Source organism: Taudactylus pleione, unplaced genomic scaffold, assembly GCF_031769625.1.
Source record: "Taudactylus pleione unplaced genomic scaffold, aTauple2 ptg000329l, whole genome shotgun sequence".
NCBI classification, from domain to species: domain Eukaryota; kingdom Metazoa; phylum Chordata; class Amphibia; order Anura; family Myobatrachidae; genus Taudactylus; species Taudactylus pleione.
Window position 1 is genome coordinate 3,674,737 of NW_028284730.1, and position 144,179 is coordinate 3,818,915.

The window sequence follows — 144,179 nt, forward strand, 5'->3', positions numbered from 1 at the left end:
TCCATGCTTTTCACTGCCTGATAAATAGACCCCATGATGATTTGTGGAGTTTTTGGATTTCCTCATGATAACTTGAATACAGAGGTCTGCAAAAGTATTTGTCCATTTCTATATATAAACCTACTCTTGTTTCAAAGTCTGAGGGAAAGAATGGGGATTTTATTATTATTATTATTATTATTATGGCTTAGCTTGAATCTATGAACCAACATGGTGTTTCTGTAAATAAATGAAATGTCCAACTTATCTATTGTGTTACCCCGCTAGATGGGTCCTGTGGGGATGTAATGTTTAAACTTTGCCAAGCCTTTATGGTACGTACCACCTTATGTAGGTCCTTGCACTTCTCTTGATGTGACAGGGGTTTATTTACTAAGCCTTGGATGGAGAGAAAGTCGAGAGAGATAAGGTGCCAGCCAACCAGCTCCTAACTGTCATTTTTCAAACACAGAATGTGAAATGGCAGTTAGGAGCTGATTAGCTGGTACTTTATCTCAGTTCACTTTATCTCCTTTCAAGGCTTAGTAAATAGACCCCACAGAGAGGTAAGGAGGATTACTCTGTTTGCAAAGATCTATAGCCAATGTTCCCAAGTAAGTTTCACTTTATTCAAGAAAGCACTTCATAGAACAAGTTTGTAGTACTACTTCTACAATAACAGCATCAATAACACATTTAAATCCGACCCAAAAACATTTACAAGTACTTCACACTTACAACAAAATGACAATATATTGTACTGGAACACTGTGACGCCCGTAACCTCCTTCAATCAGGAACAACAGCATTTACCTGAATCTGGCAACACAGTTATACTCTACCGGAAGTAGATAAGTAGTCATACAGAGCAGGGGCGTAGGAACGAGAATTTTCATAAGGCGGCAAAAGGCCAAGGACTACTATAGGGCCTGGAGCCACTTTTTCTCGCGTTTGGTATCTCGTTTTATGACAGTTGTAAGTTGTAGATATACAAAGACTCCCAATCCTATGTTCATTTACCTAAGTGTTGGCCAAACCCAGTTTCATTGTATATTTTACTATAAAAATGTATTTATAGGTTATCAACAAATATTATTAATATTAAATATAAATTAGTACAATAGATGTTAGAAAGATAGATAAATGCAATTGTTCATCTTAAACATTTTCATAGTCATTAACCTAGTTTTAATTCAGATTTCATTGACAGGCTAATCTCATAGGATTGGGAGTATTTTTAAAGCTGTAGTCACTGCCTCACTGATTATGGTATGTATTACAATCTGGCGACAATGAGACTACTGCTAACGTTTTAAACTGTCCACAGGCACCAATCATTTGCTGTTCCATTGTCGTAGAACTAACAAGAACAGTCAATGGGAAGTGTAGCTTCACGGTCTCAGGTGTCTGCTTATGCTTATGTGGGGCTTCTAAGAAAGAAAAAAAAAAAGCGTTTGCAAGAGGAAAATGTACGCAAAACAAAAATTTTTGGAAAATAGAAACAACACTTGGCAATTTCAACCCAAACTATTATCGCTTCATCCCCATTTACTTTTGTGTAGAAGTTCATGGGGGCCAAAACAGTCTTTGCCCATCCAACAGAAATCAGCAACTGCCCCCTCTGCTCCCCCCCTCGGTTCCTGCACCTGATACAGATAACTAGTTGCTTCGACGTCATGATATTGAGGCAGAAAAAATTGGCAGAATATTACAGTACCGTAACCACTACATAAAACTATATGCTTATCTATGAGAACCATTAGAAATATGGTAGTCACTGTAAAGAATGGTGTGGTTAATACCAAAATGTATCTTTAACCTATAAACTAAATGTGTCCTATATATTTACAGTATTAAAGCTCCACAGCGTCTTTAAAGGTGGTGCACATACAGTACTGTGCAAACATTTTAGGCAGGTGTGGAAAAATTGCTGCAAACTAAGAATGCTTTCAAAAATAGAAGTGGTAATTGCATTTTGTTAATTGATAAAAATAAACTAAGTAAATGCACAGAAGGGAAATCTATATCAAATCAATATTTGGTGTGACCACCCTTTGCCGTCAAAACAGCATCAATTCTTCTAGGTACACTTGTACAAAGTCAGGGAAGTTGTAGGATTATAGTCAGGTGAATGATTAACCATTCATACCAAACAGGTGTTAATGATCATAATTTTCTTATGTAGGTTGAAACGCAGACATTAATTGAAACAGAAACAGCTGTGTAGCAGGCTTAAGCTGCATACACACTGGAGCGATGTCGTTACGACTTGTCCAAATCATAACATCATATCGTGCAGGGTGTACGCACAATATGCGCACTCCCGCGGTCACGTGTTAACGTCAAGTTTGATGTGCTGCACATCAATCCTGACGATATCGCAAGTGGCCCCATTCATGTTAATGAAGGACAGAACAAAAGGTCTACCGTTGTTCATAATATCGCTTTAATGTGTTCCCACAGTATTACTTCGGCCTGACGGGCCGACATAACGTCCTGGTACACATCATCCAGTTTGTACCTAGCTTCAAAACTGAGTGAGAAACAGCCAAACTCTGCTACAAAGGTGAAGTTGTGGAAGACAGTTTCATGTCACAGGTCATACACCATGGCAAGACTGAGCACAGTAACAAGACACAAGGTAGTTATACTGCATCAGCAAGGTCTCTCCCAGGCTAAGATTTCAAAGCAGACTGGGGTTTCAAGATGTGCTGCACGGCAGATGCAGTGGTCAGCCAAAGAAATTTAGTGCATCAGATGAGACACACATAAAGATTACTTTCCTTAGAAATCGGAAGATGTCCAGCAGTACCATCAGCTCAGAACTGGCAGAAACCAGTAGGACCCAGGTATAGCCATTTACTGTTTGGAGAAGTCTGACTAGAAGTGGTCTTCATGGAAGAATTGCAACCAAAAAGCCATACCTTGACATGGAAACAAGGCCAAGCGACTCAACTATGCACGAAAACATAGGAACTGGGGTGCACAAAAATGGCAGCAGGTGCTCTGCACTGAGTCGTCAAAATTTTATATACAGTATTTGGTTGTAATAGAAGGCAGTTTGTTCGCCGAAGGGCTTGAGAGCGGTACAATAATGAGTGTCTGCAGGCAACAGTGAAGCATGGTGGAGGTTCCTTGCAAGTTTGGGGTTGCATTTCAGCAAATGGAGTTGGAGATTTGGTCAGGATTAATGGTGTACTCAATGCTAGAAATACTGGTAGATATTTTTTCATCATGCAATACCATCAGGGAGGTGTCTGATTGGGGTCGTTTTACTGCTGCTGTCTGGGATTACATGAAGAGACAGAAGGATTTGAGCAAGCCTACATCCACAGATCATCTGTGGTTAGTTCTCCAAGATGTTTGGAACAACCTCCCTACTGAGTTCTTTCAACAACTCTGTGCAAGTGTACCTAGAAGAATTAATGCTGTTTTGAAGGCAAAGGGTGGTCACACCAAATATTGATTTGATTTAGATTTCCCTGTGCATTTTAATTGATGAAAATAAACTATTAATACTTCCATTTTGAAAGCATTCTTACTTTGCAGCATTTTTTCCACAACTGCCTAAAACTTGTGCACAGTACCGTATGTAGTTGCTATTTATTTCCACTCATATTTACTTGGTAGTAATGCTGATGAACTGTTCTCTGCAGGTTGTTGCTTGGGATGGATGTGTGAATAGGCCTCTCCATTCCTCCAGTGCTTGTATTTCGAATTCATAAAATGAACTACATCTCATACACAGCTGACAATTTGTGTGTAATATTCATCTCCAGTATACAGCTGAACGAAGGGATGAGATTCTTTAACAGCTGAGGATTTATCCCAGAGCTGCTGTAGTAACTAAATGTATTCCTCAACTTTATTCCCAGAGAATAGTTGCTACTTTGTAGGGCTGTGACTGATGTATACTCATTACAGACCTCTCTGGTCACTTGCTCTGGCTCTCCTGTCAGTGAGAAATCCTCTCCCTCTGTGAGGGGGAGAGGATTTCTACCTCTGTACCCATGATCAGTGATCAAGTGTACGGGGGGAAATGAAATGGCTGCGACTTGCAGGCATCAGCGAATCTGCCTGATGTTTTAAAGTGGCAATCACTTAAAGGGCAGAACCAGGTTAGTTGTTGCCTTGAACAAAGCATGTGCAATATATTTTACCACATCAAAAAACAATGCACAGAAATAGTACAGCATAAAAGGATTAATACTAATAGGTACTCTATATTAATGATGATCCCAGAAATGTTTAAAGAGAATTCACTGATAAAAAAAAAAAAAAAAAAAAAGCAACACGCAGCTCCAAATACAATGAAATGATGTGTTAGTGCAGCAGCTAGTCATCCAGCTTGTAGATACAGTAAGCATCCTTGGGACCTTGATACAAAATTCCTGTGTAGGCAACAATTCCAGTCTCTAAGATATGGTGTTAGGTCCGTGTCAGATGCATAGATAGATCAATATAACAAATTCCCGCAATAAGTAAACCACTCCTATAACCACTGATCATGTAGGGAGACAATTAAGCATATATTCAGGTACTTCACAAGCCTAAAGCTGGGTACACACTAAACGATATATCACCAAGTGTGTATGCACGATGACCGACCAAGGTCATTCATCGCATTTTCAGATCAAGCTGTTCAATAACCCCATGTTGTTCATCGCATTGTGCGTCAGCCGGGTATAGTCGTGTGTACCAGGTGTAAGGTGAGCTCAGTGAGGACAGAAACCTCCCGCAGAGCAGAAGCGCAAGTTTCCTATGCTAAGGGAAATCGCTACTAGATTGTTTAATTACTCAGTCACCCCTATACCCAGGCCAGACAGATTCGCACATCAGGACCGCTGCCGACATAGTTTCCTCTGGCTTTGCCCTGCCAAGGAAATGTTCACAATCTGTCATATCCTATCACACGCTCATGCGCCACCTTCCCTGATGGTAAGCGTGCTGCTCCGATGCTGGCAGGCTGGTCTGAATTTCAGTTGTCTGGTGCCATACATACATGAACCTGACCAGTTTCATCAGCTCAAGAATGGGGGCCCAAATCCCCTAACGGTACTGGTTTTCTTATGTTAAGGTGAATGCTTAGCTGTTTCATACAAATTGGTGAAGTCTGAATTGGGCACTTTAACTGGCAGATAGGCAGCCATACAGGAGATGAGGAAGTTTTACATCTTAATTGGCAATTATACTGCTCAGCCACACTAAAAGGTTTCTAGAAATGGAGATTGTATTCAATCTTGAAAGACACTAGACATTTTCCAAGAACAGTCTGCTAGTCTTGATATCAATGGTTGTATCAACCCTGCCCCTTTATAGATGAAACTGGGTCACAGGTAGTTCCAATATTTTGTAGGACAGGCGTAAAGAAGTGTTAACTTCCAGAGGGAACTGTTGTTTGGATCAAACCGCCTAGCAATCATTTCAAAAGGACATTTCTGCATCAAGAGGATAATTGAGATCTTGCAAGAATATAGTAGCCAAAGAGAGACAGGGCAATAGTTGGCAGAGTTATGTTTGTCTTTGTCTAAGCCTGTGCCTCAGGTAATACAGTAGAACACTGAGATGATTTTGGGGTGGGGGGGGTGTTTACAAATCCCCTTGCAATGGGCCAGGTTTTTGCAATATGTTTCAGCTAGGAACTTGTCCACATTCTCATAGGCTTGCTTAAGCTACTTGAACTTGGTGAAAAGAGGCCATGTTATCCTCCAGTCTTGTAGACTGCCACACCCCGTACAATACACACCTTGCGATCCACCAGCTGACATATTAGGCGGTCCACACAGAGCAACCGGGTGGCTGACATGCTGGCACCCAACAGCGCTGCATGGGATCATAAGGTGCATACACACTACATGATATGCTCCGAGCAATATCGTGTAGTGTCCCCGGCAGGCTGTGCTAAACGTCGTTCATGACATTGAGCACAGCCACTGAACAATATCATTAACAATATCGTTCAGCACCAGGGTCTCTTCCCCGAACATGCAGCAACCTGACGCTATTGTCAGATTGTGCTGCATGTTCAGGCAATGGACAATGTTGGAAACGACCAGCGGGAGTGCGCATCGCTGGTAGTTACCAACATAAGTGCATGATTGCGATGTCATAATTGTGCAGTCGCTCAGTAATACCACCCAAACTCGACCCAAAGTTAATTTTCCATATCACCTAGCAGGTATATTCAATGACTGACCCATTTAAAAAAAACAAAAAAAGTTAAGTTAATTGTGACTAGACCGGGTCACTAAACAGTTATGAGTACCTGTCATCTACAAAATTAATACAGCTAAAGAAAAAAAATATCCTAAGCCTGGAGTGACGGCTGTAACCTGGGGTTTTTAGCTAGTGACCAGGATTAAAGGGGGATGTTCTGACAGCTACTGAGGTAGTTGTGACTACCATTCAGCCTGTATATGGCCATTCCACACAATGCTGCAAGTAGTCCTAGTATTTGCTGCATTAACACCTGCCCCTAGCCCAGCACCCAATAAAAAAAAACCTGCCCTAGATCTCAATAGGAATGTCATCTGCTTCAGAGTGAGAAGCCCAAGCCCATCAGTTGGGTCTGTTTATATTGCCATTATGTGAAGGATATTTGATTTCACAAACCCCAATACTGTGGTGCTAAGGAAATACAGAGTCAATGAATGTTTGATTTATTTAATCTTTATAGTGTGTCCTGCACATTACAGAACTTGTGAAAAATGAAGCCAAAACAAAGATGTTTCAGGAAAGAATGTTACGCTCCAGAGATGTAGAAGTCCAGGAACCATTTCAGTACTGGGTGAGGGAAAAAGGAATGATGCTTGTAATGTTAAGACGAAGGAAGAGAAGGTGATTGTTTTCCTTTAAAGCTGGCCACAGTTGCTAATGGTGACTTTTTTGCTCGTCTTCCCACTTTGAGATCCAATCTTCTCCATTTTCCTAACGATATCAAGACCATCAACAACTTGGCCAAACACAACATGCTTTCCATCCAGCCTGTGGGAGACACAAGGAGGTACATGGGTTAACAACTATTCAGGTTAGCTAGGATTACAACAGCACATCCATATGTTACCATGGAAGCACATCATTAGGAAATTCCTCAAGTTATTTGCAAGTCCATCCATGCATTTCTAATCCAGTGTAGGAACCTTATTAATTGCAACAGCCCAACACAAGATTAAAAGAACCACTTTGTGTTGCAGCCATTTCACTGGTTTACAGAGACTTCAAGCAGTGTCCATATGCCTATAGTCCTCTCTACCAGAGGACAACTACTACTGACCCTACTCACATGGTAACATCCTAACAGTACCTGATTGATATTGAATCTTAATCACTTACACTAAAGCTGGCCACATACTAGACCAACTTACATCCAACTTGTTGATTGGTTGGAATGAAAATCTGGTAATGTATGGGAGTAATTGATGATCAGTAATTTGCTCCTAAATGCCAGAAAAGATGAAAATGGTTGTTCAGACAAGGTTGTTAAATGTTTGATCTAAACTATTTGTTCAAACAGTTTTGGTCTATTTTCCAGCGTTGGAGCAAATTGCTGATGTATTCCTTACCAGATTTTCATTCCAACCAATCAACTAGTTGGCTGGTTGGACATATAATCTTTAGATGTGTGGCCAGCTTAACTCAAACTTGTTTAAATGTAAAACAAAGCCATTAACCTGATTGGGAACCTCTGCTCTAGGCTCACCAATACGTGTAACAAACAGTTCAGGTTTTAGATATCCATTGTTGAGCACATTGTTTAATCAAGTTAACTGTGGTCAAGCATGGCTCTCTTTAATTGAGGACAGAGTTTGGGAACCTCTGGCCTACAAATTCATTTCACCAACTCTGAATACAAGATAGCAATAGGTATGAAGCCTAAACAGGTAGGTTAGGAAGCTAGAGAACATCTCAGATCACATATACAGGGATATATATTACACACACACTACATACTGGTTCTTCAACTTTCCTAGACAGACGCTGTTATTTCCATTGGAAATTTATACATATTAGAAATCTGTTAAGCATCTGCCTCCTAGATCAGGGGTATGCATACAGACCTCAAGATGTTGTGTAGCCACATATCCCAGTGTGCCCTGCTGCAGTTTTAGCATGCCTGACCAAAAATGGTAGTGCATGCTGGGATGTGAATGCCACAAGAATTTAGTGAATATATAAACTTACTGTTTAAAAATTGCAATCTACACAGATTATATACTGGGTACAGTGGTGTAAACTGCTGTCAGACACTGAACCACCACAGCTCAAACGAAAAAAAACAAAACAAAACCTTCCTATGCAACTTGAAGAAATGCCATTTCAGTTAAACTCTACTAGACAGTCCTAACATTCATGAAGCCAAGCATTAGAGTTAGTCATGGGTACACTCTGCAAAACAATTCTGCCATTTACTGACATAGCATAAGAGATTGTTTTATAATAGTTTGCAGTAGAGTTTGTAAGACTCTACTCACCAGCTGGTCTCTGCAGTGCAGATGAAGAACTGAGAACCGTTGGTGTTGGCGCCAGCGTTAGCCATAGACATGATACCAGGGCCAGTGTGCTTCAGGATGAAGTTCTCATCTGCAAACTTAGTTCCATAGATAGATTTGCCACCAGTTCCATTGTGGTTGGTGAAGTCTCCTCCCTGCAGCAAAAAGAAAGATGTGCAACTGAGACATGCTGTGATGTATCAAAGTGTATACTATTTTATTATGGGGAAGCCATCAAGATATTAGTTTGGCATTTCCATCTTCTGTCTACACCAGAAGAGATCCAACACGAACAGAATTAATGCTGTCCCTTAAGTCATGTACGCTTCCAATTACACCATGTACATAGTCAGTACTATGACAAGCCATTGTAGCTGCCAAAGTCCAATAGCTGCACTCTAAAGCCACCCATACAGATGGGTGACATATTGGGTAGTCACCACACATTGTGTGATTGGGTGGCTTACTACCCATATGCCAGCACTTCCCTCCCCCACAGCACTGTATGGGATCATACATCGCATCCCCAGATCAAGTGAACAAGCAGTAAGATCTGGAGGTGCGATGTACGACCCCACAGGAGCATGCCCTGGCCGATATCATGTCCATACACTAATGATATAGCAGCAATATTGTACTAATCCGTCAGATCGGCTGCTATAATGCACCGGGTATGGGCACCTTAAGACTCCAAATGGATGTTCAGTTATGAAGTGACAAGCAGCAGGAGATCTGCCTTTTTGTAATTCCAATAAAGCCAATAGTATTTTCTTGTCAATGTTATGGCCACATTAAGTGATAACTAAGCAAAGTAACACCTTTGTCCAACATACCTGACACATGAAGCCTGGAATGATTCTGTGGAAGCAGGATCCCTTGTAACCAAATCCTGGTTGCCCAGTGCACAGTTGAAGAAAGTTATCTATGCAAGATAAATAAATGCATGTTACACAAAATCAGATCAAGGTGATTGGGGACCACTAGACTAGACTAGACTAGACCAAACTGTGGGCCATTGCACCCTGGGGTGCCTCAGGTTGGTGGTCTAGCATCAAGTTATTTCTAGTCAATGTAAATGTGGCCAAACCAATCTACTACCACATAACTGAACCTAAAGGATAACAGGAAGGCACAATGTACTTAGACTTGAGACATTCAGAAAAAATAAACTTTTGGCTTAGGGGTGCCATGAAAACAATTCAGATACTCTAGGGTGCAGTGATTAAAATAAAAAGTTTGGGAATCACTGGTCTATTCTTATGATGGTAACAATTTAGCCACAAGATGGGCCATGCCCCCTGTATAGGCTTAAACATTTGCAGATTCTTCTGCAGCACACTTTACTGCACATCCTATCCCTCACTGGTCTATGTGGAGACAATACAAAAAAAAAAAAAAAATTAATATAGTAATGGGGGACAAAAAAAAAAAAAACATTTGCAGGATAAGCAGACAGCATGTTTAGGCAAGGATCCAATAGAAGTGCAAGCTAAAAACCAAGCAAGATTCTTTTACCACAAGGGCAGGAAATCTGCAGTAGAAAGTTGCTTAACATTCTAGAGGACCTAAAACTAAATTTAATACACTGAAGCAGACACAAGATATTAACAGGGTAAAGGAATAATTGTAGGTGCCATTGGTAAAAAACCCACCTGATGTTTTTGGAACAACGTCTGGTCTCAACTGCAGAAAAGAGAAAAAAACCTGCATGTTAGAAAAGGCCTTTAAAAAAAAAAAAAAATAATGGACTATTTAAGAGGAGCAGACAGACTGGAAGGGATTTGTGCCAGAGGCCACTCTGATGGAATGAGAGGGGAAGCATGTTTATTTAGGCTGGCATGTGGCACATGCCTTAGGCTGGAGATCATGAGTAATTGCCATTCAAGATACCATGCCCAGAATCTACAGGCTTAAGAACATTAAAGACAGACATGCACATGTCCATGCCAGATTATATGATTAGGATGGGTCTCCTGTAATTCTGATTCATTTGTGAACACTTCCAACCTGACTACATTACAGAAATATGCAGGCAACTGCATACCTTAGACCGGGGCTTGGCAAAACCCGGGGGCCAGGTCGCCATGATGACCAGATTTTCAGCAACCCCCGGGCCCTGTAGTACAGACTGCGATCCACACTACAGATTAACACAGCCGCGCAGAAGTATTTTTTTCTCCAAGGTGGCATGGCCACCCCTCCCATGATTAGGCCACACCCTCTTTACCGGACCCAGCAGCGCTCTCTACGGCCCTGACTACTGGGAGCACCCAAAGCATGCTCTTGCATCTGGGCCCACTACTCTGGTTCGGCCACTGCCGGCGGTGGCTTTGCTTGCCCGGGGTTTGTTGGCTTTCTGGGGGTTGGCTGCCTGGAGAGGGGGTTTAGCTGCTCAGTAATGTGGCTGTGGGAGGGTGGTTAACCTAGGGTACCCAGTTAGTGGTGTGGCCATGGGGGTTGGTTGTCAGGGGTGTAGGTGCTCAGTAATGCTTCCCCCGGGGATAGGGCAGTCTGGCTCCTAGCTTTTAGAAAAATTTGTCAAGCCTTGCCTTAGACACATGGAAGACTGGGAATTGGGCCAGTAAAAGTGAGGACATAAGGTATTTAAATAGTGCCATAGAACATTATCCATAAAAATCTCAGCCTAAAAATTGGTGCAATTCTTACCAGGAAAGCTAGTACATATTGCAAGTGGTAGCCTTGTGCCCACATACAGCAACTCAAACTATTTTGCCCAATCAGCTGATGCAATGTTAGGTGATCAATAAGTGTTTATATGGAAATAGACATAATTTGCTGTTCCAGAATGGTTAATCATAACCATGTAACAAGTGTATTGCCTTGCACCTGCATCGGGGTGCTGTAACTGGCTGATATGTATGTCACCAGCAATTGAATGCCCCAAATAAATTTATAAAGCAGTCTGATAAATCCCTGCTACCACCATTTGGAAGATAACAGAACAAGTCATGCTTATGCTGGGTACACTGGCTGATGGACACAAGATATATTGGCCAATATATCTGCCAGTGTGTACAGACGACGTTCAGACATATTTCATCAGCTGTGCTGCAGAGTTGATCTCCAATATATCTGCAGATATTGGAGCATCCTGCTGTGTGTACAGGCGGTCGTCTGAAGCAGAGGCTGTGAGGTGAAGGCGCAACACACCCCGGCCAGATTATGGTTGTTCACACACTGAACCACCATCAGCAAATATATCTGTTAGGTGTGTACCCAACTTAAGGCATCAGTTTTGCATATGTAATATTCAAAATGGCAAACTGCACACTTTATCCTAAAATCAACCACCAATATCTACCATTTGTGATTAGCTTGATGATATACATACTCATCATAATAGGATCACTAGTCATGCACCAGACCACATATGTAGTAGTTTAGGCATTATGCTTCATCCCCTACTAGGATGCAATTATACTGATGAGCCAGCCAACATGTTAAATGGAAAAGCAGATTTTATCGGCATCCAGATTATAATGTGATGATCCTTCAAGTGACTTCTTAAATCCAGACTTCCAGCAGCTACATTACTTTTCCATTTCTAAAGACTATGCCACAACAAACAAGACTTGTTTTCCCATACAGGCTATTGCCAGCAGCTTTTGTTAGTGTTCCCAATACTTTACCATGGAATTAGAAAGAAAAGCTAGTATACAACATTAAATACATAATTTGTTCTGTGATAAGAAAGGCGCTTCTCTAGGCAGACAATACAGGAGAACTAGGGCATGGAATCTGGTGTTGCCCCCAATGTGTGGGGGTCACATTTCATTACCAAGATAAATGGCAGAGTGCTACAAGAGGGTCAGTCTGTGCAAAGCCAGTGAGGTCTGCCAGCCCAGGAGTATTTGGTTAGGGCAGAATACCTAATTTTGTGATGAAAGATAATTTAATTGTTACTACTTACAGCTAGTGCTGAATGTACCAAATCATAAAGCATTCAGATATTAAATGAGTTATGCTTAGACCATTGTATCATAATGAATTGGTTACAGGATAGGTCAATTAGTATGCCAATATCAGACCAGGCTTACTGTGCATTACTGATTACATTAACTCTTTCTTCCAGAGACATCTTGTGGAAGATAAAGCGTGCATTACTCCGATTATGGTGTAATGCAGCAGAGCTAACTACTGCCTCCTGTGTCAGGAGAGGAGACTACAGCAGTGGGAACAGAAGCAATCTATACCCTTGTATTCCACAGCCAAGTAATAGCATATTTACACAGCATCCATGTTAAATTGCTACTGCTAAATGCAGTAGAAGAGCCCCCATATACTTTATGCCAGAGCATGATAGAGATTAGGGAAGAGCTGGCTACACAGCTTGGGGGCAAGCCCTGTTCTGCAACACTAGTTGAGAAGGAGCAGCACATAGACATCTCTATACAGGGGTAATTGGCCACAGAGAGCCCTCTGAGAACTCCCCTGTGGCCGCTACCCCTTCTCACTCATGCTTTGCGCAGCTTACAGTCCTAGTGTAGAATTGGACACTCTGGCATGTGAATCTAAACTAAAGATATGAAGGGTAACGTGTGGCCCTTTTGAAAAGGGGAAGGGGGAGTCCAGATTGCCCACCACTGCTGTGCAGGGTGTTCCCAAGGTCACAGCATAGGGCCGGGCAACACATCACAGGTATGTTATGGCCAGGGCCGCCACTGGGCCAGGCTCTAATACCACTCTCGAGGACTACTGGAGATGCCCATAGCAACTAGACCCTATAAATGGCTATACTAGATAAGCGATAGCCAGCATCTGGTTGCTATGGGCAACTGGTCCACTTCAAATGTCAAAAAAACCAAACACCCACACATCTCCCCTGCAGAGCACAGCACCCGAGCCCCACACCCGGCTGCCGTCACAGTATGGGGCATATATATGGTACAGGCGTGACTACTAGCACACCCCAGGGCAGCCAGAGCGCCCGCTCACATGGCCGGGGGCAGCACGGTGCGGGCAGGGCGGACATTTTGAGGCGAACACTAAACAATCCTCTTAAAATGGATTCCGTGCACTCCCTCATCGCCGGCACAGGGAGGGGAGGAGGGAGCTGCAGCACGGGCACACCCACTTCCTCCATCCAGCCCGCTCACCCGCCACCGCCCGGACCCCCTCCTAACCGGCACAGCGCTGTGACAGCCGGGATTCGGGTGCGAGCCCACGATAACATAAGGGCGGCTGTGACCGGATGCCCCCGTCGGAGGGCTGCGAGACAGAGCCGGGCTACAGAGCCACCATTACACCCGTGCACGTATAACACAGACCACTCGCCCTGCAGCCCCCGGTAATGCGGGTACACCGGGAACGGGAGTACGGTATACGGATGCATATTGGGAGGAGGGGGGGGGGGGGGGGGGAGAAGCGCACACACACACACAACCACGTGACCCACCCCCGCCAACGACTCGAACCCCGGTTACCTCTATAGTGATGCGACCTAAGGGTTGGCTATCCACGGCGATGTCGAAGAAGACCCTGGGCCTGGCCATCGTGCGGTACCGGGGAGAGGCTGCTGCCGTCAAACGAGAGCGGAGACAGAAAAGCCGGGATCAGCTCCTTTCGATGCGAGAGAACAACCGAAGAGAACGTAAAGGAGGCGCCTCGGCGGCTATTATATGGGGCAGGACACGCCCATTACACGCCCCTTTTCGCGCCTAGTCGGAGTATTCGGGACGCAAACTGAAAGCTCTTCCAGCCAATCAGTGAGCAGAGCTGGCCAGGGAAGTGGGCTCTCACTAGGGAGGGCGGTGGGCGTGGCGTGGGAAGGCGCGGCCATGGACGGGGTGTGTCGTAGCGAGGGGGACGATGAGGCGATGCCCAGCAATGGCTCCCAGCCTCCCACACAGCCCCTCACTTCATTATTACCCCACCCCCAGTAACTGGCACCTCTTCCTCTACCACCATGTTTTTTCACGTACATTTTTTTTTTTTTTTTTATTAAATCCCCAGTTTTGCCTGGCATTATCGCATTTACCCCTGGTGTTTGGAGAAGTAATTACTTTTTATACCGAGAGTGAGACATAACTGTGTGACCATGGGCAGTACATGTTCTGAGCATTCTATAGGGATTGACCCCAGACCCCCTTTGTCCTGCTTCTGCTCTGAATGCCCCAGCCTCCCTTACCCCATCTGTATATAATAATAACAACAATAAGGTCCTTTGCTGCTGGAAAGAAAATGTTAATTGGGCAGAAATGTAGCAGGTTTTGGAAAAGATAGCAGAAATAATAGGTTCCTAAACATGGACAATTTTTGCGTTTCATTTTTATATTCAAAGTGTTGGTCAGTGATAGCAGGCAGCTTGTTTTAAGGATAAATAGATCCTCAAATTCTTGTCCCTCTTATTTACTCCTGTGTAGTATACTCCCAGCATAAGTATGCTTTTGCCTCGGAATGGGCATTGAATTTCGATGACATCAATGTTTTTCTCGCAATGTCAGTGGTTTTACATTAGATGGCGGCTTTTCGATGGCAGCAGCCATCAAATCGGTGTGGAAGTGATGGCCATTCAATGTTTTCCACTATCAAATTATTTTGATGCGTTGGTTAGTTGGCGGGCTGGGTCACGTTGTGCTGCGCCCCCCCTCAATCCATTCATGTATAGTGTGTTCCCTTCCCGGGTGTACCCGCATCACCGTGGGGGTGCTGGGCGGGAAGGGTCTATGTCATACGTGCTCGGGTGTAATGGTGAGTCTGCACCCCGTCTGGTCTTGCTGCCCCCCTGCTGGGGAGTCCTGGCACCGCCACCCTTATCAGGGAATCATGCCCGTAGCCCAGCTGCCACAGCGCTGTACTGGCGGGCAGGGGTCTGGGTGATGGTCGCTGGGGTGACAGGTGCGGAGCAGGAGACAATGATGAGCCAGCAGTAGGCTGAGTGAGTGCTGGTAGTTTGCAGAGTGTGAGCAGGCTGCACACTCCAAACACTGAGTGCTGCTGCAGCGTGTGTCCCGGTGCCACACTTCCAGCAGACACAAGGCTCCGACCGCCGGTGTGTGGGGTACAGTGTCCACTACGTCGCCCATCATCATCTTCCCCTAGAGCCCACCTAATCCCTGTTCGAGGACCCTCACTACGAAGTCGCCCATCTCGGCTCAATGCTCGCTGGGTTGGGCCTAGTTCCCTTTCACCATAAGGACCTGGAAGGGAAAACCTGGCTAGTTCCTCCTCATATGCAGGACCTGACCACTAGCGGGCTAAAGAGGTCCTTTAGTTGAAGGGAAATAGCCTTGTTTTTTTAAAGCTATTTCCCCTTCATGTGCAGGACCTGATCACTAGGGGATTAAAAAAGGACCTTTCGGCAGGGGCAGAACTATGGGAGACAATGGAGGTGCCTGCCGCCAGGCTCCAGCTCTGAAGGGGCACCTCCTCCATTGACCACAACATATTCACCCCACTTAGGGCTGTAATTATATACCTGGTGTATACCGTCACGGCCGCCCAATACATGGCACCCCTTCCTGGCATCTGAGAAGCCACCATACACTAGTGGAGAGCTCCATGTCAGACCATCAACTGCTGCCTTTGTCTATAGCCTGTCAGCATGCAAATTGCTACATGTCAGTGGCTGTGACGAGGGGGGGGAGCACCAAATTATAACTTGCCTCCTGGCGTCTGGGATGAACTTACGCCACTGCCTACCCTAACCCTCCCTCTTTGGTGCCTAACCCTATCCTCCCCCCTAGTGCTTGAACCTAACCTCCACCATACGGTAACCCTCCCCCCTTAGTGCCTAAGCCTAACCCTCCCCCGACCCCGCTACTTACCTTCAGCATCCCTGAGGTGGCACAGCCGGACACAGTGAGAGCTGCTGGTGTCCTCACTGCCTCCCTGTTTACAGTACCCCTCTGGAAAATTATATTTGTGACCCATCTGCACCTAGGACTCCCCTGTGACACTGAAGTAGTCTGCTGGTGAGGGTTTTGGAGAGGTGACTCTATCATTACTATATCATAGCACTGTGCCGAACCTGCAGACCTACCACTTCTACTGTACCTGCAACAGAATCAATTCATGAAAAACTTCCTCTGGTGGCCGACCTTTGTAATCGCCTGAAAATTACACTACAATTTGTCTTTTTCAACTACTTTATTGATACTACACTTTGCATTGTTTCCGGGAGGTGTGGGAGCTGTCGGTCAATACTTATCATTTACAGTGTATTCATCACCAATCGGTGGATTGTTCTGTGTCATGGACTAGCATTCTTCCTCCCCTTGTCTGCAAATGATGTGTGGGACGCCACGCGGAGACCATTTGTATTATATGGAAATGGGCCCTTCTGCATGCTAATGCCAGCATAGCCATTTTTTAGGGGGAATGGGTCAACAGCAACCTTGACGTCTACTACTCTGCTCACATATCAGTTAAACGGTGCCTATTTGTTTTTACCTCACCTTTGCATTGTTTATTATTACGTCCCTTATGGGGAAAGACAAGAAAAGCTCTCAAAAAGATGGGAGGCATTCCCTACCAAGAGACTCTGCTCGCCATAAAGATACCCCTTCCTCTTCCGACATGAGACAGTATCTGCGATTGCAAGGACCTGTCCCTTCAGGAGAGACTTCTGCCTCTTCCTCCCCTAGGCTCTCCCCTCCTCTGATTCCTCTTCCCGTATAGAGGATCATGCTCTGGGCCCAGGCCCTCCACTGGAAATGGGCGGTATTTCACAGATCTTGCAACTACTACGCTTTATGCCGACAAAATGGATTTTGAACAGTTGGAACATAGGATTCAGATACTGGGCCTGATTCAGACCCGGTCGCAAGCGCTGAGCGCTCGCAACCGGGTCGATGGTGGCCCAGAGCGCATGTGCACGACGGAGCCGGCTCCGTTGTGCGCATGCGCGAGACCCGGATAGCGACAGGCAATCCGTTGCTCCGGGTCTCACACCAAAGGGGGTGTGCTGTCGATGTTGAGTGATGACACGCCCCCTTTGGTGGGCGGGTCGGGGGGTGGCTGCCCAGACGGAGGCGTTCCTATGGGAACGCCTACCGTTTGGGGGTCGGCCCCACTGACATTACAAGTGATGTCAGTGGGAGAGCTTTCGGCTCTGTTTGAGCCGAAAGCTCTCAGGGGCTTACGGCCACGAGACCCTACCACAAGGGTCTTGTCGCAAGCACGATGGTCTTGACCATCGCGACCATCATCCTGGCCGCTCGCATTAGCTGTGGATGGCAACCCACAGCAATGCGAGCGGCCAGGAGGCCGCTCCATTAAAAAAAAAAAAGATGCCCTGATTCAGAGCGAGTGCTCTGTCAGAGGGTTCGGCTCTGAATCAGGGCCACAGGGTCTGATTCAGAGCCGGATGCTCTGACCAGAGCGCTCACTCTGAATCAGGGCTCTCCTACCTACAGCTTATGCGAGCGTCCATGATGACGGTCGCGATGGTCAAGACCTGGAGTGATTTTGGCTCTATCAGAGCCAAAATCTCTCCCACTGACCACTAGTGATGTCAGTGGGGCCGGACCCAGACGGTAGGCGTTCCCATGGGAACGCCTCCTTCTGGCAGCCACGTCCCCGGCACGCCCACCAAAGGGGGCGTGCTGTCAATCAACATCGACAGCATGCCCCCTTTGGTGCGCCCCCTTTGGCTTCCCCGTCGCTCCCCGGGTCTCGCGCATGCGCACGACGGAGCTCCCTCCGTCGTGCGCATGCGCACTAGGGCACCATTGACCCGCTTGCGAGCGCTCAGCGCTAGCGAGCGGGTCTGAATCAGGCCCACTATTCGCTCTGAAATTACATCAGTTCAAACGGAGGTGTCCCAGCTGGGCACTCGGTTAAATTCTCTGTAAGATTTCACCTCTGATTCAGCTGTTGCTCACAATGCTTTTCTCCATCAGGCGGTTAAATTTCAACAACTTCAAGACCGACTAAATGATTTGGACAGTAGAGGGAGACAGAATAATGTGAGGATTACAGATGTCTCGTAAGATATCCCGCCACAGGGTCTTACTGACTTTCTTACCAGGGTTTTTAATGAGTTCATGGGTTATTATATGTTGCCTACATTATTATTCCCAGAAGGAAGATATCCTCCGCAAGGTTCGTCGTTTGGATGTTACAAACATTGATGATCAACATATCCAAATCTTCCCAGATCTTTCCTGGGTGACCCTCCAAAAACGCAGGGCTCTACAACCTCTGACTTTGGAACTCCGCAAGCTCAACATCAAATATAGATGGGATTTCCCCTTTAGCCTCCAAGTCTCCCATTATTGCAAGGTCGGCGGGCAGTGGCGCTGTCGGATGCAGGCGGCCATGGGCCCCTGCACCACAGCGGGCCCCGGTGCAAGGCACCGGCTGCACCGCCGCTAGTTCCGCTCCTGCATTAAGTACTGTATAGATTCCCACCCTCAACTCGCCATGACATGCTCCTGCTAGCTTCAACAAGTTGTCCTACCCTTGCCCCTATTAGCTCTCCTTACCTGTCTGTGGTGTTATTGCAATGTTGGGCACTTTGCCAAGTACTTATGCGATGGTCAGTTGTTGAGTATTGTACTTATGCTCTGATACTCTTGTGTTTTTTGTTACCCTGTACGGCACTTTGGACACTTTGTGGCACCTTATAAATAAAAGAGAAGTGCATCCCCTGCGATGAGGCCTGGCCACAGCAAACAGCCATACATGGATTGTCTATTCAGAACAATACATTGCATATACAGTACATGTAGTTTTTTAATAGGAAAGATGTAATTTACTATACATAGGTGTTGCTGATGGAAAATTTGTATTTATAGTTTTTAGAAGTGGACATGTTGCCCATAGCAACTAATAAGATTCTATTTAACATTTAACTGGCACCTTCATCGCCATGATTTTCCCGTTTTCAAACTCGCAAATTTACTAAGAAGTGAGTTTAGCTGAAAGTGAGTTTTCCGATGGTGAAGCAGATGGAGATTTCTCCCCCGAGTAGCAAGTTTAGATTAGATTACTCACTTGAGATTGCAGTGTTTTCTCTCTGCAAAAACTCTCCTGAGCAGGTCCGGTGCAAGGTTTCCCGGCGCCCTAGGCAGAACTTCAGCCTATTGCCCCCCCCCAAAAAAAAAAAAATGTGTGTTGTGTGTCAGTAAGTGTAATGGCACTGTAGACAGAATAATATATACTGTCGACCTCGCCATTACACTTACTGACACACATACACACAATGTTCAGTGCTATATATATATCTCATGTGATAACTTGGGGTAATTAGCTCGGTAGATTGGGGTCAGTGGTGCAGTGATTAGGTACAGAATTAGAGTCCACACATGGCATTCCAGTAAAATAAAGAGAATGGTGCTTTACTTCAGCATGGTAATCAGGAATAAATAGAAAATAACAAACAACCTAGCCCTCTCTTAGGGCACTAGCTCACTTCTTGAACCCTCTCTATCAAGGTGCAGCTAGTCTGCCAACAAAGTCTCTGCCTGCTTCTCTGCAGGTCTATTGCCGGCTCTAGCCTGGCTTGGCTTGCACAGCTATACAAACACCATCAGTCTTTGTGGCCTTTCCTGTATCCTCCAGGTATGCAGTAGGCCCTGGCTTCCTCAGCCTGCAGCCAAGCTGCTTCAATGCCACACAGTCTGAGAGGTTTATGGTCCCTCTTGCCTCCTGCAAGGTCCAGACACAGGCCTCCTGGCCCCCAATGGCTCGCTTAGCTTCACTGGGCTCTCTGGCTGCCACAGTCCCACATAGACAGTTTCCAACAGCAGCCTGACTGGCTCAAATGCCATTTTCAAAGAGGACAATTCACTCCGTAATTTCTTTTCAGTTTGTTCATGAAAATTTCTCTCATCAGTCAATTGTTCCATTAAGTGATCAATCTGCCCAGCATAATACGTATTACTTTAATTCAAAACTTTACGCAAACTGCCAAATTCTTCCAGGCTAATATAGCTCTCTCTGGACGGACCTTGCACCATACACTGACCACTTTCTTTTTGCGCTTTGAGCTTTGCCCACTGTTGCTTGATGGCTTCTTACTGAGCTGCTGTAGCCAGCAGCAAGGCATTCACCATGTCATCCATGTTGTCTCAAAGGGTTAAGAGTGAACCAGAATTTGATTTGCCTAATAATCACTGGATTACACCTTCATGGGAAACACGGGACAACAGTTAGCACACAGTTTTTAACTTGCAACACTTGGCTTTCAAATTTATACACTTCACAGCATAACACAGTAACTGCTTTGGTTGTCACTTGCACCAACTTTGATTGCAAATTAGAGATGAGCGGGTTCGGATTTACTCGGATCTCAAAACGGCATTTTATTGGCTATCGGCTATCACGTGTTTTGGATAGCCAATAAAATAAATCCGAACTAATCCGAACTTGCGGTAAAATGGCGATAAGAACCGAGTAAATCCGAACCCGCACTCTCTATTGCAAAGAACAGCATATAACAAGTCTCTTTCCCTTTAATTGCAAAAGAAAAAGTCCAGGACACAGAATAGCACACCTTGAAATTAACGAGCAGGTCCTAAGCATTCAGTAGAATAAACAACTTTTCTTGCAGGTTTTCAACATTAGAGGTTACACACATTTCTCTTTACAGTCACAGTATATTCTGCATTGCTGGTCATTTCAATAAATTTGCACACATTTAAACCATGATTTGCAGGCATGCATACAACTTTTCCATGAAATACTTCAACAGACTTTAACTTTTTCAATTTAGCAGAAAAATACACTTGTAACTTCACTTTTGCTAAATACTTCAATACTTCTCTTCACTCACCACCTTGACAAGCCTTCTATCACTCAGGTGCAATGAGCCTCCTTTAGCTTTCTAAAGCTGGCCACACACTAGACCAACTTTCATTCAACCATCCAACTAGTTGGTTGGAATAGAAAAATCTGGTAACATATGGGAGCAAATGATGATCAGTTTTTTTGCTCCTAAATGCCAGAAAACAGATGAAAATGGTCGTTCAGACAAGTTTGTTAAATGTTTGATATAAACAATTTGTTCAAACTGTTTTTGTCTATTTTCTGGTGTTTAGGAGCAAATTGCTGATTGTCATTTGTTTTCATACCTTACCAGATTTTCATTCCAACCAATCAAGAAGTCGGCTGGTTGGATGTAAGTTGGTCTAGTGTGTGGCCAGTTTAAGAGAGTCCAATTATGTAGTGCAATAAGCATTCATATTTCCATTTGTACTCCACATTTTCTGTTCCTGCTGTAATCCACTTTTGCACAGACCTGTCTTGCGTAGACCTTTATGCCCGCATTCTCCACCACATGTGATAACTTGGGGTAATTAGCTCTGTAGATTGGGGTCAGTGGTGCAGTGATTAGGTGCAGAATTAGAGTCCACACATGGACATGGTAAAATAAAGAAAATGGTGCTTTACTTCAGCATGGTAATCAGGAAACACAAAATTGAAAATAACAAACAACCTAGCCCTCTCTTAGGGCACTAGCTCACTTCTTGAACCCTCTCTATCAAGGTGCAGCTAGTCTGCCAACAAAGTCTCTGCCTGCTTCTCTGCAGGTCTATTGCCGGCTCTAGCCTGGCTTGGCTTGCACAGCTATACAAACAGCATCAGTCTTTGTGGCCTTCCCTGTATCCTCCGGGCTTACAGTAGGCCCTGGCTTTCTCAACCTGCAGCCCAGCTGCTTCAATGTTACAGTCTGAGAGGTTTATGGTCCCCCCTTGCCTCCTGCAAGGTCCAGACACAGGCCTCCTGGCCCCCAATGGCTTGCTTAGCTTCACTGGGCTCTCTGGCTTCCACAGTCCCACATAGACTGTTTCCAACAGCAGGTTGACTGGTCTGCCTCAGCAGCCCACACCTGAGCTCTCTCCACAAGGCACCACAGGTGTATCACAACTCAGCTTTAATACCCTGTGTGGGAGGATCTCTCCAACCTCACACAGAATCTGCTGCTCACCAATGCCATCTCTGGTGACACTGCATATATATATATATATATTGTCGAAGCCGGATAAGTGGCTGAGACAGGATCAGTTTAAAATTAAATCTGCACAACGCCATTTTGTGAATGGCAATGAGATGCCATTTTGCGACTGGCCGCCCAGCGCCATTTTAGCGAATCTTGCCCATTTTAAGTACATAAGGCGATGCTATTATTTAGCGTCGTGCGATTCCCACGCAATAGAGAGAAGTTAAAAGTTCTCATCATATAAACACAGACAGTCACTAAATCATATAAAACGATCAACCCTGCAAAACATGTACCATGGTGTACTCAATAAACACGTAGTCGCACAACGCTAACTAGCGTCTTTTCTCAATTCCCCAATACTTAAACCCTGCAGACTTACATAAAAAGGTTCCCTAGCATTAAAGTGTAATATTCAAGGTTTAGCCAGTATTATTAATGTAGTGAAATAAATGTAATTTGATATCTAAGGTTTAGTACATGGTAAGCAGACCGTGTTTGGTGTTGTACTGATCCACTGTGTCTTTACAGATTTCCGGTACCATCGGTGAGAAGATCGCAACATGTGTCTGCAAACTATGGACCATAGAGAGTTAAACATTAAAATGTACTCTGTAATGTAACCAGCTTAGATTTATTATGCAGCGAGAAAAAGGACACAAAGAGCTGTTGGAGGCTAGATTGTGTCCATACGAACTGACCTATGAACTATACTGTAACAGAAGAACCAATGGAATCATGCCAAACTGTTCTATTGTATTGCCTATCCCTGTAAGAGTATATATGTGGGCTCTCTAAACCTGGATGCCAGTCTGCTTGCTTTGCTGTTGACGAAGGTTTCTATTTTGATGCCGGTATCTGGGTCCAGAGCACGTGCGTATGTAACAACTGTATGATTTATTTGTACTAATTGTATTTATAGCACAGCGTGTAACCATCTGTTTTTATATTGAATAATAACTTTTTTGTACTTTGGAACCGCACTCAAAGTCTGAAAGCATTTATTTCTTGTGCGACTCAACGCTAAATAGCGACAATTTTAGAATGTATAGACAGGCAGGAATCGATAGTTGGGGGCTTGCAGTGTGAATCACGCTACTGGTCACTTGGTAACACTCGGTCAGCGATTTCTCAGCAAAAGGGTGGAGGCACCATAGCAGGAGAACGCATTGTGCCTTCGAAAATCTGCTACCGCTTTGTTGCTGAGAGTCCGCTACCCGTTATTGTGGCTTAAGGAGCGCTGTTTAAGAATCCAGGGACAAGGGAGGAAAAAGTTTGTTTTCCTTCATTGATAGATTTTTTATGTTAAAAAGGGGAAGTCGCACAATAGCGTAAGGGTAATAATATGTTTTGTGTAGTAGTCGCATTATTGTGTATGCGACTAGTCGCACAGTATACGTATTTCCTGTATTTCTGCCACGTGTTTTAAACAAAGCCGTTGAGAGTGCATGGTGATGTTGATAGATAGCATTGTTGTAAATACCTTGATCAGTGTTGCCATAGTCTGGGAAAACGTGTATTTTTCTGTGCAGGAACAGGGTGTGTAACTGAATATTTGTTGGTAGGGGTAAAATGTTCCCTAGTTAAGGGTATCGTAGGACCCTTAAGTGCTAGGCGCCTGGTGTCAGCCTAGTGGCTCGTTAGTAGATACCGCAGTCTATACACATAAGCACATGTAGTTGTCTTTGTTGTAGTTTCTGTTCTCAGTGTGATTACAATATTCAGTGATCAGTTAGGGTTATTTGAGCATTGTAATTGAACCGCACAGTTGTGGCTAAATTGTGATTGTGAACTGAGTAGAGGGTGGACGAAATCACTGAAAAGGGTAGGTGTTATTGGAATGCCTACATGCTAGCAGTTGAAAGGTAGTCAAAAAGGGCTTAGGTGCGTGGAAGCAGCCTGGTTATTCTTCCATAGGTGTGTGGACGCATACTGTTAACATCGTCCACAGGTAAGTGAAAGTATCTTGACTGTCTTTCACCAGTCTAAATCTCTATTGAAAAGCTTAGGGTTCTCCCAAGATGGGAGCCAAGCAAACGGTAGAGATGTTAGATGATGTGCTGCTGTTGGAAGCGCCGCTTGGGTCGGCACAGCATATTATGCATACTGAGGGCCTGATTCAGATCCACTCGCGAGCGCTGAGTGCTCGCAAGCGGGTCGATGTTGGCCAAGTGCACATGCGCACGAGGGAGCTGGCTCCGTCATGCGCATGCGCGAGACCCGCATAGCGAGGGGCAAGCCGTCGCTATGGGTCTCGCTACAAAGGGGGCGTGCTGCCGATGGTGAGTGACAGCACGCCTCCTTTGGTGGGCGGGCCGGGGGCGTGGCTGGCCAGATGGAGGCATTCCCATGGGAATGCCTACCGTCTGGGGCCGGCCCCACTGACATCACAAGTGATGTCAGTGGGAGTGCTTTTGGCTCTGATAGAGCCAAAAGCACTCCAGGGCTTGAGGCAACGAGACCCTACCACAAGGTTCTCGTCGCAAGCCCGATGGTCGCGATGGTCTTGACCATCGCGACCATCTTTTTGGCCGCTTGCTATAGCTGTGGGTGGTCAACCACAGCTATGCGAGCGGCCAGGAGGGCGCTCTAAAATTCAGAGGGAGGGCACTGATTCAGAGCGAGCGCTCTGAAAGAGCTTCCGGCTCTGAATCACGCCCTAAGTACGGTGCTTATGCAACTAGGTACTGTGATGTATGGTTTAAAATGACGGTGAAGAGTGTTAGGCCCTCATTCAGAGCCACTCGCTAGCGGCAGTACGCTCGTTCCGAGCGATGTTCGCACATCTGCGCATGCGTACGGTTTTTAGTATGCATGCGCGAACAAGTCAGTGCGGCTGAAAATCGTTTGTACGCAATATAGCGAGTGCCTGCTATTTTGAGTGACAGAATGAGGCGTATGTGGGTGGTAACAGGGGAAGGTGCTTGAAAACGGGGAGTGGAGATCAGAACGCAGGTGTGCTTAAAGGTCAAAATGGGCGTTTTATGGGTGTGCATAATTAATATAGCAGCGTCATTGACCACGTCACTGTTTTTTTTTTAACTCAGAACTGCTCGCAAAATAGCGGTTGAAAAAACCAACCACAAGAATAGCGAGCAGTTCATATCCTGTTCGATGTACTCGATTAATCTAATAAATAGCGGACATGACGTATGAGGGGGATGCGTGGCTTAAAGGTGTGCACGCGACGCAAACCAGCGTCGCAAGCACGTTACAGGAGAGTGCACACGCAGCGCTGAACTGCGGTGCGTGCGTGCCGCGAAATAGCGTGCATGTGCAGCAAGGTAGCGTTGTGGAAGGTATTGCCAGTGGTTCACGTGCACCACCACCACCCTATGCGGATGGGGGTGCAGGTACAGTCATTGTAAAAACCCATAAAAATGTAACAAGTAACTTGTACCCTCTCTTGAGTAATCACAAAGAAAATGTTTATGATGCAGATGATGAACCTGTTGTTATGTCTGCCATTTCCCATGCTGTACACATGTTAGATGCTCCATCACAACAAGCACAAGTGGTGGCCCCATCTTCATCAGTGATAGTACAGGAAGTGTTAACATCCCCTGCACCCGTAGAGGAAGTTGTTAACCACATACGTAGCAGTAATAGACTCAATCCCCAGCCAGGTAACAAGGTCAAAAGTAACAGTGCGGCCGGTCTGCATCCCATCCGGACAATAACAGTTCCGAATGGGAATGCGGATGCAAACGGTGTAGTGCCCACAAGGGAGGTAGCAATGCATTGTCCTTGGTCAAGAAGGGAGCTAAATTCCATAATGAAAGATTTCCCTGATACTAAAAGGAATTTGCCAAATGCCAAAGATTTTTGAAAACTTTGGGTAGTGCTCACGAGCCAACCAATAAAGATTGGCGAGTGGTGTTAAGGGCTTGTCTTCCAAACAATACCGACGTGAAAAAGTTTATCACAGATTGCGTATTGGATGGAGATGGTCCCTTAACAGACAAGAGTAACCAAGGTAACATTACCCGCATAATAACTCAATTGGGTGTATATTTCCAGTAGTAGTTAACTGGAGTAAAATTTTCACCATAAAACAAAAAGAGAGTGAATCTGCAGAAGATTACTGTACCCGAGCTCTGCAGGCTATCATCCAGTACACTGGGAGAGAGGATATTAAAGACAGCATTCATCTCAGGGGAATGATCATTACGGTACTTATGAATGATCTAAAAGACAATCCAAAGAACCGAGTTCAGACCTCACTACCTGGCTGGAGAGGAGTTACTGTAGACACACTCATAGAATCCGCTATTGAACATGATAAAAACATCCTCAAAAAGAGACGCAGAGCAAGAAGCTAATGGCTGTTAGTATTCAAGCTCTAGAAGGAATGACTGTAACATCACAGCCACCAGACACACATGCACCTGCACAGCTACACATCCTCACCAATCCTGCACCACCGCAAACACAACCCTACCCCACTTATCACACACAGCCACAAAGCCCATACTATCCACAACCACCATATTACCCTCAAAATCCTTATCCACACCCACAATCTTTCCCTACCGCTCAACTCACACTGCAACCCTTTCACCCACCCCACTCACGAAGGTGCTTCAACTGCAACCAAGTGGGACATGTAAGTAGGAACTGTAAGGTGAAGAAGGTAGGTCCCCCTAATCAGGGAGTACCTGGATATCCTCATAAGGGATATACACACAGTATACAGGAAATTTCCAACAGTCACCAGCTCCAATTGTGGCCTTAAATGCTGTATTGGAGAATGAGAGTCAATGCTAGGGGTCAGGTCATACCTGTACAGATAGTCAGGTTAACGGGAAGTACTAGGGAAGAACCGGTAATGATGGTTGATGTAGCTGGTACTAAATATCCTTTTCTTGTAGACACGGGCGACCAGATCAGTGATAAAATCTACAGCTAATTTACAGGCGAGACAGTACCAGTAATGGGTGTAATGGGTAAAATGCAACATTATCCTTTAACCAAATCCACAGAGGTCACTATCGGGCCATTGCATACCAGGCGTTCTTTCCTCCTGGCAGCAGCGGCTCCTACTAACCTACTGGGAAGGGATTTGTTATGTAAGATGGGATGTGTCATATATTGTACCCCTGATGGTATATTTCTAGATATCCCAGAGAGAATTGCGCACGAGGTGAGGGATATGTTTGACACTCCCCAAAGGATAATGTATCACTCTACCGGTTCAGGTAAAAATCCATCTCAGGTAGATCAAATGTTATCCCAAATTCTGAATTCACTTTGGACCAAGGATGGACAGGATACTGGATTAATAGCAAATGTAGCTCCCGTAATGGTAAATCTAAAAAGCGGTAGGCAAGCTCCAAAAATTCCCCAGTACCCATTAAAACAGGAGGTAGAATTGGGGGTTTATCCCATAATTGAGCAATTATAACAGCAGGGAATTTTAGTCCGTACAGCAAGTGTAGCCAACAGTCCCATCTTTCCTGTGAAAAAGAGTGGTGGGAGGGGTTATAGGCTGGTACAAGACCTTAGAGGGGTTAATAAGGTAGTAGAGAGCCAATTTCCCGTAGTGCCAAATCCAGCTGTAATTCTTACGCAGATCTCACCAAATGTAGCCCATTTCACTGTTATTGACCTCTGTTCTGCTTTCTTCTCTGTACCTCTTCATCCTGACTGTCAGTACCTATTTGCTTTTACATACAGGGGTGTACAATACACATGGACACGATTGCCCCAGGGTTTCATAGACAGCCTCAGTATCTTCTCCCAGGCCTTACACGACTGTTTACAATCTTTTCAACCTGCCAATGGATCTGTTCTAACGCAATATGTGGACAATTTATTGTTATGTTCTGATTCGTTTATGTCATGTTTAAATGATACTAAACTTTTATTGCTTCATCTCTCGCAAACAGGACACAAGGTTGCTAAGGACAAACTACAGCCATGCCAGTCCAGGGTTAAATATTTGGGACATTGCCTAACCCAGGGGTTACGGCATCTGACAAATGACAGAATCCAAGCCATACAGAACATGACACTGCCGCAGAATCAACAGCAAATTTGTACCTTCTTGGGAATGTGTGGATACTGCAGAATGTGGATCCCAGGTTTTTCTATTTTGGCCTTGCCATTACAGGACTTAGTGCCTGATTCAGACTCGGTAGTGAGCGCTCGCAACCGGGTCGATGGTGGTCCAGAGCGCATGCGCATGACGGAGCCGGCTCCGTCGTGCACATGCGCGAGACCCAGATAGTGACGGGCAATCCGTCGCTCCGGGTCTCGCACCAAAGGGGGTGTGCTGTCGATGTTGAGTGACAGCACGCCCCCTTTGGTGGGCGGCCGGGGGGGTGGCTGCCCAGACGGAGGCGTTCCCATGAGAATGCCTACCGTTTGGGGGCGGCCCCACTGACATCACAAGTGATGTCAGTGAGAGAGCTTTCGACTCTGTTTGAACTGAAAGCTGTCTGGGGCTTGCGGCCACAAGACCCTACCACAAGGGTTTCATCGCAAGCCCGATGGTCGCGATGGTCTTGACCATCACGACCATCATCCTGGCCACTCGCATTAGCTGTGGGTGGCAACCCACAGCAATACGAGCGGCCAGGAGGCCGCTCCATAAAAAAAAAAGACGCCCTGATTCAGAGCGAGCGCTCTGTCAGAGCGTCCGGCTCTGAATCAGGGCCTTAGTCTCTTCCTCAAAGCCCGATCGTGTCATACACACAGAGGAATCAGAGCAGGCTTTCCTTAATCTTAAGGATAGTCTGACAAGAGCACCTGCATTGAGAATACCTGATTATGAAAAACCTTTTGATTTGTATTGTACGGAAGCTGTTGGTTGTGCAGCAGGTGTCCTCACACAAAAACATGGTGATGCCAGTAGGCCCGTAGCATACTACAGTGCACAATTGGATACTGTGGCAAGATCACTCCCAACGTGTTTAAGAAGTGTAGAAGCAACTGCTCTATTGGTCAGTAAGAGTGAGGATGTGGTACGATTGTCCATGATATGATTGTCTATACTCCCCATGCTGTATCTGCTTTGCTAAACTCTGCCCAAACCAGACATGTCTCCTCAGCTAGATTCACAAAATGGGAACTAGCCTTAATAGCACCTGCAAACATCACCATCAAAAGGTGTAGTACGTTAAACCCAGCTACATATTTACCATATGTGCAACATAATGCACAAAGGGTGGAGAGAGGTGAGTTACTGGCGAAAGGTGAGTTCTGCTGGTAGCTGGTATAGTGATGCACATGATTGTATGGAATATTTGAATCAAACCTTTACTGCAAGACCTGACATACGGGATACACCTTTAGAAAATGTAGATGTGACAATTTACATGGATGGGAGTTGTCATAGACAAACTGACACTGGAGAGTTATGTACAGGTTATGCTGTGGTAAATGACGAGGACGTTATAGAGGCCGAACCTTTAGGCCCACCACATTCGGCCCAAGTGGCGGAACTGGTGGTACTAAAGAGAGCGTGTGAATTAGTGGAAGGTAAATCTGCTAATATCTACACTGACTCTAGGTACGCCTTCGGGGTAGTACACGATTTTGGCGCTTTATGGCGTCTGAGAAAGTTTATGACAGCAGCAGGAACACCAATTGCACATTCCAGACATATAAAAGGACTAATGACAGCAATCCAATTGCCTAAGGCAGTGGCGGTAATTAAGTGTAAAGCCCATACATGTGAGGATGATCCGGTGTCACTGGGCAACAACAGGGCAGACGAAGCTGCAAAATGGACTGCAGGGTTAAAAATGAATATACCAATTGAACAAATGATGACTTTTCAAACGATTGACATACTGAATTAATTCAGATGCAAAATTTGTGTTCCATTCAGGAAAAGGCAGTCTGGAGGCCCAAGGATGTGGGCAAGAGTCTACTGGACTCTGGAGAGATGGACAAGGTAAACCAGTGGCTCCCAAGAGGTACTACCCAAGCCTGGCTGAGGCAGCACACGGTCTGACTCATCTGGGAAAGCAAGGTATGTGCAAATTGGTGAGAGCATACTGGTGCACACCGGGTTTTTCTTCTCAAGCGGAAAAGAGAGCAATATCCTGTCTGACCTGCTTGAGGAAAAAAATAGGGGAAAACGATCCCTACCGAACCATCTCACATTCCTCCGACTGACGGACCTTTTCAGGTAATACAAATTGATTTCATCCAATTACCACCCTGCAGGAATCTTAATTATGTATTAGTGTGCACTGATGTGTTTTCTAATTGGATTGAGGCATACCCAGCTGCCACTAATACTGCTGCATTTAATGCCAAGAAAATTGTTCAGGAGTTTGTATGCAGATACGGTATGCCTAAAATTATCGAGAGTGATAGGGGTACTCATTTCACAGGTGATGTTTTCCAAAATATGTGTAAACTGATGGGTATTAATAGTCGACTTCATACCCCGTACCGACCGCAAGCCAGTGCCAAGGTGGAGAGGATAAACGGTATTAAAAACAAATTAAGTAAAATCATGTCTGAAACTGGACTGGGTTGGCCAGAAGGACTACCACTTGTCCTTCATAGTTGTCAGGGTTCAGCCTAGGATCGGCCTCTCTCACCTCCTTGCTGGCTTCCCCTGACTTCCTTGCGGTCAGACGTCTGGTGCAGTGATGGATGTGGGCTGAGTATTCTGCCTTAGGTGCTTTTTGCGAGCTTCCATGGTCGGCTGTGTGTGCTGGGGATCGGAGTTCCCATCATGGGCGCCGCCATGACAGTTCCTCTCCTAACCTATGGTAGCATGATTTCAGTCAGCTGATGCTGTGCTCCAGTAATCTGCTACCCCTGGGTATAAATCCGCCTCCAGAACTCCAGGAAGACACTGTTCAACTTCGTTATTCCAAGTGCCTGTGTTACTCCCACTGTTGCTTTGTGCTAAATCCTTCAGTGTGTTGCTTCAGCCTGCTCACAGTTTCCCAGTTTCCTGTATTAGCTTCCATGCTAAACCTTACTCTGAGACTTTAGCTTTCTCACAGTACTTCAGTGTTTCATGTCCCTTCCCTGTGTGTCTTTGTATATGTGCTGCTAATTCTATTGCAGCTTTCCTGTGACTATTACCCTGTATCACTGAAGTGTCAGATTACCTACTGGTATTAATTAGCTCACAGCTTGACCCCCCAGCACATGTCTGTGTCAATCTGCTCTTTGTCTTGTCAGTGCAAATCTGCACTTGCAGTTAGCACTCTCCCAGTGTATGCCTATCTTCTCTATATGTCTTGTCTGTGCAATCTGCACCTGCATATATAATTATTCCCAGTATTTTGCCTTTGCCCGGTACCAGCATTTCTAGCTCTCCCAGTATTTTGCCTTTGCCCAGTACCAGCATTTTTAGCTCTCCCAGTATTTGGCCTTTGTCCAGTACCACATTTCTAGCATTCCCAATATATTCCTTGAGTCCACTCTACTCTTGTATGTGCAATCCCTAGTATATGTTGTGTTTTCCTGCATATTTAGCAAACTCCAGTACCTGCCTGTGTCCACATCTCCCTGAGCTGCTGAGCTAATCAGCTCCTGGATTTCTTAGTGATTCTTAGTACTTTCTCAGTAATCTCATGCAAGCCGGTGATCAGGATTTCTAATTGTGTTCCAGTGTATCTCCAGTGTTCTAGCAATAACTTAACATAATATAGTTCCAGTCTTCTGCCATTCCCAGGTACCTGTCCAGAGGGCCGCGACCTGCTCACTTGGTGTAGCGGAAAACCAAATCCCAATTGGAGTGGTCACTGGAGAAAACCACCAAGTGAGTTAGACTCCGCGCCTCTGTGCAGGTCTAGCCAAACCTGGGTTCGGCCGCAAATAGGAGACCTAGCCACAGTCACTCCGATAGTCACCTGAACCCCCCGGCTCACTGTCCTCCACAGAGGATCACTTTTACCGGATTGTGACAAGGTGGTGGAGAGAGATACCTGGGTCCATTCCACTCACTGTAAGAAGGTCAACCAACCGGTGGAGAAACAAGGCAGAATCGAGACAGATAACTTAGACCTGTGAATTGCAAGCCTGTTCCGGGAAGGTTAAAGGTTACAGTGAGATACCGGAGCTAAAGAAATTTGTAATCTTTGTTTTCAGCGATGGTTTGGTCTGCTGTGGTTATCTTTGTGTTTTCTCGCAGAGTCCTCATTATCTTGGGTTGTTTCGGGATCTTTGGTTTCTGTGATGGAGGACAGAGGACGGAGAGGGGAACTGATGGTGATATCTATGGAGTGGAGTCGGGAGAAGGAGCAATACAGTCACAAGGGCAGTATCTGACCAAACCCAGTACAGTAATTGCTAAGAGATCTGCTATTTTGGATACTAGGAGACAGTGTGAAGGTCTATCATCTGAGGATTATGTATGTGTGAGTTCTGTGGGTCTGTAATTGATGAGAGATGCATCCAACAGTGTCAACCTAAGTATAACCAGTATTGGGGTGGGTATCCTTTAGAGGATTATCACACCATGGTGGGCAAAATTTTAAACCAAACTGACTGTTGGGTGTGTTCTCATGTACCCCAAGGATAGCATAATGTAGGATTAGTGCCAATCCCATTAAATGTCTCTGAGGGTTTAAAATCACAAAGAGGGCATGCACTGGATGGAAAATTTCTTAAGTCCAAACCACCTAATTTTTATCTCCACCAGTACCAAGTAGATAAATCACTTTTATATTTAAACATCACCAACTCCAATGAACCAGGAAGTTGGGAGGTTACTGGGAATAACCAGACGATGACCTTCTCATTAAGAGCTGATCGTGAGCCTATGAATTATGAACTGTTATGCACAATTAGGTCAGGTGGAAGACACTTCCGGTATAAATATACACTAAGTTCCACCAAAGAAATGATTAGTAGGGTACCAGAAGGGTATTGTGCCAAGATATTACAACGAGAAACTTGTGTGAGTCAAATGGGATAAACTGAAGTAGGATCACTTGCTAGGGAAATGTGTGCGATGATAATGACGTTTACTATTCCTTATGTCCTCCCTGATGATGTATATTTTATATGTGGAAGGAAAGCGTATAAGTGGCTCTCTCCAAGTTCCGAAGGTTTGTGTTACTTGGGAAGTTATGACCCTTACACATGATGAAATGCTTGGTATTCATAAAAACACATATCTTCACACACAGTATGAACACAGAGTCAAAAGAAATATGATACCTGGTGACCTGCATAAAGCCACAGTTAATTAGTGAGACAACTGGCTTCCAAGTTTTGGTAGTATTGGATCCCACCAGGATCACTCGGGGTACACTAAATTTTAGATATATCAAAGATCTTGCAAAATTAATAGATAATATCACCGAGATGTATGATGACACGTTTAGGTATACAGGTAGGGAGTTGCAAGCTTACAAGAAAGAACTTGTGCAACATAGACTAGTGTTAAATTACTTAACAGCTGTCACTGGAGAGTATTGCATAACTTTGGCCACCCAATTTGGTGTAAAATGTTGCACTTACATTGCAAACGATACCAGCGATCCCAAGGAGGTGGTAGACCGGAAGATGGGTGAAATTCTGCAGTTAAAATGGGAATTTTCAAAAGAACCATAATGCTTCAGTGGCTGAAGTAGAGGAGAATGTAGAAGAATGGGTTTCTTGGTTGAACCCAGTGAAATGGTTCTCAGGTCTAAGAGAGTGGGTCCAGGAAATGATTGCGAGCATAGGTAAACTCCTGATCCTCATACTGGTTGTCATCATAGTAATTGGCTTATGTGTCAGGTGTATTCCTACTGTGTTGACATGTGGAATATGTAAAAATAAGGTAAACCGAAAGAATTAAATTATGGTGGTCAGTAATAACAATATGAATACTGAGGTAAATGTAGGATTGCATTACAATCCTGAACTAGAAGGTACCATCATATGATGTATAAGATTCAGACATGCATGAAATGTGTTATTAAAATGTTATTGTAAAACATTTTAAATAATGTAAGTCCCTATTCCCCCTCAAGACTTCCTTTATAGGATTGGTGCATCCCCACATCTTTCCCATGATCTCCCAAGATCCGCGGTGTGCGTATAAGGGTAGTTTTATGTCCCTCCTAGAGATACATTATTGATGGTTTAAGAACCACCTTGTGCCATCCCATAAATTAACATTAAATGATATGTCATAATGTAAGCCTAAATTAATTTTAAAATCAGAGTATGATAGCATGTTGTTTGCTATCAAAGGATGGACTGTCGAAGCCGGATAAGTGGCTGAGACAGGACCAGTTTAAAATTAAATCTGCACAACGCCATTTTACGAATGTCAGTGAAACGCCGTTTTGCGACTGGCCGCCCAGCGCCATTTTAGTGAATCTCGCCCATTATAAGTACATACGGCGATGCTATTATTTAGCGTTGTGTGATTCCCATGCAATAGAAAAAAGTTAAAAGTCCTCATCATATAAATACAGACAGTCACTAAAACATATAAAATGATCAACCCTGCAAAACACATACTGCGGTGTACTCCACAAACACATAGTCGCACAAAGCTAACTAGCGTCTTTTCTTAATTCCCCAATACTTATACACTGCAAACTTACATAAAAAGGTTCCCTAGCATTAAAGTGTAATATTCAAGGTTTATTCAGTATTATTAATGTTGTGAAATAAATGTAATTTGATATCTAAGGTTTAGTACATGGTAAGCAGACCGTGTTTGGTGTTGTACTGATCCACTGTGTCTTTGCAGATTTCCATTATCATCGGTGAGAAGATCGCAACATGTGTCTGCAAACTATGGACCATAGAGAGTTAAACATTAAAATGTACTCTGTAATGTAACCAGCTTAGATTTATTATGCAGCGGGAAAAAGGACACAAAGGGCTGTTGGAGGCTGGATTGTGTCCATACAAACTGACCTATGAACTTTACTGTAACAGAAGAACCAGGAAGAAGAACCAATGGAATCATGCCAAACTGTTCTATTGTATTGCCTATCCCTGTAAGAGTATATATGTGGGCTCTCTAAACCTGGATGCCAGTCTGCTTGCTTTCTTGTTGACGGAGGTTTCTATTTTGATGCCGGTATCTGGGTCCAGAGCGCGTGCGTATGTAACAACTGTACCTTGGGTCTGTATGATTTATTTGCGCTTATTGTATTTAGATCACAGCGTGTAACCATCTGTTTTTATATTGAATAATAACTTTTTTGTGCTTTGGAACCACACTCAAAGTCTGAAAGCATTTATTTCTTGTGCGACTCATAACGCTAAATAGCGACAATTTTAGAATGTATAGATAGGCAGGAATCGATTATATATATATTTTGTGATGTCTTGTGGTTAATTAGCTCGGCAGAGGGTGAATGGGTACAGTGTTTAGGGGTCCACACACAGCTTTCATGTGAAATAAACAAGGTGATGCTTTACTGCCAGCATATGAAATCAGGGAACAGAAAATAACAAACAAACCTAGCCCCTGTTTGGGGCAACTAACTCACTTCTTCAACCCTCTCTATAAGGGAGCAGTTAGTCTGCAAACAAAAGTCCCAAGTCAGCTTAGCCCTGCTTCCGGCTGGTTAATGCTGGCTCCGGCCTGGTCTTTAGTTGGCTGACACAACTACACACACATAGTCTATCTCTATGCCTTCCCTGTATCCTCCAGGTTAGGTCTTGGCTTCCTCAGCCTGCAGCTTCACTGCCTTCTTGTCAGTCTGAGAGTTTGTGGTCCCCCCTTGCCTCCTGCAAGATTCGGACACATGCCTCCTGGCCTCCCAATGGCTCACTCAGCTTCACTGGGCTCTCTGACTGGTCTGCCCACACCTGAGCTCTCTCCACAAGGCAGCCCTTACACAACTTCCCAGACTCCTTTTCTTCTCTGTGTGGGCGGATCTTTCCTACCCCACACAGAATCTGCTGCTCACCAGTGCCACCTCTGGTGATACTGCCACAAAATATATGTATATATATATATATATAATATATATATATATATTTTACATAATTAAATTATTTTCCACTGCTGCAGGCAGATCTCATTCCACTCTCTGCATCCATTTTCTTCTCCTGGAGCAAATGGCGAAGTGATTGATTCATTGGCTTGAGTGCTGCAGGTGGCAAGTGACGTCACCGCTGATGCTGACACAGTAGGCTGGGGCAGCCTGACTGACCATGCCGGATACAGGGCGGACGCTGAGTGGGCCGGGGAGTAAGGAGACAGTGTGCAGCACTGCCAATGCACACATTCTCAGTCACTAACAGAGCGGTGGCCGAGGCTAGCTTTACAAGTGCCACGGCCGCTCTGCGGACTTCACACTTAAGGGCTCTACTTATCAAAATTATTTTAACTAAAATAATGTGAAAAAGTGTGTTTTCACAGCCTTTTCATATTATTTTAGCTTCACCTTAATTTATCAAATAGTGTTTGGAGGACAATTCACAAAATTATCCTCAAAACTATTCAATTCGCATTTTTTAAGTCAGCAGATGGCATTTACCATACTTGTTATGGGAAATTCAATCTGCTCAAATTTACCAATGTCAAATTGTAAAAAAGTAAGATACTCAGCTTTGCGATATCTTCGCCATCCTCAGTGCAGCACTTGCAATAAGCCTGCAGTTGCAGGCTGAGAAGAGGAACAGTACAGATTATATGATAGACCCCAGAGATCCTTTTAGCTCTGTCTCTCCCCCTCTCTCATGCTGTGGCCAAATGTATAACACAGGCAGAGAAGCAGAGCTTTGCCTGTACAAGGGGACGAGAGCAGTGTCCGTCTGTGGTATGTTTTCAGCCTCCCCCTCTCCTACAGTACACAGAAGAGTTGTGGAGACCAGACTGCAGTGTCTGTACTCCGTTCTGTGTTATCCTTTCATCCCCCTCCCTCCCCTGCTCTCCCCCTTTCCTGCCATGCAGTTAACACAGACAGGAGAAGAACTGTCAACTAGTGTGTTTACCTGATCCGTCCAGCCGGCGCATGCACACAACACAATCCCAGTCCCACTGCCTGTCATTATGGGCAGCGAAAGGTACCCTTCAGTAGCCAGCACCCATAGGCAACTGTTTAACCTGCCCAATGGTAGTGCCAGCCCTGCTCCTAAGCAAGAAGCCTGCACATATCAGTGAGATATGGGACGGGCTGCTTGTGTGTTATATCTGTTAAAGTAGGGTTACATTTTTAAAAAAGTGACGTAGGGTCCCCCCCCAAAAGCATAACCAGCCCCGGACTGCTCAGCCAGTCCTGGTTCCAAATAATACTTGGAACAAAACGAGTAGGGTTCCACCGTAATTTAGGGTGAAATAAAAATGCGTAGAGGTCCCCTATATTTAAAACCAGCACTGGACCCAAACTGACCAGGGTGTAATGCCACAGCCAGGAGACCCTATTACCGGTTCTCCATGGCCAAAGCATTCGCACCCCAAGCCAGGGAGGGGAGGTAGGTCCCCGCTCTTCCAAAACCCTGCGCTTGGTCTGAAGCCCGGGGATCCTCCCCGCACCCCTGAGCTGTGGGTACAGAGGTAATAATGTGTTAAATAGTTATAAACTATTGTATTCTGCCTATTTATGCCTGCCCTTTTGAACTTGTGGAACTACAAGTGCCAGCAGGCGGACTGCACCCGTACCTCCACTGTAAAATAAATAGTTAAAAAAAATACAGTACACACACCGTATACAGTAAAATTTTATTACACACCTACCTACCTCACTCATACTTACCTGTTGCCAGCTGGTCTGTCCCCTTGTCCCATGTAGAATCCGTTTGGATGTACCTGGAATAAAGATCTGATACTCACCTCCATCCTTGTGCTGGTCTCCGTAGCATCCAGGGGTCTTGGTAACATAACAAACCGAGTAACGGAACCCATATGGAAAAGTATTGGTATGTGTTGTCACACACACCAATACTTCGCGAATGACAGCTGCTGGGCCTCCTCGGGAAATCCCACAGCCCGTCAATCAGAGGCCGCTTTACATGTAGCGGCCGCTCATTGGCTGGGACCCACGTGTAACCAACCAATGAGCATCTGCTATATGTAATGAGCCAATGAGCCCCGGGCTTCAGACCAAGCCTGGGGTTTCGGGAGAGGGGGGACCACTTCTTGTGGGGTTCCCACCTCCTCTGAGATGCCCGGCTTGGCCTGACTGGCATGGGGTGCGAATGCTTTGGCCATGGAGAACCTGTAATAGGGTCTCCTGGCTGTGGCATTACACTCTGGTCGGTTTGGATCCGGTGCTGGTTTTAAATAGAGGGGGACCCCTACGCATTTTTTTCCCCTATATTTAAAACCAGCACTGGCCCTGCAGCCAGCTGCTGGTTCCTAAATTACGGTGGAACTCTACTCATTTTGTTCCCCGTTATTTTTGGAACCAGGACTGGCTGAGCAGTCCATGGCTGGTTATGCTTTTGGGGAGGGGACCCTACGTCATTTTTTTAAAAATATAAACACTTTAAATTAGGTATACATGCAGAAACATGCACAAATCACACTGATCTGTGAATGTTTCTGGCAAACTCGCAGCTCAGGAGGTGAAGTGTTTTAAACTTCAATTTCTCTGCAAATTTGCTACAATCTCACCCAAGATTGTAATCTCGATTCTTGGTAAATTTGTGAGTTGTATTTCTTACATGATTCCGAGTGCCCGATGGTGAGTTATTTCGAGTTTGCGATCTCACCCGAGTTTTACGAGTGAGATTAAAGAAATATCTCCCAAACTCACCAGAGTTTGTCTTTAGTAAATTTGCAAGATTAAAAACATGCCTAAACTCACCCGAGATTGTCATCTGGACCAAACTCGAATCTTAAACCCCTTCCACATATCCAACATAACCCGGGTTATTCGCAGGTTATTGCTGGATTTAAAAAGCACCAAAATGAATAACCCTGGTCGACCGACCTGGTCTTTCAACCCGGGTTAAAAGGAGGGTTAAACACGGGTCGGACCCAGGTTATTTGGCTCTTAAATGGTATAGACCCGGGATATTCGACCTTGGTCTGAGAAAATAGTGCTGATTGGCTTTTTCCAGTCAGCTGACCAGCCTGCACACAGAGCACATGTCTCTGTATTTACATTACTGTCCTGCACTGCGCACTTTGGGGAAAAAGCAGCTATTAATAAGCTATATACAGACAGCACAGTGTACTATACTGCACTTTACTTTCACTTCGGAGGAATCATGGCAAACTGGAGCGATGAAGTAGTAATGGAGTTGCTGTGGATCAGGCATGAGGAAGAAATATATTAACAGATAACTGCCACTGTCAAGGATGTGATAACTTATGGCAACATCAGCAAAATGTTGGCTGCATCTGGATTCATCAGGAGCCAACAGCAGGTCATCAATAAGCTGAAGTCACTGAAGAAGCAATTTCATAAGGTGAACGACCACAAAAGAAAATCGCAGTGGTGCTGCCCGCATGGACTGGAAGTTCTTTGAGCTGTGTGCCAATGCATTTGGCCATACTGCATTAAACAGACCTGTGACATAGGCATCTGCACTGCAAGCATTCCCCAGCCCCTCCTTTTCTTTACTGAAAACGTCATCATAATTGTGAGCCAATAAAATCCTTTAAAAATTACATCACACTGTTTTAACATGGGCAACCCGGGTTGAGTTAAAAGGCACCAAATCTGCAATAACCTGGGAATAACGGGCTATTAAGGCAATGTGAAAGGCCCTGACACGGGTTTGACCTGGGTCGGACCGAGTTCAAAACCCGGGTCCGACCCGTGTTTGCGATGTGAAAGGGGTATAAGTAAATTTACCCCTTAGTGTGTACCCAGCATTAGGAGCAGGTTGGCATATCTGCCGATCACCAACGGCTTTGACTGAGGGTTTGCATAGCTGGCTAGAAAATGTCAAGTTTGGAGAAGCACTATTCAAGGAAGAGGAATGTAGCCAAAAATGTACAATCTGCAAAGACCTGGAACACTGCAGGGGACAAACTTTGCCTTTAAAAGGGAGCTACCACAGCAACAACAGGACATTAACCACATGCTAATGGCCGTGTAAGATTGGCCTTGAGGCTACAGTTTATGTCAGTGTGGTACAAACGACCCCTGGAAGACTGTCCAAAGCAGGAATGGCCAAGTCCGGTTCTCAAGGACACCTAATGGTCCATGTTTTCCAGATAACCTGTGGATCTTTTACATTTGTCAGTTAATAATGAATACACTTGTGCACCAGCTAGCAGATCTGGAAAACATGAACAGTTAGGTGTCCTTGAGGACTGAACTTGGCCATCCCTGGTCCAATGCAAATACCCATCATTGACCTGCAGTATTGCCTTTGTCCTGAACTCTCTCCAGGTCTTGTGATCGGTGACCATCGAAACAGAGTGACAGAGACCTGGGCCCACTGATTTGCAGTCAGCCTGGTAGGAGAGTACCTTTCTGTCTCTAAATAAGATTCCTACCCTCAAAGTGGCTTAGAGACTGGTGAAGTGTTAACATTAAGTGCTGTATATTTATAGTGTGTCTAGTTAATTTTGAAATGTTCCTAATACTGTGTGGTGCTACCTTGATGTTAAAAAAAACAACTACTTATTTGCCGGTATGTAATTAAGATCCCAGCGGTCAGGATGCTGGTGCTCAGAATGCCGGAGACGGAATCCCGACACCAGTCTGAATCCCTGCGCCAGCATCCTGACCGCAGGCATCGCGACGGTAAGTATTGGGGTTGGGCACTAGGGGGAGGGTTAGGCTGCTGGGGGGGTTAAGTTTAGGCTGCATGGAGGGAGGGTTAGGGGAAGGGTCGGGATGCCTGGGTCAGGATTCTGACTGCCGGCATCCCATACCCAACCCTTATTTGCCATCCGATGCTTGCCTGGTTGATTCTGAACTATAGGTGGGTACTGGGCATTTACTCTAGAATGCAAACTCTCGCAAGAAGAGTCCACTCTGCTTTTGTGGTCTTGGTATGTAGTCATGTCGACAGTCAAAAGGTTGACACCATTATGTTGAATCTTGACAACCAACATGTCGACACCAGCAAAATGTCAACACATGAAATGTTGACAGCGAAAATGTCAACAACAGAAATTTCAGGGTTTATGGTTAAAATTAGCTGTCAACATTTTCAGTGTCAACATTCTGGACATGTCGAACTTGCTGACATTATGGTGTCTACATAATGACTGTTGATCAAATACAGCAAACCCTGTGGTCACTTTGTAGTTATGTAAATTGCAAGTTCTAATTATATAATAATATATATAAGTAATTTGTGATCTTGTCTTTGTAATGTTACTGTATGTTCCATTTCCAATGTATGGTGCTACAGCAGCCTTGTGGAGACATATAAACAAATGAACGAAGAGAGCCACCCTGTCCAATGACGTGATCTAATGTTGTGATTCAACTGAAACTGAGAAACCACGTTTGAAATGCTTGGCTCTAACAAAGTCTGGTCAGAGTGGAACTTAGGCAAGGAGACCAAGAAGACAAAGCTCCTAACTCTGAACCTCTCCTAGTTGAAGGCATAGCTAACTGGAAAGCAACCTTCTAGGTAACTAATGTAAACTCCACCGAATCCAACAGTTGCAAAGGAGGGTGCTGCAGAGCCATCAGCACCAGGCTGAGATCTCAATGATCTTTAGCCCAGATATAGAAGCTAAACATACATCTTTCCCTGTGAGAAGGTCTGCACGTTAGGCAAAAAAGTCAGATTCCTGTGAAACAATACAGAAAGGGCTATGAGGTGGAGCTAAGCTTTACATCCCCATCTATACCCTCATGCAGAACAGCAGCAAGCGGTCCAAGTATAAAGTGGAGGGAACCCCTTTCATAACAGGTAATAGAGCTTCCAAACACTGTGGCAATTCTTGCCTGAAACAGGTTTTGGTGCACTAAGCATGGTTCTAAACTTAACTGTCAGAAAAAACCCTAGTTGAAGGATCATTGCTTCAACAACTAAGGTGTTAAAACCACCCAAGATAAAATCTGGAGATCAACGGTGCACTGATTTTAAGCTGTATAAACACAGTACGATCTGTACCACAAACGACTCGAAAGATATCTTTCAAATATATCTTTCAAAGAGACCTTTGAAAGATATTTTTCAGTGAAGTAATCCTGCCACATCTCTGCACAGGCAACGTTGACAATATCGTGCAAGTTGACCTGCATGTACGGACGATCATAGATTATTGTTCATGCGGGATCGCGCATCGTTGGACGTTCACTGCATATAAATTAACAATATATCATTGAATTATATCGTTATCATACATATCGTTCATAGATATCGTACCGTGTGTATGCAGCTTAACAGAGCAAGTATTAGAGGCAAACTCCAAGGTGGGCCCTCAGCAATGCTAAAGATCGTTTGTTCAGCATAATGCTCCTGAAGCACCATAACATCTTCTGTCTTTACCTTCTTGAAGACCCATGGAAGCATCGCTACCAGAGTTAGTACATGCCAGATGGCGTGCTGAAAATCCTTTACTCCGTACTGCTGATAGGAATGAGAAAAACTACAGGTCTGAAATTCAGATACAGTACTGCTTTGACTCCTCAAGTGCAACCCCTCCACCCCCCAAAAAATGTAACTGCTAAAGGAGTTAAGTGATTCTGCTGTACAATGGGGATTGCCATCTCCTATTTTAGTTTGATAGGAAATATGTTACAATGAGAAGCATACAGTGTGAAACATAAAACCATCCTTCTACTGCACCGCTTCCATTGTATATGATAACCAGCGCTATTCAAATAATAAAAAATTAATAAAGTTGAGAAACGAATGTGTCAATATACCGGGGTATAAATAGAGCTCTTGAGTTTGGATGCATTATGCTTCTGATGAAGCTGGAGGGTTTTGATCCAGTGAAACGCGTTAAGCAGGCTTCACCATAAACACCTGTGAGGTTGACAAGTTATCTCAGATGCTTTTGGACTCTCCTTGGATGTTCTTTTGGACTTTTAAGCAAGCTTCCAACACAGACTTCGGACCAGCAACCAGTAGTGGACTACTATACAGCCCCAGGAATCTGCATAAGGATATGCTAAAGAGGACTGTTTCACCATAATCCATCAATTTGGTAATTATCGCTGTGTTCAGATATTCAGTCATTCTGGGAGCAAGTCCTATTACCATCTACCATGTAGGAGAGACATTTTTTTACCCACAGGATGTTTTGTTTTAAACAAATTTTTAAGCTCTTCCAATTTTAATAGGTTTAATAAATTATTGACACATATTGACACATTCGTTTCTCAACTTTATAAATGTTTTATTATTGAATAGCGCTGGTTATCATATACTATTCACCCTTATATATCTAGGCACAGACAATCCCTTACCGGCTGCTACGTAGTAGCGCACTGTACTACATATATACCCCTTCCATTGTGCCTACTTGTCCCACTTACCCTTCACTGAGCACTACCAGGCAAACATACCCCTACTTGAAATGTCTATGCCTACTGTGGATACACACCTCCGCCTGGTGCCCCCCCCCCCCCAACTGTGCATACATTGACTAGGTACACCTAATGACCATAGAAACCAACACAGTGGTGCGCTCCCTTAATAAAGGATCACTAGTGGATTCACAGCTGCTGACTTCCAGAGAACTGCCACAAGTCCTCTCAAAAAGACCAACAAGAAATATATATGTTTGCGCTTATGTCCACTAAAAAAAACAGAGCTGCTCATCTCAGTTTTTATTAATACCAAAAAATGTACACATTAAGATAGAGCTGCAGTTCCTAGATTTAAAACGGTATGCAGTCAGGAAGCCGGCGGACCTAATCCCGACTGCTTAATCCCGGCGATGGTTAAATTACAGGCGTCTAAATCTAGACACCTGTCATTTTACTGACGCCGGGAGACCGGCGCCCGGCATCCCAATCGAAGGTGGGTAGTTGGGAACAGGAGGTGGGTAGTTGGGAACAGGAGTAGGAGGTGGGTAGTTGGGAGATAGGAGTAGGAGTTGGGGAGCCGGTGACAGGAGGAGTTGGGGAGTCAGAGATTCTAAATGGAGGGCAGCTGTGAACAGGAGTAGCAGGCAGGGACAGGAGAAGGGGCTGGGTGCACTACCATGTATTAGATGTGGACGGGAGCCACATACAGTAGGAGGTGGAGGGAAGCTGGGAACAGGAGGAGTAGACAGGGACAGGAGAAGGGGCTGGGTACCACCGGGTATTAGAGGTGGAGAGGATCTGCAGACAGGAGGTGGATAGGTAGGCAAGGATAGAAGGAGATGGGTGCCACTGGGTATAAGAGGGGATAGGAGCCGCCAACAGAATGAGGTGGAGGGGAGCTACGGACAAGAGAAGTAAGCAGAGACAGGAGAAGGGGCTGGGTGCCACTAGGTATTAGAGGTGCAGGGGAAGCGAGGATTAGAAGCAGAAAGACAGGGACTGCTGGGGCCAGGCATGCTGCGGTACTTTACTTCCTCATTCACAGCAGGCGCCCGGCTGGCTAATCTGAAACTGACACTGAATGGCCATGGCCGCCCTGTCCTCAGAAAGCAGTCTATAAACCCAGGAATTTCCTGGGTCTCCTTCTGACCCTGGTACAGAGCAGGGTCGTGGACCCTGGACTTCAACCACGGTCATTTCTATTCAAATATAGCAAAAACCCAGGTCGATGTGTATTCACGGCAAACAACTTGTGTTTTTGCTGTATGTTGGAAAACGTTATAATAGCCTTCTATACGGACCTGCTAAAACCCCTTATCCACTAGCTCCAATACCCCGGGTTTTTGCACATGAACGCACAGCAATCTGGGTTATTGTGCTGTGTGAAAGGGCTGGATTGAAATAAGCCGGGTTGAGTGACCCGGCATTTCAGCACTGATCACGAGAAGGGTTGAACATGTGTTCAACCCTGCTCGTGATGCAGTGTGAACAGGTAACCCGGGTCCCATTCTCTGCAAAGGAAGAGCCGGCGCTTGGAAATGAGATCATCACCACGTGCCGGCTCATCGTGTGATGCCGTTTACGTCATGGACCCAGAATTAGTGCCGGGTTGGGCCACCTGTCTGACAGGGGTCTCAGCCGGGTCGCGCCCGTGTTGGGCACGTGAATATAATCCCAGCTGCGACCCAGCATTCTAGTGGCAAAAAAGTATAAATTATCAATTTTGCGTCTCCTCACTTTTTTATGCCCATCTCTCACATTGCATCTGTCAGTCAATTCACAAACCCCAGCTGCGAGTAACGTGAATAGGCATTTTTTATTATATTGGAGCCTTCTTGGGTGCACTCGCAAAACCAAACTCGCAATTTGCACCAAATTGGATTGACCCCCTTGAGTCCTTCCCCCCTTGCTAGGCAGAGTTTGCACCCTATCCCCTGGGCACATGCGATGTGTCCAGCCGGAGAGCCACCAGGTGCTAGCTGCATCTCTCATGGGGTCCCGCTGACACCAGCCAGCAGCCACACGGCACGGACTCTTGGTCTAATTCAGACCCGCTCGCAAGCGGGTCGATGGTGCCCTAATGTGCACGACGGAGGGAGCTCCGTCATGCGCATGCGCGAGACCCGCATAGCGACAGCCAAGCTATCGCTATGGGTCTCGCACCAAAGGGGGCGTGCTGTTGATGGTGACTGACAGCACGCCCCCTTTGGTGGGCATGCCGGGTGCGTTGCTGCCCAGACGCAGGCGTTCCCATGGGAACGCCTTCTGTCTGGAGCCGGCCCCACTGACATGTCAGTGGGAGTGATTTTGGCTCTGATAGAGCCAAAAGCACTCCTGGGCTTGCGGAAGCGAGACCCTACCGCAGGGTCTCGTCGCAAGCCCGATGGTCGCAATGGTCTTGACCATCGCGACCATCTTTTTGTCAGCTCGCATAAGCTGTATGCGAGCGCCGCTCCATTTTTAGTTAGGAGGGCCCTGATTCAGAGCGTCCGGCTCTGAATCAGGCCCAGTGTCTCCAGTGACCACACCCATCATGGGCGGCACGGACCGCACGCTTCATTACTGGCGCTCCCAGCCTCCGACGCTCCCGTCCAAGTCGACTGACTCCCGGGTAGCTCCGCCTCTGCCTGTGGCTCCGCCCAGCGCCTGACGTCAGTAAGGTCTTTCCGGCGAAGGGCAGCACGAGACAAGCATGCTTCCATCGCTGCCGCCGAGAAGTTAGAGTGCAGCCGGGGTAATGATGGATGAGAGCGGCCCCGAGTGTCCGCTGCCGGCCCTTTCTCGTCCTCTGATGGGCCGCAGAAAGAGGGCGAAGGTGAGTGTGAGATGGATGCCCTGGTTTTAGCATGCTACATGGCCACACTTCGCGTACAGCGCGGTGCTCAGCCCCGGACACCCCTGGCCGCATGTGTGCTCAGTGCGGTTGCAACTTGCTGTAACCTAGATCCATTCCCATCAGGCCGTCCTGCATCTGCCTTATGGCTAACGAGCCTGAAGAACTGACCGTCTCTGTCTTCTGTGGCTTGAGCCCTATTGCGGGGCCCGACTTTATGAGAGGGCCCTAGTTTTTAGTAGTAGCTATCTTAAAGCGGTTTGTAAGCCATTGTTTAACCTCTTTACTGTTGGCCTTTAGGGTTTATATTCCAATGGATTATGTTTTAATGTTATGTCTTTTTCATACTGCACTCCACTTGCACTCTGTTCAGTTTGTCCTTCTTTATATTTAAATAGGTTCATTAACACCCAGACTGCAGACTGGTCTCCTGCCACTATTGTTACATGGTATGGCCAGTCTGTAGAGTGCAACATCCCCTGGCTACCCACCAGGGGAGAGGGGCTGTACTAAATGGATGTTCACAGAAATTGTTCATTGTCTGCAGTTCACCTACAAAACCCTGGATGTCTTAGTAGTTGTTTTTTTTTTTTTTTACTTCATTGCTGTTTTTGCACACTAAAAAAGACATAGTATTGCAAATAAAAACAGTAAGTAAACCACCATCCATATCACTTATGGTGCATATACCTTTTAAATATGGGGTCTATTCATGGAGTAGTGGGAAGCTTTTCTCTTTTTTGGTGCTATTCAGAGTTGATTACTGTTTAGAAGTTGGTTACCTCTCAAGCGGCACCGCTCTGTGGATAAATTAGATTGTATCGCCCTAATTTAGTATGGTGAATGATTTCAGCTTTCCGTTCCTGTGCAGTGAACAGATGACACCCTCTCAGGATGGTGTAATTTGTGTTGCAGAGCAGTGAAGTTAAAAAATTCCCTGCTCTCTGCTTGGTGCTGGCTCTGCCCCCTTTAGCCCAGCGTCCTTAGCAGCAGGTCTGTCGTGACCTGCTGGTCTGACACATGCGCAGTGGGAAGCACAATGTCTGACTACCGATGTGTCTGTCTTCTCACTGCTTACGGGGATCGCAGAGAGGAAGACGCCGGACAGGTAACTGTACAGGAATGGCTGCAAAACGTCACAATGTAGTGTTCACTCTAGGTCCGGCGGCAGGCAGTGCGCCGGACCTAGAGCTAGGGAACTTCTGGCGCGTGTGACCAATAAGGGGCATGTCTTTATGACTTCCCCCTTTTCGTCACTCTTGGGGGTGTGCCCAGCACTTACGGACATGGCGGGCAGTCCCCAAGAGCATGTGCCTGGCATCCATTCACCTGCGGTGACTGCTACTCTGTCGTTTTCCCCACCCGCGGGACTCTGCAGGTGGAGGACAGAACCCGCAGGGTGCTTTCAGCCCTTCAGAAATAAGGCAGGATGCAGCGCCCCACTGAAACAGCCTAGCTGGACCGCTGCTATGTATTGCATCGATGTGATGCGATATAAAGTGATATTTTTCAGTAGCCAGTTTGTGCTCTACATGAATAGACCCCTATATATTATAAGAGTTCATAGAACATTGCTTATGGTGAAATATTACTGTAGTAATATTTATTGTAAATAAAATTTAATTTGTGAGATGATGATGGTGTTTTAACAATACTTTTGCACTCCTTTAGGCGAAGCCCATAGAGATGCATCTGACTGGGTGTGGTCTGGTGCTGTGTGTCACTAGGCCCTGCCCTTTCGTGGGGAATGGTGTGGATCGTTGTCTGACCAAGATGGGCTGTTGCTGATATGATTTGAGTTTTATATTGTGTCATATTGGCCCCAGCCCCTACCTTATTACAGAGCAGCATTTGGGGTAGAGCTGGGGGTGGAAGCTGAAGCACTTTGCACAAAGAGGGGGGTTAAGGGCAGGCAGCAATTTGGGCATTGCCTGGGGGCAGGCAGCAGTTGGGGTGGAGTCAGGCAGCGTTAGGGACTAACAGCACTGGGGGCAGGCAGCTGTTGAGGTACAGGGGAGTAATGGCATGGGGCAGGGAGGTAGCATTTGGGGCACTTATGAGCAAGGAGGCGGTTAAAGGCTGGGGTGGGAGGGGATACAAATAGCAGTTAGGGCAGTACTGAGGGCAAGGAGGGGGTTAGCCATGAGCTGTCTATAGCACCACATTACATATGACACTCTCAGCCCTGTAGTGTTCATTCTAGGGTCGGTGGCGGACCATGAAAATGGCACTCGTGCGCGCCTAAAAAGGGATGTATCCTTAAGACATGCCCCCTTTTCATCACTTTTGGGGGTGGGCACAGCACTTATGGATTTGCTGAGCTGCCCCCAAGCGCTCTCCTCACTGTATAGATTCTGTGCGCGTGGAATCTATTCACTGGCGGTGAGCGTGGCACTGCAACTCAACATTGTTTAACATAAAATATTACTTGGAGTCAACAGAATGGGTAATTACGGCAATCACTTGCAGATGTATGGGCCCCTTAACTCTCATAATGTAGCCATATAAATACAACACTTTGTAGTTCTGTAACTGTATTTAATCCATATTAAGTAGACCTAGACCAGTGGTTCCAAAACTGGGTGCCACAGGGCCCTTGCAGGGGAGCCTCGGGTTGGTGGTCCAGTAGCAAATAAAATGATTTTTAGTCTGTGTGATAGGCAAAACCAGTGCTAATGACTGCCAATCAAAATATGTTGACATAAAGAAGCACAACCCTGTTAACCACCATGTAACTGAACGTTAGGTTGACATATAAGCACAATTTTTAGTTTATTTTTTGCTGGACTTTTGGCCCAGGGGTGCTGTGAAAAAAATGTTGATACTCTAGGGCAGTGATTCCCAACGTCTGTCCTCAAGGCACACTAAGTCCTGGTTTTGGTGATAGCCATGCTAAAGCACAGATGGTTTAATCAAAATAACTGAGGTACTAATTAAGTTGCCTGTGCTCAAGTATGGCTATCCTTAAAACCTGGACTGTTGGTGTGCCTTGAGGACCGTGGTTGGGAACCCCTGCTCTAGGGTGCCATGATTCAAAATAGTTTGGGAAACACTGTCATAGGCTATAGTGACCACTTTAGTCCTTTTTAACCTGAGTTTCACAGGAGACCTCCATACAAAACTGAATTTGTTGCTGTTGATCTGCTTACATTGGATACAATTTGCCAGGTCCAGCAGGTTCTCCATGGCTAAAATGGTTCCACTCAGCAATGCTTGCTGGTAGCCAGTTTTAAAAAAAATGTGCTCGATTTTATATTTTCTAAATGCATGAGGGCCACCATCATGTTTTGTTCATTTTGATATTAGTTTACACACATGTACAGAGAAGCTCCTGACATGGGGAACCAGGCTGGTCAATGATGACTATATATTTGGAGACTGTTGGATGACTCCTAGCGGATATGGGACTGAGCCCAGCAAGCGCTGCCATCAATACAGTAGTCATCCACTTGCATTAAGGAGATCTATGAGCCCACACTTGGTCATGGGACAAATTACTTGTTAATCTTGAAGCTGACCAATCACTTGCACTGAGGCATTTATTCTAGGGGATCGTATGGATTTGTGCAATTGTGGCCTATTGTCTTCATGCAGTACTAGGTCTTGATGTATTAGATGTGGCCTTATGAAAATTATGATGTCCCTGGCTCCTAGCAAATGCTGTTTACCATTTTAGTTTCCAAAATGAATGCATCAATGTGGGTTGAACGGTTTGGCATTAAGTGTCCTCTAAGGGACTTAATCATGTAAGCATTAACTTTATACATGAGCTATTCATCCTGGCCGCCTACAGAGTACAGTGACTTTCTGACATAGCTGCCTTTACATCTTACAGGTGAACATCGGGAACACTTGTCGTCAGAAAGCAAGGTGAGTCTTGGGATAACCCATCTTCAATAGGTTATGTGGCATTAAATAAAGTCCATATAGTGAATAGATGGATATAATGTAACTATGGTCTTGTACTGCAAAGGCCCAGATACTGGCAAAAGTCTGTTATATCTCAGTGCTAGCGGCACACAATCTTGAAACTTATTTCCTAAAACTCTTCTCTTCTAGGCCAAGATTGATGTCCCTCAGTTGCAAGTCTATATGAGTAAGTCTAGTGCTTAGGCTAAGCACCCAAAGGACGTCTGCTTTGTGTAGCGAGTCTCTGCTTTGAGCAACTTAAGGTGTTCAGTATTTTCAGGACTGTACTATGATGAGAACCTGGAATAGGAAGTGCCGTCAGAAGCGATAACTGATGAGAACTTTCCACTCTGACTTGCAGTCTGATTATATTTTGAACATGCCAGAAAGTGTAAACAACTTTTATAAGGTCTAAAGGTGCCTATACACTTGGCAATGTTTTACACGATTTGCCCGATTTCGACAAATCGTGTAAAATATGCCCAAATCGTGAGTGTCCACTCAGGATGATGATGCGCGTCCCCGCAGGTTGTACATCGCATCTTCAGATCTGACGTGCTGTAGGGCATATCTGACAATCTGTCACTATGCACTGGAATAGTGAGGAGGCACGACACATTGGACAGTTTAACACCAAATCGTACATACGACTGCTGGGGACAGTTCAAGGGGAAATTGGACACTATGTTGGATCGTGAGCACATAGCCAAGTGTGTAGGCACCTTATGGACTTTTTATGTGTATTCTAAACCAAATGTGATCTGCAACTAATTAAGAGCAATTGTCATGATCACAAGCCATAGCTATACCTACCTGAATTTTCTTCTCAAGGGGGTTGAAGGAGTGTAATAATTCCATAAAGCCCATGACATTAGTACATTACATATTACCTTTAAGATATCAAAGGTTGTTCCTCCATCCAAAATGTTTGAACGACACCACAAGCCTATAAACAGTGAATAATCGCATTAGATGCAGAGCATTTGGAACTATTTGATATTTAACTGGATTTTCAAGTCTTGGAGTATAGTATGCCCTATGTAATTTGTAGTGCATTAGAGGAGGAAACCAATTTTGTTTAGCATGACACAAGTAATGTACTTTAAAGTTGGGTCTGAAAAAGTATCCTTCCATTTAGCTGAACCTGTATTAATTTTGGAAATATCTAATTTCCTGCTGGTATGGTCATAAAGTAAATAAGTAGGGTGTTACCACCTCACACCTCACCACAGTGGGGAACCTTTTTTTCTGTCAAGGGCCATTTTGATATATATAACATTCGTGGACCAGGTGCAGACCACGTACACCCCATGTGACGTCACATGGGGCGGGGTCAGAATCGCCAGTGATTACAGCAATGCCCAGAGCATCCTGGGGATGCTCCGGGGAGCTGTAAGGGCAGCGGTGTGACCGTCTGAATCGTCCTGAAGACTCTCCAGGTGGCACTGCTGCATAGATCCAGGCTGCCATTCTAGGCACCCTGCTAGCCAGATGAGGCTAGCGGAGAAAAGCTCAGAGGGCCAGACCAAATGATTCCACGGCCTTATAAGGCCCCCGGGCCTGAGGTTCCCTATTAGATTTGTCCTTGGGGCAAAAGAGGGATCATAATCTTGTAAAATAACTATGGATTTGAAAATAGGCAAAATTGGTATACCAAACCAAGGCCATGGAGACTCGGAAATACCATAGCTGAATCACTACATTGAAATCAGGATTAGAAAGTATTGGTAAAAATAGAGTGAAGAGTCCAAGCTCCTTGCTCTGCGCCAGGCAGAGCAAGGAGCGTTCAAAAGGAAAGTAGTTTTAATATCAAGAGCTAGATGATGTGGAGGTGTCTGTAGTAAACTGACCAAATTACAATCAGAGCTGAATGCTTGATCAAGGGCCAGATGTGCAAATTTATTGCTTCCTCCTATCCAGTCCAGAGCGTACCTATAACTGGTACCCAGAGTGTAGTCCTGAGCACATGGGAGATTAACCCCACCAAGATGTAATGGTGGTTGTAATTTAAACACAGAAATTCTTGGATGTTTACCAGCCCATATAAATCTAGTTAGTACTTCATCAATTTTAAACTTTTTGACAGCTTTTGAAAATTGCTAACACTGGCACATACTGTATAAAATGGCAATAAGCCCTGGGTGTGCTACTGGGATGAGGTATGGACTTTGGTATTATGATCGTGCTATATAACATATATATACTTTCGTTATTGTTTAGGTTTGTATTTTTTTCATTATGGTGGATGCAGTATCAATATGAAAAATGAAATGGAGGAACAACATAGTGTATTATCCTAGAGATACAATGTTGGTATAAACGTCGTCTCTGCACCTTATAAAATATGGACCTATGGTGCGGAGCTGGTGCTTGTGCCCGGTGACCTGGCAGTGCCTCTCCCACCAGTGCTCCAGGAACGTGACGAGGTAACTATCTGTCAGTGCTGCTGAGTGTGGCTAAGGCCCTGATCGAAGCCGGGTTAGAGGATTATCTGTAACTAGCTTGGTCAAACAGAGGCCGACATAGAGGCTTTCCCCTGACGGTAGCTGCTCTGTGCTGGTGCCCAGCAACATTGTGGGGAAATACAGCGCTGGAAGGGGGTTACCATTATCCATGTGTAACGTCCTGTGTCTCCTGCAGGTCTTCGTCCTCCTGTCTGCCGGCACTGCCTCCTCACCCCATTCATCCCACTGCCGTAAAGGTGAGTGGAGTGGTCGCTGTACCGTCCGTCCCGGAACCACCCCAAACACGGCTCTGATCCAAGCTATGATAGCGCTGCCTGGTCGCTGTTGTGGACAGTAGTGAGCCCAGAGTGATGCTTCCCTGACGGTCGCTGGTTAGGGTCAGTACTGTACCTGATCTGCAACAATACCAGGGAGCTACACCTGCGTCTAGGCCGGCGCGCTCTGCAGCTGATAGTCTGTGTCTTATATATATAATGTGTAGGCTCAGGCTGGACAGACACAGACCTATCTCCAGGGGACTGACAGCATGGCCTTTATAGCAGCCTCCTGTGTAACCATTGGCTACTGCTTACCCTGCTGGCAGTAATCAGATGCCAATCTGTTGTAGTAATGTTCCTTGCATGCCATCTGCTTTGTTGCTGTCACCGCTCCCAAATCCATGTGAATCTATATTTAAAACACACTTCCTGTGTAATTTACTCCCCGTAATATACCTGCTGCGTTACATGGCAGTATTAGCTTAGTATGGTGAGTAATGTATAAGTAACATGGCTGCTTGTACATAACTGGAGCAAAGGCTTTGAATTTATAGCTGTAACTTCTGTGATATTTTGTATTGTGTGGTGTCTTATTTAATTCTTCATTTTTCCTCAGGTTTTTTACATCAAACAAGCTTGTGGGCCTATCACAGGTAAATCATGGAGCTCCATTTAATTGTTCTAGCAGAACAGAATTGATGGACATAAAACACCTTTGGTACTGACTGACCAGGAAAATGCACCTTAATGTATGACACATAGTTATTGATGGTGTAAAAGCGATATGCTATGAGCAGATGACGGGGGCATTACCAGGATGTATGTAACTGGGGGGGGGGGGGGGGGTGTAATGTCTGTATTGGAGCTGGTATTTGTGCTACACAGAGGGAGACACTACTTAATCCTGCATCATTACATCCCACATTGGACCAAAATCCCCACTCTCACCAAGTCTGTCACTAATGCCCTCATGTCTGACTCTCCCCCTCTTCTGCCCTGACCCATTCTGACACCCCCAAGCCATGTGCACAAATTTATCAGGCATATTCTTACTGCAGCTAAATGTCATATTGCAGTCCCCTGGGACCTATAGGCCCTCCCTCCTACACCGCTGCTGTAATGGCATTTGGTCCACATATTGCATGGAAATCATTGCTTACCTGCTACATAATACATGGGGGGCACACCAAGTAGCCCCAAGTCCCGTTGCAGTGCGAGTAAGTGCAGCTGCATTTACGGTACCGCCGGACTCGCTGATTTGTGTTCGCAGCCCCATAGGGGCTGTTGATATCATACTTGTCTGTGCTCATTGCTGTACGGACCCCTTTCCCTATTCTTATTCCCATCCTGACCCTACACTCTTATTATGGCATTTGCTTCTGCTGCGCTTCATCTACTTGTTTTGAAAAACAAATCAATAAACTCTGATCCCAAAAATAAAAAGTAAAAAAACTTCTAAAATGCTTATGTAATTGTCACAGGATAAACTGTAATGCTGGGTACACACTAAATGATGCCAATCCTCCGGCGCAATTGGTCACATCAGGCAGCCAGTACACACTAGATGATCCGGTGCCCGAACACCCAATATGTCGGATCCTGCAGCATGGGGTAGTCGGCCGCATCGTCAGGTCGGGCTGCATGTAGGGTTGACCTGACATTGCAGCTGACTACTCCACGGGAGCGCGCACTGCATGTCGTAGTGGGTACACACACACTTGACTATTTCAACGATTTGTCGTTCCATTGTGTGGGAATCAGGTAAATCGTTCAATTAAACATGGTCTACTGTGTACGCACCTTCTGTATGTAACCTGTAATACTCCCTAGTACAATGTGCTGATGGGTAACTGAATAACAATTTAGTGACATGGGGTGTAACAAATGAGCTTGTATAATATGACAGCTGCTAGTGTAAGTACTGTAAACTTGGGTAGAAGTTTCTTATGAAAGCATGTAACCGAGGACTGCAGCTAGCTCCATAGCAGCAGGTTCTCCATTAGCATGCAAGAGAACCGGAGGGGCTTTGACAACTTGGGTTCTCTCTATTGTCCATAGTTGTCACTCAACCCTCCCACAGACAGTGTTTTCTTTGCTCACTGGGATTAAACCTTATGGGATTCTGCACTTCTAACAAGTTTCTGTTTCGCAGATCAAGTAATGTCCTAAAGGTTGGAGTCGCTCCTTTTATCAAAGGTAATGCATTAATTTACTCCCATGGTTCTATACGTAGCTTCCCCATCATATGGCCACTGGCTGTGCTCAGTGTAGGAGTGAACACATGTAGTAGCCCCCAAAAACTTTTTTTTTTTTAAACCTTGTGTAACTGCAGATGGGACATGAGGACGCAATTCTGTCCTGCTCCAGTGTAATTAGCGAACAGTATCACATCACAAACTGTATGCTCTTCTACTGGGAACTACAATAACCCATCTGACCAGAAGTCACCAATACTGCTGTAATATAAATGGACACTGCAGAAGGGAGGACACCGTTATAACTTGACTACAGTCCCTCCATAGCCTTGTATGCTGCTCACCTGTGTTCCTCTTCTGTAGTCTCTGTACTGTATCTGGAATAGTCCCCTGATGCGGCTTATTGTCAGCCAGGCAGTATGGAAGGTATATGCTTGGATACAATGCCTGCATCTAACAAGTGGTCCTTCTAACTCTCCACTTACCAAGCAGCCATATAAATACACAGCTATGTAGTTCTGTAACAGTCACATTATATACTCAATGCGTATTAAATGGTCATAGTGACCACTTTAGTGCATGTGGCTGAGCCATAAGGAGACCTCCATCCAGGCAGATTTGTGCGGTGGTGATGTGACATAGAGGCAGTATTCAGGCCACTGTATGTCCCATGTCTGGAAAAAAAAAAAACCTTTTACTTTTCTGGATGTATCTAATCTCTTGTCACTATGGCCTGTGACCAAGCATGAATTCAATGTCCATTTGAAAGATTTTTACTTTGTCAGTAAGTGTGCTCAATTCTATATATTCTGAATGCCTGAGGGCCTCATTCATTTCTGTATTGATTTACGCACTGCCCAGAGAAGCTCCTCCTGACACTGGGAACTAGGCTGGTCAATGATGACTCTATATAATTGGAGACTGTTGGATGACTCCTAGCGGATATGGGACTGAGCCCAGCAAGCGCTGCCACCGATACAGTAGTTTTAGACATCCACTCACATTAAGGAGACCTATGAGCCCACAGTTGCTCATGGGACAAATTACTTGTTAATCTTGAAGCTGACCAATCACTTGCACTGAAGCATTTATTCTGTGGGAGCGTATGGATTTGTGCAATTGTGGCCTATTGTCTTCATGCAGTACTAGGTCTTGGTGTGTTAGATGAGGCCTTATGAATATTGTGACGCTCCATTGCAAGTGCTGCTTACCTTTTTTTAGTGTTGAAAATTAATGTGTCAGTGTGTATTGAACAAGTTGGCTTTAAGGGACTTAATCATACAAGCATTAACTTCTATACATGAGCTTTTCATCCTGGTTACCTCCAGAAGTACAGTGACTTTCTGACGAAGCTGCCTTTACATCTTACAGGTGAACATCGGGAACACTTGTCCTCAGAAAGCAAGGTGAGTCTTGGATAACCCATCTTTAATAGGTTATGTGGCATTAAATAAAGTCCATGTGTAAGATGGATTTATTGTAACTATGGTATTGTACTAGATACAGGCCAAATGTAGTTATATCTCAGTGCAAGCAGTACACAATCTTGAAAAGGCTTTTGCTCAGCAAGAGTATTTCCATGTGTAATACAGAATGAGAAGGTCATATAATTGCGTTACTCTCTACAATAAGGGGATGCTGAGTTTAGGTTGTGTGTAGATGCTCCCTTTAAGGCTTGAACAATAGTATCTGCAGCGATACATGGAGGTAGATGATGAAGCAGAACCGAAAATAGCTGGAATTACCGGCAGAACTTTCTTGTTGAGAACAGGTCTTCTGACTGCTTCCATGTTTATCCTTGTGAGGTGTTCTACTTATATTTTTTAAGAAAACTGATTTATTTCTCTTCCCTTTTAGGCCACGATTGATGTCCCTCAGTTGCAAGTCTATATGAGTAAGTCTAGTGCTTGGGCTAAGCACACAAAGGACGTCTGCTTTGTGTAGCGAGTCTCTGCTTTGAGCAACTTAAGGTGTTCAGTATTTTCAGGACTGTACTATGATGAGAACCTGGAATAGGAAGTGCCGTCAGAAGCGATAACTGATGAGAACTTTCCACTCTGATTTGCAGTCTAATTTTTTTTTTTTTAACATGCCAGAACGTAAAAAGGGGAAAAAAACATTTGCTCAAGGTCTAAGGACCTTTTATGTGTATAATAAACCAAATGTGATCTGCAACTAATTAAGAGCAATTATGTTCACAAGCCTTCGCTATACCTGCCTGAATTTTGCATTTGGATTACTTGTGTGTACTTTAATTTGGTTGCCATTCTGAAAATCTTACACCTTTTTAAAAATCACTAAAATCATACTGTATGTATAAAATGGCAATAAGCCCTGGGTGCTACTGGGGATAGACGACATAAGTAAATAACTTTGTTACGTAATATCATATTGTCCAGTTTTTGCATTATTGCAGATGCAGTGTCAGGGAATAAAGAGGAATGACGGTGTATTATCCTGGCTGTGCTGGTGCCCGGTGACCTGGCAGTGCCTCTCCCACCAGTGTTCCAGGAACGTGATGAGGTAACTATCTGTCAGTGCTGCTGAGTGTGGATAAGGCCCTGATCGAAGCCGGGTTAGAGGATTATCTGTAACTAGCTTGGTCAAACAGAGGCCGACATAGAGGCTTTCCCCTGACGGTCGCTGCCCCGGCTGCTCTGTGCTGGTGCCCAGCAACATTGTGGGGAAATACAGCTCTTCCACACAGAGGGAGGTGCCTTTTTTTTTTTCTGTGTGTAACGTCCTGTGTTTCCTGCAGGTCTCCCTCCTGTAGGTCGGCCTCGCCCAGCGCTGCCATCTCAGCCCCCATCATCCTGCTGCAGTAAAGGTGAGTGGTCGCTGTAACCTCCTTCCCAGGTCACCCCAAACACGGCTCTGATCCAAGCTATGATAGCGCTGCCTGGTCGCTGTTGTGGACAGTAGTGAGCCCAGAGTGATGCTTCCCTGACGGTCGCTGGTTAGGGTCAGTACTGTACCTGATCTGCAACATTACTGGGGAGCTACACCCCCGCCTAGGCCGGCTCTCTGTTGTGCAGCTGATAGTCCATGTCTTATATATAATGTGTAGTCTCAGGTCTGTCACTGTGCAGCCTATCTCCAGGGACTGACAGCATGGCCTTTATAGCAGCCTCCTGTGTGACTGAGGTGTAACCATTGGCTACTGCTTACCCTGCTGGTGGTCATCTAATGCCATTCTGGTGTAATAATGCTACTTACATGCCATCTGCTTTGTTGCTGTCACAACTCCCAAATCCATGTGAATCTATGCTTCAAACATGTCCTGTGTAATTTACTAATCTACCTCTATACTGAGTTACATGGCAGTATTAGCTCACTATGGTGAGTAATGTAGAAGTAATATGGCTGCTTGTACATAAGTGGAGCAAAGGCTTTGAATATACACCAGTAACTTCTGTGATCTTTTGGATTATGTGGTTTATTATTTAATTCTTTTTCCTCAGGTCTTAACATCAAACAAGCTTGTGGGCCTATCACAGGTAAATCATGGAGCCACATTTAATTGTTCCAGCTCAGAACAGAATTGATGGACATGATAAAAAAACACTTGTGCTGCTGACTGCCCAGGAAAATGCACCTTAATGTACGACACATGCAGTTATTGATGGTGTAAAAGTGACATGCTATGTTGCTACATTTTGTACCCAGGCTTAATATTATAATGGCATGGGCGAGAGCAGATGGCAGGGGCATTACCAGGATGTATGTAACTGGGGGGAGGGGGGGGGGGGGTGTAAGGTCTGTATTGGAGCTGGTATTTGGGATACACAGAGGGAGACGCTACTTATCCTGTATCATTACACCTAGAAGGGAATGGTTACATGGCTGATTATAATTAGACATTAGAATGCTTATTGTATGTGGTGCTGTGTGATGACACGCCTGTATTTTCTCCAGTTTTTCTAACTTGTGTTGGCACCTGTGGTCAGTGGGCACCTTGCTGCACATCTGGTGGGTGTGTCCTATGCTGGTCCCATATTGGACCAAAATCCCCGCTCTCGCCAAGTCTGTCACTCATACCCTCATGTCTGACTCCCCCCTCTTCTGCCCTGACCCATTCTGACACCCCCGAGCCATGTGCACAAACTTATCAGGCATATTCTTACTGCAGCTAAATGTCAGATTGCGCTCACCTGGGACTTGTAGGCCGTCCCTCCTACACCGCTGCTGTAATAGCGTCTAGTCCACTTACTGCATGGAAACCATTGCTCCTCTACTACATTATACACTGTCTCCCTGGTCTGATCACTTTGAGGCTGAACGTCAGTTGAATACAACTTTGTCTACTTTTATACCAGTCTTTATACCAGCAGTGATTTCCCCTCCTCACTGGGACCCAGGCTGGTCAATGATGACTCTATATATTTGGAGACTGTTGGATGACTCCTAGCGGATATGGGACTGAGCCCAGCAAGTGCTGCCACCAATACAATAGTTTTTAGACATCCACTTGCATTAAGGAGACCTATGAGCTCACAGTTGCTCATGGGACAAATAACTTGTTAGTCTTGCACTGAAGCATTTATTCTGTGGGAGCGTATGGATAAGTGCAATTGTGGCCTGTTGTCTTAATGCAGCACTAGGTCTTTGTGTATTCGATGAGGTCTTAAGAATATTAATTATGATGTACCAGGCTCCTAGCAAGTGCTGCTTACCATTCTAGTTTCCAAAATGAATGTGCCAGGTGCGTTGAACAGGTTGCTATTATCTCTTTATCCTGGTTACCGCCAGAAGTACAGTGACATAGCTGCCTTTACATCTTACAGGTGAACATCGGGAACACTTGTCCTCTGAAGGCAAGGTGAGTTTTGGGATAACCCATCTTCAATAGGTTGTGTGGCATTAAATAGTCTATTTTTAAGATTTAATAATATTATCTGCACCTATACATGGAGGTAAATGATGAAGCAGAACCAAAAATAGCTGGAATTACCGGCAGAACTTCTTGTTGAGAAAAGGTCTTCTGACTGCTTCCATGTTTATACTTGTGAGGTGTTTTACTTATTATTTTTAAGAAAACAATATTGACTTATTTCCTAAAACTTCTCTTCTAGGCCACAGTTGATGTCCCTCAGTTGCAAGTCTGCGTAAGTAAGTCTAGCGCATTAATTTAGAGGTTGACTGCCTCAGGAGCTGTGTAGAAACTCCTGCAGTTTCCATGTAATCGGTGGGTTAGTACGTGTTCACTCCTGGTTTACAGCGCAAGAAAAATGCTATTTAATAGCATTTTTCTGCGTGGTGCAGGTAATTGGCCACAGAGTAAATTGAAACATGCCCCCCCTGTATGTATGTATGTTTTACTGTACATACAGAGCAACATTTTACTTAAAGGTCTAAGGACCGTTTTATGTGTATAATAAACCAAATGTAATCTGCATCTTAAGAGCAATTGTCATGTTCACAAGCCATAGCTATACCTCGAATTAAAAGTAATAAGGAGCGCATTTAAATTTAACCAGAGTCCATATTTAATAACCAATGCATATAAAAACATGCATATCTAAAATTACTTTGCAAACTTGTATATAATAACACAGTATTATACACTCATATAAACTGATACATATTTCAATCTCCAATCTTTTTTAATGTATACAATGTGCTAATAGAAAGAGAAATCCGCTTGTATAAGACAAATTAGGGGCTGCCAATTTTGTGTCCTTTTGTGTTTGTTTTTCCTATTTGCATACATTAAAGAAAACTGGAGACTGAAACATGTATCCGATTACTTAAGAGTGTATACGGTGTTACATATCTAAAATTACTTTGCAAAGATATAGATATATATATTTTGTTAAACTTTTAAATGTGCTCCTTGTTTATTATTATTATCCTTTATTTATATGGCGCCACAAAGGTTCCGCAGCGCCTTACACAGTACATAAATGAGCACACAAGAAAAACAGTTAATAGTAATACAAAACAATGCAGGACAAGGTTATAAACTCAGCTGCAAAACACAAGCAGCAGGACATGAGCAACCAGGTGGTAGGTGCCATTGTAGGGAGTTAGGAGTAAATTATACTATAAGTAGGGGGAGGAGAAGCACGTGAGGATGAGGGCCCTGCTCGTGAGAGCTTACATTCTAAAGGGGAAGGGCAGACAGACAGGGGCGACACAGAGGGGTAGATAGTGAAGAAGGAGCATGGAGCAGTGGGTTAGGATATGTGCTGCGGAATGTGTGTGTATAAGACGACCTGATGTTATGTAAAAATTAAGTCCTTCATACATCTATCTCTATGATAGAAAATAGATTGTTTGTGTTATTTACATGAGAGATGTACAAAGTAAAGTAGAAGCACTTTAATTTGTGTGTTACATTTTAGCATCTATATACAGCCTGACAAGAAATGCAGCTATTATGGGACTGTCCCGCCATCCTAATACAGTAGTGACTACTTTAGTTCCAGCTGCTGGGTGCTATGCCATGCTCCTGTGAGTGGGTGCATCTCACATGCTAGACCCACTCACAAATGGGTGCAGCCATACATGATGTGGTCCCACAGGATGTTGCAGTACCCGGGCCCAGAATTTCTCTTGGCAGCCCTGGAGGTGACAGACAGAACGAGGAGGGAATGGGGCTTAGTAGTGGGGTAACAAGACCATGGAGGGAGGTGGTTGAGAGTGGAGGTATAGGAGAAGTGGGGGAAAGAAGCAGAGGGTTGGAAGCAGACTGATGAGAGAAAAAAAGGAAGAACAGCAAGTGGAGGAAACAGGAGGGGGAAGAGAGGGACGGATAAAGTAGAGGATTATGTGGACATAGAATATGGGGGTTGTGTGAAGTAAGGGTGTTCATGCTGTGGACAAAGTAATAATTGAGATGTAAACTGGAGTGGAGGCTGTGAGATATAGAGTCAGTGTGATATAGAGACAGTGTAATGTGGAGGCTGTGTAATGTGGAGGCTGTGTGATGTAGAGACAGTGAGATATAGAGTCAGTGTGGATTAAAGTTGTTAAATGTTCAAAAATACATGTAAAGAACAGTGCTGCTAATGTATGAGCGCAGCTCCAAAAGTGATATATAAAGGAGAGGTATGTGAGTAGTGGGTGCAGGAATTAGTTTATAAACAAATGATTAATGTGGATAGATGTGACACAATTGGAAAAGGCAGTACAAAATGAATGAGGACAAAATTACAATGTACCCGAGCTGATCCAGTCCAAAGTGTTCTGATCAACAAAGATCAATCAACAAGAGCAGCACACAGACAGGGGAGCACTTGCAGTGTCCAAGCAGTGAGTGCAGTAAGTAGTTGCCTGGATACAGCAGAAGATGTTGATTTTGTTCATTCACATAAGTATGTTGCTTCTTGTTCAGAAAGTGTTCTGGTTTTGAGTTTCGTTTTCCTCCAGCGTAACTCCGACTTAGTTATCAAATTGTATTTACACTTATAATCAGAACACTTTGAATCTTAACACAGACTATGGCAGCCTCCGGCTATGCAGCCTGTGGGAGCAGTAATATCTAAAGTTACAAACATGTGTCTCTGTGCTCACTGATTGGGATCCCACCCCAAAAGCTCTAACACACTAAATTGGGATGCAATAAAGTCTAAGAAACAATTTGTGAGAAGGGGGAGGCCAACACAGATTCACAATACATTCCTAACTTCCTTTAGATAAATTGCTCTTAGTATAGCAGTAGTTGTAATTTACCCAGTATAAATTTTCAAAACTGTGCTGAGGCAATCACTAAAACAGCATCTGATGGGAGCAGTAGTTGTAATTTACCCAGTATAAATTTTCAAAACTGTGCTGAGGCAATCACTAAAACAGCATCTGATGGGAGCAGTAGTTGTAATTTACCCAGTATAAATTTTCAAAACTGTGCTGAGGCAATCACTAAAACAGCATCTGATGGGAGCAGTAGTTGTAATTTACCCAGTATAAATTTTCAAAACTGTGCTGAGGCAATCACTAAAACAGCATCTGATGGGAGCAGTAGTTGTAATTTACCCAGTATAAATTTTCAAAACTGTGCTGAGGCAATCACTAAAACAGCATCTGATGGGAGCAGTAGTTGTAATTTACCCAGTATAAATTTTCAAAACTGTGCTGAGGCAATCACTAAAACAGCATCTGATGGGAGCAGTAGTTGTAATTTACCTGTGGAATGCAGAGAAGAAGTCACATCAGTCTTTGCATGGTGCGCATATGACAAATAAGATCTCCAGCGTAACTCCGACTTAGTTATCAAATTGTATTTACACTTATAATCAGAACACTTTGAATCTTAACACAGACTATGGCAGCCTCCGGCTATGCAGCCTGTGGGAGCAGTAATAAACATAACTTCGTATTATACTCTGTAGGAGCAGCACTATATCTAATATACTCCAAATTATATCTATACATGGGAGTCAGTTTTATATGCGCCCCTTCTATTTTTCTTTGGTGGTTCAGAGCAATACCTACCAGAATTTTGCATTTGGAAGACTTGTCTACTTTAATTTGGTTGACATTCTGGGACACTTACACCTTAAACATCACTAACATGGGCACATACTGTATGTATAAAATGGTAATAAGCCCTGGGCGCTACAGGGGATAAAGGATGAACTTTGATAATGATAGTGTTATCTAACATATAATATACTTATGATTAGGTTTATCCAATATTGCAGATGCTGTCAAAACAAAAAAAGGAAATAAAGAGGAACGAGCGTGTATTATCCTAGAGACAACAATGATTGTATAAACGTCTCTGCACCTTATAAAATATGGGCCTGTGGCGCTGCACTGGTGCCCGGTGACCTGGCAGTGCCTCTCCCACCAGTGCTCCAGGAACGTGACTAGGTAACTATCTGTCAGTGCTGCTGAGTGTGGCTAAGGCCCTGATCGAAGCCGGGTTAGAGGATTATCTGTAACTAGCTTGGTCAAACAGAGGCCGACATAGAGGCTTTCCCCTGACGGTCGCTGCCCCGGCTGCTCTGTGCTGGTGCCCAGCAACATTGTGGGGAAATTACAGCTCTTCCAAACGGGGGAGGTATCGCTATCTGTGTGTAACGTCCTGTGTCTCCTGCAGGTCTCCCTCCTCCTGTCAGTTGGCCTCACCCAGCGCTGCCTTCTTGGCCCCCATCATCCTGCTGCAGTAAAGGTGAGTGGTCGCTGTACTGTCCTGCCTGGATCACCCCAAACACGGCTCAGATCCAAGCTATGATAGTGCTGCCTGGTCGCTGTTGTGGACAGTAGTGAGCTCAGAGTGATGCTTCCCTGACGGTCGCTGGTTAGGGTCAGTACTGTACCTGATCTGCAACATTACTGGGGAGCTACACCCCCACCTAGGCTGGCTCTCTGCTGTGCAGCTGATCGTCCATGTCTTATATATAATGTGTAGTCTCAGGCTGCACAGTGACACAGGCCTATCTCCAGGGACTGACAGCATGGCCTTTATAGCAGCCTCCTGTGTAACCATTGGCTACTGCTTACCCTGCTGGCAGTAATCAGATACCAATCTGGTGTAATGCTCCTCTAATGCCATCTGCTTTGTTGCTGTCACAACTCCCAAATCCATGTGAATCTATTAAAATTTCCTGTGTCCCCGTAATCTACCTCTATGCTGCGTTACATGGCAGTATTAGCTTAGTATGGTGAGTAATGTAGAAGTAACATGGCTGCTTGTACATAACTGGAGCAGAGGCTTTGAATATATAGCAGTAACTTCTGTGATGTTTTGTATTGTGTGGTGGTTTTTTATTTAACTCTTTATTTTCCTCAGGTGTTTCACATCAAACAAGCTTGTGGGCCTATCACAGGTAAATCATGGAGCTACATTTAATTGTTCTAGTGCAGAACAGAATTGATGGACATGATCAAGCACACTTGTGTTGCTGACTGACCAGGAAAATGCACCTTAATGTATGACACATGCAGTTACTGGTAGTGTAAAGGCAATATGCTATGTTGCTACATTTTGTGCCCAGACCAGAGGTTCCCAAATGCGGTCCTCAAGGCTCCCCAACAGTTCAGGTGTTAGAGATATCCATGGTTGAGCACAGGTGGTTAAATCAAATTGACTGAGGTACTAATTATGTCACCTGTGCTCAGCCATGGATATCTCTAAAATGTGAACTGTTGGGGAGCCTTGAGGACTGCGTTTGGGAACCTCTGGCCCAGAATTAATAGAATAGCAGGGGCATTACCAGGATGCATGTAACTGGGGGGGCGTGTAATGTGTATTGGAGCTGGTATTTGTGCTACACAGAGGGAGACACTACTTGTCCTGCATCATTACACCTAGAAGGAAATGGTTACATAATTTGAAAGCAGATTTTTAACATGAAGACTTTCAGATTACCCAACGGAACTGCGATCACTGACGGACGCCAATCGCCATTTCCAACCGGCGGTTCTGGTCCAATCTGAGAAACACCCGACAGATGTTTGGGGGCCTTTACTCCCTAGTACTTCAATTGTTATTCATAGCTACCCATCAGCCCATTGGTTAGTGATATTAACGGGGGATGGGGGGAGGGGGTGTAACATGAGCTTGTATTGACTGCTGCTAGGTTGAGGCTAGTGTGAATGTACTGTTTAAACTTGGGTAGAAGTTTCTTATGAAAGCATGTAACCGAGGACTGCAGCTAGCTCCATAGCAGCAGGTTCTCCATTAGCATGCAAGATAACCGGAGGGGCTTTGACAGCTTGGGGTCTCTATATTGTCCATAGTTGTCACTCAACCCTCCCACAGACATTGTTTTCTTTGCTCACTGGGATTAAAGCTTATGGGATTCTGCACTTCTAACAAGTTTCTGTTTCACAGATCAAGTAATGCCCTAAAGATTGGAGTCGCTCCTTTTATCAAAGGTAATGCATTTATTTACTCACATGGTTCTATACTCCATTCAACCCCCCCGTATAACATTTAATAATTGACAGCTAGGGTTTACTGGCGGAACTAATTGTATGTGGGCTAGGGGCCGTATTCAATTAGATGCGAAAGTTTTGCTGGTGACTTATTTCGCCCGGCGAAAACTTGTCCCTGTATTCAATTACAAAGACTTTTCGCCGGTGCGTAAACTCACTGCATTGGAATCTGTGAAAAAGATTCGCCTATGAAAGCTGTTGAAAAAAGTGCAGAATTGGGGTTTTGGGGTGCAAACTTGCAGGAACCAAACTGCAACCCCCCCCCCCCCCCCCCAAAAGGTAAACTGTCAAGTTTAAAAAAAACTTCACACCAAAAAAGTACTTTAAGTTTGCTCCCCAACTTGTTTTTTTACCCTCAATATTAAACTAGTGAATTAGACTCCAGGGGGGTCCCCAAGTATGCCCCAGGTGTTTAAGATTGCAGGTGCTTGTGGCAGGTGAATTTTTTTTTTTTAAGTTTTTGAAAACTTCACATTTGCTACTTCAAAATATGCTAGCACTCATTTTCATGTACCCGAAATTTGCTGGGACTAGTTATTTTGCTGAAAAATTGCTTAATGCCATTCTTCACCACTTAAGCAAAGACGCTAATAGCAAGCTTTTAGAGAACCCCCCCCCCTCCCCCAGATTAGCTTTATTAGGGGTACTAGAACACCCCTATAGTGATCCCCTATGTTAGTGCAGCTTTTCGGGGGGGTACAGACTTTTTTTTTTTTTTTTTGACCGGACTTTTCGCTGGTACTGAATTCGCCGGGTGCCTTTTTCGTCGCTTTCTATTTGAATACGGGGATAAGCGGTAATGCGCGCGGTACTTTTTCGCATCAAAACCAGCGATGACTGCAAAGTCCAGGACTTTTCGCACCTAATTGAATACAGGCCTAGGTCTTGAAAGTTTATAATTTATTTGTGGCAAGTATAACTATTTAATATTGTGTATAGAAAAAGATCTTTTTTTTTTTTTTTTTTCACTAAACCCTTCCCATCTTTATTATGTGGAATAAATATTTTAATATTGTATACGATCTTTGCATTTGCTTAGGTGCCACCAATGTTGGAATTTTCATTTAAGAAATACTTTAAAATTGAGCACACTTAATGGCAAATATTCTAAATGCCTGAGGGCCTCCATGTTTTCATTTCTATATTGATTATACACCTCTGTTGTACAGAGAAGCGCTTCCTGACATGGGGAACTAGGCTGGTCAATGATGACTCTATATAATTGGAGACTGTTGGATGACTCCTTGCGGATATGGGACTGAGCCCAGCAAGCGCTGCCACAAATACAGTAGTTTTAGACATCCACTCTCATTAAGGAGACTTATGAGCCCACAGTTGCTCATGGGACAAATTACTTGTTAATCTTGAAGCTGACCAATCACTTGCACTGAGGCATTTATTCTGTGGGAGTGTATGGATTTGTGCAATTGTGGCCTATTGTCTTCATGCAGTACTAGGTCTTGGTGTATTAGATGAGGCCTTATGAAAAATTATGATGTCCCTGGCTCCTAGCAAATGCTGTTTACCATTTTAGTTTCCAAAATGAATGCATCAATGTGGGTTGAACAGTTTGGCATTCAGTATCCTTTTAAGGGGCTTAATCATACAAGTATTAACTTTTATACATGAGCTTTTCTACTTCAGGGTCCATAGGGGGTCCACAGGGTTGACCTTGGGGTATAGGTTGGGAACCAAATCCGGGCACCACGCAGTTAAAGCTTTTAGCTCCCAGGATGCACTTGGGTCCACTCTCCCTATAACCCCACCCCCAAGCCAGAGGCACCTCAGTTTAAGTTGGTGCCCGGCCGGAATCGGGTCACCGTTTAGTGCAGTGGGGAGCTGATTAGCAGCCCCTAAGCTTTATTTTTTCTAAAGGACAGAGTTTTTTATTTTTCCTTTGGATTCTTCAGAGCGGCAGCGTCAGACTGTCCATAGGACGTCTAAGCTGCCGCTCCGTCACCCCGCTGGCGCTGAGACGCCAGTACAGATCTGGGGATCTCAGCGGGACCCCAGAGTCTGTACTAGCCGGACTCTGCGGGCGCCCAGGACTGCTGCCGGATCCACAGGGAGCAGGTAAGGTGCGGGTCACCGCTTGCGGTGATCCGCGCATTTGAAATGCAGTCCTGTGCCTCCGGTCTCTGGGGACAGACCGGAGGCGCCGGCAGTTGCGGCGGGCCCCCCCATACCCCGTGTGTCCACTAGACCACCAGGGACTTAGTGTTCGGTGCAGGGAGCCGGCGTCCCGGGGGTTAATAGCCGGCCAGGGGAGACAGCCTTCCCTGTTACAGCGGCTCCTCCCCTCAGCTCAGCGCGCCTTTCAGTATCCATAGTCTGGCGTCGCTGAGCTGCTTCCTCCGCGGGCCACGCTTCTTCTGAGGTCTCCAGCGGCCATTTTCTCTGTGGTGCAGCAGAGATCTCTGGAAATGGCAGTGAGCCCAGTCCCCCTGCGTGCGTACCTGACCATCAGGTCAGTGTACACAGCGCTGTAGCCTTCCCAGACACTGAATCTGGGTAAGTTGCATGCAGTGTAATAGTGCAGTATATGATATGACATGTTTATGTATATATGTGTATATCTGCATTGTATGTGACTTATGCTAGTGCTGACTGTACTTTATTCTCTCACCTGTCAGTGTATATCTATCCCTTTGCTTATCTGCCCTAATACAGCTGTACTTGGGGTGGTTCTGAGACCTCACATTTATATACTTGTTAATATTTGTGAGGTTTGTCACATACTGTTGCGTGCTGCACATTGCCATATTTTGAGTGGAACTGTGTGTTGCATACGCTGAAAATGGGTCCCTGCAGCTAATTTTTAGTATCAGTCGGGACCAGTATAGCGCTGCTTGATCACAAGGCTTGGTCAGATATGTCTGACCAGGAGATAGAGCGTTATACTGCACCCATTTTTACTATCCTGCAAGCCATGTGCTGCAGGTGTTAGTGCGGAGGATTTAACTCTTAAAGGGTTCTGTATGTGGCGTCATCTGGTGCCGGCCCCTTTCACGACACCCTTGGGCGGTTTGTTTTCTCGGGATCCTCTTAATTGCGGATCGCCGGGCGGGCCCCATTGTTGTACCTCACTTGGGGTTACTTCACCATACTGCGCTTTTTCATCTCGGTATCTCGCAGTTTCTTGCACTCTTCCCCTGTGACACAGACTACCGCTCCCTACAGGGGTTTTTCGAGTATATGAATTCCCCCTGGTGCCACAATAGTCTGTCATGCCCCTTGCAGGGATTACCACAACAGCCACCCTGGGTGGATTTCGTTTTTCTATGAAACGCAAATTGGCGTGGTTGACGCCCTGTGGTTACTTCCCACTTGGCTCTGCCGTGAACTGGATACTGTTTTGGGCTCTTTCCCTCTTACACGGGGGAAGCCTATCTCAAGTATTATACCTGTTTTAGGGCTGGTAGCAGGTCCATTCTGGTTAGAGTGAATGTTGACCTGCACCTGTATCATACACCCTCAGTATTACGTGCCTTCTGGGTCCCTGTTGCTGACTAGCGGGTGGATCGCATGGCGGGACTCTGGCTGTTGCCAGATATGAGGTATTACAACAGTGTTTGGTCTCCTGTCCCAAATTCCCTGAGGGTCATCATGAGCCCCTCCTGGGGTGGATGGGCGTGTTATTCGTCGGATTACAGACGTTACTACGCATCCCATTCCTGCGTGGTCGGATTCTTCTGATCCGTAGGTGGTAACTTTGCCTGAAATCAGTATACTCGCTTTCAGGGGTTGTTACCCATCCTACCATGGCTATAGCATGGTTGGTTAATACTATTGCATACTGAGCTGATGCATTTGTAATGTTTTTTCCCCTCCAACACGTCTGGGGTTCAAATGTATTTGGTCGCTCACGTAATATATGCAGTTGTCATAGGTGGACATGCCTATATTGGATACCAGCTCCTAACTTTCAGAGTTCCGGCTGCGACGGTATCCTCCGTAATACCCTATGGCTGCGCTCTGGGAATGCAGAGGTGCAGATACCATCTATAGGGTATATCTTGTTGGGTCCTGACCTTGACAGTGGCAGTACAAATTTCCCGCCGTCAGCTATGTTCACTATAGGGCCTCAGACTATTAAGTCTTTTTGTCCTCTGGGTCAGCCTAAAGGTCTGTTTCTTCATAGACTGTCGGCCTTTACAAGGGCCGACATATCCAGTTCCGAGCAGGCCTGGACTGCCAGCCGATCCTGCTTCTGAACCTAAGGGTATATCGTCAGCCTGACGAGACAGGCCTACCACTGGGAGATGGCGATTTTCTTAGTTTGCCCGGTACTAGTGTCTAGTTGCCGTGGGTAGGAGGGTACGCACTCTTTGCTCAGGCGGCCTATTTCCATGTGATGGTACGCAGGCCCTTATTCGGAACAGGGCCTTACAAATCCAGAAAGCTATACAGTTGTTGCGGTAAGCGGAACTAATTGGGCCATCCCCACTTTCTCAGCGAGGGACTGGTTGTTCTGCTTTCTTTCTGGTGCGGTGGCTGAATGGTCCTCTTTGGCCTATTCTCTGTCTCAATTCCCTGAACCAGTTCCTAAAGCTACCTGGGCTCAGGAGGCAATCCCTATGCTCCATCATACTATGTTTGGAACCTGGGGACTTTATGGTATCACTGGATATACGGGACGCGTGCCTACGGGTACTTACAGAGACCTTACCTCAGCATGGACTGAGGTTTGCTGTATCACAGCACTTACGATTTTTCGGGCTCTGCCTGTTGGGACTGCTCTCAGCCCCACAGGGGTTTACCAGCGTTTTGGATTTTCTGACAGTTCTTCTGTTCAGTATATCCCAATGCTCCTGTACCTGACTCCTGCTCTTAGCAGGATCATCGGGGTACTTTACAGCCGGGTCAGGTTGACTGTGGCTTCTTCAGGGTGCAGACGTTTAATCAATGGGGAAAAAGTCCTCCCTGCATCCCTCTCTGGGTATTCTTCACCTAGGAGCCCTGCTGGATTCTCAGAATCTGAGAATTCTTCTGGCGTAAGACGGCATCTCCACTCTTCCATTAGGAGTACATGGATGTCTGCGCAGTCGACATATGTCTTTACACTCTAGGATGCATGGTCCACTATTTAGTGTCTGCCTTTGGAAGGGTGGAATGGGCTTAGTTCCATTCCAGGCCTTTCCATAATTGGCTTATCTCCAGATTGAACAGTGATCAGACAGAAAAAACTTGTTCCAACGATGATGCTCTCCCCGGAGGCAAGTCAGTCCCTTTTCGGGTGACTATGGCCATCTCGTCCAGGGTATTCTTTGCTAAGGACAGTGTCTGATTCGCATCCATTTCAGTGCAATTGGATGTCTGTCGATTCCACCCTGTCAATTAACTTGTTGGAACTTTAGCCTGTCTTGGGCCTTCACTCTGGCATAGCCCTTGTTTCCCGGTGAACCTGAAAAAGTTCAGTCCGACAGGGTCAGAACAGTGGCTTCCTTTTTAGCAATACTGTTCGTTGGGTGGCAATGTCAGGTATGTCATACATTCGGACATTGTCTGAGGGTCTCCTCCCGACCATCTCGACTGTTCATTTCAGGTTCTCTCCATTGGGAAGCGGGAGTCCTCAGCCGTCACGACGTGCATCCAGGGGACTAGTCTCTTCCCCAAGAGAGGTTTCATCTCCTGGTGAGCAGGGGGGGGGGTCCTCCTGAGGTGACCCTCATGGCCTTCTGACTCTATCACACTATAGTGTTACAGTCCAACTCTGGGGATTCTGAAGCAACCTTCAGTGACTCTTTGTCGGTGAAGTGGTTCTTCCAATTTGCGTACCTGTGTTCTCCGGTCTCCATTCTTCCTCGAGGGAAGTGTTTCAATCGAGACGGAGATGCTTTCCTGCTGGTGGCTCCTGATTGCCCCAGATGTCAGGGGTACTTGGTTTTTCGGAGTCTCTCCATCGAAACTCCATTCCTGATGCTTCACTGCCCAGACCTGTTGTCTCAGGGTCCTGGGGTTTGCTTTGGACCTGGGTAGTTTGTCTTTGACTGCGTCCCTAGAGTGGTCTTACGGCTTCCCTGGCTTTGTCATCGTTGGAATGATTAGAGCACATGGATCAGCTTTTGCTGGGACCTACCACAAACTGTGGCAGCCATAATTCTTATGGTATTATACCTGTCGATATGATCCTCTGGTGTCCAGGATTTCCAGATATTCTGGCATTCCTTCCGGCTGGCTTGGGTTTCACCCTCGGCCTGGCCTTCCTGACAGTGCGGATCTCTACACTGTCAGTATGATTAAGATATGGAATTGCTCCGCTCTGGTATCCAGTTCATCCTTTGGAGTGTTTTCTGGATTATGCCTCCATTTGTCCTCCCTAGGGACTCCTTGGGAGTTAGTAGTGGTTCTTCGTTAACTCCGGGGAAAGTTAATGGAACCGCTGGTTGTGATAGCCATATCTGGTCTATTGCTTTGGCTTTCTCTCTTTCTCTCAGGGAGTTTAGATCACCCAGGTGAGTGTCGGAATTGGGAGCGTTCTTATGTGGCTCCCTCTTCTGGAGGGCATCTTGTCAGGGTGTGAGTTGCTCTCACCCTGTGTTTCTTCTTAGTGATTTTTAGGTTCCATATTATTCTGGAACTTATAGTGAGGCCATTCAGTCCCCAGTCCTCTCGGCTGGTGTGGCCTCATTGACTGTGGTCCGGCCTCTGTGGATTTATGTGATCCGTTCAGGTTCCTGACGGAAATCGGACTCCTTATTGGTGGTCTGAGATTTCTGGTTTTAACAGGAAAGGATGGCCGGCCTATGGCCAAATGTTGGCTGGACGGCCTCGTATGTCTTCTTCAGGGGCCTACCCATGGGTAGGCCTTTCTGTTGTTGATGCTTGTTTTTTCTCGGGCCATGTAACCCTCGTGGGTGGCTCGCTGTGGCGCCTTGGCTGTTTTGCCTTGCTAGATAGCCACGTAGTCTTCTGTCCACACCTTTTTAAGGTTCTAGGCATTGGTTTCCTTTGCCTCTCCGGATGCTTCCTTTTTGGCGGCGGATTCTCCTCTCAGCACAGGAGCGTCCCCTCCCTTGGTTGAACTGCTTTGGGACATCCCCAAGGTCAACCCTGTGGACCCTGAAGTAGAAAACAAGAGATATGGTAATAACTTACCTTTGTTATCTCTGTTTCTACGAAGTCCATAGGGTCCACAGGGCGCCCGCCCTGACGCACCTGGCTTCAAATGGGCTGTGTGGCTGGTCACCGGTTTTCCGTCTCCCATTTCTGTGAGTATGGTTATCGAGTGTTCCAGTTTTCTCTCTTTTTCTCTCCTCCTCTGGCCTTTGGCTACTTACAAACTGAGGTGCCTCTGGCTTTGGGGGTGGGGTTATAGGGAGAGTGGACCCAAGTGCATCCTGGGAGCTAAAAGCTTTAACTGCGTGGTGCCCGGATTTGGTTCCCAACCTATACCCCAAGGTCAACCCTGTGGACCCTATGGACTTCGTAGAAACAGAGATAACAAAGGTAAGTTCTTAATATATCTCTTGTTTTCATCCTGGTTACCTCCACAAGTGCAGTGACTTTCTGACAAAGCTGCCTTTACATCTTGCAGGTGAACATCGGGAACACTTGTCCTCAGAAAGCAAGGTGAGTCTTGGGATAACCCATCTTCAATAGGTTGTGTGGCATTAAAGTCCGTGTGTAAGATAGATGGATATATTGTAACTATGGTCTCGTACTGCGAGGGTCCAAATACAGGTCAAGGTCCGTTATATATCTCAGTGCTAGCGGCTTTTGCTAATTGCGAGAGTATCTCCATGTGTAATACAGCATGAGAAGGTCCTATAATTGTATAACTCTCTACAGTAAGGAGATGCCGGCTTGTTGTGTGTGTAGATGCTCCCTTTTAAGGCCTGAACAATAATGGCATCTGCAGCTACACATGGAGGTAACTGATGAAGCAGAACCGAAAATAGCTGGAATTACCGGCAGAACTTTCTTGTTGAGAACAGGTCTTCTGACTGCTTCCATGTGTATCCTTGTGAGGTGGTGTTTCTTACTTTTAAGAAAACCAATAGGGACAGACCAGACTTACTAAAACGTTTTTCTATTTTAGGCCAAGATTGATGTCCCTCAGTTGCAAGTCTCCATGAGTAAGTCTAGTGCTTGGGCTAAGCACACAAAGGATGTCTGCTGTGTGTAGTGAGTCTCTGCTTTGAGCAATTTAAGGTGTTCAGTATTTTTAAGACTGTACTATGATGAGAACCTGGAATAGGAAGTGCCGTCAGAAGCGATAACTGATGAGAACTTTCCACTCTGAATTGCAGTCTAATGTTCCTCTTTACATTCTGGCATGTTCAAAAAATAACTTGCTTGTAGGTCTAAGGACCTTTTTATGTGTACAATAAACCAAATGTGATCTGAAACTTTATTAAAGGTAAAAGCAAATGTGATCGGCCTCTAATTGAGGCCAATTGTCCTGTTCACAAGCCATAGTTATACTTGCATTTGGAGGGCTTGTGTCTACTTTAATTTAGTTGACATTCTGGGAATCTTAACCCTTTGCCTGGCACTGTCGCATTTTTCCAATCACACCGGGCTGTGCGTTATCTGATCTGGTCGCAATAAGACAACCAGTCCAATAAAAAGTGTGGGGGTGGTTGCGAAAAGAGAATCTTCCTGTAGCTGCTGCTCTGAAGGTCCCTCTGCTTGCCTGCACCCTCCCCCGGTGTCTGCTGTGCTGCCGACTAACTGCTGATTGGTCAGCACAGCGGACACCCACTCAGTAGCTGCACAGATAAGCAGCAGCTGGGAAAAAATTAACCCATCCTCCAGCCTAAAGTGTGCCCGAAGGCATTGTAAAAGTCGTGATGGCTCTGATGGTGGTGGTCCTTTTGTTTAAAAATTATTTTGGATAAGTTGAAAAAGATGTTCACTTAACTCATGAAGAAAAATATTTGAGTGGTTTTTAGAAAAAACATTTTAAGTTAAGGTTAAAAATCACGAACATGGGCCCAAACTGTACTTTTTTTTTAATTGTTTAACTTTTCAAACCTTATCCTTTCAGCAAAGGTGCAATATGCATTGTGAAGCATGACTGGTGGTAGCTTATTGTTGCAAGTTGCTTTGACAACTTACCCAATCATTTGAGTATAAATTCCATCTGATAGAAGACTGAGACCAGCTTGAATGACAACTTCAGAGTAGCTGTTTCCTTTTTAAATTCTTATACTGGTTTCTCGTTTCAGGAGTAGACTTCAAGATCCTCGCTGAAGATATGAATGCAAACTCTCAATGTTCTATTTGTGTACATATAAAAAGTTAAAATAAAACAAATTAAACCTTCTACTTAATGGCATACTCTTTTTTTTTTTTTTTTTTTTTTTTTTTTTTATACACTAAGATTATATGCTAGACACAAGCCTGTATTTGTTGGCACTAAAAGGTGTACTACATGGCACTGTACGAGAGGTAATCTTGTGCAGTGCATTTATGAAGTGCAAAGCATAAATACAAATGTACACCCTAACCAGGGAGTAGCTGTGGCACTGTAGCTAGTCTGGTTAAGGGTAAGCTGCTCACCCATACAATGGGTATAGGATAGAGACGGTCACTTGAGGGGAGAAGTAGAACATAACAAGGAGCACTGGTGAAGTGAAGACAGTGCAAGGAAGGAACAAGAGGGGGAAAAGGGCCCTGCTGAAGAGCTTATGTTCTACAGTGATGGGTTAAGCAGTTGGAGTGACTGGGAGAGGAGTTAGGGCTGGTAGGCTTTGTAGAAAATGTGTCTTGAGGGAACAATTAGAGCTGGGGAGACTAGAGGAGTTTAATGTGATGGAGTGCATTCTGGGGATGTGGTGTTGGAGAATTGAGATAAATTTAAGGAAGTGACAAAGGTAGAAGTTGGAGGGGGTGTGGACCAATGACCTTGGTAATGTAGGGGGGGGAGGAGCAACTACTGCCTTTTATATGTAAGGGAAGGGTTTTGAACTGGATTCTGAAGGTGAAAGGTAGGCACTGAATGTTGCAGAGGGGGTAGGTGTGCGCCATGAAGCAAGAGGGAAATGAGACTGACTGCAACGTTAATGATTGGGAGTGGGGGGGGGGGGCGCCAGAAAGAAGGTTGCGCTAGTTAAGGTGGGAGATGCATTGCAACTAGTCTGGGTAATTGAAAATAATTGGTGCTTTTCTGACGCAGGACTCTGTCGCTTTACAGACATCAGAAAACATGGTACATTGTTCAAGGATTAGGTATTGCAGAAAATAGGAAACCACACGGAAATAATTAAAAATAACCAAAACCTAGAGCACAATAAGCATGTTGCAGGGTTGGTGCAGACATTTTGAGAAATAACTTCCATGGGTTATATTTCTACTTCAGGGTCCATAGGGGTCCACAGGGTGACCTTGGGGTATAGCTGGATCCTCGGGCACCACGGAGTTAAAGCTTTTAGCTGCTCCCAGGATGCACTTGGGTCCAACCTCCCCTATACCCCGCCCCCGAGCCACAGGCACCTCAGTTTTAGATGGTGCCCGGCCGGAGTCGGGTCACCCTGCGGGGTGGGCTGCAGGAGCAGCCCCCTAAAGCTTTTAATTTTTTATTTAACTTAGTTAAATTTATTTATTTTTTACTATTAGTTTTTTCTCTAGACCAGCAGCGCTGGGCTGTCTGTACAGACGCCCACGCTGCCGCTCCTTCTCCCTGCTGGCGCCGCGACGCCAGCACTGAACTGGGGATCGCGGCGGGGGAAGCCAGAGTCTGTACTAGCCGGACTCTGGCTTCCCCCGGGACTGCTGCCGGAAGACGCCGGGGAGATCAGGTAAGCCGCGCACCGCTGATTAGCGGCGGTGCGCGGGTTCCTTTTAAATGCAGTCCCATGCCCCCGGTCTAGGGGACAGACCGGGGGCGCTAGCGGTGGCGGCGGGCCCCCCCTCCAGCGGAGGCATACCCCGCCAGACCACTAGACCACCAGGGTTAATATCGCGGCAAGCGGGATGCCGGCAACCCGGGGGTTAATATGCTAGCCAGGGGAGGAAGCCTTCCCTGTCTAGCGGCTCCTCAGCTCAGCGCGCCTTTCAGCTCAGAGTCTGGCGTCGCTGAGCTGCAGATACTCGGCCACTCCTCTGAGGTCTCCAGCGGCCATTTTCTCTGTGGCAGCGTGGATACTCTCAGGGAGCACGCGGACCGGTCCCCCTGTGTACCTCTCCCCTGCAGAAGGACAGTGTACACAGCACTATAGCTCTCCCAGACACTGAATCTGGGAGGTTGATTGTAGTGGAAAGGTGCAGTGAGTATATCTTCCTGCATGGTATGTGACTTTTGCTAGTGCTGCCTGTCTGTGTCTTTTTTCTACTTACTGTCAGCCTGTACCTATCCCTTTCCTTCTCCTACAAGCCCTACAGGTGTGCGGGGGAAGGGTGTTTCTACTGACCTCACCTATATAGATCACGTATTTGTGAGGTCCGTCACATACAGTTGTGTGCTACACGGTGCCATATTGTGGGCTGTTGTTCAGCACACTGGTGAGTGCGCACGTTTTCTTCCTAAGTCATGTCTGAGGAGGAGATTGAGCACTCCGGGGCTCCGGTATTGTTCTCCTGCAGGCGCTGTTCTGCAGGAGTGGATAGGGAGGATTTGTCACAGGACGGCCTGTGCGGGCGGTGCCAGGCGGTCCCTGGTACGTCTAAACCTCCCATTTCGCAGGAGCCACCATGGGCGATGTTTTCCCAGGTGCTGGTGTCCATCGCGGACCGTCTGTCGGTCCCGACTGCTGCCCCTACTAGGGCGTTGCCCCAGCCTGCCATTCCCCAGGTGTCCCACAATTATTGCAGACTCCCCCGGGGTCTCAGCCTGTTGGTCCCTATGCGGGGTTGCCAATGTATATTCAGTCCACCCCTGTGGCACAGCCGGCTGTGGTGCCGTTTCAGGCTCCTGTGACAGCTCCTCCACCCTGGGTGGATGCGCTTTCCCACACTGTCCAAGATTTGGCGGCAGCATCTTCGGCTTTTCAGTCGATGTTGCGCAGTGACGTGCCCTCCAGGGCGTCTGAACGCTCAGTCATGGCACAGGCTGCGCATCTTTCGGATTCTGAGGGGTTCTCTGATGATGGTGAGGTACAGGATGACTCAGCCTCAGATGCCTCAGTCCAGGAGGTAGACACTAAGTCTTCCATCAATGTGCGGGCTCTGGTTAAGGCGGTGCGGGCTATTCTGATTGAGGATGAGGCACCCGCTCCCAAGTCAAGGTATCCTAGTTTTAAAAAGGCTAAGGTTACTTCTACAGCGTTCCCCTTGTCTGATCAGTTGACTGATCACATGGCGGTGGCCTGGCAGACGCCCAGTAAGCGTTTCCTGCCACAAACGCTTGGCGTCCAATTATCCATTCCCGGAAGCGCATTGTAAGAAATGGGAAACTCCGCCTGCAGTCGATTCCCATGTAACACGCCTCATCAGGAGTGCTACTTTGCCATTGCCGTCTATATCCTCGCTGAAGGATCCTACGGACAGGAAGGTGGAGACTTGTCTAAAGTCTATTTATTCTCTCTCAGGGGCTGTAGCCCGGCCGTCCATGGCCATCTCCTGGGTGGCCAAGGCCATTGAGGGGTGGGCCAACGCCTTGGAGGACACGTTTACGGATGAATCTCCGGACGTCCAGAGGGCGTTGTTAGGACAGATGAGAGATGCCGCCTCCTACATTGGAGAAGCATCTTTGGATGCTAGCCTGTTGACCTCTAGGGTTTCGGCGGCAGCAGTGTCTGCTCGTAGATCCTTGTGGTTGCGGTCTTGGAGAGCAGACGCGGATTCAAAGAAAGGCTTGGAGGCCTTACCTTTTAATGGGGAATTACTATTTGGTCCGGACCTGGACAAAATAGTAGATACCCTGGCAAAATCCAGGTCAGCCTTCCTCCCTTCAGCTACTACACCTGCTAAGGTCCGGAGCTCGGCGTTTCGTTCCTTTCGGGTTCAGGGGAAGGCAAAGGGTCAGTCCTTCCCGAGGCAGTCCGCACCCAAGACCGCCTCAAAGCCAAAGAAGCAAGCCTGGAGTGCTAGGCGCCCTTCTTCCAAGCCAGAAGATAAGCCTTCTGCGTGATGGGACGGGCCTCCCTCTGGGGGACCCCAGAGTGGGAGGCCGACTTCTTCAATTCGCCCAGTGCTGGCACAATACCACCACGGATGCCTGGGTGCGAGAAGTGGTCTCCCAGGGGTACGCCCTGTCTTTTCGGCACAGGCCGCCTTGCCAGTTTTTTTGCACAAGTCCTTCTCAGGACAAAACCAAGGCCTTGCAGGTTCAGGAAGCCATAGAGGCCTTGCTGACGGCGGGGGTCATTATACCCGTACCACAGTCTCAACGTGGGATGGGGTATTACTCTACGCTGTTTCTGGTGCAGAAACCCAATGGCTCTCATCGCCCCATCCTCAATTTGAAGTCCCTGAACAGGTTTCTCAGGGTTCCCAAATTCAGGATGGAAACTTTGCGTTCCATCATACTGGCGATGGAACCGGGGGATTATATGGTCTCCCTGGATATCCAGGACGCCTACCTCCATGTGCCTATAGCAACATCGCACCAACGGTTTCTGCGGTTTGCTATTCTCCACAACCACTACCAATTCAGGGCTCTACCCTTTGGTCTCTCCACGGCACCAAGGGTATTTACCAAGGTGATGGCGGTCATGGCGGCTCACCTTCGGAGCCAGGGGATACGGTTGCTACCGTATCTAGACGACCTCCTCTTGCTGGCAAGCTCCCCGGAGGTACTGATCCAGCATCTCCACCTGACGGTCGCTTGTCTACAGGCGCACGGCTGGTTGATCAACTGGAAGAAATCCTCCCTCATCCCATCACAATGGATGGTTCATTTGGGGGCCCTGCTGGACTCTCGTCAGCAACGGATTTTTCTGACTCCAGAGAAGGTCTCCTCCTTACAGCTGCGGATTCACAGTTGTCTGAGCAGTGGCAGAGTGTCGGTGCACTCAGCGATGAGAGTTTTGGGGTCCATGGTGTCGGCATTCGACATGGTGGAGTTTGCCCAGTTCCATTCCAGGCCCCTGCAGGGGCTGATTCTTTCAGAATGGAACGGATTGCCACACAGGATCCGCTCTCAGATGCTGGTGTTGTCCTCGGAGGTGCGTCTGTCCCTAGCCTGGTGGCTGCAGACAGCGCATCTCCTGGTGGGGCGCCCCTTTTGGATCCCGGAATGGGTTCTGCTCACGACAGATGCCAGTCTCCGGGGTTGGGGGGCGGTGACAGGCTCCTTGTCACTTCAGGGTCGTTGGTCGGCGGAGGAAGCGATTCTTCCCATCAACATCCTGGAACTGCGGGCAGTATACAGAGCCCTGCAGTCGTCCGGCACCGCTCTTCACGGAAGGGCCGTTCAGGTGCAGTCAGACAACGCCACCACGGTGGCGTACATCAATCACCAGGGAGGGACTCGCAGTCGAGCTGCGATGTCGGAGGTGTCCCGCGTCCTTGCTTGGGCGGAGCGCTATCTTCCAGCTCTCTCGGCAGTTTTCATCCCAGGAGTCCTCAATTGGGAGGCAGACTTCCTCAGCCGTTACGATGTGCATCCCGGGGAATGGTCGCTTCATCCAGAGGTATTCCAACTACTCGTGGACAAGTGGGGGCTGCCAGAACTGGACCTGATGGCGTCCCGTTACAATCACAAGCTGCCTGTGTACGGGTCAAGGACAAGGGACGCAGGCGCAAGTCTGATAGACGCGCTGTCGGTGAAATGGCTGTTTCAACTGGCTTACTTGTTCCCTCCGATATCTCTGCTGCCTCGGGTCCTGCGCAAGTTCAAACAGGACGGAGGCACACTGATCCTGGTGGCCCCAGCGTGGCCCAGAAGGCCGTGGTACTCCGATCTGCGGAGCCTGTCCATCGACGCTCCGTACCTCCTACCTCAACGGCGGGACCTGTTGTCTCCGGGGCTCTGTCTTCACTCGGATCTGGGTCGACTATCTTTGACGGCGTGGCTCTTGAGACAGCCGTCCTGAGGTCTTGGGGCTTTTCTAGCTCCGTTATTACCACCATGCTGAGGGCGCGCAAGCCTGCTTCCGCGAGGATCTATCACAGAGTGTGGCACACTTACTTTCAGTGGTGCGAGGCCAGAAACTATGATCCCCAGGTGTTCCGAGTTTCGCGTATTCTGGCTTTCCTTCAGTCCGGTTTGGACTTAGGATTACGTCTTTCTTCACTGAAGGTACACGTGTCTGGTCTGTCGGTGTGGTTCCAGCGCAGGATCGCTGCTATGCCGGACGTACACACCTTTTTCCAGGGTGTTTTGAGAATCCAGCCTCCCTTTGTGCCACCTGTGGCCCCGTGGGATTTGGCGGTGGTTCTTAGGGCCTTACAGGGTCCTCCTTTTGAGCCCTTGGAGTCAGTGGAGCTCAAGTGGCTAACTTTTAAAACTGTTTTCCTCTTGGCAATTGCTTCTGCCAGGAGGGTTTCAGATTTGGGGGCGCTTTCTTGTCGCCCCCCTTTTCTGATTTTTCATCAGGACAGAGCGGTGCTTCGCACTCGTCCTGATTTCCTGCCTAAGGTGGTTTCCAGGTTCCACATTAATCAGGAAATTGTTGTACCAGCCTTTCAGTCACCTGATCTTTCGGCTGGGGAGACTTCCTTAGACGTTGTAAGGGCACTCCAGGTTTATGTGGACCGGACTAGTTCTGTGAGGAAGTCGGATTCTTTGTTTATCCTCTTTGGTTTTCACAAGAGGGGTTGGCCTGCCAACAAACAGACTCTAGCCCGTTTGCTTCGTTCTGTTATTATTGAGGCTTATATGCAGGAGGGTTTACCTGTTCCAGCCTCGGTTAAGGCTCATTCCACTCGGTCCGTGGGCCCTTCTTGGGCTGCTAGCCGTGGCGCCTCTGCTGTTCAGCTCTGTAAGGCGGCCACCTGGTCTTCCATTCAGACCTTTTTGAGGTTCTATGCGTTTGACACCTTTGCCTCTCAGGATGCATCCTTTGGGCGCCGGGTTCTCCTATCAGCACAGGAGCGTCCCCGCCCTTAGTTGGACTGCTTTGGGACATCCCCAAGGTCACCCTGTGGACCCTGAAGTAGAAAACAAGAGATATGGTAAGAACTTACCTTTGTTATCTCTGTTTCTACGAAGTCCATAGGGTCCACAGGGCACCCGCCCTGACGCACCTGGCTTCATATGGGCTCTGTGACTGGTCACCGGTTTTCCGTCTCCCATTTCTGAGAGTATGGTTCTTGTGTGTTCCAGTCTTCCTTCTCTCTGTTTCGTCTCCTCCTCCGGCCTGGGCTGCTTACCAACTGAGGTGCCTGTGGCTCGGGGGCGGGGTATAGGGGAGGTTGGACCCAAGTGCATCCTGGGAGCAGCTAAAAGCTTTTAACTCCGTGGTGCCCGAGGATCCAGGATCCAGCTATACCCCAAGGTCACCCTGTGGACCCTATGGACTTCGTAGAAACAGAGATAACAAAGGTAAGTTCTTACCATATCTCTTGTTGTTCCACCAACCAAAGGTACCAGATGAGGCAGCCATCTTGAGCGCACTGCGTAGGATTACCCTGGGTGGAATAGGTTATGCCTAGAACAGATGACACAAAATGGGAGGTTGCAGCGTCCTAACTCCAGGAGTAGGGCCCCACCATAATCGTCAGGTCCATGTATTTTTCATCCCATCCACGAGTGTACCAGTGAGGCAGCCATGTTGGGCGCACTACGAAGGTTACACTGAGAAGTCTTACAAGGACCCAAGGCATAAATGGGAAAACAGACGTGTGTGTGTGTGGCAGTATGATACACCCGTATGAGTAGATCTATGTGAAGTACATCCTGCCTATGGAGGATGCACTTCATTGGAGGTATAGCACGCAGGCATATCATACAGTGGGGCGGAAGTACACTGTTTAAAACAGAATAGCGAATACAGCAAACAGTGATGCAGTTTGGGAATGATGTATATGGGTGATTGAAACATTTTTAATATAATACACCCTGAATGAATAGATCCTCTTGTTTGATCATCCTGCCCAATAAATAGCCATCCAGGCAGCCATCTGAGGCGCACTGTGTAGGTTAAATCTGGCAGGGTGTGCAAGTAGCGGAAGTATAACATCCATGCAGAGAGAAAATAAATGAATGAGAAGCTAAATACAAGGGTAGAAAAAGGCAATCTTAAAAGAATAGTGATGGCATTATAAGGTAAAAACCATAGCAAAGTTAATAAAATGTAAAAATTGTGTAACTAAAGGTGCATACACAACGATTTTTTGAATGATTATCGATATCGTTCAATCTGGAAAAAAACTTTCTGAGTTAAAACTATGCGCGTTAACATTTGTAGTTCAGTCAGACTGACCAACTGAATTATTTCATTAAGGGAATATGCAAAAATCGTTTGTAGTTCATTACACTTAAAAAAAAAAAAAAAAAAACAATAGTTCATAAAATCGTTGGTAACAAAATAGTGTGTGTGCAGCTTTACAGGTAACCTGCGTTTCCCTCGTTTTGAGTGTGAGCGCTTGTCGCATCCAGAAGTTTGAGTGCAATTGGGATGCCGCATGAGACTGCTCCCAAACCCAGTCTAAGGGGAGGGGGGGGGGTTGAAGGTGGAGTGGTAGCATTCCTGAGCTGCAGTGTTTGTACCACCTTTCTAAACCAAAATGGAACAATTTCTCAAAGTACAAATCCAGTCCTAACTCCATGCTTCAGATGATATGTTTAAGATGCAGGTTAAGGTAGCCGGCCAAGCCCAGTGTGTCTACAGTTCATCTGACTGTTATTTAGGAGTCCGGTCAGCATGTCTCCACAGTACAACTAATCTGGGCTTTTCAGAGAATTTGCCCAGAATCACTTACTGTGCAAATTACATGTGCTATTTGGAAGATCTGTCCAGCAGTTCTCTACAGTCCAATTATCTGTACTATTCAGAAAACCTGTTGCCAGCATTTCTCAGCAGTACAAATAACTATTTGGTTTAACCACTTAGGTGACTAATATTTTTTCCAAAAACCACTCGAATTGTCAGGTTTTTTTATGACTGAATTAGGTCAATAACCTCTTTTCAAAACTTATCTAACACTATTTTATAAAAAAAATTTTAAACATCGTATTCTATAAAACTAGCAATTCTTATGGTATACTATAATGATGGCCATTGACAGCTGTACTATGGATGGCTGATGGGTTCAACCATCAATAGAAACCATTGATTGAGACCATAGCCACTGATGTTTCATTAACATCGTTTTGCAAACCATCGATGGTTGGCTATCCCTAGTATACCATCCCTAAGCGGAGGTCCCATATCGAGTCTTGATTGTACATGAGCGCCATAACAAAAATAAAATAACCTATACCATCAATGTTAAAAATAAATAAAACCGGAATATTTTGAATGTGCCGTGATGTCATGACGTGACCTGGTGTCATGTTGTCACTGTCACTTTCCAATGACTGCCGGTGTGGGAGTTGCTTTGCAGTCATTCTCTCACCAGCTACTTCTCTTCCACAGCATGGGAAGCCCCCTGCAGGCGCCGCTGGACCCCCGCACTCTGCCCTGGGTGCCTCTGAACCCCCGCAATGCAAGCTGGTCCTCTTACGGACAACGCCGGACCACTATATATATATATATATATATATATATATATGCCTGCAGCCCACATCCCACATCACGGGGCCCCACTTCTCTGCCGGTCCTACACTATCTGTCACACTGATGGAAACCTGGTAGCTGCTATCAGAGTTTAAACTGAAAAAATGTTTGCCTTGCCTTTAAAAGCCATTAGCTGGCAGGTGAGCTTTAAGCCAGGTAGTCACCAAACATAGCTTCTATCCTACTACCAAAAAGGCAGCTGACACAGGTTATTATAAATGAGTTTGCACATGGGGTGCATGAGAAAGCTGTGATCACAAAAGGTTAATTAAAAATTAAACCACATAAACAAAGTCAGAAGTCTACTGCACTTGCAGGTTTAAAAAGCCATTAGCTGGCAGGTGAGCTTTAAACCAGGTAACATTTTTTCAGTTTAAACTATGTGATAGCAGCTACCAGGTTTCCATCAGTGGGACAGTGTAGGAGCGGCAGAGAAGTGGGGTTCCGTGATGTGGGCTGCAGGCTTAAATGCATTGATCAATCCATGAACCAAACCCCCATTATTTATTTATATATTATTGTGAGTTTTAAACATGGTGAGTGCTGAGTTTTCTGATTTTAACCATGCTAGCAGTGATCGGCCCATGGGGAGGGACACAGTGTGCAGAGGGACCAGGAGGCCCCTCTGTGATTGGCGGCTGCTAGAAGATCTTCCAGCAGCCCGCCCACAGAGCTTTTCTGACTGGTCGTATCAGATACCACCATGTCAGGGAAAGCCCAGTCTGTTATGGTCGTATCTGATACGACCGTGCCAGGCAAGTGGTTAAGAGATCTGTCCAGCATTCTCTACTGTGCACATTACCCGTGCTATTTGGAATTTCCCAGCATCTCTCTAGAATGCAATTATTTGTGCTATTTAGAAAACCTTCTAGCATACTTTTCAGTGTTAAATTACCAATAATATCCTGAAGATCCATTTAGCTATTCTTATTTAGTTGGCATATTCAGCTAGTGCATGTAATTCTTAGTAGTGCCAACAAGTTAAATGGTACATTTAGTTACTATTTGTTCCCTATGCCGTTCAGTAGTTCTGAAGTGTCCTGGTCCCTTTTTAAATGTATCTGTGATATTGATCCTTCACTACTTATACCCCTTTCCACTGCTGCAATAACCCAGGCTATAGCTGGGTCTTCCCTGGTAGTGGCTCAGTGGAAAAGGGTCCCTGAAAAATAACTGCTCAAGTGACCTGGGAATCCAACCCAGGTAGCTACCAGGGTTGGACCCAGGTAATGGTGCAGTGTAAATGGCGCTACCCGGGTTATCCGACCTGGGTCATGCCTAAAATGAGCTGATTGGTGGCTGTGGAACGGTCACCTCCCCCTTTTTATGACCTCACATGTTTAGCAGGGCTGACCCAGGAACAACCCAGATCAAAGGTGCAGTGTAAACTGGGTTGGAACCATGTCCAAAAACGCAGGTCAGACCCGGATTTCTAGTGGAAAATGGGTATTGGATATTAATTCCGGGAAAGGGGGTTGTTATAGGTTCTGCAGGCTCAGGATCACGGTAGGCACTCGTAGCATCCAGGTGAGAAATGGCATGATTTTGGCATCCGACATGTTTAGTGGTATAAAACAATTAGAGAAGTGTTGGTCTGTTTTATCCACGGTGTAAAACTATTCTATAGGGTTCATGAGTGTTTTGCTAGAGTTATGTAATTTGCCACTGTTTATAAAAGCACATTCCACCTGCCTTCCCCACGAATTGCCATAGAATTGGTATTGCATCACTGAACCATCTTGCAGCTGGTATGTATTGGTATCATTAAATGCAATAATGCTTGCTCCATTGATGTGATTGCAGCCGTAGCAACAGGGCTACAAGATCATCTTAATTACAGGACAAAGCTGACACTGGGACTTTGTTACTGATGGATGGGCAGAAATGGAGCATGAATAATGTCTGCTTTACACTCGTTCTCGCCCCAATTCCTTCCTGCATGCCTGACAATGCCAAAAAATGTGTAGTGACAGCTGAAAGCATGCAGACTGCATATACATTAGCTTCCACACATTTCTGCCGTATCTGCCATTCTTAAGTATATATGCAAACAGCCCATCCCAGCCAGATTTTGGTAAGCCCTCCAAATAGGGTTGGGTACAGGATCCTGAGGCTCAGACTGGCTTGAAATATCAACACCTGTAGGTAAGTACCCTTCCCCTTAATCTCCCCCATCATCCTGCAGCCTAACCTTTCCCCTAGGGCCTAACCTTAATACTTACTATCTGGAGCTGGGATACTGACTGCTTTCGAGACGCTGGCATCCTAGCAGTCTGGATCCCAATTACATCCTCTAAAATCCAGGTAAAACAGAACACAAGCTTCACTATTGGACTGATTTTGCATGGGGGGCACAGCAAAAAAAAAAGTTACTTTGCACAACCAAGCTGCATTGCATGGAGTGTGAATATATTTATTTACTTTATGTATGCAGGGTAAATACTGGCTGCTATTGCATGTAGCCCACAAATACTTGACAGCTTTATTTTTATAGTGCTGTTTAGAGATTATTATTATCGTTTTATTTATATGGCGCCACAAGTGTTTCGAAGTGCCTTACAAGATACATAAACAAAAAAGTGACTTACAGTAAAATACAATACAATGACTGACAAGGACATGGATCATATACATTGGTGGCCATAACACCCCATTAAGCAACAGAGCATAAGCACCAAGTGTTAGGTGTCCTAGTGGTGAGTAAGAAGTAGATGAAAATAAAGTGAGGAGAAGCACAAGAAGGTAGAGGTCCCTGCTTGCAAGAGCTTACATTCTCAAGGGGAGGGGCAGACAGACGGGCATGATACAAATGGGGAAGACAGGGAGGAGGGAGCATGTAGTAGCAAGTTAGGATGAGCGCTGGAAAGCATTGATGAAGTAGTGGGTCTTGAGAGCCCGTTTGAAGGATTGTAGAGAGGTGGAAAGTTCCAAAGGTGGGGAGCAGCCCGGGTAAAGTCTTGGAGGCGGGAGTGGGAGGAGGTAATCAGTTGGCATGAGAGGTGGCGTGCATTTGTTGAACTAAGAGTGCAGACAGGAGAGTGAAGGGAGATGAGGTAGTCTGGACATGCCCCTGGCAATTCCAAAGCTGGGCATACATTATACAATTACCTACCTGATTTGCTGGCCCTGATTCTGAGTTGGGAGTAAAGCAAATGACCACCTTGTGAAAACCATGTTGTGCAGCAGGTGGGGCAGATTAATTGTAGAGAAATTTTGATTTGGGAGGGGCATTTGCAAACTCCAAATCTACATTGCAGTGTAAATATAAAGCTGCCAGTATTTGTGGGCTACAAGCAATTTTGCATGCAGGGTATTTCTTCTTCAGGGTCCATAGGGCTCCACAGGGGAGACAATGGGGTGCAGGAGGGACTCACTGGACAGCAAAGCTTTTCAAACCCAGGATGCTGCGGTCCTTCCTCCTATACCCCACCCACAGCCTGAGGGCAGCTCAGTTTCTTTGGTGTCCAGCAGGAGCTGCATCACCGTTTTAACGTTGGGGCTGCTATTAAGCAGCCAAACTTATTTTTATGATTTACTTTTATTTTCATTTATTTCAACTGAGCAGCAGCCCGAAAGTCCTTTGGATGTCTGCACTGCTGCTCCATCACCCCTCCGTGGCGCCGTGACACCTGCCCTTGGCTATGTGTATTGGCAGGGCTCTGAGGGGGACCTAGCTAGCAAGGATCCCTGGAAGCCAGACTGCAGCCGTAACTCAAGGGGACCCGCATCTATGCGCAGTCTTACCTCCAGTCTTGGGAGACAGACCAGAGGCACTAATGTGGACCCCGGTTTGTCCGCGACTCCACTAGACCACCAGGGCTTTACAAGCACTGGGGCAGGGCACAATTAAAGCCAGGGAACCCGGTGGTTAATGTCAGCAGAGGGGAGAAGGCGCTCTCCCTGCAGCCCCTCCTCCAGCTTATTGCGTCTCTCAGACTCTCGGCAGCCATTTACTGCAACAAGGTCTCCGGGGACGCTGGGTCCAGTCTCCCTGTATACCTCTCCCAAGGGCCAGGTTATACAGCTCTATATCCTACCAGCCACTGTGGTCTGGTAGTTGATTTTAGTCCCCATTGCAGTTATATTGTATATTCTGCACTGTATGTGACTTGTGCTAGCACTGCTGTCTAATTTCCTATTACTGGGACCCCTTAGCCGCGGGAGGGGGGGTTAGGCTGTGTCGGGACCCCTTAGCTGCGGGAGGGGGGGTTAGGCTAGGGGAAGGGAGGGATTCGGTTCAGGCACCCCTGGAGGGAGGTTAGGGTTCAGAGGGGAAAGGGGTAAGTATAGTCTACTTACCTCCGCTGTCGGGATCTTCACCCATCGGGGTGTCGGGATTTCAACCGCCGGCCTCACGTCCGGCGGTCATGCATACCGATTCTCAAACAGTAGCTATTACTCGTCCTGCTAGGGCTACAGCCTGGGTGGCAAAAGCCATTGAGAGTTGGGCAGAGTCCCTAGAAGAGACATTTCCCTCTGATTCTTCTATGAGAACAGCTGTCCTACATATCTCACATTAGAGATGCAGCCTCCTATTTAGGTGAAGCAGCTATGGATACGGTTCTCCTAGCCTCCAAGACAGGAATGGGTAACCTGTTCCTTCCTGTTTGAACTACCGAAGAACTTGAGGAAGAAGATATATTGGAGGGAAGAGGTACACCAAACTTCACAGATAATGCTTCCACGACGGCCGCTTTGGGTTTCCTTGTCCTGGCACCATACACTGAAAGTTTGTGGTTGTGTCTTGAGGCCATGAGATCCACATCCGGTAGACCCCACCAGGAGCTGAAAGACTTCTGGATGTACACACCACACTCCTGCATGCACGTCGTGACAGTTTAGGAAATCCGCTTTCCAATTGAGAATTCCTAGGATGAACACAGCGGAGATGGCTGCTGGGTGATCTGTTGTTGCTCCTGTGTGTGTTGTATCTGGCTAGTACCCGTTGACTCCTGGCTGGAAATGTTGGGGCGGCCGGGGAAGTGTTTGGGGGTGCAGTTGGTGTGGCTCCCCCACTTTTTTGAGGTGTGAGGACTACCGGGTTTATGAGCTAGGAGTCCCTTTGTGCATACACGACTGTTGACCAGTACATGTGCGAGCTGCAGGGGAATTATGCGAAAAGAAGCAAGATCACATGTTTAGTAATCTGTTCGAAGGTAAATAATTTGACACCTCCCATAGAGTAAAACTGCGCCAATTCACTTGGAACGCAACCGGGAAGTCCATCCTATTCCAGAGTGAGTTGGAATGCAAACCGTAAATTATGTATGTTTTCATCAGCTCTATATTGGTATCATAGTGCATATGAAAAAAAAGTATTTATACAGAAATAATTAAAATCTTTTACTTGTCCACCTTTTCAGACAATGGGGTCAATTATTCATCCCTTAATTTATACAAAAGTGGGGAAAAAATATTTCTTCTTCGGGTTCCATAGGGTCCACAGGATCTACCTTGGGGTATGTAGTTGGATCACAACCAATGCATCAAAAAGCAAAGCTTTGGAGCTCCCACTATGCACTGGTCCTCCTCCCTATATACCCGCCCCCAGCCACAGGCATTCAGTTTTTTTGTTTGGTGCGTGGCAAGATGCACCTGTTATAACAGCAGGACCGCTAGGCAGTCCTAGGTTTTTTTCTGTTATGTTTTACCGCAAGTTTTTCAAACTTCAGAGTTTAGCGATACCAGGCGCATAAAAGATGCTTACTCCTACTTCCGCCGACACCGAAACACCAGCACTGCTATACGCCCTGAGGTTCTCGGCAGGCCTCAGTGTGGCTTGGCTAGCGGCTTTAACTGAGGCCTGGGACTGCGGCCGGGTCATGGAGATGGCAGGTAAGCAATTCCTCGTGGGGAATCGTGTGCAAAGCAGTCCCTTGCCTCTGGTGTTGAGACGCATCAGAGGTGGCTGCGGGTGAAGGCCTCGTGTACCGTATACTCACTAAGGCGACCGGGGCCATATCGTCTGACACCGGTGAAGGGTGGTAAGACGCACTAGAGCGCACTAGTCAACGTCTTGCTGCCGTGAGATAAGCATACAAGGCCGTCAAAATCACAGCCTAGGGGAGATAGGCGCTTCCCCGACTGCTTCTCCCCCCAGGTGCAAACTTCCGGTTACGGGTTCCTGCGTCTGGCTTGCTATAATTGACCAGCTCGTGTGTGAGACGCGCGCAGTTTAGCATTGATCCCTGCACTGAAGCGGTTGGTTTCAGAGGTTTGGTCTGTCTCTCTATATACCTCTTCTTTGGGTTTGGCATATAGCGTACTCTATATCCTACCCTCAGAGCTGTAACTAGACTTTTTGGTGCCCTGTGCCAGAAAGAGCATTGGCGCCCCCCTCATTTTTCAAAGGGACATAATGCACCCAAAAAAGGGCCATGGGGAAGGACCAGGGAAGAGATAGGAGAGGCCAGGAGATGCTGGAGATGAAATAAGAGGAAGCTACAAGCAAGAATGATAGTAACAGAAATTTGACAGGCCCAAACAGCGCCCCCTGACCTGTGGTGCTCTGTCAACCTCCTCATCAGACTCTAATACTCAGAGCTCTGGGTCTGTCTCAGTGAGAGGACCATCAATCCCTGGTGGATGGTCCCTCTTTAGTAAGAGCGGTCAGGTCTGTCCTCAGTATGGAGGAAGAGGAGGTGTCATTGGCATCTAAGGAGCCAATCTTTAGGCGGTGACTAAGGATTATTTCCCTCAGTCTAGGCAGCTGTCGACTCTCCTGTCCAAAGCATGGGATACTCCTAGTAAGCATTTTCATGCCACAAGGAATATAACATCGCGCTACCCATTTGCACCAGGAGTGTGTAATAAATGGGAAATTCCCCCAATGATAGATGCTCGTGTGACCAGATTAATCAGCAGCGCTACGTTGCCTATTCCTGCAGCATCCTTTTTAAAAGAGGTTACGGATAGAAAACTGGATAATCATTTGAAATCAATGTTTTCACTATCTGGAGCTGTTTCTAGGCCAGCTACAGTTGTAGTTTGGGTGGCCAATTGGACAAAATCTCTGGAGGATACTATAGTTGATCCTACCAGAGAGCAGCAGTCCCTTCTCTGCCAGATGCGGGAAGCAGCTATGTATATGGGGGAAGCGGCAATTGACGCAGGCATCCTGGCGTCTAGGGTCTTGGCTAACTCAGTTGCAACCCGAAGAACCCTTTGGCTAAAGACCTGGAAGGCAAACGCAGGGTCTAAGAAGGCTCTGGAATCTTTGACTTTTGCAGGGAAGATACTGTTTGGGCTGGGATTGGATGACATAATGACTTCTTTGGCGACACTGAAATCTGCTGAATTGCCATCTATATCTACTTCTAGGAGGCAGTCGTCATCTCGGTCCTTTCGTCCACAAGGTAGGACAAAGAAACAGTCCTTGGCCAGAAAGTCAGTCCCGCAGGAAACCGCAGCCCAAAAAATCTTGGTCTACTAAACGTCCGGCTGCCAAGCCAGAGGGTAAGCCTACTGGCTGATAGGGCGGGCCTCCCCCTGGCGGATGTCAGGGTTGCAGGCCGACTTTTCCAGTTCTCCCCGGCCTGGCAGCTGACAACTAACAGATGCCTGGGTGAGAGAGCTGGTCTCTCAGGGGTATGCCATCACATTTCTAAGATATCTGCCTACCGGAAGTCTATTGGGGCACTCCTGAGGTTAGGAGTCATAGTCCCCGATCCTGTGATGCAACACAATTATTTTTAATTCCAAAACCCAATGGATCTCACCGTCCTATCCTGAATCTGAAGTCCCTCAACAGATTCATCCATGTGCCCAAATTCCGTATGAAAACCCTATGGTCAATTATGCTGGCGATGGAGCCTGGAGACTTCATGGTCTCACTGGACATACAAGATGCATATATGCATGTCCCGATTGCAAGATCCCACCAGGCTATGCTCAGGTTCGCAGTGGATCAGCAACATTACCAGTTGCAGGCTCTACCCTTCGGTCTGGCCACAGCCCCTCAGGTATTTACCAAGATAATGGCAGTCATGATGGCTTCTCTCAGAAAACAAGGAGTCAGGATACTGTCATATCTAGACGACCTCCTGATATTGGCGCAATCTCAGGAGATGTTACAATGTCATCTACAGATGGCCATAGTTTGCCTACAGGAGTATGGCTGGGTAATCAATTGGTAAAAGTATTTTCTTTCTCCAACTCAGCAGTTGGTGCACTTGGGGGCGCTGCTGGACTCTCTGGTACAGAGGATTCTTCTTCCAGAGGACAAGATTGTAGCACTACTTGTTTGCACAATCTACTTTGCAAGCAAATGGTGTCAGTTCACTTGGGTATGCAGATACTGGGCTCAATGGCAGCCACATTCGACATGGTGGTTTATGCCCAGTTCCAATCCAGCTCTCTACAGCTGTGGATCCTAGCCCAGTGGGATGGTCAGTGTCATCAGATAAAGCATCAGATGATTCGCATCTCACCAGAGGTTCGGCTCTCCCTTGCTTGGTGGCTGGAAACGACTCATTTGGACAAGGGTTGTCCGTCCTGGAATGGGTACTTCTCACCACAGACGCAAGTCTGCGAGGATGGGGAGCAGTGACAAGTCATCGCACCTTTCAAGGAAGGTGGACGGATCATGAAAGTCACCTACCAATAAATATATTGGAACTTCGAGCAGTGCACAAAGCACTCAATCTGGCGCAGGACCTTCTTCAGGGCAGGCCTGTCCAGGTTCAGTCTGACAATGCGACGGCAGTGGCCTACATAAATCATCAAGGAGGCACACGAAGTCTGGCAGCCATGAGGGAAGTGGCAAAAATTCTACTGTGGGCAGAAAGCCATCTTCCAGCAATCTTGGCAATATTTATCCCAGGTGTTCTCAACTGGGAGGTGGACTTTCTAAGTTGCCAGGACATACACGCCAGAGAATGGGCTCTTCATCCGGAGGCGTTTCAAGTCCTGGTTGACAGGTGGGGGTTACCGGACGTAGACCTAATGGCATCACGTCACAACCACAAAGTCCCCAGGTACGGGTCCAGAACAAGGGACCCCTCAGCCGCCTTCATGGATGCTGTGGCGGTGAGATGGAACTTCAGGTTGGCATACCGGTTTCCTCCAATCCCTCCTCTCAAAAGTCGTCAGAAAATTTAAGCAGGAGGGAGGCAGGATTATAATAATAGCCCCTGCCTGGCCCTGAAGGCATTGGTTCTCTGATCTGACACGTCTATATGTAGACAGTCCACTTCCACTGCCTCTAAGACCGGATTTGCTAATGTAGGGTTCCTGTCTTTACCAGGATTTACCTCGGCTGGCTTTGACTGCATGGCTCTTGAGTCATCCGTCTTAAAGGCCAGGGGTTTCTCTGCTTCTGTGATTCAGACGATGCTGAGAGCAAGGAAGCCTACTGCTGCTCGCATCTATCACAGAATTTGGCGGTCGTTTTTACTTTGGTGTTCCCACAGAAATTATGACCCTAAAGTTTTCAAGGTATTGAGAATACTAGGTTTTCTTCAGGCTGGATTAGACATAGGTCTTCGCCTGGCAACCTTGAGAGTCCAAGTTTCGGCTTTGACAGTTTGGTTTCAGCGCAAGTTTGCTCCTCTGCCGGATATTAGAACATTCTTACAGGGAGCTTTGCGACTGCAACTTCCATTTCTCCAACTGGTGGCACCGTGGGATTTGTCTTTAGTTCTCAGGGCACTGCAGTCGCATCCCTTTGAACCCTTGGATAAGGTGGACTTGAGATGGCTGACTGCGAAGACACTTTTTATTCTCTCCATTTCTTTCTTCAGCTCGAAGAGTTTCTGACTTGGCAACATTGTCATGTCGTTCTCCATATTTGATTTTGTTTTATCTAAATAAAGCGTTCCTCCGTACCAAGGCGGGCTTCCTCCCAAAGGTTGATTCCCGTTTCCATATGAGTGAGGACATTGTAGTCCCAGCCTTCAAGTCTTCAGACCTGTCCACAGGTGAAGCTTCCTTGGATGTGGTTCGAGCGCTTCATATTTCCGTAGATTGGACCAGTTCCATAAGGAAATCAGACTCTCTCTTTGTGCTATATGGGTTTCACAAGAGAGGTTGGCCAGCAAACAAACAGACGTTGGCTCACTGGCTTCGTATGACTATCTCTCATGTCTATATATAGGCTGGTCTCCCTGTTCCTAACAAGGTGACAGCACATTCCTCTCAGTCTGTTGGATCATTGTGGGCGGTAAGACATGGTGCCTCGGCCAAACAGCTTTGCAAGGCAGCCACTTGATCTTCCATTAATACGTTTATCAAATTCTATACTTTTGATATGTTTGCCTCCCAGGATGCTTCCTTTGGGCAACGGATTCTCCTCTCTGCGCAGGAGCGTCCCCACCCTTAAGGGAACTGCTTTAGGAGGTTTCCAAAGTAGATCCTGTGGACCCTATGGAACCCGAAGAAGAAATACAGAATTATGGTATGACATACCTTGGATGATAATTTTTCTTTGTGGTCCATAGGGTCCACAAGCACCCACCCTGACGCACCTGGCCTCAGTTGGGATCTGTTCTTCAGCCTTTTTTTACAGATTCCCTCTTCCTATGCTGAGTGTTTCTTGTGCAATTTTTCTTCCTTCTCCACTCTCTGTATCTTGCCATTAGACTTGGTTACAAACTGAATGCCTGTGGCTGGGGGCAGGGTATATAGGGAGGAGGACCAGTGCATGCTGGGAGCTCCAAAGCTTTGCTGTTTGGTGCATTGGATGCGATCCAATTACATACCCCAAGGTAGATCCTGTGGACTCTATGGACCTCAAAGAAAAATAATTATCCAAGATATGTCATACCATAATTCTGTATTTTTCCCCTACTTTTTTAAAAGTTAAGGTTCAGGGCCATTCATTAAGCATGTAACACGAGATATCACTGATACCTCCTGTATACAATTGTTCCCCTGATAATTTCCACAGTTCCCATACTTTAGTGCTACAGACAGCAGCAGGGGAGTTGGGACAGACCTCGGCGGGGGGAGAGGTGGTTACCCGCCGGGGGAAGGTGGTTACAGATGGTGGCGGCATTAGCGGGGGCACAGACACCACCAGGAGGAGTGTTTTTGTGGTTACAGACAGCGGCAGAAAAAATTGTGAAAGAGGTCCATTCATCACTAAATGGCCCAATACACATACAAAAACGCTAGTTTCCACATATTTTAGGTAATGGGCCATTATTCATCTCTGATAGGACCACCTGATATTCAGCAAATTCCAAAAACGTAGTTTCCTACAGATCTACAGATGGCGTTTGTTGTCAGAAGTCCGGGGATGCGAAGAGGGATCTGAGCGGATCCCTCCGTTGCCTCGCCAGCGACTTTGCGCAAGCTTGACCTCTGGTCAAACTTGCACTGAAGATGGCATGGGCGAGACAAGTAATGCTGCTACTTCTGTAGCAGTGTTATTAATCGAGGGGACAGCTGCTTTTCAAAGAAGCAGCTGTCCCTGCAAGGGAGCAATGCTAAATTTGCTCCAGTGATAAGTATCTCCCCGCCCCCAATGATGAATAGACCCTTTAGTCCTCTAGGGAACAGCGTTTTCAGTGTGTAAATACTTCTCATTTTCAATTTAGCCAAGTCATCCTCTATTGTATTAGTTCTCCATTTGGGAGTAATGGAATGTATTCTACAAAGGAACACTAAACTGTTAATGTCACATTGGTGAACCTCTTTATACTGTAATGACACTGTGAGATTCCGTCCCTTTTCATGCATTTCTGACATGTTTTGTATGTATGATAACTGGCTGGAGGGGAACCTGCCGCCAGCACAAAAATGATTTGTTTATTTTCAAGTAAATATTTCCTAGAGTGCTAATTAGTTATACAACAATATGTATAATATTTATATGCAATAATAACAGACTTTGATACTTGTATAAGAAGGCAAAATAGAACTATGCAGCAGCCACACTGCTGGTTTTCTTGTCTGCCTTTCATATTGCAGGAATTGGGAGTAAATTTATTGGAATAAATGGTTTTGACCCCAATAGTCATGAATAAGCTGAATGCTACATACATTTGGGAGTAAACCACTCTACCCGATTGCGAGTTTGCTGGTCTTATTTATCTTCTAGCTGTTAACCAGAGTGAATATATTTGAATGTTTCTGGCTCTCACAAATATAACATGAGTCGACTTCAATTAGTTAACAAGCAGGCAGTCAAGTGTTAAAATCTACACTGTTGCTACATAATTGATACAAAGCACAAACATACTGGCAACATATTGGTTATTTTTACAGACTTAACAGCTGTCATCTGGTAATAATTATATTGTAATTATAATTATAGGAACCTATCACTTTTGATATAACAATAGGGTATATCATACACAACCGATCACTGCTAAAATATTTGTTGAACAGACCCACACAACAGAAAAGTATTATATTGGATTAATTCTGCTTCCTAAAGGAACTATACCTTTTGTATGAGTATTATACTAACGATTGAATAGGTATTGGGCAAAAAACCGAATCATTGTGAGTACAGCCATTTATTTATTCTGTAACAAGGCACACTATATATTTTTCGCCTAACTACAGATGTTTTTTTGTATTTCTTCTTTTTTTAGGTCTGTTTTGTACTAATAATTATAGAATTAAATAATAAAAGTTCTATTTTAACTACAATACAACCAACAATTGTGCCCCAACACAGTTTTTTTCTTTCTCTCCTTGATCATATACCGTATGTTCTGGAAGTCTGTCTTTTTTTATTTGTTTGGTTTTCCTTATGTACGGACTCCCACAGGAGCATTCCAACAAGTAAATACAGGTTTTACTCTGACTAGTAATAAAATCCTTTTATCGTATAAATTGTATTGGTGTGATTGTTTATGGATTGGTGTTACTCTTACATGTGCCACAGCGGGTGAAACCTTTAGACAAAATTTGTGTTGAGGGCTGAGATGGAGGTAACACACTACTCACTAAGCTATTTTTGATATTCTTGGCTTTTTAATATACTGTACATAGATAAATATCCACTCGCCCGTCCTAACATGGGGTCACTGGTAAGAATACCCCAAAGTTTTTATTGATCTTTTCAACCTGTTTGTACTGGCTATTTATAACCAGTGAGAGGTATACAATTCTTTTGGTGTCTGATTTGTCTTTCTTAGGGGTAAATTTACTAAGATGGGAGTTCTATTAAGAAGTGATGTTGCCCATAGCAACCAATCAGATTCCAGGCATTATCTTCTAGAATGTGCTAGATAAATGAGAAGTAGAATCTAATTGGTTGCTAGGGGCAACATCACTTCTTAACTAGAACTCCCATCTTATAAAATTTTAGATTCTACAGGGTAAATTTACTAACTATCCATTACTAAACACTCTTGCTGTGCTTCTTCTATTATTTCCATATTAATTCCCTAATACACCTTTCAGATCTAAGACCCAGGAAATACATGGGTACGTCCCGGGTCTATCAACCTGGGAATTCCCAGGTCTCAGAGCTCCATTCACACTACACCAAAAACCCAGGAACTTCCAGGGTCGGATATGTTCACACTGAACCCAGGTCTGCCCTAGAATTTGGTGTGGATTTAAAAGGGACGCTTTGTTTTTTGTTCACAGTAATGACCTAATATTAAAATTAGCATTTTTAGATTAAAGGCCACTAAGTTTTGTTTGTTTCCAATGTTTTTTTTTATTGACTACCAATAAATGTTTTATATCACAACAATATAAGAAAATTAAAAAAATTACTATAGCCTCTAGAAAGTTTCATCCTATGCAAAGACAACATTTTCACATAAAATGTTGAACATAAAATAGTACACGCTTAAATTCGTTTGCTCTCCAGTCATGTGGTTCAGGCACCTGAGGTTGATGTCATCTTCAGGCGCACCAAACAGCCAATGTGAGTTTTTTAAAACCCAGCTTCTTAAAACCCAGGTAGCAAAAACCTGGGTTGATGCAATTTCATGGCCAAAAACCTTTTGCTGTATCAGGGGTATTAGTGACAAATTGTTTAAACGACTCAGACTGAATTTTACAATTTTGTCTTAAACATTGAAATTGGCTGGCTGGGATGCTTTTCAGCCAATTCATATGATTACTAGTGAATCCAATAAAAGAATTACAATCCATGGGCTTTAGTATAGTTTTTAGTCAAGTCTCTTGCCCTTGTATGTTTAGTCAAATCCAAAACTTTTACTGAATTCGTACTCTTTTCAAATGAGAAAACAATATTGGATGAATTTGAATTCAGTTTTACACAGAAATATATTCAAAGATTGAGTCACCATTCCATGTAAAAAGTACATAATCAATGTACCTTGTCCATTACATGCATCATGGGCATGATCACCCCATATAGTCTGGGATTTATAAATTGGCATTACTAGAAGTAATTTGTTGAAATAAAAATGATTCCATAAAAAAATCCCTTCCAACATAAATGTTCTTATTAATCTTCCTTTATCCAAGAAATGCCTTACCACCTCTAAACCATGCTCAATTATCGTATATATACAACAGCAGTCACCAGAAACCAATCTGGTTCCCAAATTATTTAAATTTATTGATAATTGAGATGGTATTTTTTCAAATATGCTGGTGTTTTGACTACTAAAGGCTGTAATAGATGGTCTATAAATGAGAGAGATTGTCAGTAATCTAATTTGTACAATCCACAATAGGTCTTCCTGGCAGTTTTTCTATATTCTTATGGCTTTTAGGCGTAATATATAAGGCTTAATGTACGGTCGCTATTTTTCTGTGAGTAGATGTTGTTTATGTATAGAAGGTTAATAAAAAAATCAAATTTCTTACTAATTTGTTCAGATGGATTAGTTCACTTTTTGTGTGTAATATCAGATAATTGACGTAACATTTCTTCATTGTAATCTTCCACATTCATGATAACAATCCCCTCCCTTATCTGTTGGTTTCAGTAAGATAGTTTTATTACTTCTTAAGGACTGTGGTGCTTCACACACAGATTTCAAAGCCTGAGTCTGTGGATAATATCGGCCAATGTTTCTTGATTGTTTTTTTTTACCATGTTTGATTTGATTGACACATGAGATGTTAACTTTTCTTCTGTTGTACTAGATGGTTTTTATGCACATTATGTTGGACAAATTCTATGTGTTCATGTATATGAATTATACTAATGATGGATGGAAATATGAAACATGTTTTGATAGATACTGGTGCTTGGTTTATATACCTGAGCACGGAGTTGTGCTCTTTGACTTCTATATGAAGTTGTTTAGGTCCATACACCACCGGAGAGTATTCGGCTCTCTAACAACAGGACGCGATCATAATAGCCGTGCCCTGCTTTGATGATGTGGATGTAACAATGGTATGCTGGGGTGACGTTAGATTGATACTGGCGCAGTAATATGGGAGATCCCACGGCCCTCTGTTACACGAAGTAGTCGTTGTTGCCACGTCCTCTGGTGATGATGCAGTGGGCAGTGCAGGGCTTTTGGCTCACACTGATTGGCTATGACACAAGGTGTTTACAAGCAGTTTCGCCTGCTTAGCAACCAGTCGTCCTTTGGTGATGATGCGTCTGGGAGTACAGGGCTCCCGGCTCACGCTGACTGGCTATGTCACGAAGTGTTACAGGCAGTTTTGGCTGCTTAGCAACCTGATGCCCTTCTGACATGACTTAGGGGTCTATTTACTAAGCAGTGTTAGGACACAGAGTGAAAAGTGATAAGGTTCCAGCCAATCAGCTCCTAACTGCCATCTCACAGGCTGTGTTTGAAAAATTACAGTTGATTGACTGGCACCTTATCACTTTTCACTCTGTCTCCTAACACTGCTTAGTAAATAGACCCCTTACTGCCCTGTCACCATCTGTATCGGTGATTGCAATGAACAAGATGATGCTGTTTGGTGCACTTTAAAGGGGGTATAAATGAGGGTTTGATGCTGCACTTATGTATATTGCCTGGGATTGTGGAGTGTCGTATGTACGCGTATTGGTGGCTTTGCTGTGATGTTATTGTATTGAGAAAGGTCCTTCGGGACTGAGACATCGACAATTTATTACAGGGCTTGGAGGCACCAACCTTTTTTATTTTTTATATTTGTGTGTGTGTTTATTTTTGTTTCTTGTTCGGTTTCATCCACAGATTGCAGTGGGAGCCTTTTTGTAACATGTTTACCTTTTCTAATGGTGCATACACACGGTCAGATTTTCCTTCAGATTTGTACAATAACGATTTTAAAAATCGTTCATATCTGAAAGAAAATCTGACATGTGTCCCAGCAACGATGAACGATGCGCGTTCCCATTTGTCAGATAACGATATCTGACATCTGATGTGTTTGCAGTCAGATTTGGTCGATTTTCATTCATTTTAATACTGTCAAAAATCATTCGTAGTAATGAAATCGTTGGTATAATCGTTCAAATCGTTCGTCGTTATCGTTCTTAGTTCATCGTTCGTCTGACAGATCTGACCGTGTGTATGCACCATAAGACAGACAGACAGAATTATCACAAAGAACCAACATTTTGGGCACGGTGGTTATTAGATCCTTCAATTTTCTTTAACAGGGCATTTAATTGTAAAAGACGGCATGGATATATAAAGAATGGGCTTTACAACACCTGACCACCTGCCTGCATCTCCTTTTCAGGGTGATACAATCTATTGCCCTTTAACAGTATTCAGTAAAAAAAAAAAAGTTACTAATAAAGAATTAAATAATGTCTGGTTTATTATTTAGCTCATTAATATGGGTTTTAAAATATAGTAGGTTGCCATATGTAATTTTTCACTTACCTTGTTTTGACTTAATGGAAAGTAAGTGCTAAACGACATTCCTGATTGTGGGTGGTTAATCGATTTTGCTATGCTGCAGTTTAATTATTTTACATGAAACCCGCATTCCAACATGCGGTGGTTTACGTACCTCTTGTTTGCTTGCCTGGTAGCTTAAACATAGGCTGCAGTAAGTGCCCAAGAGAATGCAACTGGAATATTATGACCCAAGCAAACTGTCAGATTCCGTTTGGTTTTAAAATTCCAAACTGCAGGATGATAAATGTGCAAACTGCGACCATTGTCTGCCAGTTTGCAAGCTGCATAAGAGAACATTAACAAGTACTGCAGTGGAACACAAAGCCATAAATACAGTAACTATGTGTTGAATAAAGCATGGTTTAGGTATAACTATTCTTACAATGTTTTTCATTATTACATTTTATATTTATCATCTTTATTTTATTCTAAATTAAACTAAATGCCAATGCTTATAAATACATCTTATTGGACTGGCCCAATGAAGTGGTGAAAGTAACTCTTGGTGCTCCAACCCTGTATCGCTAGGCATTGGTCAGCTGCGTTGATATTTAATTATTTAATTAATTGCAGATATAATGAATGTAAATAGAGATGTGCGCATTCGATTATGATTAATCCGAAAATACACGAACTTGGGATTTCTGAGCAAATCCAAGTCTTGACTTCCGCTAAGTTCGGATCTAAAAACGAGGCAAAAATGTAGCTTTCCTGGAAATCTTGAATATCACTTGTTTTGGATTGCATATGAGAGTCCCTCCCTCATGATCAGGCGCCATTTCACACAGGAGGGTGTGTGGGATGTAGGTGCTTTTAGAAAAACACCAATAGGACGCTATAGTGGGTGCTTGCTGCCTCGTTGTCACTGTGAGTGTCTGTCAGACACACAAGCTGCAGTAGCTAATAGGCTACTGTTTGGTGCTGCTATAGTAAGCCCCCCAGCTGGTTCAGCCCGGTGCTGGTTACTGGAAATGCGAGGGAACCCCATGCCATTTTTATCCCAAAATTTCCAGTACCAGAATGCTCTCAGAGGTCCGAGACAGGTTCTGCTTTTGAGGGGACCCCTCGTCGATTTTTTCCTTTTCTATTTTTTTTCTTAACACTTTTAGTACATTGTAACACACAAAAGCACTGCACAAATCTGAATGACATTACAGGAGCTGATTGGTTGGTACTTTCTCTCCAAGGCTTAGTACATCTCGTAGAGTCGTAGATGTATCACCTTTAAAACAGGCAAAGTAGTGCACAAAAAGAACAATAAGGCTGAAGAACAAACTGTGTTCACAAGGGGGAATCCAATTAATTATCTGCACCAGGAGATCCAAGTAGTCCCCCTTTGTTATACTACAGAGGGGGACTTTCCCTTGCAGCTTCAGTAACTGCGAGGAAAAACCCAAGAGAAAAGGCACCCTCTGGGTGTTAATGTGCGGGGAAAATGAATTGATTCTGCACTTTAAGCTGAGTCAGTGGGTTAGCGTTCATTAACCCCTGGTTTACTGTGCAGGGAAAATACACTCTGTTCTTGCATCGACTACAGTAGTCTCATTGCCACAACCCAGAGGTTCCCAAACACGGTCCTCAAAGCTCCCCAGCAGTTCAGGTTTTAGAGATATCCATGGTTGAGCACAGCTGACTTGATCAGTACCTCAGTCAAGTTGATTTAATCACCTGTGCTCAACCATGGATATCAGTAAAACCTGAAAAGTCGGGGGTGCCTTGAGGACCGCATTTGGGAACCTCTGCCATAACCAATAAAAATGTGTACCCTATCCCATTCATTTCTTAACTATTTGGCAGTCTAAAAGGGGCTACTGTCTTTAACAAGCTGGACCTGAGGGGAGTCTACAATCTTGTCAATCCAGATTCGACAAGATGAGTGGAAGACCACTTTTATCACAAGGGATGGGCATTTCGAATACTTGGTGTTCTGCAATGTTTCAGGGATTCTTGAATCAAATATTCCAAGATCTCCTGTACTCATGTGTCATAGTCTACCTAGACAACATGTTAATATTTTTTTCTTGATTCATAACCCACAGTCAACAAGTAAGAGGTGCTCAAATGACTACCAACCATAAACCATATACGGTATATGGAAAGATGGAAAATTGTCCATTCAAGCAGTCCTTGTTACCTTACTTTAGGTACATCATTTTGGGCATGGCTCTGGAGGGGGATCCAGCAAAAAAAGAGTGGCCACTGCCTACTGGCCTCGGAGCCACGCAACGATTCATGGGGCTTTTGAACTATTACTGGCAGCTCCTTAAGAACTACTCCACGGTGGTAACTTCGATAATGGACCTCCCATGTACATCAGTCCATTCCAAATCACACAGGTTATCAATCCGGTGTCATTTCGATTGAAACTACCAAACTCTCTACGGATCTCACTGCTAAAACTACTCCACATAAACAAATACTCCTCCCACGACATGCCACCACCAACAGTTGCGGTGTCATCACAGGAGGAACACAAAATCAAGTACGTTTTAGATGTCTACAGATATAGAGGCACCCTGCAATATCTGATAGACTGAAGGATACGGCTCAGAGGAATAAACCCGGGTGGGGGCATCAGATGTCCATGCTTCCAAGGCTATCATGAAATTTCTGAGGAAGTTCCCCCATAAGAGGGCACGTAGATATCCGGTGGCCACCCTTTTGAGGGGGTGCTGTCAGTACCAGCAGTTATGGATACCACTGACTTGAGTCCAACACTCAGTAGGCCACTAATTGCTGGCTTTCCCAATTAGAATCCTTAACAACCCAGCTGGGCTCACCTGTTTGCATTTATCATCTGTGTGGGTATGTGTACTCTGATACACTTGCTGTCAGTTTTGAGCTTCAGGGTTATTGCAATATGCTCCATGTATCTCATTGCATGCTAGGCACTATTCCCACAGTGCCAACACATCTATGCCTCTTATTGTATTCTATGTGCTGTTCCCAGCACTTATGTGTATCTCATTACATGCTACACACTGTCCAAACACTGCCAACACCTCCATATATCCTATTTTACGCACTGTTCAAACAGTGCCAACACATCTGTATAACTTGCTACACACTGTACAAACAGTGCAAACGCATCCATGTACCTTGTGGCACACTACCAAAATTCCACACTTTGTGTACTTAGCTGTATCTTCAGCATTTGTGTATTCCATTGCTACAACCTCTTGGAGTATTGCAGCTATACCTCTTTCAGTGTGTTTCCCATAGAAGTAAATTCCCTAGGCTGCACACTAAGACAAGGACACAACACCACCTCATTCACAGACAGGCTACTCTCTGTGGGCCTCATTCAGAGGCGGTCGGAGGATGCAAGTGGTCGCTCAGAAACTGGGCGGCCGCTTGCATCCTGACCGCCCGCCTCTATTGCGGTCATTAGGCTGTGGGTTAACACCCACAGCTCTAACGACCGCTCCGGTGATGGTCGCGATGGTCAGAGACCATCGCAACCATCGGGGCTTACGACGAGACCCTAGGGTAGGGTCTCCCTTGTCGTAAGCCCCGGAGAGCTTCTGGCTCTGTCTGAGCCGGAAGCTCTCCACTGACATCACTAGTGATGTCAGTGGGGCCTCCCCCAAATGGTAGGCGTTCCCATGGGAACGCCTCCGTTTGGGCTGCCACCCCCCGGCCCGCCTTCCAAATGGGGCGAGCTGTCAATCAACATCGACAGCTCGCCCCCTTTGGATCGAGACCCGCTACGACTGGCGCTGTCGGTCGTAGCGGGTCTCATGCATGCGCACGACGGCGCCGGCGCCGTCGTGCGCATGCTCTGTGGGGGGCCATCGACCCGGTCTGAGCGCATCGGCGCTAACGACCGGGTCTGAATGACCCCCTGTATCTCTGGCTACACTAAGAGGCATAGCAGTGTCGGCTCTTACACCCAATTTTGCAGTATATTGTATCTGGCAAATAAAAGCATGAGAAATGTGTTCCTTATATGATCAAAACATTTAAGATTACAGCGTGCCATCACCCTTTCAGGTAGAGAGTAATATCTAGACAAGGACCCAAGGGTTTGCAGCATCTTGCAATTGGATCAGTACATTTTGGCACCCCTGCTTGAACCTAGGTTTAACTCATATGTAATGCCTTTCTCTCCAACTGACACAGATCTTAAGAGATGCAAAGAGCATCTTGCGAGCAAGTTTTCAGTTCAAGTAGCACATGACATGACGGTGTCTCCTGCTTCAGTTTCTCCTGTAAATGCTGTTTACCTTTTCCAAGAGACCCACTGGTGATAAGTTAACTCAGCACACCAGAGTGAAACATTAGGACATCTGGACTGGCTTAAAAAAATGCCCAAAAATTTTGATTAAGTCTGATAAAGTAATAGAATGGTGTAGATTATTTTAATGATAATGTACAAATTAACATGTCACACAGTCCCTTTGAATAGTGGAAGAAAAAAAGGCAATTTGGAGCCCCTAGTACAAACTAGCTTTGGTTTATTTAAGCTGCCCACCCTCCAGTGTGTACTCTGAAAGAGTGTTTAGTACAGCCAGTAACCTTGTGAGGCGCATGTTGCTACATTAAAATAAATGACAAATTCTATGAGGAAGACCTTTGCCACCAATTCCAACAACGTACAGAGATTTCTGTAACTGTGGATTCCAGTGGGAAAGAGCTAATATTGGGTGATGATGATAATGACATCTTCCAACTCTGAGGATGATTAACATTGGTAGCTTGGTTTGTGGGGGCCCAAACAAACCAAGCACTTCAGCCACAAAATTGGCAGTCCCTGGGCACATTAAGACCATTAGTAGCTTGCTTTGTAAAACTGTGCATGCCCTTTTTAATATACAACATAAGGTTGGGTAAGAGGGCCCAAGAACAATTCCATTGTGCACCATTTTTCTTTATGGGTTTTTGCCAAGATTGTGTGTATTTGAAAGGTAGCATATATTACTGTACTTTACTGGGGCGTTCATGTTCTATTGTATCTTGCAAGGCCATACACCACCAGCTACTCATCCAGGCATATACTGTAGCTCCAGTATAGTATCATCAAATTATATAATTACCAATTATCGACTTTGACTAGGCTGTTACTCTGCCTTCAATCTCTTGTATTGTACTGAGGCCTGTGATTTGCTGTTTGGATTCAGTTTTCTTTTTAAAATTCTCACTGGGATTTTGGAAGCTTGTTTGTTCCATGTCTCCAATTTACTTTTCTTTATAGTTATTAGTACTATTAGTAATCAATCAAGCTTTACCTGGCTTCCACTAAATGATCCACCTCCATTTACCCCTTGCTGGCATCAGGCCACTGATCTAGTTCTTGATTAATGAATACATTCTATAGGGTCGTATAGTTTTTAATCTGCAGTCCTGTTTCTGCAGTGCCACTGTGTTTCATAAATGTGCTATATTCTTTTAAACTGTCATGGGTTTGTGCCACTGCTCTGTCACTTAGTTTAGCCAGCCAACTCGCTGTAGCCTTTGGCCAATATTGGTGAAAACAATCTTGTGAGCTGGTAAAAATGAACTAGACGTAACTGGAAATTGATGTTAATAATAATATAGTAACAAACACAGGCCCAACTTACATTATTCTAGCTGTTTTTAGCAACTTGGTTTTTACCAAAGCACCAGCACATCTCTATCATTTGATGGTGGGCTTCCGATAACATCCCTAGTCCAGGGAGGCTGCTGCCACTGAGCAGCAGCAGTCTCCTGTCTCTCTCTCTGCATGATGCGTGGGAGCAGTGGCGTTTTAAAAGAAGAGGATGCCCGTGTGCAGCCTCCATTTAGGCCCCCTCCTCTCTGTCGGCGCACTTAACAAGTTTGATTCTGGCTTCATGCTAAAATATACTGCGCGTACGCGGGTCTCCAGGAAAATGGTGCCCGCGCATGCGATCTTTTCTGCGCATGCGCAGGTCATCGGGAGAATGGCCACCGCCAATTTTCCCAGTGATTTTTTTTGCTGCGCTGCAGTGCCGGTCTGGCGATGCGGAGCAGCACATCGGAATATAAGGAGAGGTAAGTATTTATTAACTATGGATGCAGGGTGTGCGTTGTGGACTCCCCTGTGCACCGTACACCTTGCACCCATTATAAAGACGCCTATGCATGGGAGGGAGCAGTCGCACTGATCATGTCCACCCCTGGCTGTGCAGCGAGGCGCCACACATTTTTGAGGTTAGGGGGAGTGGTTACACCTTCCCTAATTTGGCCACACACCCCAGTACTCTGACCCGTCCACTCTCTCGACAACCCTGGGCTTATCAATGGTTAGCAAATAGCATTGATTTTCATCCAATTCCATTAGCAAGGTGATTCTATTTATTTATTTATTTATTTATTTATTACCAGTTATTTATATAGCACACACATATTCCACAGCGCTTTACAGAGAGAATATTTGGCCATTCACATCAGTCCCTGCCCCAGTGGAGCTTACACTCTATATTCCCTATCACATGCACACACACGGGTTAATTTTTGTGGGGAACCAATTAACCTACCAGTATATTTTTGGAGTGTGGGAGGAAACCGGAGTACCCGGAGGAAACCCACGCAAGCACATGGAGAATATACAAACTCCACACAGTTAGGGCCATGGTGGGAATTGAACCATTACACCATTCTATCTATTTTAAATACTGATATTTGTGGACAGCATGTCAATCAGACATGAAGAAAATGGGGGAAGTTATGTGCCTCTTAGGGGTTTAATAACCAGCCCCCAACCTCCTTCATTGTCTGTACTCTCAGTCCCCACAGTCCTGACCTATATAATAAAGCTACAAATCACGGCTCACTGCAGTCAGAGGGAGCTCGGCTCGCTACGCTGAAAATTGTTAGGACTTGTCCAGGTTACTTGTGTTTTTTCCACAATTTCTCTTAACTAATAGTTGCCAAGTCTGGGGTAATGAACACAGAGAGCTGATTATCACTGCACACAAAGGGTCATTCGGCCAGCAATGCGCCCCCACAGCACATGTCATTATACTGTCATGCACCTGTTAGTTCTCCCTGCTCATGTACAACCCACAGTCTGTTGCCTGGAATTCCCTCAGTGCTCGGTGGGTCCAGGAAGAAATAGGCATGAAAGGGAGAAGTATACTGTATATAAATAGATCTGTAAAGTCCAGGACTATCACCCCACCACCATATTCATCTTAACTGACAATTTTCTCTTTACATAATGCTTGTACATAAATTTACATCATATATGAGTTAAATTAGTTATGAGAGTAAGTGGACATCTTAGTGTGTCCGTCACATTTTTCATACTAACATTGTAATTATATGGGTATTTCTGCACATATGTTCCTCCCTGTCACAGCTGTCCCACTTCAGATGCCTGTACTCTTTACCCTGTGCTGATTATCATACTAGATCTACAGCGGTCTTTCACTGGAATATTATGTGCACCAGGCATGACTGCATCAGCACGGACCTTGCATTGTCTGTAAAAAAAAAAAAAAAAAATTAGTGCCCCCACACAGCTTCCAAAAGAAAAGACATCAATGGGCAAAATTGTGGGTGAGTCGAAAATTGTAGGGTCCCTCTGAAATTGGGGATGCCAGCCAGGGATGATGGACGCTATTGCAGGTCAACCGGCAGTGACAGGTCCTCTTGCCATGACAGTCAACCTTAGGCTGGTCAGCATGGATCTGAATTCCCTAGGGTGAGGGAGCCTGCTTAAAAAAAAAAAAAATGTAGCCCACCCTCCTGTTCAAACTAGACGCATGCTGATATCACTAGAGCTAATTCCAAGGCTGTGAGTGTAGAGTCATGGTTTACCCTTCCAGCCTCCAGTCAGGGTTTGCAAGGGGTGCTGAGCTGCGTGGGCACCCTTCACTCTGTCTCCCAGTCACAGCCATCCGCATTTGGTAGTGTATAGATCCCCTTCAGTAGATGTACCTGGAAGTGACGTGGAGTGAGGGCTTAAGTGCGGTTCCATGTCCATAAAGGCCACCAAAAGAAGAAATTTGTCTGGTCACCAACATTTGGCACGGTGGCTCACTCTGCTCGCCACAGGTTTATATTCCCCCTCTATGTCCATGCATAGGCAAATGCAGGGGGAATTTCCGTCTGCCTGGAAACCCCCCTCCCCAGCCAACACCATGACCACAATAGAAATAGTAATATAATAGAATGTTAGTAGCGCTGCATGTTGTTCTCAGTATCACAAATTAAATAATTAGCACCACCTGTGGATCTTTTAAAATGTGTCAGTCAGTAAAAAATACACCTGTGCACCAACTAGAAGATGTGGAAAACATGCACTGTTAGGGGTGCACTACTATAGACCATCTATAGGGCTAATTATTAAAACTGTATTTAATAATACATTATCCAGTACATATGGAGACCGATATGTACATATATGTCCAGGGCAGTGCTAGGTTCTTCTGCCGCTCCCCCAGACACCCAAACTTGCTCCAATGCTCTGGAATGGTGCCCACATCTGACATAAAAACATTCAGCTCAGGCAGGATGGCCCTACTGCCGCATCTTACTGTGATTGCTGGTCCTGTATATGCTGGGATTATGACACACAATACACTTTGTAGGTAACATATTAAAGCTATATAAGTGCTAATTATGCCCTCTTCGTGGACAGGCCACACTCACTCTAAAATCAAGCATTTGGAAACCCCCTCTAGAAATCCTGCGTTTACCACTGCCATGTGGATAGTAAATAATGACATTGGACCGTAACTGATGCCGTCAGGGTACATCTACTGAAGGGGATCTAGCCATTACCGTCAACATTTGGTCAAGTTCTGGCTCCTAACACCCGGATGCAGTGGCCATTTTACAATTACATACCTCCCAACATGACCCTCTCCAGGAGGGACACAATGTTCTGTTCCTGGACTTCCTGGTAATTTATGATTGCAGTCAGCTGTGGTGAAACACCTTTCTTATAAATGAACTAGTTCAACACAGGTGACGGCACTCATATATTACCAGGGAAGTCCAGGACCAGAGCATTGTGTCCCTCCTGGAGAGGGTCATGTTGGGGGGTATACAATTGTCCAGCAATGACCACAGCCACATTTCAGCCCACCACTCGCTGCCTCAGGGGTGCTGCTCCAGAAGAAGGAGATGATTGTATGAGGGATAGGAATGTACAATAGGAAGTTGCATGGGAACAGTACTATGCGTTTGAGTAACAACTTGTATGAGTACTAAAAACTAATCAGATCACAAATAACCTGAATAGAAACCTTTTAGTTAATTGAGAGGTAAGCTTCAGCTTTGGCTACACAATGAGGGGCATATTCAATTGGGTGCAAGAATAGCAAAAAACCCGCACCTGTGAGGTTTTTCCTGCAGGTGCAGGTTTTTTGCTATTCAATTAGGTGCGTGTTTTGGGTTTTTTTGTGCACCGGGAGGTTTTTATTCTCGCACCTCCAGAGCAAACGTGATTTTTAATAAAATCGTAAATTTTAGGAAAAATCAGTGGGACTTGCTCTGGCACCCCGGTAGCACCCCCCCTTAGGACTAATTAAGCAATTGAAAGTTTCCAATTAGCTTAATTAGTCCTTAATTCCTTACCTGCTGCAGCACTGTCTTCTGCATCCAGCGTCGGGAGCCAGCTCTTGTGCATATTTTGAGTGTGTGTGTCCCACTGCCAGTGTGCCCCACCAGTGTCCGTGTGGCCCCCGGATTGGGCGCTGGGAGAACTACATCTCCCAGCAGCCTTTGCTCCTCCCACCAGCCCCTGGAGCCTCCCAGGAGCCGCTGGAACTCCCAGCAGACCCCTTTCCAGTAAGAAGAGAGAGGGGAAGCCATCGGGAGCCCCGGCCAGGTAGGTGAAGGATTTTTTATTTTTTTAATTTACGCGGCACTGGGTTTTCAGAGCTGAAAACCCCACAACCACTATTTTTTTAATTTTATACCGCGGGTATCAGGAGCGTGAATACCCATGGTATTCCTAAATTGGCGCAAGGATTTTTACTCGCTAAACCTTGCGCCCAATTGTATATGCACCTGAGAATTATATAAAGTGAGTATTAATAACATAAATAGACTTTTGTGAGTTTCAGGAGTTATAGGAAGATCTTATTTTGTACCACAAATATATTTTTCCAAACCACACATCTAAGGTTAGAGATCAAATAGTGCTAATGTTAGAGTGAGGCTTGTGTTGGGGATAGGTACGGAATGCATGCGCTTAGGATCCCGGTGGTCAGAATCCCGGCGCCAGCATCCCAACCAGATTACAATCCCGACGCCTCCAGGTAAGTAAGCCTAACCTAACCCCTAACCCTCCCCCGCAGCCTATACCTAACCCTCCCTCTAACCCAAGTACTTACCTTCGGGATCCCGTCAGTAGTGATGCCGGTGCCGGTATTCTGATAAAGGATTCGGAAGTCTGCTTTCTGAACACCGGAATCCCAACGGTCGGGATTATGACCGCAACCCTTGTGTTGCTGAGATGCCTGTCTTCCAGGCAGCTATGTACAAATGCCTCCTGTACCTAATTACAAGTGAGCCACCGAATCTATGGAGGAAGATGGATGGCGTGTTCTAAATGTCTCGTACACTGTGATTATGTTAGCTGACATTCCTGGGGAACAGATGTTTGTTGCATTAAAAGAACAGTTTTTCGAATGGAGTTTTAAAGAAATATATGTATATAAACCTGTATAATTAAAAAGTCTTTCTGTATATTATATGACAAGTGCCAGCTGCACACACCTACCAGAAAGCATTAAGAGTTGCAGAGCTTAAACATTTGTGCTATGAGTCATTATCACCACCCTGTGGTGAACATTAGCAATGCGCCCAAAGAGTAACATTTTGGACCTAGGGCCTGATTCAGCTTGGATCGCAGTTGCTAATACGCACACAATCGGCCGTATGCGATCGCAGGGACTACGGTGACCCATCACAAAGTGATTGACAGGAAGATCTGTTTGTGCTTGGTGACGGGGGGTGGTCGGCGAAACGTAGGCGTGCCAGGGCATTTGAATGCCATTCCAGGGGTGTACTTAAAGTATCCACTGCGATGCCCTACGCAGCCCTACGTTCGCTGAAGTTGTACCGATGATTTTGCAGTCTTGCTAAACATTACGGATGTGTGTAAGGTAAAGTGGGCGTCCTTATGTAGTGTTGTGAGGGAATAGCGATCGCAATGAATTAGCATACTATTGCAGTTGAACTGCATGCGTAATAGCAGCTGCAATAGCAATCCTTGCTGAATCCAGCTTGTTGCCCAGGGCCGGATTAAGGTCTGCGGGGCTCCCTGGGCAACAAGCTTGTGGGGGCCCCTATGAAACAGCTAAATATATGTATATATATATATATATATATATATATATATTCCAAACCCCAAATGGTGTGCACTTTATATATATATATATATATATATATATATATATATATAAGCTATATATAATATATACAGTCAGGTCCATAAATATTGGGACATTGACAGAATTTTCAGATTTTGTCCTCTATTCACCACCACAATGGCTTTGAAATGAAACAAACAAGATGTGCTTTAACTGCAGACTTTCAGATTTAATTTGAGGGTAATTACATCCATATCAGGTGAACGGTGTAGGAATTACAATGGTTTCTATATGTGCCCCCACTTTTTAAGGGGCCAAAAGTAATGGGACAAACTAAACAATCCTAAATCTAACTTTCACTTTTTAATACTTTGTTGCAAATCCTTTGCAGGCAATTACAGCCTGAAGTCTGGAACGCATAGACATCACCAGACGCTGAGTTTCATCCCTGGTGATGCTCTACCAGGCCTCTACTGCAAATGTCTTCAGTTCCTGCTTGTTCTTGGGGCATATTTCCTTCGGTTTTGTTTTCATCAAGTGAAATGCATGCTCAATCGGATTCAGGTCAGGGGATTGACTTGGCCATTGCATAACCTTCCACTTTTTAGCCTTAAAAAACTCTTTGGTTGCTTTTGCAGTATGCTTCAGGTCATTGTCCATCTGCACTGTGAAGCGCCGTCCAAAGAGTTCTGAAGCATTTGACTGAATATGAGCATATAATATTGCCCGAAACACTTCAGAATTCATTCTGCTGCTTTTGTCAGCAGTCACATCATCAATAAATACAAGGGAACCAGTTCCATTGGCAGCCATACATGCCCACGCCATGACATTACCACCACCATGCTTCACTGATGAGGTGGTATGTTTTGGATCATGAGCAGTTCCTTTCCTTCTCTTCTCTTCCCATCACTCTGGTACAAGTTGATCTTTGTCTCATCTGTCCATAGGATGTTGTTCCAGAACTGTAATGGCTTTTTTAGATGTTGTTTGGCAAACTCTAATCTGGTCTTCCTGTTTTTGTGGCTCACCAATGGTTTACATCTTGTGGTGAACCCTCTATATTCACTCTTGTGAAGTCTTCTCTTGATTGTTGACTTTGACACATATACATCTACCTCCTGGAGAGTGTTCTTGATTTGGCCAACTGTTGTGAAGGGGTTTTTCTTCACCAGGGAAATAATTATTTTGTCATCCACCACAGTTGTTTTCCGTGGTCTTTCCAGGTCTTTTGGTGTTGCTGAGCTCTCCGGTGCGTTCTTTCTTTTTAAGAATGTTCCAAACAGTTGATTTGGACACACCTAATGTTTTTGCTATCTCTCTGATGGGTTTGTTTTGATTTTTCAGCCTAATGAAGGCTTGCTTCACTGATAGTGACAGCTCTTTGGATCTCATATTGAGAGTTGACAGCAACTGATTCCAAATGCAAATGTCACACCTAGAATCAACTCCAGACCTTTTTACCTGCTTAATTGATAATGAAATAACGAGGGAATAGCCCACACCTGTCCATGAAATAGCTTTTGAGTTGATAGTCCCATTACTTTTGGCCCCTTAAAAAGTGGGAGGCACATATTGAAACTGTTGTAATTCCTACACCGTTCACCCGATTTGGATGTAATTACCCTCAAATTAAATCTGAAAGTCTGCAGTTAAAGCACATCTTGTTTGTTTCATTTCAAAACCGTTGTGGTGGTGAATAGAGGACAAAATCTGAAAATTCTGTCAATGTACCAATATTTATGGACCTGACTGTATGTATATATATATATATATATATATATATATATATATATATATAGGTGAGTGTGTATGGGTACACATAAACACACAGTGTGTATATATATATACAGGTTGAGTCTCCCATATCCAAATATTCCGAAATACGGAATATTCCAAAATACGGAATTTTTTTGGCTTGACTGAGATAATGAAATTTTAGATTTTTGATGGTTTAATGTACACAAACTTTGTCTAAGGCACAAATTATTAAAAATATTGTATAAAATTACCTTCAGGCTGTGAGTAGGGGGTGTATATGAAACATAACTGAATTTAATGTATGTACACAAACTTTGTTTGAGCCACAAAATTATTGAAAATATAGTATAAAATGACCTGCAGGCTGTGTGTAGAAGGTGTATATAACACATAAATGCATTCTGTGTGTATATTTGGGTCCCATTCCCAAGATATTTCATTATGATATGCAAATATTCCAAAATACAGAATACTCCGTTATCCAAAATACCCCTGGTCCCAAGCATTTTGGATATCGGAGACTCAACCTGTGTGTATATATATATATATATATATATATACTGTATATACATATATATATATACTGTATATATAATGTGTGTGTGACCTTGATATTCCGGCAATTTGACTTTTGAGGGCAAAAGTAATAAACATATATATATATATATATATATATATATACAGTATATACATACATACTCACAGGATATTTATACATAAATAATTACATATACATACACACAGTATGTGGGCCACCTGCCTGTCAGCTCTATAACTCCGCTCACAATAACTGCACCGCTGAGTCTGAGCTGCATCGCGGGGAGAAGGCTGAGGATGAAAGAGCCACTGAAAATCTTCCCTATACTGCAGCCTCGGCTTCTGTCAGTCAAACTCTCTCGAGACTTTGACTGTCAGAGCCGAGGCTTCAGCATAGAGAAGATTTTCAGTGGCTCTGACTAGTGTAGCTCCAGTGGCGGAACTCCCGGAGACAAAGGAGTCATTTGCCGTCAGGTGCCAGCCCTGAAGGGGGCACCTGGCCCCATTGTCACCCGGCCGTTCCGGGCACTCCTGCGGAGCTTCATGGAGAAGGAGCGCCTCTGATCAGCGCACCACCTCCAATGGCGTAACTATGGAGGGTGAAGGGGGTGCACCCTCCAATTGCCGGGCGCCCACTGAGTGTGTTACCAGTGGGCGCCCAGTTCCCTCTCTCCCCCTGGCGATAGCCAGAGGATGGAGCTCACTCCTGAGCTCTGGCTTCCAGGTCCCGGGACTGACTATGGGACTGACGTCATGGGCCACTACTAAAGCTATTGTGGTAGATGTATGAAGCAGTGAATAGAGTGGAGAAGTGTGCCAGTCAGGGGCATATTAAGAGAGGAGGGGGCTGTGTTCATTCCCCGTCCGGGGAACCCTCTTCTCTCCCTGGTGGCCGGCAGCAGACTGACGCGTCTGATTGCCGACCGCAGCATCAGTAGACTCTGGGCACTAGAGTGTGCCCACAGTCTATTGCGTATGTGCAGGTTGCGCCATTTTCCCGGCGATTTCCTCACTGCGCATGCGCACAATGCTGGAAAAATGGCCACGTCGTCCATTTTCCAGCATTTTGTGCAGGGCTGAGACACCCAATGTGGGACCTCGGAGAGGTAAGTATTAGATAATATGGATGCAGGGTGTGCGGTGCGGGCCTCCCTGGAGTGTGCACCGCAGACCCTGCACCCATTATAGATATGCTCCTGGTGCCAGTGGAGAAGTTACCCATGACAATCAATCTACCCTATTGTGTGGTAGCGCACCCTGCCTTCAGGCCTTATAGGGTCAGTCTCCTGGTTTGGTAGATAAGCTGTGGGCCCATGCAAGGAAAGCTTTGCTTTGAACGGAAAAGATAACGGATCAGACTCCAGACGTGGTAGCGTTGCACCTAGGAAGCAACAACCTGGATAATCTAATATCTCTGGACCTGCTCAGAGGTGGGCCTGAAGTTATAGATTGGATATAAAAAGGTGGTGGAGCAACGTTCACATTATATGGTGTAGTATAATCCCGTGGGTCATGGCAAGGGACTAGAGATAAGACTCCATTTATTCTCCTTTCTGGAGAGTATTTTTTCTTTCTGTATGTAGCATATGTATCTCTGTGTGCCTTTTCATTTTCTTTTATATTGTTTTACATTTTTGGATGTGGATAAAGTTGTTAAGTTGTTATTGGGTGATCAGAAGTGTCTGTGTTGTCATCATGAAGTGTGATGAATAAGTACAGTATGGGAAATAATAAGTGTTTAGACCAACTGTTGTTATATGCTAACGTGATTACATAATTTTAATCCCTCTTCTGCTTTGTATATATAGTGTGGGGGCATTTCCAGGCCCGTAGAGAGCCGGTCTGGGCCCCAGTAATTTTGAAGTAGGGTTGTGGTTATTAGGAAACAAGGTGCTACGCACTGAACAGAGGGCACTGTGAGTCCCTCAGCAAAGGGCAAATCCAGGGGGGCACAATAAGTGTCATCGCTCACCAGTGGCATCACAAATAGGGTGCGGGCCACACCAGGGTATCACCCGGCGAGGGGTGACAACAAAGTGCAGACTCCTTCTCAGAAACAGGAGCCGTGTATGGCACTGTAGCATTACGTGCAGCACTCGGCTCCTGACAGTGAGAAGTCGGCACTGCACACAGACTGGTGCCCAGGGGCAGTTTGCATCTCCAGGGGAGAAAATTAATACCTGCTTCCCCCCTCTCGACACCCCTGGGCACATCTATGTGCACCACAGTATAGGGCCCATAGGTTTTTTTTTCTGTAGGATACAATTGTGGGGGTATATCTATGTGGCACTACAGTATGGGGCCCATACAGGGTTTTTCTATAGGGGCATGTGGGGCATTACTGGTGGGACATATCCATGTGGCACTACACATTGGGGCTCTAATGGGATATTTCTGTGGGGCACTATTGTGGAGGCATATTTATGTGGTACTACAGAATGAGGCCCATGGAGGGGTTTTCAATAGGTGCCCATGGAGCACTATTGGTGGGACATATCTATGAAATATAGCCACCCTAGCTGAAGCACCTGTAACAGTGTCCAACAGAAGATAATGTGCCCCGCAGCAATTACTTGCCCCCTCTTCCCCATTCTCAGTACACTTGCCCACTCTCCGTTCATCATCATCATTAGGGCTCACTTGTATAGGCAGGTGTAGGACATCCGTATAGTAACTGGTGCTTTTTATGTTCTATCCAAGTCTCCATAGCCTGAAATTCCTTCAAAATACCATCATTGATCTTTGTCTACGTGAGAACCGTTGGAAATGATGTGTGTGCAGGTGTTGATACTGCAGAGTTATGTAGGCACACATCAGCAGATACTTAACCAGTGGTGTTGGTTTATTGAAAGTTAACAAGTAAAGCCGCACTCACTGTTACATGTACACTGGTAATGGAGCGCTTGAGTGGAATGGGGTCCTATACAGCTCACCAGCCAGTGAGTGCATGGTGCTTGCAGGTAGTGGTGCAGGATGCTGGAACAGGTGTTAATCAGGTATCTCACATAAAGCTAAGCAGGAGACTACTATAACCCACCATGTTACTCCTACACAGCACTAAGATGACTGCAGTCACATGTGCTGTAGTCAGAAGTGTAACTAACAGTGGGCCCTACAGCAAAATGTTAACATTTTCAAAACCACAGACCCCTCTCCCCCTTCCCAAGTCCCAAATTTTCAGGGGGACCACACGCACACAACCTGCACCCATAATTTATGTACTTACCTCTCCACTGACGCTGCTGTAATCATCGGGAAAATGGCACCAGTGCCATTTTCCCAGAGTTCTGCTCATATGAAATAGATTCTGATAGAGTGGCATACCCCCACGAGAGAGAGAGGCCCACACAGAGACATACATGAGTCCTTTCCTCTCTTAAACTTCCCTACCTGTATGTGAATATCTTTTTGATGTGATTTTACTTCATGTATAAATATTTCTTCCACTAATAGATGGAATTGTATGCGCTACAGCTATAGTTTATCAGGCAAAATGGATGGTGTAATGGTTAGCATTACTGCCTCACAGCACTGAGGTCTAGGGTTCAGGGCCATCATCAGGGGAGGGCTGCCAGAACTGGCGTGCTGGGCCTGGACAGGGAGGAGGGCCCACCCGCTGCTCGCCCACTGCCGTGCAGTACAGTTTTTTGGTTTTTTTTAGACCTGGCGCATGATGTCATGACATCACACCACGCCATTGAAAGAGAGGAGCGGCGACACATGAGGAGTAGGACTCGGAGCAACAAGAAAAAGGTAAGTGTGGGGGCTGGCTGTGGCTTGGGGCTGGAAACACAGAAGGGGGGCTGGCTGGGGACACATTGGCTGTCCCGGGCCCCACAATTTCTGATGGCAGCCCTGCTTGGGTTCAACTTCCTTTATTCAACTGTGTGGAGTTTGAATATTCTCTCCAAGCTTGGTTTTACTCCGGTTTCCTCCCACACTCCAAAAAATATGAGTAGTTTCATTGGCTCTCGACAAAAATGAACCATAGTGTGTATGGGTGTGAATATGTAATTTTTTTTTGGTGGTGGTTAGACGAAAGCTTTGGGACCACAACTTCTTACCTAACACATTGTAATCATCCTATGCCGTAAACCTATGACCACAAATATATTTTTGAAACATTAGCCAACATAGACAAATAGGGATATTTTGATTTACTCCCAATTTAGGCATAGATTCTACATGAGATATGTGATTTACTTAGCATTTTTGTCTGAATTGTGCTCTGCATCAACTTTATTTTGGGATATGTCTTGCACTTACATTAAAAATTGTATGGATATATTTTTGCCGTGATTTGATGATTGAGACATCACCAAAGATTTCACATGATTGCTTTGGATATGAGACAATTACATCTCAAATGTTTCTATCAGACTGCTGGTACCCACTCTCTATGTGGATAACTAGTGGGATCACCGTCTGCCATTCATAATTTAAAAAGTTTTTAATCTTACTATTGTTGGATTTGTACTGTTTGGATCTTGACTTCTTGCTACAGCATTCTACTATGGATGTGTTTTAATGAATATTATTAAAAGCTAAAGTTTTAGTTTCATTTGGGTAGGGTGAGTACTCCAACTAATAGAGTACTTTTCTCTTTCTACAGGGAATATAGAGTGTAAGTTCCACGGGGGGCAAGGGCTGATGTGAATGGTTAAATATTCCATGTAAAGCGCTGCGGAATATGTGTGCGCTATATAAATAGCTGGTAATAAATAATTGTGGACAACTGCGCATTTTAAAAATTCATACTTTGTTCTATGTATCGCATCTGCATATCTATCATATCTACTTGCATCTACACATGCATCTACATCCTTCTACATATATATCATCTACAGTATATATATATCATGGCTACATTCTTCCACATATATATCATATCTATATCCTTCTACATATATATCATCTACATATTTATAATATCTACAGGCATCTACATCCTTCTACATATATATCATCTACACTATATATATATATATATATATATATATATTGTGATAGGATCACTGGTAAAGTGGTCTGTGGCAGGTACATTTGTCCCAGATTCCTGTCTCTTGTGTTTTAAACCCCCAGGAGAAAGTCTGCAGTGTAGCAGGCTTGAGTTTCGGCTTTTTGAAAAGCCGGTTTGGGACCTGGGGGTTGTGGGTGAGAGGAGAGGGAGGGCTCCACCCACGGCCACTCCAGGTTTTGGTTCTCGCAGCCTGGTAATAGGCTTGTTAGTTTTCCACCTGAGAGTGGCCAATATAAGCCTAGTGTGTTGAGGGCTGATTGTCTCACCTGGGAGAGCAGGCAGGGAGTTTGCTCAGAGACACTTGAAAAACCTATCTGTGAGTACTGTGCTGTGCTTTGTTGCTGGCGAGGGCATTAAGCCCTGCCAGGTTCTGGTAGTGAGGGAACTACCTGTGAAGTTAGTGCCCCGACAGGGCTAGGATTTATATTTATGTTTTCTTTATATTTCTGTCATTGTACAATAAAGACTGGCGCCGACCAGCTTGTACTTGCATCCAGACTGGTGTGCTGCTTCCCTGCTGCTGTGTGTGTGTGTGTAAGGAAGGAGTCCTCTACCGAGGAGAGGGACCCCCTAACCTAACTGTGTCACAATATATATATATATATATATATATATATATATATACAGTCAGGTCCATAAATATTGGGACATTGACATAATTTTCAGATTTTGGCCTCTATTCACCACCACAATGGTTTTGAAATTAAACAAACAAGATGGGCTTTAACTGCAGACTTTCAGATTTAATTTGAGGGTAATTACATCCAAATCGGGTGAACGGTGTAGGAATTACAACAGTTTCTATATGTGCCTCCCACTTTTTAAGGGCCAAAAGTAATGGTACTATCAACTCAAAAGCTATTTCATGGACAGGTGTGGGATATTCCCTCATTATTTCATTATCAATTAAGCGGATAAAAGGTCTGGAGTTGATTTTAGGTGTGACATTTGCATTTGGAATCAGTTGCGGTCAACTCTCAATATGAGATCCAAAGAGCTGTCACTATCAGTGAAGCAAGCCATCATTAGGCTGAAAAATCAAAACAAACCCATCAGAGAGATAGCAAAAACATTAGGTGTGGCCAAATCAACTGTTTGGAACATTCTTAAAAAGAAAGAACGCACCGGAGAGCTCAGCAACACCAAAAGACCCGGAAGACCACGGAAAACAACTGTGGTGGATGACAAAAGAATTATTTCCCTGGTGAAGAAAAACCCCTTCACAACAGTTGGCCAAAATCAAGAACACTCTCCAGGAGGTAGATGTATATGTGTCAAAGTCAACAATCAAGAGTGAACATAGAGGGTTCACCACAAGATGCAAACCATTGGTGAGCCACAAAAACAGGAAGACCAGATTAGAGTTTGCCAAACAACATCAAAAAAAGCCATTACAGTTCTGGAACAACATCCTATTGACAGATGAGACAAAGATCAACTTGTACCAGAGTGATGGGAAGAGAAGAGAAGGAAAGGAACTGCTCATGATCCAAAACATACCACCTCATCATTGAAGTATGGTGGTGGTAGTGTCATGGCGTGGGCATGTATGGCTGCCAATGGAACTGGTTCCCTTGTATTTATTGATGATGTGACTGCTGACAAAAGCAGCAGAATGAATTCTGAAGTGTTTCGGGCAATATTAAATACTGATATATTCAGTCAAATGCTTCAGAACTCATTGGACGGCGCTTCACAGTGCAGATGGACAATGACCCGAAGCATACTGCAAAAGCAACCAAAGAGTTTTTTAAGGCTAAAAAGTGGAATGTTATGCAATGGCCAAGTCAATCCCCTGACCTGAATCCGATTGAGCATGCATTTCACTTGATGAAGACAAAACTGAAGGGAAAATGCCCCAAGAACAAGCAGGAACTGAAGACATTTGCAGTAGAGGCCTGGCAGAGCATCACCAGGGATGAAACCCAGCGTCTGGTGAGGTCTATGCGTTCCAGACTTCAGGCTGTAATTGCCTGCAAAGGATTTGCAACAAAGTATTAAAAAGTGAAAGTTAGATTTAGGATTGTTTAGTTTGTCCCATTACTTTTGGCCCCTTAAAAAGTGGGAGGCACATATAGAAACCGTTGTAATTCCTACACCGTTCACCTGATTTGGATGTAATTACCCTCAAATTAAATCTGAAAGTCTGCCGTTAAATCAAATCTTGTTTGTTTCATTTCAAAGCCATTGTGGTGGTGAATAGAGGACAAAATATGAAAATTCTGTCAATGTCCCAATATTTATGGACCTGACTGTATATATAAGGGGTGGGCGGGTTCGGATTTCTGAAATCCGAACCCCCCAAGCCCCCCCCCGATCCGAGGTCGATCCGAGTCAAGCTCGACTTTTCCTGCCTGACTCGGATCTGAAATCGAGCCAAAACGTCATCATCCCGCCTTCCGGGTCTCGCGGGTTTTGGATTCTATATAAGGTACCCGCGTCGGCGCCATTTTTTCACTCGGCTGTGGCCAGTGAAGAGGGAGGGTGGGAGTTAGGGCTGGCTGGGCTGTGTAGTGTAGTGTAGTGTAGTACAGTGTAGTGTTGTGCTGCGCTGTGCTGCTGTTGTCCATAGGGGCTGTGTCCACTCCTCCAAAGTCCATAGGGGCTGGCTGTGTTGTGCTGTGCTGCTGTTGTCCATAGGGGCTGTGTCCACTCCTCCAAAGTCCATAGGGGCTGGCTAGGCTGTGTTGTGCAGTCAGTTGTCCACTCCAAAGTCCTGTGCAGTATCCCAGTCCTAAAGGGGTGCTGTAGTGTTGTCCAGGGGGTGCTCTGTCCATCAGGGGTGCTCCCCCCAAGTGCAAAAAAAAAATATTTTTTCTGTGTTTGTGAATTGTGTGCGCAGTAGCCGCACGTGCATCAACAAAGTAGCGCCAAGCTTGCATCTGTCTGTCATAAGTAAAGGGCCGGCTGGCTCGTCTGTTAAAGGGTGGTGTAACCCCCAAAGCGCACTCCAAACAAAATAAAAAAATTCTTTTTTTTTTTCTGTCTTTGTGAAATGTGTGGGCTATAGCTGCACCTGCATCCTCAAAGCAGCAGCGACAAACGTGCATCTGTCTGTTAAAGGGTGGTGTAACCCCCAAAGTGCGCTCCAGCCAAAATAAAAGAATATTTTTTCTGTGTTTGTGTATGAAATGTATGCGCAGTAGCCGCATCTGCATCCTCAAAGCAGCAGTGACAAGCGTGCATCTGTCTGTTAAAGGGTGGCGTTAAACCTCAAAGTGCGCTCCACAAAAAATAAAAAATTCTTCTTTTTTTTTCTGTCTTTGTGAATTGTGTTGGCTGTAGCCGCACCTGCATCCTCAAAGCAGCAGCGACAAGTGTGCGTCTGTCTGTAAAAGGGTGGTGTAACCCCCAAAGAGCACTCCACAAAAAATAAAAAATTCTTATTTTTTTTCTGTCTTTGTGAAATGTGTGGGCTATAGCCGCACCTGCATCCTCAAAGCAGCAGCGACAAGCGTGCGTCTGTCTGTTAAAGGATTACATCGGTGACAGCATCCAAGTAGGCATGTCTGGCAGTCCGTACCTGTACTGGCAGGAAAAAGAGGCAATTTGGAAGCCCCTGTACAAACTGGCTCTATTTTACCTGAGTTGCCCCCCCTCCAGTGTGTACTCCGAAAGAGTGTTTAGTGCAGCTGGGAACCTTGTCAGCGAAAGGCGTAGGAGGTTGCTTCCAAAAAATGTGGAGAAGATGATGTTCATAAAAATGAATTATCAACTCTTCCAGGGAGACCAGCCTCCAGAACGTACAGAGGGACCTGTGGTGGTGGATTCCAGCGGGGACGGATTAATACTCTGTGAGGATGAGGATGTACACAACACTGAAGAGGGTGAGGAATCGGTGAATGAGGAGGATGAGGACGACATCTTGCCTCCGTAGAGCCAGTTTGTGCAGGGACAGATTAATTGCCAGCTTGTTTTGTGGGGGCCCAAACGATCCAATCATTTCAGCCACAGTCGTGTGGCAGACCCTGGCGCTGAAATGATTGGTTTGTTAAAGTGTGCATGTCCTGTTTATACAACATAAGGGTGGGTGGGAGGGCCCAAGGACAATTCCATCTTGCACCTCTTTTTTTTTCTTTGCATTATGTACTGTTTGGGGCCTAGTTTTTCAAACTGCCAATCCTGTCTGCCACTGCAGTGTCACTCCTAGATGGGCCACGTGTTTGTGCCGCCCACTCGTGTCGCTTAGCATAGTCATCCAGCAACCTCGGTGCAACCTTTTGGACATAAAAACACTATTGTGAGGTGTGAGGTGTTCAGAATAGACTGGAAATGAGTGTAAATTAAGGTTATTGAGGTTAATAATAGCATAGGAGCAGAAAAACCAATACATTCTGTGATTTTAGCTGTTTTTATGCTTTTTTTAAAAAATATACAGATCCAAAACACAAACTCCAGAACCCAAAACACGGAAGGGTGGTTTTGGCAAAACCAATCCAGATCCAAAACACGCAGAAGGATCCAGAACCAAAACACGAAAAGTGGCACACCCCTAATATATATATACATATATGTATATATATACATGATATATATATATATATCATGGCTACATGCATCTACACATATATATCATATCTACATCCTTCCACATATATATCATAACTACATCCTTCTACATATATAACATCTACATATCTATTATATCTACATGCATCTTCCTATCTATCATATCTACATCCTTCTACATATCTATCATATCTAGATCATTCTACATATATATAATCTACTACATATCTATCATATCTACATCCTTTTACATATATGTATATATATATAATATCTACATATTTATCATATCTACATGTCTATCATATCTACATCCTTGTACATATATATATATATCATATCTACATATTTATCATATCTACATGTCTATCATATCTACATCCTTCTACATATATATATATATATATCATATCTACATATTTATCATATCTACATAACTATCATATCAACCTCCTTCTATATATATATATATATATATATATATATATATATATAATTTCTACATGCATCTACATATCTATCAGATCGACATGCATCTACATATATGTATTATCATCATGCATCTACATATATATCATATCTACATGCATCTACATATCTACATCCTTCTACATACATATCATCTACATATCTACATGCATCTACATATATATCATCTTCATATTTATCATATCTACATGCATCTACATATATATCATATCTACATCCTTCTACATATATATCATCTACATATCTATCATAACTACATGCATCTACATATATATCATATCTACATATATATCATCTACATATCTACATGCATCTAAAAAATATATCATATCTACATGCATCTACATATCTACGTGCATCTACATATATATCATATCTACATCCTTCTACACAGTGGCGGTTCTAGGGGCGGGCAAGCAGGGCAATTGCCCGGGGCGCTGCTGCCTGAGGGCGCAGTCGCAGTGTCCCCGCCGGCGCCCTCCCGCTGCAGCACCACCATCTGAGACCAAGGCACCGCTATCATGGACACTCATTCCCTTCCACTGCCCCAGAATGCTGTTGCTTCACACCCCGCATTGTCGCGGTCACGCCTGACATCCTGGGAGTCCCAAAATGCCAGATGCGGACACCGGCTACAACGACATCACTGGGACTGTGAGCGCAGGGGAGAGGAGACCCAGAACACGGAGCCTGGAAGCAGCAGCAGCTTGACATCGGGTGTGGCGCTACGCGTCCTCACACCACTTACTCATCAGCTCCGGTCCCTGCTCCCTGTTCAATAGGGTTATGAATTAGAAGAAAGTTGTGACAGCCACTGCCTCCACCCGTGGCAGTGAGGCAGCTCCTGGCCCTGCTTGACTCCCCTGAGACACTGTGAGTTATTTTTCCTAATGATTAATAATAATTAATAAATGATTCAATCCACACACACAGTCTATAGCTGCCCTTTAGCAGAAGTGCTGTCACTAAGGCTCAGGAGAGAGGCTATATGTATACATTTGATCAGCACTGTATAGCAGTGGCACTCGGCAGTATGGTATAATGTACAAGGCTCTGTAGTATTCAGGCAATGCACAATGATTTTCTATATGACCTATCAATGTACAGTTGCTAGGTTTACTACATTGTAAAAATATGTCATGGATATCCATTTAGAAGCTCTTCATGAATGTTTAGTATTGAACAAGGCATAATGTAGAAGCCATTCCTATTCTGTACATTAAGACAGGTCTCTGCATCTAGGTACAATGATACAGAATGGGTCAATCCAATTTCATGTGAAGGGTGCGAGTTGCCATTGCAACAGCATTAAAATCCCTTCTCAGCCCGCTCCGATTTTGCCTAAATTAGCTTGGAGCCCTATGGGGCTGCGAGCACTTGTAAGCAAAGCTGCTGTTAGGCGGGCCCGTTGTCATGATGACTCGTACACACAAGTACATTGCAATTTGGATTGACTCCTAATTCGTCAATTACAGCCTGGTATGCAGCAATGCATGGGACAGTGGGCTTAACTATATATTGTAGTGGGACTTGGTTTCTTCTAAAGAAAAGGAACTTGGGACTCTGCGTGTGACAATGAGCGTGTGTCAATTTGTGTATAGCTCTGTGTAGGGTCAGATTTTGGCACCACATTTTATTCGCTCCCTGGTCTACCTTCACAAGTTTTTACATAGCCATTATTTAGTTTACTTTACCCTACAGAGGCTTAGGGTACTCAGTGCTCAGCCATGTGCAGCTGTGAGTAAGGCTAATGGCACCCTTCCAATGCAAACGGCCTCCTCCTCTGGCAAATGGTGCCCCCCCTGTACAGTGTGAGCGGCCCCACATTTTGTATTTTATTTTGTTTGTAATTGTATCTTTTTTGAACCAGTGACCACGCCCCCAAGCTCGGGGCACCAAAGGAAACTTTCGCCCTGAGCTACAGAATGTCTAGAACCGGCCCTGCTTCTACATATATATAACCTACGTATATATCATATCTACATGCATCTACGTATATATCATATCTACATCTTTCTACATATATATCTAAATGCATCTATGTATATATCATATATATCATACATGCATCTACATATCTATCATATCTACATGCATCTACATATCTATCATACCTACATCCTTCTACATATATATCATCTACATATCTATATCCTTCTACATGTATATCATCTACATATATATCATTTCTACATGCATCTACGTATATATCATATTTACATCCTTCTACATATATACTGTATCATCTACATATCTACATGCATCTATGTATATATCATATTTACATATCTACATCTTTCTACATATATATCTACATGCATCTACGTATATATCATATATACAGTATAATATCTACATGCATCTACATATCTATTATATGTACATCCTTCTACATATATATCATTATCATCTACACATCTATCATATCTACATGCATCTACATATCTATCATATCTACATCCTTCTACATATATATCATCTACATATCTATCATATCTACATGTTTCGACATACAGTATCTATATCATATCTACATGTTTCTACATATATATCATCTACATATCTATCATATCTACATATCTATCATATCTACATGCATCTACATATCTATCATATCTACATCCTTCTACATATCTATCATATCTACATCCTTCTACATATATATCATCTACATATCTATCATATCTACATGCATCTTCATATCTGTCATATCTACATCCTTCTACATATATATATCATATCTACATCCTTCTACATATATATCATCTACATATCTATCATATTTACATGCATCTTCATACCTACATCCTTCTACATATATATATATATATATATATATATATATATATCATATCTACATATCTACATCCTTCTACATATATACCACCTACATATCTATCATATCTACATCCTTCTACATATATATATATATAAATATATATATATATCATATCTACATATATATCATCTACATATCTATCATATTTACATCACTTGCAGCGCATTCATCAAATTGGAAAGGGTATTTCAAATTCTGAAGCTTTGGGGACAAAAAAGCGAACAACAATCAGTCCAGTGTCACCTAGCTGCTCACTTCTATCTGGATCCAAGTGCCTGCAATCTCCAACACCAACACCTGCATCATCATCAACATCCTCATTTGTGATTGGAAGTAGTCCTGCATCCAATATCATAAGGACTGACTCCTCTCCTATCTGTTGTTCCTTAGAAGGATCCTTGAGTGCTACGCCTGCTGCTGCTGTTGCTGTGAGTGGATCTTCATCCCAGAAGGGGACCAGGAAGAAGACTACTTTTTAGTAGTTCAACAAAAACAATTTACTGTCAAACAATCATTTGCGAGCAAGTATGACAGCAAACACTCAGTTGTACAACAGATTACTGACGCCATAACAGCTTTGCTGGTATTAGATGTGCATCCAGTATCCGCCATTAATTCAGCGTGTTTTAGACAGTTAATGGAGGTCCTGTGTCCCCACTACCTTGTCCTTTCTAGATTCCACTTCTCTAGAATAGCAATTCCCAATCTGTACAAGAACATTAAAAAAAACCTTATTAATATCCTCTGAAATGCCATTGTGCCCACTGTCCACTTAACCACCGACATGTGGACAAGTGGGACAGGGCAAACTAAAGATTACATGATTGTGACAGCCCACTGGGTAGATGTATTGCCTCCAACAGTGCAAACAGCAGCAGCATATAACAAATGCCAGCTCATTCAGAGGCAGGCTACTCTGTGTATCACCGGTTTCACTAAGAGGCATACCGCTGAGAACCTCTTAGAAAAACTCAGGGAAATCATTGCAAAATGGATTACCCTGCTTGGACTCTCCTCGGGATTTGTGATTTCTGACAATGCCACTAATATTGTGCAAGCATTACATGTGGGCGAAATCAAACCATCCCATGTTTTGCTCACACAATTAATTTGGTGGTGCGACATTTTTAAAAAATTACAGGGGCGTACAGGAGATGCTCTCGGTGGCCCGAAAGATTTCTGGACATTTTTGACATTCAGCAACTGTGTGTCAAAGATTGCAGAACCAGCAAGTATTATTGAATTTGCCCTGCCATCAGATGAAGCAAGAGGTAGTAACTAGGTGGAATTCTACCCTCTATATGCTTCAGCAAATGGAGGAGCAGCAAAAGGCCATCCAAGGCTACACTACGGCCTATGACATAGGGAGAGGAGCGGGAATGCACCTTAGTCAAGCGCATTGGAGAATAATGTCCGTGTTGTGCAAACCCTTTGAACTTGCCAAATGTGAAGTTAGTTCAGACACTGCCAGCTTGAGTCAGGTCATTCCCCTAATCAGACTTTTTCAAAAGCAGCTGGAGAAACTGAAGGAGGAGCTGAAACGGAGTGATTCCGCTAAGTATGTCGGACTGGTAGATCAGCTCTTCATTCGATTCGCCAGGATCCAAGGGTCGTCAATCTCTTGAAATCAGATCATTATATTTTGGTGACCATACTTGATCCTAGGTTTCAGTCATGTGTCTTTCTTTCCGACGGACATAAATCTGAAAAGATGCAAAGAGCTGTTGGTGAAAAAACTGTCAGCTCAAGCGGCAAATGACATGGCATCATCTCCTCCTTCAGTTTCTGCAGCTGCCAGGAAAACAGTACATTTTCCTAAGAGACCCACTGCTGGTGGTGATGCAGGTCAGTCAGCAAAAAGTAATGACATCTGGTTGGGTCTGAAAGGACTGCCTACAATGTGTGACATGTCTACCGTGACTTTGTCTGATACGGTCATCATTCTGAGAATGGTGGATGATTATTTTAGGGTTAGCATCCAAACAGGCATGTCAGACAGTCCGTTTCACTACTGGCAGAAAAAAGAGGCAATTTGGAGTCCCTTACACAAACTGGCTTTGCTGTACATAAGTTGCCCAGCCTCCAGTGTGTACTCTGAAAGAGTTTTCAGCGCCGCCAAGAACCTTGTCAGTGATCGACATAGGAGATTACTTCCCCAGAATGTTGAAAAATGATGTTCATCAAAATGAATTACAAATTCCACGAGGAAGACCTTTACCAGCAATGAGTAAAAAAAAATGACAGAAGCGTCTATAATGGTGGATTCCAGCAGGGATGAATTAATATTGTGTCAAGATCAGATGACGATGATGACATCTGATCTTACCTATGTTGTAAAGCCAATTTGTGTATGGGATCATTGCCACCAATGTCCACTGTGCATTGGCAGCTTGTTTTGTGGCGGGTCCAAACAAACCAATCATTGCAGCCACAAGTGGCAGTCCCTGTTGCTGAAGTGATTGGTTTGTTAAACTGTGAATGTCCTGTTTCATATATACAACATAAGGGAGCGTGGGAGGGACCAAGGACAATTCCATCTTGCACCTTTTTCCTTTCCATTATGTGCTGTTTGGGGCATTGCTGTCTGACATTTTTAATGTTATGGTTCATGAATGTCCAGAAATTGTAATGGCCACAGACAGCAACTCCTGCATGCCCCTTTCATTTTTATTAAAGAAAATTCTTAACCAACTGCTGCTTGTGTCAACCCGGCGGCACAAGTCGGACAACAGTGACATTCAGAAAAGGATTCTCAGCCCTCAAGGCTGCTACACGGCCAGTGGCTGCACCAATTATCAAGCATCAACTATTCTTAATTCAGCCAGTGGCTGCACCAAGTATCAAGTATTCTATACTCTGTTGGATTTCAGTACCATCTGTACACGGATGATGCTCAAATCTACCTATCCTCCCCAGATATGTCACAGTCTGTATTGGTCCATGACACTGAATGTCTTTCTGCCATTTCATCGTAGATGTCATCTCGCCACCTCAAACTTCATATTTCAAAAACAAAATTAATTATATTTCCACCGGCATATAGTAGTTGCCAACCTGATCTCTCTATCACTGTTGATAACTCGACAATCCACCTTGCCCCACAAGCTCACTGCCTAGGTGTCATCCTTGACTCTGAACTGTCCTTTGTTTCCCACATTCAAACTGTCTCAAAATCATGTTACATACATCTGAAAAACATATCCAAAATTCGACCATATCTCACACAAGACACTGCAAAAACTCTAATCCATGCACTCATTATTTCCCGCATTGACTATTGCAATAGTCTCCTTACTGGTCTTCCCTGGTCAGTTCCTCCATTGGTTGCCAGTTTTTTACCGTATTCAATACAAAATACTTTTATTGTAAGTGCGTGTTTTGGTTTTGGTCCATACATAACCTCACACATTGTCTTTCCTTCACATCTTCCTGACATTTGGCCAACATTCCTGTGTGACTGGATCTTGCTGCCCACCAAGAAACTCTACATTCTGGATGGACCAAAATGCAATATATAGCACCTGTCTTGATTGTAAGCTTGCGAGCAGGGACTTCCTGTCTATATATCGGTCTGTTATTACTAGGGATGTGTGCCAACGCCCATGTTTTCGTTTTGGTTCTGGATCTCCTTGTGTTTTGGATCTGGATTTGGTTTTGCCAAAATCACCCCTTGCGTGTTTTGGTTTTGTATTTTTTCTAAAATAAAATCATAAAAATAGCTAAAATCACATAAGTTGGGCCTGTTTTTGTTCCTACAGTATTATTAACCTCAATGACATTTATTTCCAGTCAATTTTTTCCACCTCACAGCTCACAATATTGTTTTTTTCATCTAGTTTAGGGCCAAAAGGTTGCATCCAGCTAGCTGGCTGACTAAGCTAAGTGACACTAACATGTGGCAGTTCAGTTTCCAACATGGCACAGAGTGGCATTGCAGTGGTAGACAGGATGGCACTTTAATAAACTATACGACCCCTAGGAATTTTAAAAACCAACAATGTTTTCCATAACTAGGTCAGAGGCCCGACAGAGTTGGAATATGTTTATGGACTGAAGACAGGGAAAGGACAGAAGGATTGATTAGTTTTTAAATTATTTATTTTAATGTTTTGATTCTAAAAAAATGTATGAGGGATCAATCTAGGATCAAGTTAATCAGTTCCTAAAAGACATCTTTGATCTGGAGGAGTTTTTTTTAATTTTTTATACATCTAATAGAAATGAGGTGGCCTTGCTTGAGGAGGTGCTGCTAGAACATACTGTAAACAGATATTTACTTTGTACTCAGGGAGGTTGTTAGGGATAATGGGATCAAGACTTGCTGTTTACATCAGAGGAAAGCAGCCTGTAGTTCTCCGGCTGAACTAGAATTCTCAGCATCTGTGATGTTTGCTGGGCCTACTGGAAGTTATTTGTCAACAACACGAGGCGTGCTTCAGGTTACCTCAGCCTGATTTATGTACCATGTAAATATGTATGTATGTTACCAATATACACAACTAATTTTTGTATTAAACGTATTTGCACTTTATTGCACACATCCTGGCAGGAAGATGCTCTGTGCTGCTGCTCATATTTGCCCATCCCAATAAACTTGAAGGTTCAGAATTGTATTTTATTTTTAAATGAAAGGGGCATACATGAGATGCTGTCTGTGGCCATTACAATTTCTGGACATTCATACACCATAAAATTAAAAATATCAGGCAGCAATTCCCCAAACAGCACATAATGCAAAGAAAAGAGGTGCAAGATGGACCTTATGTTGCATATATGAAACAGGACATTCACAGTTTAACAAACCAATCACTTCAGCAATAGGGACTGCCACTTGTGGCTGAAATGATTGGTTTGTTTGGATCCCCTCAAATCAAGCTGCCAATGCGCAGTGGACATTGGTGGCAATGATCCCATACACAAACTAGCTTTGCAACATAGGTAAGATCAGATGTCGTCATCATCATCCCCATCAGTTTGTATATCCTCTTCATACAATATTAATTTGTCCCCACTGGAATCCACCATTATAGACGCTTCTGTAGTTTTTTAACTTAATTGCTGGTCTTCCTCATGGAATTTGTAATTCATTTTGATGAACATCATCTTTTCCACATTCTGACAAAGTGATCTCCTACACCGATCACTGACAAGATTCCCAACTGCGCTGAAAACTGTTTCAGAGTACACACTGGAGGGAGGGCAACTTAAGTAAAGCAAAGCCAGTTTGTGTAAGGGACTCCAAATTGCCTCTTATTCCTGCCATTAGTGAAAAAAACTGTCTGACATGCCTATTTGGATGCTAACCCTAAAATAATCATCCACCATTCTCTGAATGGTAACCGTATCAGACAAAGTCACGGTAGACATGTCACACATTGTAAGCCATTCTTTCAGACCCAACCAGATGTCATGAGGTTTTGCTGACTGATCTGCATCACCAGCAGTGGGTCTCTTAGGAAAACATAGTTTTTACCTGGCAGCCATAGAAACTGAAGGAGGAGATGCTGCCATATTACGTGACACTTGAGCTGACAATTTTTTCACCAGCAGCTCTTTGCATCTCTTTAGATTTATGTCCGTTGGGAAGAAAGACACAAGGTATGACTGAAACCTAGGATCAAGTATGGCCGCCAAAATATAGTGATCTGATTTCAAGAGATTGATGACCCTTGGATCCTGTCGAAGGGAATGAAGGGCTTTATCTACAAGTCCAACAAACTTAGCGGAATCACTCCATTTCAGCTCCTTCTTCAGTTTCTCTAGCTGCTTTTGCAAAAGTCTGATTAGGGGAATGACCTGACTCAAGCTGGCAGTGTCTGAACTAACTTCACATTTGGCAAGTTCAAAGGGTTTGAGAACCTTGCACAACACGGACATTATTCTCCACTGTGCTTGACTAAGGTGCATTCCCGCTCCTCTCCTTATGTCATAGACCATTGTGTAGCCTTGGATGGCCTTTTGCTGCTCCTCCATTCACTGAAGCATATAGCAGGTAGAATTCCACCTAGTTACTACCTCTTGCTTTAGCTGATGGCAGGGCAAATTCAACAGTACTTGCTGGTGCTGCAATCTTCGACACGCAGTTGCTGAATATCCAAAATGTCCAGAAATCTTTCGGGCCACTGAAAGCATCTCCTGCACGCCTGTCATTTTGTACAAAAATGTTGCACCACCAAATTAATTGTGCGAGCAAAACATGGGACATGTTCGAATTCGCCCAGATGTAATGCTCGCACAATATTGGTGGCACTGTCAGAAATCACAAATCCCGGGGAGAGTCCAAGCAGGGTAATCCATTTTGCAATGATTTCCCTGAGTTTTTCTGAGAGTTTCTCAGTGATATGCCTCTTAGTGAAACCGGTGATACACAGAGTAGCTTGCCTCTGAATGAGCTGGTATTTGTTATATGCTGCTGCTGCTGTTTGCACTGTTGGAGGCAATACACCTACCCAGTGGGCTGTCACAGTCATGTAATCTTTAGTTTGCCCTGTCCCGCTTGTCCACATATCTGTGGTTAAGTGGACAGTGGGCAGAACGGCATTTCGGAGGATAGTATTAAGGTTTTTTTTTAAATGTCCTTGTACAGACTGGGAATGTTCTAGTGAAGTGGAATCTAGAAGGGACATGGTAGCATGGACACAGGACCTCAATTAAATGTCTAAAACCCCCTGCATTAATGGCGGATACTGGACGCACATCTAATACCAGAATAGCTGTTATGGCGTCAGTAATCCGCTGTGCAACTGGGTGACCGCTGTCATACTTGTTCCCCATTGCAAAGGATTGTTTGACAATCAATTGTTTTGTTAAACTACTAAAAGTAGTCTTCTTCCTGGTCCCCTTCTGGTATGAAGATCCACTCACAGCAACAGGCGTAGCACTCAAGGATCCTTCTGAAGAGTTACGGATAGGAGTCAGTCATTCTTATGAAATTGGATGCAGGACTACTTCCGATCATGGTTGAGGATGTTGATGATGATGCATGTGTTGGTGGTGGAGATTGCAGGTGCTTGGATCTAACAGAGAGAAGGGAGCAGCTAAGTGACACTGGACTGATTGTTACGTTTTTAGGCAAAGTTTCTGAATTTGAAACAACTTTTGAATTTGATGAATGCGCTGCAAGTGATGTAACAGGGAGGAGGTTCATAGATGGTTAAAGTCCTTACCTCTACTCACTCTTGCTTGGCAAACGTTACAGATGGCTTGACAACTGTTGTCCGGATTTGAGTGGAAATAATTCCACACATGAGTGAATTTTTTGTATTTTGCCCCGGCATGACAATAATGGGCTTTTTCATACCATGGACAACAACTGTTGCCTGATTTACACAAGAAACATCCTCATCATCCTCGTTAGCGCCAACTTCAGAAATATCCTCCTCATTATTGATATTAAAATGAACCTCTATATACCCCTGCCTGTACCTTCTAAAACCCTTCCTATAAACCTCTAAGGATGACGTTAATTTGCGTACGCAGTCATACCATAAATAAAGACTTAGACGTGGAATCTGTGGTTCCAAAGCACAAGTGATATTCAGGTAAAAGTTCAGACAGTTACACGCAATTGATCAAGACACAATTTAGGTGCAAAAGGAAAATTATACAGACCCCAAGTACAGTATACATACGCAGGCGCTTCCAGACCCGGAGATAGGCATCGGCAAGAGACCCCTAGTCATACAGCGTTCAGCATGAAGACTGAGAACCAGCGTTCGTGCACTCATATTTATACCCCCCCAGAATAAACAGGACAATAGGGAAGTCTGTTGCTGATATCATTGGTTCCCAGGGGAGAAGCATCTGTTACAGCACATTTAACAGGCTGGTTCAAACAGACTCTCCCTGCCTCTAACAGCTGGGGATCTTCCTCTTCACGCCCCCTGCAACATCCTAACAGCTGTTCCTAAAATATACATTTTGTTGCTTGTAGGCTCTGCGATCCATAACTCGAGAATGCATGATGCGATCTCCTCACCGATAACACCGGCATACTGTAAAAAGAATACGCATCAGTACAACTCCAAACACGACTTGTTTAGCGTGTATAATACCTTAGTTATCAAATATCTTTATTTCTCAGCATTTAACTAACTGAACCAACTTAAATCATACACTTTAGAGCTTATTGAACCTTATGTGTGAATATGTAATGTGTGGGTATTCGGGGTTTGATATAAGGATGCTAGTTATTAATGGGTGAGATTTAAGTGCATAATTTCTCATACACGAAGTGAACATCCAGCAGTGTGGATTGCTGAGCATTGTAGTCCCACATGCCCTCTGTCAGCAGGCCCCCACCTGTCCTGTGTTCAAAGGAAAAAACCTCTTTTGTTCTCCCAGACTCTTGTGTGAACTGTGAATCAAGCTGTGAAGTTGGGGCCATCCTGTCTGTGTGTGGGGCTAAGACCTGTTTAGGATTCAGACAAATCCAATTGTGTAGATCAATGCCTGGATTATATTACAATTGCCACAACTATACTTTATCTGCATCCAGGGATTCCCAATTTGTATATAAAAATTATATTTACTTTTACTCAGAAAGCTTGTTCTTCCAGTTGCCCTTGGTAGATTAACAAAAACATTGCCATCTGTTCTTAGCTCCTGAGTTGTAACTTGAAATTACGCTGGTCACAAAATGGCGTCTTGCATATTCTTGTTTCTAAAATGGAGTCTAGCTGCCAATTGCAAGATGGCGTCACGCACACTTCAATTTTAAACTGATCTTGTCTCAGCCAATTATTCAGCTTCGACAGTCCACCCTTTGATAGCAAACAACATGCTATCACAATCTGCTATTAGAATTTAATTTAGGCTTACATTTACATATTATTTAGTGTTATCATGGGATGGCACAAGGTGGTTCTTAATCCATCAATAATGTGTCTCTGAGTGGGGACATAAAACTACTATTATACGCACACCATGGATCTTGGAATATCATGTGAAAGGTGTGGGGATGCACCAGTCTTATAAAAGCAGTCTTGAAGGGGAATTTAGACTTTACATTATTTGGGGTGTTTTAAAAAAAAAAAAAAAAAAAAAAAAACATTTCAATAATACAGTTTTTTATGCATGGCTAAATATAATACATTAAATGATGGTATTTCCTAGCTCAGGGTTGTAATGCAGTTCTGTATTTACCTCGGTATTCATTCTGGCCACTATCATAATTTCATTCTTTCGTTTTACTCTGTTTTTACATTTTCCACACTTCAACACAATAGGAACACACCGGACGCATCATATTTGTTTTGCCTCTGTGTTCATATTGTGTGTGAAGATAGGGTGACGGTGTGTTTTTATGTATACCCAGCATTTCAACATGTGTGAGGGTCATAACTTCTGGAAGTATTTTTCCCAAATAACATAACAATTACAATACTAAAATTGGTCAGACACTTCCCTGATTGGCATTGCACTCCTCCTGACTCCACTCCATCAACACTGCCATCAGCTCCCATTTCCTCAATCGGTCCTCCATCACAAACACTGAGTATCCCCAAACAGATCATCACGACAAAACTCTGGAAAGAAAAAGAACTAGGATGACCACAGCAGACCACTCCATTGCTGGAAGCACTGATCTACACATTTCTTTAGCTCAGATATCTCACCGTCACCTTTTTAATCCTTCCAGCACAAGCTCGCAATCGACAGGTCCACGTTATCAGCCTTGTCTCTGCCTTGTATCTCCACCGGTTGGTTAACCTCCCTATAGTGAGTGGAATGGACCCACGTATCTTCCCCGGCCACCCTTTGTGGATGTAGTATTGTCAGATACGGACCTTTCCACCAATCAGTCAAACAACCTGAGCTACAAAAAATTTGGATCATAACAAATTCTCCAGATTTGACATCATGACAGTTTGCATTAAATATTTTAGTTAATAACACTTTCAATTTCTGTTATTCGCATTCATCTTCGTGAGACCCTGCACAGTAACCTCATTATCATATTTTCACATGAGGCTGCCTGTTTGAACAGTATCTCCAAGGGGGGGCAAATAAAGGAAAAGACAGTCTGGGATAATATTAGTGTTGTTACCCATCACCTTTCACATGTTCTTGGAAACGTCACCTGTAAAATAAGTCCCCCCATCATTTTTTTTAATAATTCTAGGGATATAGGCCCTCATTCAGAGGCGGTCGGAGGATGCAAGCGGTCACTCAGAAACTGGGCGGCCGCTTGCATCCTGACCAGCCGCCTCTGTTTCGGTCATTAGGCTGTGGGTTTACACCCACAGCTCTAGCGACCGCTAGAGTGATGGTCGCGATGGTCTTAGACCATCGCGACCATTGGGGCTTACGATGAGACCCTAGGGTAGGGTCTCACTTGTTGTAAGCCCCGGAGAGCTTCTGGCTCTGTCAGAGCCGGAAGCTCTCCACTGACATCACTAGTGATGTCAGTGGGGCCTCCCCCAAATGGCAGGTGTTCCCATGGGAACGCCTCCATTTGGGCTGCCACCCCCCGGCCCACCTTCCAAACGGGGCGAGCTGTCAATCAACATCGACAGCTCGCCCCCCTTTGGAAAGAGACCCGATACAACCGGCGCTGTCAGTCGTAGCGGGTCTCACGCATGCGCACAAACATCGAGGCGGCCGTGCGGTCGTAGACCGTATGGCCGCCTCTGAATAAAGCCCATAGTATCTGCATACAGGTTCCTGCAATTAAATCTTGTTATTAATAGCTACTGCTCTAAATAATGCCTGGGCCACTGGGTTGAATAGTATTCCGAGTAGTCGACCGTTTATCCTTAGCAACCTTGTGTCCTATGAGTGGGAGAAAAAGCACAACAGTTTAATATCATTTAAACATGACCTAAAATACAACAATAAATCGTCCACATTTTACATTAGAACAGATACATTGGCAGGTTGAATAGATTGTAAACAGTCATATAAGGCCTGGGAGAAGATACTGGGGTTACCTATGAACCCATGGGAAACTCGTGTTCCTGTGTGGTGTTCTTCACTTTGCAGTACTTACTTATGTGTCCCACTTGGTGACAGTTAAAAAAAACATAATTTTGAACGGGGTGGATGAAAAGATTGTTGTGGGATTTGAGCAAGAGAGAAAGGTGGTGTGTATGGGTAAGGATAGGGAGGGTAAGGATATTGTGGGGGATATGAGTATGGGACCTGTGGTTGTGTATGATATGTGGGGTAAGGATGTGTTTGCTGTGGTGTGGGATTGGTGAGGACGTGTAATTGTTCAGGTGTGTGTGTGGGTGCAAGTGTGTCGGTTGGCTGTGATGTTATTGTCATTCCTTCCAGAGCTTGGATACTGACAGCCATTAGTTTTTAGCCCTGGGTCTCTCTCTTCTTTGTGATATTTTTATCAGGTTCTATGGCAGACTCTATGAGGTTATCTATTGTAAGTCCCCTCCAGCCAGGCTATGAGGTCTGAGCCCGAGTCTTTAAGTCATCTCTCAGACCTTCCATGAGTACCGTGACTATCATTCCCTTGTGGTGAGTGCTATCTTTAATATCTTCTATCCCAGTGTACTGGGTGATAGCCTGCAGAGCCCGATCACAATAATCTTCTGCAGTCTCACTCTCTTTCTGTTTAATGGTGAAAATTTTGTTCCAGTTAACTACAACTGGAAAATATATACCCAATTGAGTTACAATGTGGGAAATGTTACCTTGGTTTACTTGGTCTGTTAAGGGAACGTCACCATCCAATACACAATCCGTGATAAATTTTATCACGTCGGTATTGCATGGTAGACAGGCCCTTAACACCACACGCCAATCTTTATTAGTTGGCTCATGAGAACTACCCAAATTTCTCAAAAATCTTTGACATTTGGCTAGTTCCTTTTTGGGATCGGGGAAATCATTTATGATGGAATTTAGTTCTGCTTTTGTCCAAGGACAATGCATTACTACTTCCCTCGTGGGCCCTATGCCGTTCGCATCTGCATTTCCGTTCGGAACAGTTATCGTCCGAATGGGATGCAGACCGGTAGCGCTGCTACCTTTGACCTGGTTACCTGGCTGGGGGTTTAATCTGCTGCTGCTACGTATGGTATTAACAACTTCCTCTACTGGTGCAGAGTGTGTTAACACTTCCCTTGCTGTTACCGATGGAGATGGCGGCACCACCCGTGATTGTGGTGATGCAGCATCTATCATCTGCACAGCATGGGAAATGGCAGACATTACCATAGGCTCATCATCCGCATCATGAACATTTTCTTTATAGTTGCTTAAGAGAGGGTACAAGTTGCTTGTTACATTTTTATGGGTATTTTTGGTAACTGTACTTGCACCTCCATCCACGTAAGGTGGGGGAGGTGAGCGTGAACTGCTGGCAATACTCTCCACAACGCTACCTTGCCGCATGTGCGCGCCATTTTGCGGCTCGCCCGTATTGCAATTTGCGTCGCGGATGTATTTTCTGGCAATGTGCTCACAACGCTAGTTTGCGTCGTTTGCACATTTTTAAGCCCTTCATGCTGCCACAGTTTTAGACATTCAAAATATTTAACCTTTTTCTCTCGGGAGCGCATCAAACTGATGTGATCCCGGACATTGTCTAACACATTTTTATCAAAACTACCAATTCTGGGAAACGATCTAACACTCTTCCTCGTCATATTAAACCATAAATCACAATACCTTATTGCATAAGTACCGTTACTTGGTATGCATGATACGACGGGCCGATCCTAACAGTAGAGATGTTAGGCAATGATGTGCTGCTAATGGAGGCGCCCTCCATTAGCAGCACATCATTGCCTAACATTTCTACTGTTTGCGTGGCTCCCATTCTGAGACAACTCCTACGCTTTTCAATAAAGATTTAGACCGGTGAAAGACAATCAAGACACTTTCACTTACCTGTGGATGATTTAAGTCGGCGGCGCCCACACACCTGGATAAGATTTAGTAAGGCAACTTCCACACCTGGATAACATTTAGTAAGGCGACTTCCACACCTATGAGAGTTTATATGTTGGCTACTCTCACGCACCTCTCTACAACAAAGACAACATGTACACCTGCTACTGTGTATAGAACGGTAAAGCTGCTTATCGAGCGGCTAGACTAACCCTTGCACCTAGCCTTTAAGGATCATACGATACCCTTAACTTTGTTCAACAAATATTCACTGTTACACACTTTTTTCCTGCGCAGAAAAATACACGTTAACCCAGATATTGGTAATAGAAAGAAAAAAAATATAAACCTCAATGGCTTTGTTCAAACACGTGGCAGAACAACCGGAAGTACGTATACGCTATTGTGCGACCAGCCGCATACACAATAATGCGACTACCGCACAACCGAATAATGACTTTTTTAACTGCGTACGCAAAAATGCTTCTCAGCCACGTACTCAATACTGCGTCACTCCTCTAAGCGTTAGGTTCTATCAACAAAGAAAAACAAACTTTTTCCTTTCTTGTCCCTAGATTCTAATCAGCTTCCTTGGCTCACACGAAAACGGATAGCGATTTTTCAGCACAAAGCGGTTGCAGGAAAACCCTGCATGTGGCCACTCCACCCTTTGCTGAGACATCGATAGCCGTATGTGCCGTGTGAGTAGGTAAGTGACTTCACTCGATGAGCCCCCATCTGTTGATATTAAAATGAACCTCTATATACCCCTGCCTGTACCTTCTAAAACCCTTCCTATAAACCTCTAAGGATGACGCTAATTTGCGTACGCAGTCATACCATAAATAAAGACTTAGACGTGGAATCTGTGGTTCCAAAGCACAAGTGATATTCAGGTAAAAGTTCAGACAGTTACACGCAATTGATCAAGACACAATTTAGGCACAAAAGGAAAATTATACAGACCCCAAGTACAGTATACATACGCAGGCGCTTCCAGACCTGGAGATAGGCATCGGCAAGAGACCCCTAGTCATACAGCATTCGTGCACTCATATTTATACCCCCCCCAGAATAAACAGGACAATAGGGAAGTCTGTTGCTGATATCATTGGTTCCCAGGGGAGAAGCATCTGTTACAGCACATTTAACAGGCTGGTTCAAACAGACTCTCCCTGCCTCTAACAGCTGGGGATCTTCCTCTTCACGCCCCCTGCAACATCCTAACAGCTGTTCCTAAAATATACATTTTGTTGCTTGTAGGCTCTGCGATCCATAACTCGAGAATGCATGATGCGATCTCCTCACCGATAACACCGGAATACTGTGAAAAGAATACGCATCAGTACAACTCCAAACACGACTTGTTTAGCATGTATAATACCTTAGTTATCAAATATATTTATTTCTCAGCATTTAACTAACTGAACCAACTTAAATCATACACTTTAGAGCTTATTGAACCTTATATGTGAATATGTAATGTGTGGGTGTGGCCGGAGGCCGGCCTCATGTGGGGAATGGTGGCCGCGGCACTGAAGGGGTTAACCCCTGTGCTGCGGCGCCATTTTTAAAAGGGACACCGGGCGCTGGGCGCCATATTTAAAATGTGTTCACAGCGCTAGGCGCCGAGGGTTAAGTTAAATGTATCAATTTATGTATTTTCCTGCTCGGTCCAGCCCTGCTCTGGCGGCCGCGGCAGGGATGAGGTAGCCCCCGGTGTGCCACACCGGGGGAGAACGGAGGGCAGGGAGCCGCTCTGCGCTACACGCTGGGACCCGGGAGTGTGACTCCCGGCGTCCCAGCTCCACAGGGACGCCGCTGGTCCCTCCATGCCGGCTGCTTACTGCGGCCAGGCAGCGGAGGGCAGGGCGGGATGCTGACCGCTGGGGACTGGGAGCAGAGCTCCTGGCGCCCAGGGCAGCAGGGAGCCACTGCAGCCGGGATACGATCGTCCCGGACTGCAGGGCTAAGTGGCTCAAGGGGCGGGGACCGGGCTAGCCGGCTCCCCCAGGTGGTGCTGATCGCTGGGGACCGGGAGCAATGCTCCCGGTGCCCCAGCTGTACAACGCAGTGGGGCTGGCAGTTAACCCTTGGTGCGTGGCACCGAGGGGAGAGCCACCATAGCCGCACGCTGGGGGTCGGGAGTGCTAGCTCCCGATACCCCAGTGCAGAGAGGAGGCCACATGCTGGGAGACCGGAGAAGCCGGCTCCCAGTGCAGCGGGGCTGTATGGGGGCAGTACAGAGCGCTCGCAGCCAAAGTCCTGTGGCTGCGGTGCTCAGGAGATTTAACTCCTGGTAACCCCCAGCGCTGAGAGAGCCCCAGCACTGAACCCTGCAGTCCAGGGTGGCAGGGATAAGGGAGCCCAGCGCTGAGCGCTGAGCGCTGGGCAGTGTAATAAATAAATATAAATGCATTTGAAATGATTTGTGCAGCACTGAGCCAGGACAGCAGGTCCTGGGCTACAGTGCTGCAGTGTGTAACAGCCTGATGCAGGGCACAGGCTTGGTGTATGTGTAAGAACATAAAATGTATATGTTTAATGTATAATTTAAGAAAAGTGCACTTACCTGTGGTCTGTGGAGGTCTAGGGGGATCCGGAGCTCTCTGTGGGCTGCTGGGTCCCCCAGCCTCCTCCCTAGGGGAATAAAATGTCCTCCTATGCAGCCTCATACCTGGAAGTGGTATGAGGGGGTGCATAGGAAGCTGGCTAATGCAGCCAGCTAAATGGGTTTAGGGAGCTTCAAATCGCTTCCCTTCCATGGCCAGGAAACCGTGCCCGGGGATCCTGCTTGCCCACCTCTGGAGCTCAGATTCGGGCAAGAGTAGCAAGCTTGGTCCCTTAGCAGATTCCTGGAAGTCCGTTTTTGGAGGGAGATCCTTATCTTCCTAGGCTGTGTCCAGACGGAGCAGAGCCGTGGGCGTTGCCCAGCTCAGAGGTTGAGCCCAGGCACAGGGGAGTCACCACTCCCCCTTGCCATAAGGGACAATGTTAAACGTGCATGTGGCTAGCACATGCACAGGTCATGCACTTATGATGATTGGTTGGAAACCACAGGGCGGGCTTACCCCCTGTGGAAATGTGTATTAGAGTGGCATAAAAGAAGGGCCTGTGACCCCTGTATGTGTACAGCCTTGTAAATCCTGTGTGGAGAAGAATTGCTGTAACATCTTGTATGCTGATATTCCCCTTCAGGCGGAAGGGAGGGTCTTTTTTAAGACTTTGAGCAATAAACACCTTGCCTGACTTCAATGATATCTCAATCCTGCGACTAACAGAATTGCGCAAAACGCTATTCCGTTCTCCTGCTGTTCTGGGTAAGAGCTCCGTGTCTCCAAGTTCAAGCCCTCTGCCAAGCTACCGTGCAGACCTGGTCCATTGCGAGGGATCAGGTGGGAACAGCCGACACCAAACAGG

The 144,179-nt window shown here is 44.9% G+C and overlaps 2 protein-coding genes and 18 non-coding genes across 20 annotated transcripts; 19 read left to right on the plus strand and 1 right to left on the minus strand.

Annotated features, from left to right (window-relative positions):
* Window positions 1-6,628: 6,628 nt before the first annotated feature.
* LOC148509251 (peptidyl-prolyl cis-trans isomerase-like) lies at window positions 6,629-14,090 on the minus strand. Its single transcript, XM_088443331.1, has 5 exons — window positions 13,913-14,090; window positions 10,121-10,151; window positions 9,302-9,390; window positions 8,451-8,623; window positions 6,629-6,963 (listed from the first exon to the last, which is right to left on the minus strand). The coding sequence occupies exons 1-5, from the start codon at window positions 13,979-13,981 to the stop codon at window positions 6,831-6,833; spliced, it is 495 nt and encodes a 164-aa protein (XP_088299457.1). The 5' UTR covers window positions 13,982-14,090; the 3' UTR covers window positions 6,629-6,830.
* A 32,305-nt stretch (window positions 14,091-46,395) lies between these two features.
* Window positions 46,396-75,471, plus strand: LOC148509252 (uncharacterized). The gene is made up of 15 exons (XM_088443443.1): window positions 46,396-46,470; window positions 50,324-50,358; window positions 53,736-53,772; window positions 56,643-56,720; window positions 57,172-57,208; window positions 58,073-58,141; window positions 58,776-58,811; window positions 60,099-60,133; window positions 60,387-60,423; window positions 64,358-64,429; window positions 65,051-65,087; window positions 66,095-66,138; window positions 73,736-73,770; window positions 74,240-74,276; window positions 75,372-75,471. Exons 1-15 carry the CDS (start codon window positions 46,396-46,398, stop codon window positions 75,446-75,448), a joined length of 741 nt encoding a protein of 246 aa, XP_088299569.1. The 3' UTR covers window positions 75,449-75,471.
* LOC148509253 (small nucleolar RNA SNORD99) lies at window positions 49,837-49,907 on the plus strand. Its single transcript, XR_015869482.1, has one exon. It is a non-coding gene; the product is annotated as a small nucleolar RNA SNORD99 (small nucleolar RNA).
* Window positions 50,683-50,753, plus strand: LOC148509254 (small nucleolar RNA SNORD49). Its single transcript, XR_015869468.1, has one exon. It is a non-coding gene; the product is annotated as a small nucleolar RNA SNORD49 (small nucleolar RNA).
* LOC148509255 (small nucleolar RNA SNORA16B/SNORA16A family) lies at window positions 52,855-52,987 on the plus strand. Its single transcript, XR_015869465.1, has one exon. It is a non-coding gene; the product is annotated as a small nucleolar RNA SNORA16B/SNORA16A family (small nucleolar RNA).
* LOC148509256 (small nucleolar RNA SNORA16B/SNORA16A family) lies at window positions 53,145-53,284 on the plus strand. The gene has a single exon (XR_015869463.1). It is a non-coding gene; the product is annotated as a small nucleolar RNA SNORA16B/SNORA16A family (small nucleolar RNA).
* Window positions 55,070-55,201, plus strand: LOC148509257 (small nucleolar RNA SNORA44). The gene has a single exon (XR_015869471.1). It is a non-coding gene; the product is annotated as a small nucleolar RNA SNORA44 (small nucleolar RNA).
* LOC148509258 (small nucleolar RNA SNORD99) lies at window positions 56,204-56,276 on the plus strand. Its single transcript, XR_015869481.1, has one exon. It is a non-coding gene; the product is annotated as a small nucleolar RNA SNORD99 (small nucleolar RNA).
* LOC148509259 (small nucleolar RNA SNORD65) lies at window positions 57,024-57,096 on the plus strand. The gene has a single exon (XR_015869475.1). It is a non-coding gene; the product is annotated as a small nucleolar RNA SNORD65 (small nucleolar RNA).
* LOC148509260 (small nucleolar RNA SNORD49) lies at window positions 57,307-57,377 on the plus strand. The gene has a single exon (XR_015869469.1). It is a non-coding gene; the product is annotated as a small nucleolar RNA SNORD49 (small nucleolar RNA).
* On the plus strand, window positions 57,869-58,010 carry LOC148509261 (small nucleolar RNA SNORA16B/SNORA16A family). The gene has a single exon (XR_015869462.1). It is a non-coding gene; the product is annotated as a small nucleolar RNA SNORA16B/SNORA16A family (small nucleolar RNA).
* LOC148509262 (small nucleolar RNA SNORA16B/SNORA16A family) lies at window positions 58,182-58,321 on the plus strand. The gene has a single exon (XR_015869461.1). It is a non-coding gene; the product is annotated as a small nucleolar RNA SNORA16B/SNORA16A family (small nucleolar RNA).
* On the plus strand, window positions 59,673-59,745 carry LOC148509263 (small nucleolar RNA SNORD99). Its single transcript, XR_015869473.1, has one exon. It is a non-coding gene; the product is annotated as a small nucleolar RNA SNORD99 (small nucleolar RNA).
* Window positions 60,230-60,301, plus strand: LOC148509264 (small nucleolar RNA SNORD65). Its single transcript, XR_015869474.1, has one exon. It is a non-coding gene; the product is annotated as a small nucleolar RNA SNORD65 (small nucleolar RNA).
* LOC148509265 (small nucleolar RNA SNORA16B/SNORA16A family) lies at window positions 64,160-64,302 on the plus strand. Its single transcript, XR_015869466.1, has one exon. It is a non-coding gene; the product is annotated as a small nucleolar RNA SNORA16B/SNORA16A family (small nucleolar RNA).
* Window positions 64,470-64,609, plus strand: LOC148509266 (small nucleolar RNA SNORA16B/SNORA16A family). The gene has a single exon (XR_015869464.1). It is a non-coding gene; the product is annotated as a small nucleolar RNA SNORA16B/SNORA16A family (small nucleolar RNA).
* LOC148509267 (small nucleolar RNA SNORA44) lies at window positions 65,893-66,024 on the plus strand. The gene has a single exon (XR_015869472.1). It is a non-coding gene; the product is annotated as a small nucleolar RNA SNORA44 (small nucleolar RNA).
* Window positions 67,396-67,468, plus strand: LOC148509268 (small nucleolar RNA SNORD99). Its single transcript, XR_015869467.1, has one exon. It is a non-coding gene; the product is annotated as a small nucleolar RNA SNORD99 (small nucleolar RNA).
* Window positions 74,074-74,146, plus strand: LOC148509269 (small nucleolar RNA SNORD65). Its single transcript, XR_015869476.1, has one exon. It is a non-coding gene; the product is annotated as a small nucleolar RNA SNORD65 (small nucleolar RNA).
* Window positions 74,375-74,445, plus strand: LOC148509270 (small nucleolar RNA SNORD49). Its single transcript, XR_015869470.1, has one exon. It is a non-coding gene; the product is annotated as a small nucleolar RNA SNORD49 (small nucleolar RNA).
* Window positions 75,472-144,179: the final 68,708 nt, after the last annotated feature.

What these genes read in the sequence shown, in the direction of transcription:
- LOC148509251 (XM_088443331.1), bottom strand. Translation starts at nt 13,981, where the DNA reads ATGGCCAGGCCCAGGGTCTTCTTCGACATCGCCGTGGATAGCCAACCC. An exon ending in TAGGTCGCATCACTATAGAG is followed by an intron (nt 10,152 to 13,912) that starts GTAACCGGGGTT and finishes TCTTTTCTGCAG; the next exon opens with TTGAGACCAGACGTTGTTCC. An exon ending in TGCACTGCAGAGACCAGCTG is followed by an intron (nt 6,964 to 8,450) that starts GTGAGTAGAGTC and finishes TGTCTCCCACAG; the next exon opens with GCTGGATGGAAAGCATGTTG.
- LOC148509252 (XM_088443443.1), top strand. Translation starts at nt 46,396, where the DNA reads ATGGATGAGAGCGGCCCCGAGTGTCCGCTGCCGGCCCTTTCTCGTCCT. An exon ending in TCAGTTGCAAGTCTGCGTAA is followed by an intron (nt 60,424 to 64,357) that starts GTAAGTCTAGCG and finishes TGTCTCCTGCAG; the next exon opens with GTCTCCCTCCTCCTGTCAGT. An exon ending in TCAGTTGCAAGTCTCCATGA is followed by an intron (nt 74,277 to 75,371) that starts GTAAGTCTAGTG and finishes TTCTCGTTTCAG; the next exon opens with GAGTAGACTTCAAGATCCTC.